The sequence below is a fragment of the Denticeps clupeoides genome, chromosome 6, assembly GCF_900700375.1.
Source record: "Denticeps clupeoides chromosome 6, fDenClu1.1, whole genome shotgun sequence".
Lineage (NCBI taxonomy): Eukaryota > Metazoa > Chordata > Actinopteri > Clupeiformes > Denticipitidae > Denticeps > Denticeps clupeoides.
This window is the reverse complement of record NC_041712.1, coordinates 22,275,929-22,398,333: the sequence shown is the minus strand read 5'-3', so window position 1 is coordinate 22,398,333 and position 122,405 is coordinate 22,275,929. Positions and strand designations below refer to the sequence as shown.

At 46.1% G+C, this 122,405-nt stretch overlaps 13 protein-coding genes and 1 long non-coding RNA gene across 33 annotated transcripts; 10 read left to right on the top strand and 4 right to left on the bottom strand.

Annotated features, from left to right (window-relative positions):
* Window positions 1–6,402: 6,402 nt before the first annotated feature.
* On the top strand, window positions 6,403–10,482 carry slc25a11 (solute carrier family 25 member 11). Its single transcript, XM_028983203.1, has 8 exons — window positions 6,403–6,597; window positions 6,928–7,080; window positions 7,161–7,367; window positions 7,463–7,553; window positions 8,106–8,196; window positions 8,281–8,380; window positions 8,654–8,705; window positions 9,273–10,482. The coding sequence occupies exons 1-8, from the start codon at window positions 6,521–6,523 to the stop codon at window positions 9,426–9,428; spliced, it is 927 nt and encodes a 308-aa protein (XP_028839036.1). The 5' UTR covers window positions 6,403–6,520; the 3' UTR covers window positions 9,429–10,482.
* A 399-nt stretch (window positions 10,483–10,881) lies between these two features.
* spag7 (sperm associated antigen 7) lies at window positions 10,882–13,243 on the top strand. Its single transcript, XM_028983205.1, has 7 exons — window positions 10,882–10,993; window positions 11,411–11,478; window positions 11,578–11,666; window positions 11,774–11,858; window positions 11,953–12,042; window positions 12,408–12,564; window positions 12,655–13,243. Exons 1-7 carry the CDS (start codon window positions 10,909–10,911, stop codon window positions 12,777–12,779), a joined length of 699 nt encoding a protein of 232 aa, XP_028839038.1. The 5' UTR covers window positions 10,882–10,908; the 3' UTR covers window positions 12,780–13,243.
* A 234-nt stretch (window positions 13,244–13,477) lies between these two features.
* Window positions 13,478–18,630, top strand: rnf167 (ring finger protein 167). Of its 2 annotated transcripts, XM_028983675.1 has the most exons (11): window positions 13,478–13,684; window positions 14,044–14,266; window positions 14,424–14,605; window positions 14,890–14,970; window positions 15,055–15,192; window positions 15,329–15,416; window positions 15,501–15,591; window positions 15,689–15,794; window positions 16,151–16,244; window positions 17,010–17,090; window positions 17,247–18,630. In XM_028983675.1, exons 3-11 carry the CDS (start codon window positions 14,501–14,503, stop codon window positions 17,702–17,704), a joined length of 1,242 nt encoding a protein of 413 aa, XP_028839508.1. In that variant the 5' UTR covers window positions 13,478–13,684; window positions 14,044–14,266; window positions 14,424–14,500; the 3' UTR covers window positions 17,705–18,630. The 2 variants fall into 2 exon arrangements, with proteins under 2 accessions (XP_028839508.1, XP_028839507.1); XM_028983674.1 differs by lacking the exon at window positions 14,044–14,266.
* Window positions 18,631–19,402: 772 nt separating this feature from the next.
* Window positions 19,403–24,659, top strand: LOC114792712 (beta-enolase-like). 2 transcript variants are annotated; one of them, XM_028984073.1, is made up of 12 exons: window positions 19,403–19,449; window positions 20,845–20,934; window positions 21,324–21,419; window positions 21,513–21,571; window positions 21,662–21,731; window positions 21,814–21,947; window positions 23,146–23,368; window positions 23,465–23,662; window positions 23,778–23,979; window positions 24,165–24,273; window positions 24,362–24,420; window positions 24,490–24,659. In XM_028984073.1, exons 2-12 carry the CDS (start codon window positions 20,850–20,852, stop codon window positions 24,557–24,559), a joined length of 1,305 nt encoding a protein of 434 aa, XP_028839906.1. In that variant the 5' UTR covers window positions 19,403–19,449; window positions 20,845–20,849; the 3' UTR covers window positions 24,560–24,659. The 2 variants fall into 2 exon arrangements, with proteins under 2 accessions (XP_028839906.1, XP_028839905.1); XM_028984072.1 differs by lacking the exon at window positions 19,403–19,449 and adding an exon at window positions 20,574–20,689.
* A 2,160-nt stretch (window positions 24,660–26,819) lies between these two features.
* Window positions 26,820–34,654, top strand: srrt (serrate RNA effector molecule homolog (Arabidopsis)). 4 transcript variants are annotated; one of them, XM_028983382.1, is made up of 20 exons: window positions 26,820–26,917; window positions 27,336–27,481; window positions 27,599–27,727; window positions 28,137–28,280; window positions 28,379–28,567; window positions 29,747–29,916; window positions 30,007–30,191; window positions 30,283–30,396; window positions 30,976–31,141; window positions 31,277–31,437; window positions 31,546–31,607; window positions 31,749–31,827; window positions 32,468–32,653; window positions 32,743–32,913; window positions 33,044–33,197; window positions 33,283–33,476; window positions 33,556–33,712; window positions 33,825–33,920; window positions 34,013–34,109; window positions 34,384–34,654. In XM_028983382.1, the coding sequence occupies exons 2-20, from the start codon at window positions 27,363–27,365 to the stop codon at window positions 34,457–34,459; spliced, it is 2,649 nt and encodes an 882-aa protein (XP_028839215.1). In that variant the 5' UTR covers window positions 26,820–26,917; window positions 27,336–27,362; the 3' UTR covers window positions 34,460–34,654. The 4 variants fall into 4 exon arrangements, with proteins under 4 accessions (XP_028839215.1, XP_028839214.1, XP_028839213.1 ...); XM_028983381.1 differs by having other exon boundaries at window positions 32,731–32,913; XM_028983380.1 differs by having other exon boundaries at window positions 27,584–27,727.
* Window positions 34,655–34,683: 29 nt separating this feature from the next.
* Window positions 34,684–38,507, bottom strand: LOC114792928 (C-type lectin domain family 4 member F-like). Its single transcript, XM_028984467.1, has 11 exons — window positions 38,325–38,507; window positions 38,097–38,210; window positions 37,954–38,022; window positions 37,466–37,573; window positions 36,743–36,841; window positions 36,501–36,596; window positions 36,289–36,381; window positions 36,105–36,176; window positions 35,805–35,956; window positions 35,605–35,714; window positions 34,684–35,135 (listed from the first exon to the last, which is right to left on the bottom strand). The coding sequence occupies exons 1-11, from the start codon at window positions 38,434–38,436 to the stop codon at window positions 34,976–34,978; spliced, it is 1,185 nt and encodes a 394-aa protein (XP_028840300.1). The 5' UTR covers window positions 38,437–38,507; the 3' UTR covers window positions 34,684–34,975.
* Window positions 38,508–38,906: 399 nt separating this feature from the next.
* On the top strand, window positions 38,907–41,109 carry znhit1 (zinc finger, HIT-type containing 1). The gene is made up of 5 exons (XM_028983445.1): window positions 38,907–38,938; window positions 39,554–39,733; window positions 39,970–40,049; window positions 40,199–40,368; window positions 40,448–41,109. The coding sequence occupies exons 1-5, from the start codon at window positions 38,917–38,919 to the stop codon at window positions 40,467–40,469; spliced, it is 474 nt and encodes a 157-aa protein (XP_028839278.1). The 5' UTR covers window positions 38,907–38,916; the 3' UTR covers window positions 40,470–41,109.
* Window position 41,110: 1 nt separating this feature from the next.
* mogat3b (monoacylglycerol O-acyltransferase 3b) lies at window positions 41,111–46,278 on the bottom strand. 4 transcript variants are annotated; one of them, XM_028983441.1, is made up of 9 exons: window positions 46,233–46,278; window positions 45,940–46,039; window positions 45,587–45,692; window positions 45,307–45,414; window positions 44,991–45,061; window positions 43,921–44,125; window positions 43,635–43,809; window positions 42,727–42,911; window positions 41,111–41,641 (listed from the first exon to the last, which is right to left on the bottom strand). In XM_028983441.1, exons 3-9 carry the CDS (start codon window positions 45,684–45,686, stop codon window positions 41,487–41,489), a joined length of 999 nt encoding a protein of 332 aa, XP_028839274.1. In that variant the 5' UTR covers window positions 45,687–45,692; window positions 45,940–46,039; window positions 46,233–46,278; the 3' UTR covers window positions 41,111–41,486. The 4 variants fall into 4 exon arrangements, with proteins under 4 accessions (XP_028839274.1, XP_028839277.1, XP_028839273.1 ...); XM_028983444.1 differs by having other exon boundaries at window positions 45,608–45,692; window positions 45,940–46,260; XM_028983440.1 differs by having other exon boundaries at window positions 45,971–46,260.
* A 315-nt stretch (window positions 46,279–46,593) lies between these two features.
* On the top strand, window positions 46,594–76,435 carry nyap1 (neuronal tyrosine phosphorylated phosphoinositide-3-kinase adaptor 1). 7 transcript variants are annotated; one of them, XM_028982569.1, is made up of 8 exons: window positions 53,815–54,773; window positions 59,704–59,957; window positions 65,935–66,344; window positions 66,788–68,464; window positions 69,195–69,428; window positions 69,878–69,984; window positions 73,299–73,717; window positions 75,518–76,435. In XM_028982569.1, exons 1-7 carry the CDS (start codon window positions 54,732–54,734, stop codon window positions 73,692–73,694), a joined length of 3,120 nt encoding a protein of 1,039 aa, XP_028838402.1. In that variant the 5' UTR covers window positions 53,815–54,731; the 3' UTR covers window positions 73,695–73,717; window positions 75,518–76,435. The 7 variants fall into 7 exon arrangements, with proteins under 7 accessions (XP_028838407.1, XP_028838404.1, XP_028838402.1 ...); XM_028982572.1 differs by lacking the exon at window positions 75,518–76,435 and adding an exon at window positions 59,381–59,450 and having other exon boundaries at window positions 53,816–54,773; window positions 73,299–75,334; XM_028982573.1 differs by lacking the exons at window positions 53,815–54,773; window positions 75,518–76,435 and adding exons at window positions 58,136–58,224; window positions 59,381–59,450 and having other exon boundaries at window positions 73,299–75,334.
* LOC114791964 (uncharacterized) lies at window positions 73,652–77,136 on the bottom strand. The gene is made up of 3 exons (XR_003750071.1): window positions 77,013–77,136; window positions 76,783–76,905; window positions 73,652–75,955 (listed from the first exon to the last, which is right to left on the bottom strand). It is a non-coding gene; the product is annotated as an uncharacterized LOC114791964 (long non-coding RNA).
* A 138-nt stretch (window positions 77,137–77,274) lies between these two features.
* On the top strand, window positions 77,275–86,387 carry atp1b2b (ATPase Na+/K+ transporting subunit beta 2b). 2 transcript variants are annotated; one of them, XM_028982576.1, is made up of 8 exons: window positions 77,275–77,493; window positions 81,474–81,602; window positions 81,944–82,048; window positions 82,154–82,359; window positions 82,736–82,795; window positions 83,667–83,693; window positions 84,231–84,326; window positions 84,550–86,387. In XM_028982576.1, the coding sequence occupies exons 1-8, from the start codon at window positions 77,403–77,405 to the stop codon at window positions 84,715–84,717; spliced, it is 882 nt and encodes a 293-aa protein (XP_028838409.1). In that variant the 5' UTR covers window positions 77,275–77,402; the 3' UTR covers window positions 84,718–86,387. The 2 variants fall into 2 exon arrangements, with proteins under 2 accessions (XP_028838409.1, XP_028838408.1); XM_028982575.1 differs by lacking the exon at window positions 83,667–83,693 and having other exon boundaries at window positions 77,279–77,493.
* A 4,963-nt stretch (window positions 86,388–91,350) lies between these two features.
* gltpd2b (glycolipid transfer protein domain containing 2b) lies at window positions 91,351–94,571 on the bottom strand. The gene is made up of 4 exons (XM_028984077.1): window positions 93,982–94,571; window positions 93,435–93,493; window positions 92,656–92,828; window positions 91,351–92,556 (listed from the first exon to the last, which is right to left on the bottom strand). The coding sequence occupies exons 1-4, from the start codon at window positions 94,064–94,066 to the stop codon at window positions 91,971–91,973; spliced, it is 903 nt and encodes a 300-aa protein (XP_028839910.1). The 5' UTR covers window positions 94,067–94,571; the 3' UTR covers window positions 91,351–91,970.
* A 2,256-nt stretch (window positions 94,572–96,827) lies between these two features.
* Window positions 96,828–103,218, top strand: chrne (cholinergic receptor, nicotinic, epsilon). Its single transcript, XM_028982704.1, has 12 exons — window positions 96,828–97,158; window positions 97,719–97,855; window positions 97,960–98,004; window positions 98,329–98,438; window positions 98,600–98,755; window positions 98,853–98,956; window positions 99,458–99,658; window positions 99,775–99,889; window positions 99,971–100,085; window positions 100,961–101,168; window positions 102,573–102,706; window positions 102,813–103,218. The coding sequence occupies exons 1-12, from the start codon at window positions 97,095–97,097 to the stop codon at window positions 102,975–102,977; spliced, it is 1,554 nt and encodes a 517-aa protein (XP_028838537.1). The 5' UTR covers window positions 96,828–97,094; the 3' UTR covers window positions 102,978–103,218.
* Window positions 103,219–103,853: 635 nt separating this feature from the next.
* pld2 (phospholipase D2) lies at window positions 103,854–120,995 on the top strand. Of its 5 annotated transcripts, none has more exons than XM_028982703.1 (24): window positions 103,854–103,941; window positions 108,935–109,050; window positions 109,219–109,346; window positions 110,519–110,661; window positions 110,858–110,948; window positions 111,158–111,223; window positions 111,577–111,635; window positions 112,134–112,379; window positions 112,976–113,119; window positions 113,233–113,316; window positions 113,719–113,797; window positions 114,568–114,678; window positions 114,756–114,941; window positions 115,381–115,543; window positions 115,850–115,968; window positions 116,076–116,189; window positions 116,425–116,529; window positions 116,831–116,919; window positions 117,163–117,276; window positions 117,366–117,415; window positions 117,796–117,930; window positions 118,143–118,296; window positions 119,967–120,084; window positions 120,166–120,995. In XM_028982703.1, exons 2-24 carry the CDS (start codon window positions 108,951–108,953, stop codon window positions 120,388–120,390), a joined length of 2,823 nt encoding a protein of 940 aa, XP_028838536.1. In that variant the 5' UTR covers window positions 103,854–103,941; window positions 108,935–108,950; the 3' UTR covers window positions 120,391–120,995. The 5 variants fall into 5 exon arrangements, with proteins under 5 accessions (XP_028838536.1, XP_028838535.1, XP_028838532.1 ...); XM_028982702.1 differs by having other exon boundaries at window positions 103,867–103,941; window positions 108,932–109,050; XM_028982699.1 differs by having other exon boundaries at window positions 103,902–104,032; window positions 108,932–109,050.
* The last annotated feature ends 1,410 nt before the right edge of the window (window positions 120,996–122,405 follow it).

Here is a 122,405-nt window from a genome sequence, read left to right as displayed (position 1 = left end):
CTCTCTCTCATTTGCTTTAGCTTCAACTCAAACTTTTAGCAGCAAGGTGCTTTAATGATAATGACAAATTCACTTTCGCACTCCAAAACTCTTGGTTTACATATTGGGTTACTTGTTCTTCCTCAATAAATTTTCTTCTACATTTGAACCCATGCTCAAATTTCAAAGAAAGAGGTGCAGTTTAGAAAGCACAGTGGAGCAGATCACATATAACACTTGTTACAATAGACACAACATATGACACACAATAAAATTTTCAACAAAGGTGACCTTCCTCCTCTGTGTGAGGAGCATCAGAGCCGGTGTCTGGAGGGGAGCCACTCAAAGTCGGAGTTCGGAGGGTGTGAGGGGTCTCCAATGATCTAGAGTGGCAGCCTGCATGTCTGCTGGTCACAGACGTGTGATGAGGATCTCACAGGCAGTCCAACAATCTTGGAGCACACACTGACGGTTCTCTGTAACCGATTTTCTGTTCTGCATACTGGTGGAATGGAACCAGCAGATGATGGAGAAGGATATGACGCTCTCCATGAAGGAGTAGTAAAAGGTGCGTAAAATGTCTTTTCTGACTCCAGAGGACCTGAGGAGATATTGCCGCTGATGACACTTTCTGAGGATCTCCTCTTCAGTAGTCAAAGATGGTGCCCAGGTATTTATACTCCTGGACTAGCTCTACTGGTTTCCCGTGGATGGAGGTGGTAACTTCTGCAGCCAGGTCCCTCTGAATGTTGGTGAAAGTCACCACCATCTCTTTGGTTTGCTGACGTTCAGTTCCAGACATGAAGTGTCTCACCAGTCCACAAACTCCTACAGAACAGGACCATGGTTGAGAGAAGGGCCTGACAGCAGGGACAGGAGAACTGTGTCATCAGCGTACTTTACCAGATGACAGACAGTTGGGTTGTCTGGCCCTGCAGTCGTCTGTGTATGAGATGAAGAGCAGGGGAGAGGTTTAACGGAGGTTGGAGAGAGTGTTGTTTACCAGAACTCTCTGTGGTCTGTAGGTCAGAAAGTCCAATATCCACAGGATTGTCTGGAACAAAGTTTGTTAGCCAGGATGTGGGGTTGCAGAGTGTTGAAAGCTGAGGAGAAGTCAGCAAACAGAAGTCTTACTAAGGAGTTGGGCTGTTCCAGATGCTTGTGTGTGGTGTCTGTGATGAAAGATTTTGCATCATCAACACCTCTGTCTGAGCAATATGCAAATTGAAGTGGGTCCTTCTGTGAGTTGGTGGTTCTGATTATGTATTATTTTACGACCCTCTCCATGGCATTCATCACAAGAGAGATAAGAGCCACAGGCTGAAGGTCATTTTTTGGGGACTGGAGATATGGAACAAGGTCTGAAATATGCCACCTAGTTGCTGAGCACAGTGTTGCAGAACTCGTCCGCAAAAGTGGTCTGGGCCGGGTGAGCTTCTCTCTCTAGTGCTATTGAGGGTTCTCACTACGTCCAGTGTGGTGAAGACGATCGAAGAGTTGCCTGGTTTGAATGAGGATCTTAAACTCTGGAGCTGGATGGTGTTATCTGACTCGAACCTGGTGTAAAATGAGCTGAGGTCATCAGGCTGGGATGTGGTGCTGCTGCTGTCCTCCACATGGATGTTCCTGGGGCTGGAGGCCATTGTGTTTGCGGAGGCCATGGTTTTCAGTCCCTGCCAGGCAGAGCGGAGGTTCCCCTCAGAAAAATTCTTCTCCACTTTGTTTTTGTAGTTTCGTTTTGCTGTTTTAATTGCAAGCTTGTCTTCTCTGTGGATTTCCTTCTTTGCAGATTCCGAGCCAGTAAAGAAGATCCTTTTCTTTTTGGTTAGGATACCCTTCTTTGGTGATCCAAGGTTTATTGTTAGGAAAGATGGTGACTGTTTTGGATGGGATGATGTTGTCGACACAGAAGGTGATGTATGATGAGACTGTGTCTGCCTGTTCGTGAATATTGTTGGAGGAAAGCAGGTTGTCCCAGTCTGTAGATTCAAAACATCGGTCCTTTGTTTGATGTTTTTAACAATCTTCTTTGCCCTTTTGATGATTGCCGTGTATGCTGGCGCAAGCAGGATGGTATGATGATCAGCCAAGCCCAGAGGGGGGAGGGGCCGAGATCTGTATGCATCAGGGACTGAGCCATAGCATTTGTCCAGAATCTTCCCCATGCAGGTGGCGCATGTGACGTACTGCTGAAATCCTCTCAGGGACCTATCAGGAGAGCAGTGGTTGAAGTCACCCAAAATGAATGAACAAATGAACAGAATCCAATCGTCCTTTGCCTTGTGTGAAGCCAGGCTCCTGAAACCATGGTCAGTTGTGTAATTTTGGAGCAAAGTGAGAGGGCCAGCGTCCATCAGTACTGAGCACCCCTGGATCCCACCAAAGCCTCAACAACTGCTACCAAGGTGCATGTTGCCTGTTGACAGCACTGACCCAGTTAGACCATCGCATGCTCAAAATAGATACGGGTTACTAAGGGCGCGTAAATATTCAGGGTTATGGGATTTCAGCTGCGCAATCGCTGAGAGCTGCAAGGAAGCCGCCAGTGGTGTCAGGACTCATAACATCTCTTGTTGCAGTTGCATCACTTATTAATGTGCATAAGGGCATAAGTCATGTGGATGACTTAAAAATGTTTTGATGGCTTAAACCTGCAGTTGACAACTGTGCTAATAATCATAGCAATTAAAAAAAAAAATGGGCAAAGGGCTCAAGGGGGCTTCTTCAACCATGAAATATTTTGTGTGCCTGGAAGAAATTAAAATCTAAATGTTTATTTTTGTCACACTTACTTTGCACCAAGTGAAATTTAAAGATTATTAAACACTGCTACATGATAAATGCGTTATTCATCAAATTTATTCACATTTCTGTGCATTTTTCTTAAAAAAACAGCAATTCTACAATGGTCTCACTGTCGCTTCCACCCTATTGTATGAAACAGCATTGTGGGATCATTATTTTAAAATTTGTATTTGTTAACAGCTTCTTTGTGAAAGATTGTATCATGTCCCAAAATGTCATTTCCACCATGGTCAATTTTACATCTGCAGTTTCTCACTGATATATTGATGCCAAGTCACATTCAGTTTTCAAAATGGGCCATAGTTGATTTAATATTCATTGATATTCCCACGCATGAGAACCTCATTGTATTTTTCTGTGAGTGTGTTCTATGGGGTGTTTGCTACCTTCAGCCGAGGTGAAGGTAGCACAGAGTGCTGGAAATGCATGAATTAAACACATAGAGAATGACAGCAGATATTAACATCATAAAGGCATCCAGTCCCACCTTTTCCTTTCAGGTGCTGTACTGCCCCCTGTGTGCCAGCGGGTAACACTGAGCAATGAATGGACACATTAGAACACGCATTTTAATTTAGGCAAGCCAATAAAATGAAATCAAACCATTTCAGAACATCTGTGGTGCCCCTCTGTATTAGTTATCACTAATACACCTGAACATGTGACCACTCACAAACACTTATCTTCTGCCAACACAATGCTCAACAGTAGAACAAAAAAGAAAGATAAGCAGGGTGCAGTGGGAGAGGTTAAATAAAAGATAAAAAGCCTCAATAGGCAAAAACATTATGCAAAATGGAACAATAAAGGCTCTTCTGGTGAACAAAGGCAATGAGGACCTGGACAGAGATGATTGGATGGGGGACTGGAGGAACTCATGAACTAGTCATTAAAGAGAAAATGACAAATCAGCACAGAGACACTTATTTAGAACTCTGATGAAATTTTACAAAGTAAAACAATTATCCTTTTGAGAGTAAAGTGCAGTGAGCAAATCCTGTCCAGCTCAGACTGGATTTGCATTAATCGAAAATCTTATTGCTTATGTAATACGTTATTACTTTGCTCATGGCAAGTGGTTTTAACATAAAAAGAAACCATACTACTGTCTGTACTTCATTTTAGATATAGTTATAATAGTATAAATACTGGTCAGAACTATATTCTCAGTAGAGAATAATAATGCTATTATTACCAGTACAAAATCTATTCTTCCTAGTCGGACATAATTTATATAAATTTAAACCCTTTAAGATATCAAGTGGCTGTTTTAACATTTGATAGCTTGAATGGATATGTATTGCAGATATCCATAATGTAATTCTTCCTATGGACAATTTCCCTTTCGGATATCCACTACACTATTCTTCTTAGGAGAAATGATGTGATGTTTGCCATTCATGTCTATTGGTCTGTCTTTTTCAGATATCAAATATGAGTATTCTACTTATCTGCAGCAACATTCTTATTAGGAGAAATGCATGTGAGATTTCACATTCAGTTCTTTCTATTCACAACAGTGGCGGTTTTTGACATGGGTGGCATGGGTGGTTGTCCAGAGCAGCATGGTGGTGGGGTGAGCCCATGCTGCTTGACATCAAGGTTTTTGTTCCATTTACAACATTTATCAGATGCCCTTATCCAGAGCGACATCTAATAATCCGCTCACAAAGAAAAACACAATGCTGAATTAGCTCCCGATTTGAATTGTAAGCTCCACCTTAAATACTGCTCAGCAGGCTGCAGTACCCGTATTGGTTTAGTACAGCCAGGAAATTGGTTTCAGAAATAAAGAATGTTTTAATTCTGTATATGGTGATTATCTCTGTGCCCACTCAACATTCTAAATGATTAAAATGGTATCATGTGTTACCTGTCCGGCCCAACACTGTTTTCACTGAACATTTCCCATGGGAACTGTGCTTTTGACTGATGACTGGCATTATTTTACAAAACAATTTAAAAGCTCTGGACCACTGAAAACTTACTTGTTGAAGGTAAAGTTGGATGTGTAAAAAAATTGCTCATGTGCACATAGATTTATGATGTACCCTGCTGAGCAGTATTTAAGGTGGAACAGACAATTCGAGGATAGAGCAGTGAATATTGAGCTAACTTCAGGGCCTTTGTGCATTCTAAATTCTATCACACCCGGGACGTGAGTATGAGGTCCTCCATGGCCAACTTACTGCTGCTGGGCTGAAGTTTCACACATGTTGATAAGGGGAGGGGGTGGGCTGCTTCCATTCATAATATTGTCAATCCAAGATCATTATGTCTCAATTAATTTTTCATGGGTTGTGCAAAAAAATACAAACCGAATCTGCGCCCTAAAGTGTCTACTAATTTACATTGTGGTGATCCTCGGGTTGCAGGATGGGTGATGATACTGGAGTGCAAAATTAACATTGATGGAAGATGGACAAGAAAAGGTCAAAACCCTATATATGTTTATCTGGTTAAATTCTGTATGTTTCTGACAACATATTTTACAATAAAATATGTTAATATATAATTCAAAATATGTTTTATGTTTCTGTGTGGCGTGAGATGGGGGACACAGGAGGGGTGTTCGCCCAGAGCACCAAACAGGTTAGGACCACCCCTGATTCACAATATTCATTTTGGATATTCAAAATTAAAAACACATTTCCAATATCCGCAATGCTAATCTGAATATCCCAATCTATATTTCGACAGGTTAAAATTTGTTTATTGGTATCCATAGCTCCAGTTTTTACTAGGAAAAATACAGTTCTGGATGTGATTGCTAAAAGTTGGATTGTAGATATCTAAAATGTGCATTTCTCCTAGTAAGAGGGGTACTGCTGATATGTGGAATACTCATTGTGGATATCTGAAATGTAATTCTAAATATATGAAATGGAAAGCCTAATAGGCATGAATGGGAAATGTGATGTCATTTCTCCTTGGAACAGGTTTGTTCTGGATATCTGAAATGTGTATTTTGACTAGTCAGAATTAATTTATGGATATCTTAAATACACATTTAGTCTACCCAGTAAATCTCAAAATCGCTGCTGTTTTTCAAGATATCTTATATTTAATTCATTATTATTGTTATTGTGAATGTTCAAAATGCTATTATAACTAGTCAGAGTGAACCATTATTATTTGACCATTATTTTGGCATTCTAACTAGATGAAATGCTATTATATATTATATAAATGGACTATAAATGTAATTGGAGATTTCAGAAATATAATTTATACTCAATTGTATTTTAATAGTCACAATGTATTGTGGAAATTCAGAATATCATTATGGATATCGGAAATGTGTTTTTAAGTTTGTATATCCAAAACGATATACAATATATATTGTGAATAGTAAGAACTGGATTGTAAATGTCTCACATGTGCATTTGTTCTAGGAAGAATAATGTTCTTAAGGAAAGGGAAATTGTGGATAGGAAGAGTTTCATTGTGGATATCTGAAATGTTCATTTTGACTAGAAAGAATTAAATTATGGACATCTGCAATACATATCCATTCTAGCTATTAAAAGTTAATTTAAAAACGACCACTGTCGCTTTAAAAACGTCCACTGGCGTCGGCTGTGACGTCACGAACGCGCGCGCCACCGCGGCGAGGTTCTGGTCGCTGATTGGAGGAGCCGTCTGTGGACGCGCACGGCCTTCGCGTGTCACCTTGCTCGCCGCTTGTAGCCGTCGGCGCCGCAGCAGGAGCGACGAACCTAGAAACGCCTCGGCCATGGCAGCTGCGTCGGGGACCCCGAAGCCCAAAACCTCGCCCAAGTCCGTCAAGTTTCTGTTCGGCGGCCTGGCCGGGTAGGTGGCCTGGAGCTAATGGCGCCGGAGCCGAATCAATGGTGCCGGCGCCTCTGTCGCCGCCTGCCCTGTCAGTGTGGAGGGCAGGGGGGGTTAAATTCGTTCATGGGGTCGTCGGAGTTGCGGTCTTGATTGAATTGAGTGGGGGTCCATTTCTGTCAATGGCGAACCCCCGTCAGCCCCCCAGATTCCTGACATTGCACGCATGCACTCGGTCCAGCGCATGTTTTACCGCACTGAAGTCGCTGACCTTTCCCTGGCGGCCATTGGAAGCCTCCAGCCGTACAGGGCGATTGTGGTCTCACGAATATGCGCTCTCCCCTCGATCAGGATGGGAGCCACGGTGTTCGTGCAGCCACTGGACCTGGTGAAGAACCGGATGCAGCTGGCCGGACAGGGGTCCAAAGCTCGCGAGTACAAGACCAGTTTCCATGCCCTGGCCAGCATCCTGAGGAACGAGGGCTTCGGAGGCGTCTACACGGGGTATTGGAGGCCCGGGGAGAACCTGTGGCGGGCCGGACGCCGTGTGCGGTGTGAGTAACGTTTTTCTTCCCCTTCTCCAGTCTTTCTGCGGGTCTGCTCAGACAGGCCACCTACACCACCACCCGACTTGGCATCTACACGGTGCTGTTTGAACGCATGACGAAGGCAGACGGCACACCCCCCAACTTCTTCATGAAGGCGTTGATTGGCATGACTGCAGGGGCCACTGGCGCGTTTGTCGGGACCCCTGCAGAAGTGGCCCTCATTCGAATGACGGCAGATGGACGGTAGGCCACACCCTTCTGATTCGGGTGAAATGGGGGTGTACCGTTGTGCTAGATTTGAGTGCCTCTGCCCCCCCCCTCATCCCCTTCTCCCTCAGCTTGCCCCCGGAGCAGAGGAGGGGGTACACCAACGTGTTCAACGCCCTGATCAGGATCACCCGCGAAGAAGGGATCACCACACTCTGGAGGGTGTGTGTGTGTGAGTCTGTGTGAGGTAGAATAATGAAACGGAATGCATGTGTGATGGGCCGAGTGAAAGGAAACCGCTCCTTTTTTTTTTGTCTCTGAATTCTTAAATTAACACTTTACAGCAGAGTTGGACAACTGAATTCTAATCTCTTGTTTTGTGACAACACAGGGAACATGTTTCTGTTCATAATTTGATTCCAAATTCTGTCCTGTGATCGAGTTTCTATTTAGAAGTTTGGTTTTCAGTGAGACTAGTTTTAATGCATCTGTCAGATTTATCTATCATGTAAACACAAAATTTTGTAAACACAAATATAGACAAGCGTCTAGGCTGCTGTTCTTTTAACATTTAAAGCAGTTATGTTATTTTGCATTTGTTTCCATTTAATTTGTCATCCTATTCGCAGCATTTCTGGATGCCTTATTGAAAAAGGGCCTCAACCTCCAGTTTCTTTTGCACCTTAAGCCACCATCTCTGCTGTATAGTCAGTTTTCTGCACTCAAGTAGTGTGGCAAGATTACGTCACAGAACTGCATCTCTGTGTGTTTTAGGGCTGCATACCTACCATGGCCAGAGCAGTGGTGGTAAACGCTGCACAGCTGGCATCGTATTCCCAATCCAAACAGGCCCTGCTGGATTCTGGTCAGGACTTTGTTTCTGTGTTTTTTTTGTAATGTGCATATTGTGCCTGTGTCAGAGTGGTGTATAACATTTCTGTTTTTTTAGGGTACTTTAATGACAACATCTTTTGCCACTTCTGTGCCAGTATGATCAGTGGACTGGTGACCACTGCAGCCTCCATGCCAGTGGACATAGTCAAGACCAGGTATGGCCAAATGGACTTGCCAGATGACCAACTTTCCTGGCTTTGTGGTCCCCTTCTTGTATTCATGGTAAACAGACTCTTATCTAGCTAGTCCTTGAATTGATGGACCTTTTGGACTCCACAGATAAGTTTTTTTTGTTCCCATGACCACAACATTGCTTAAGCCCTTTTGCCACTAGTGAGCAAATTCTATGTCTGTGAAAAAAACATTAATAGGGGTATTTAGTACGCTTTCTTACCCAAGTATGTTTGCCTCTGTTTTTAAATTCATAGGATCCAAAATATGAGAACGATAGATGGCAAACCAGAGTACAAGAATGGACTGGTGAGTTTTCCATGTCTATGTGCGCCAGGGGAATTGTGATCCTCTCTTGGCCCTCCTTACATACTGTTCCTGAAGGGGACACTCTGTGACCGCTATATAACTGACCTTTTAAAGAGAGGGGAGGGGAGGGGCTGGCAAAGGAGTTCAGTGACACTAAGACACGGTTTTAAGGAATTGTGAAGTCAACAAAAATGACACCCTGTTCACTTAACTTGCTGGATATGGAAATAAAGTTAATTTTTCTACTAATTATTATTTAAATGGGTATTCATATAGACAAGCTTTAAACGGTTCTGAAAACATTTGGCTACAAAGTGTTATCTGAAGGAAAATCTAATTCTGCAGCGCTGTCTGCTCAGTACTACCAACATTATGAGAGTGACATGTCAGATACAGCCTCGGTAACAAAAATGATATTTTTACTGTGGTAATGGTACCATTGCCTCAACCTGTAATTGAATAGTTTCCAAACCGTTGTAGTTAGATATGTTGTTTTATACTTTTGGACCTAAAACGTCAGAACGTCTCTTGTCTTTAGAAGCATTTATATTCCTCTCGTTCTGTTAGGATGTGCTGGTGAAGGTGATCCGGAATGAGGGATTCTTCAGCTTGTGGAAGGGCTTCACCCCCTACTATGCTCGACTTGGTCCACACACTGTCCTCACATTTATCTTCCTGGAGCAGATGAACAAGTTCTACAGGATCTACTTCCTTGAGTCATAGATGCTCGTGAGGCAGGTGCCTTAAGCCCAGTTTTGAGGGGGTGTAAGCTAGTCTGGTTTATCTGGTGAGACATATTTCATAAGTTAGATTCATTTTTGAACCCCAAACAGTATTTCCCATGTCCTGTCTGAAAGGTTTACGGTATATAAAATACAGGATAACTCTCCATTGTAAAGATAAATGAAAAACACAGCCCATAATCTACACTTATTTGTGGCTCTACTACATGCCACTTCGGCAAGTAGGGCTGGGTGATATGCCATAAAAATGTCATCATGACGTTTTCAAAAAACCTCACATTGTCTAGATATTCCTGAATTCATATGTAAAAAATAATTCCTTTTGATCTAATTGTCTTACTAATCATTAATAGGTTTTATGAAAAAGCAGCATACTGGAATCTGTGTAAACAGTGCATTAAATATGAATATGCAAAATAAGTCTTGATATTTTTTTTCTGCAACATCACCCAGCCAAGCTATGTGGTGTGTCATCATTGGTCCTTCAGTGGTTTATGATTTAATTAACACTGAAACATACACAGCACTAAATGCTCTCCTGCTGTTTGAACAGTCAAATCCAACCTGTTTTTGCAGAACTAGAAGTCTTATATTATAATTTCAAATGTTTAAATGGAAGCCATTTCAGATTCCCAAAAAGATTTATTTAGCTAATGTAAAGCACCCAAACAATTATGACAATGCCTTCTAATGATATGCGCTGTGGATTACGGCAGAGAACAGTTTTATATAAAAATTATGAAATGCTGACCATCACAACTGAAATCAATATTTATATTTAAGGCATTTGGAAGACGCCCTTATCCAGAGCGACTTACAATGTGCTTCCATGTTGCAATCAATGAAGTGATTACATTGAATATATATTTATGTACATTTGCACACGTTATGTGTTTTGATTTCCAAATCTCTGTCCGTTTTCTCAGCAGTGGATGTATTTTGTCATTTATCTGCACATATTATGAAGGCTCATCTCTACTATCCTCCTGTGTATTGAACTCATGTCAGAGAAAATAAAATGGCCGCAATTGGAACACATGTATTAGATTCCTTCATTACTGTCACACAACTGTTATATTCAGCCTCTCGTTAAAGGAAGCCCGGGAGATCACATGGAATTATGTTTTTAATTCTGCAATGTAAAATGCCTACTCTAGACTACAAAACAAAAAAGGCCATGTTGCTTAACTGTGGTGGTTTTCGTTTTCTTTAAATGCAGAAAAGTGGAAATGCCTTTTTTATGAAGTTATGCTTGTAGGGTATAGTGGTACATTTAGAAAAACTTCATAGTGTTGCGTATAATATCCTCATTCGTCGTTTTTCTGACATGGCTCTTGTTGGTGTGGTTTTAGTAAGCGAGCTCGGTTGTGGAGCCTTCGGCTTTCCATAAACTGGCAGTGCGCGCGCACGCCCCTGTGCCCTTAAACGACTCGTTTCCGGCCGAGCCCATTCAGTTCAAGATGGCGGACCTCCTCGGCTCGATCTTGAGCTCCATGGAAAAGCCTCCGACCGTCGGCGACCAAGAGAGCCGGCGGAAGGCCAGAGGTATGAACTCGGTCGGTGCGCATCCGTCCGCCACTGGCGTTGTCGCGCAGCGTTGAAGGCCCCGGTTAGGAGGCGCCGCTTTCGCGGAAATATTGCAAGTGTTAACCGTCCGTCCGCCATCGTCCTCACGCCGCACAATGTTGTCCCGTTTTTCGTAACAGAAGTCGGGTTTCGAGTCCTGCGTGTCAGTGACGCGACGGCCTCTGGTTGGTCCGTCGTGCTGTCAATCTCGAAGTCGATCGTTTTGATTGGTCACCTATCCACGGGCCTCCAAACCACGTGGATCCGCTTGTCCTTCTCCTGTGTTTACGCAGCTCTCCCTGTCATATGATTTGTACATCAGTTCACCAATTCCGGAACTTCTAACCACTGCATGTTTAAACTTCTAAAGACTGCATGTTTAATGATATCCTACAGAACAGGCAGCCAGGCTGAAAAAGATGCAGGAGGATGAGAAGAGAAAGAAAGCGGAGTTCAGAAAGCAGGTCTTTGCATCTTTATATCTATGAATTAACGCTTCACCATAACTATTTTTTTATGAATGACCAATGACCTAATCCTGTTCCTTTATGTGCACCTTCCAGATGGAGAAGGAGGTGTCTAACTTCATACAGGACAGCACGCTGCAGAAGAAAAAGTATGAGCCCATGGGGAAAATCGAAAGGAGCATCCTGTGAGTCCTGTTTTGATTGAAGATTTAGCCCTTATAATGAATCTATGTCTTAAAACAATATAATGTCTTGGCAGTGTGTTTTTTAAGTGTGTCTCCCATTCCACCAGGCATGATGTTGCTGAGGTTGCTGGTCTGACGTCATTTTCCTTTGGTGAGGATGAAGAAAGTCGATATGTCATGCTTTTCAAGAAGGTCCGTTATTTTTTTTTCTTCTCTCCCATGTATTAATTTAACTGTAACTCTCTGCTGTACTGTTATCTTCATTGTTTATGCCTATGCCCTTTAGGAATTTGCTCCAACAGACGAAGAGCTTGAGGCATATCGAAAAGGAGAGGAGTGGGACCCCCAAAAAGCTGAACAAAGACGCAGATTGAAAGTAAGACGTCGTTATATTCCACATCAGCCATTTAGGTCGGTGGGATAAAGTTGAAGTGAGCTTTATTGTCATTCCAGCTACATATTAGCAAAAGATTAGACGGCACTCTGGGTGCTACGTGTAACGTTAACACGAGTTACGTGTGCAAGCATGGGGCACAGGCAGTGCAAGGATAAGACAACCAAAGCAGTGAAATAATGTGCCAAGTAAGTAAATAGTGCAGATGATGACATTGTGATTGACTTTCCTGATTGATTTGTGAAATCTGGATAAACTGTCATCCGGCAAGTCCAAGTTCCATCCCCATTCACTTTTCATTTAGAAATCTTCTTAAACCAGTCATTTTCCAAACCCCACCTGAACAGGAACAGGCTGCTTTGGAGGAGGAAGCGGCCAGACAGCCAGAAAAAAGGCCCGCCTCTCCCAGCTCCAACTACAGGGACAAATACAGCCACCTGATCGGCACCTCGGCTGCCAAGGATGCTGCGCACACGCTACAGGCCAATCAGACCTATGGCTGCGGTGAGTCCGTGCCTCTGTTTGCACAGTGAACCTACTCTGCACCTCTGCAACACTTGACGCGTGTTTTGGGCTTGTCTTGTCATCTTTCAGTACCTGTCGCGAATAAGAGGGACACACGCTCTATTGAGGAAGCCATGAACGAGATCAGAGCCAAGAAGCGTCAGAAGAAAGGGGAGGATGACCGAGGAGCCGGCAGCAGCGGCACGAGTTCATGAGAAGGCGCGGTGTATGAAACGCAGTCTAGCCGTTTTAAATGTGTACAGTGTTAATCTGCTCAGCTCGAACGGTAATTATTTGGTGAGCACACAATATTATCGGAAGGCGTGGTGTGCCTTTCTGTGTTATAGACTTTACCTTTTAGCTCCCCAAATGAGGTGATTAAGGTGATTTTAGTGTGTTTTAATGCTTGGGGTTTTATTCTCCGTTGTTGTGTCTTTCACCTCGATGTTTTAACAGCCCATATTTGGCATGTATATGGTGTTTATATTGTATGGATCGCTTTTCTGACAACGTCGGTGCATTATAGACTCCTGGTTATTTATCCCTGAAATATGTACTGAGAAATTGTCGACATTGTATTCTTCCTATCATGCTACAAGAAATATGTAGACACATGCAACTCCCAAAGGCTGCATAAAGGAGTATTGTGGCGTGGTGTCCTGCAGAAGTGTATTCTGTTTTTTTTTTTTTTTTTTTCTTCTTCCCCCTCGCATTCTAAAAAATAAAGTCCTTTGCCCTGGTGCTCTAATGGTTGTAGGGTGTGGAACCTCATTAGACTATTACTGCGATTTGTAGCATCCCGGTGGTCGAAAACTCCCCTGCGACGGCTTATTAAAGGCAGCTTCTGCAGGGAAGACGGACCAGGGTGGAACGGGCGTCTCCGAATTCCCGAAGACCGCAGATCTCGCGATACTTCGCAGCGCCGTTCGGCCTTGAAGACGCGTAAACAGCCGCGGGCGTCCAGTCGCGGCCCCTTCGCAGCCCGACGTCTGCCAATTTGCCGAGGTTCGCCGGAGCAGCGAACAGTTAATGGGCGGCGGACGGCGGCGGGCCCTCGGGGAGAAATATCTGGATCGTTAGCGCCGAGAACTCGCCTTTCCACCCCGCGGTCGCTGCCACGGTAAGGCGGACGCTGTTTACGGCGAAACCCGCCGGAGCTTCGCCCTCGGCGGTTCCGTCCCGGTGCTGAAATCCGTCTCCGAATAAACTACTTTCTGTTCAACGCCGCGGACGTGTCTTTTTCTGGCCAGCGTCGCTCGGAAAGCGGTAGGGGGGGGCGATTTTTGTAGCGACGTGCTAGCGACGGTGGCTAGTCCCCCACCCGCTGAAGTGCCCGGCTGGGTCGCAGCACATAATCATGAACAAATATGCAACTGATCATATCGAGTCCTCAGAAAAAAAAAAAAAAAAACACCCTCGGTATTTCGCGGTCGCCCCGGGGCGCCCTCGCTTCCCAACAGTCGGCTTCTTGTTTTGCAGAAGGTGTGTGTGGTACAGACGAGAACTTTAACACGGCATCGCGTTGCCACGCCGAGTTGAACCCGAGACGTGCTTTCACTCCGGGGCCCTTCCCACCAAACCCGGTAGTGAGGGTGTGGCGAACCGGACAGGTGGCTCCTGGTTATCGATCGCTGTGATCAGGAGCGTAATCGGCAAAATCTGACGCTTAAAACTGACCGAAAAACAACGAACCAGCGTTGGGGTGAGAGTAAAGCATTTCAGTGTTTTCTTGTTGTGTGATCCACAGTGGTATATAATCCTGTATTAGAATATGTTTTTTTTTTTTTTATTATTGGACTTGTGCGATAATACTGGTCCCAGGTTATGGATTTTAAATTTGTGGGATTTTTTTTTTGCAGGTGAAAGGAGGGTCGACGTCGGACACTTTTTCCCAGAGTTTGTCGGCCCGCTTGCTGCGCCCCCGTCCTGCTCCAGGATGGCGTGTTCGGATCTGTGGGGAATGGGGGGCCAACTGGGGACCCTGACTCTGGCTCTGTTCTGCACAATGGCGCCCTCTGCTGGACAGGCCTACATCTACGCGGTGAGCAGTGTTTATGCCAGGACCTGGACCAAATAAATAAATAAATAAACAAACAACATCACGGGCAGTGGTGGCCTAGCGGGTAATGTGAAGGTGCCACTGAGCAAAGTACCGTCCCCACACACTGCTCCCCGGGCGCCTGTCTAGGCCAATCGCTTCACTTTCACTTCTCTGCTGTAATTTCACAATGACAATAATGATCAATTTCCCGTAATCTTATTACTTGTGGTACATATCTATTGAGAAGTGTTGTAATTGTTGTTTGTCCTGTTGCCTTTTTGCAGCACTACAGTAACATGACGACTATGCTTTTTGAGGATCGTCCGGCTCTCTTTGGGTCATTTTTGCCAAAAGATGGACTTATGGTATGAGATGGCGGGAAACTTATAAACCTATTTGAAGTTTCATCTCATGTCAGAAAATAATGCAGGTCTATGTCTGTCTGCCAGGGTATACTGATGGAGGCCCGCCCTCTTAATGCCTGTTTGCCCATCGAGCCACCACCGCCTCCTCCTTCACCCGCAGAGGCCAATGTGACCAAGTATATCGCTCTCATCCGCCGCTATGACTGCAACTTTGATATCAAGGTCAGCAAAGTTCCCCGTCAGTCTTGTGTTTCCCATGCATGCCTTTTGTACACGGCAGGTCAATTTGTTATGTTTGAGACTGTTGCTGTGGTCGTATTTTTTATTTTTATTTTTTTACTTATGTCCTGTCGTTTAGGTCCTCCATGCCCAGCAGGCTGGGTTCAGTGGGGCCATCGTTCACAACATGTACTCTGACGCCCTGCTCAACATGAACTTCAGCAATGGTGAGAGGAAGAAAACGGACGCATGCACGCGCACCAGTGCTAGGTCCATCAGCACCCTACTAACATGTATCTCTCTCGTAACAGTTACTATTGCAGAGGAAATCGAAATCCCATCTGTCTTCACCAGTTACTACGCATCGCAGATCCTCCGAAAGTTCATCATACCTGAGAAGGGGTAAGTGCCACATTCTTCCTTCATTTGCTTTTCGTCATTTAAGTATTCACACGCTTTTTCTGCAGAGCAGATTTTTGATTTTCTGTCTTCCCTCCAGGTCATATGTCATCCTGAGGCCAGAGTTCTCCTTCCCCCTGGCTTATTACCTTATTCCCTTCACCGGAGTCGTGGGCATGATTATCCTCATTATGGTCATTGTCCTGGTGAGTGTGTGTGTGTAACATCAATTCATTTTAATTTAGTTAAATGCATTAGGGCTCAAAGCACCCACGCCCTGTGTGCATTATCAATATGTGAAATCGCTCTTTTAAATTGGCTTCTAAATGGCTAAAGAGTTGAAGGTCAACCCTGTCCTTTCATGTTTAGTGTCCCTTGTTTATGACCATTTGAGCTGTCTGCTCTGCGTGGGTGAAGTGATTTAGTTTTGTGCAACACCCCAAATGTCTGTTATGCCCGGGTGGGAAGCTGCCTTCATATATTTTTCTGTTGCTTGGTGAAAATTCTGCAGTGGCCTATTGTTGCCATGGTGACATGTTCCCCCTCTGTCTGGTTGGTCCAGGTTGTACGCTGTGTGCAGTACAGGAAGAGGCTGAGGAAGAACAGACTGACAAAGGAGCAAGTGAAGAAAATTCCCATTCACAAATTCATGAAAGGTGGAGACCAGCCTCACTCCTGGTCTATGTAGTTGTTCAAACTTCAAAACCTAAAAATTGATAATTGAGGAGACTATGTAGTCAGGCTGTTGTGCAGTACATAGCCATCATCATATGACCAGTGCTTATATAGAGGTTCTTCTACTTCATAGTAAAGGTCCAACGACGTGAGATTTTTGTTTACTTTTATATTGGTTTTAGTGGTTGTGGTTCTCTCTATCAATCACTGAGCAACTGCAATGCTTCACCCTTTTGGAAGCCATGATGGTCGGTGCAGGCCATGTTTTAGGGTATTCTCTGGGCGGAAAAAGCATGAGATACAGGAGGTACCCTTTCCATGTCTTAAGGGGACAAAGTTCAGATCTGATCGTCTGAGATGCTGCTTTCCAAATGGCAAAGCAGAATGGCCGAAGCACTCTTTACACCTTTCACCATTTCTAGCTATAGGCAGTTAAATAATCTTACAAAGTAAATTTTTCATGTCATGGGACCTTTAGGTTATCACTCTTGTAAGACTGGAAAAAGATTTGGTTTATCCTAGTTATTTCGATATAGCACATCCTGTCTGTCTTTTATATTCATTTTGAGCCATAATGCTCAACCAGCCGTTTGTGAAATGTTCTGTTTATAGCCATATATATATTGTTTGTTTTTTTTTTCTTTAATTAGAACGAGTATGATGATGTGTCTGTGTGTCCGTCTCTGACTGGGTGCAATCACAGCTCTGACACACTTCATTCTGAACCATATTCTCTCTTTCCTCAGGTGATGAGTATGATGTGTGCGCCATCTGCCTGGATGAGTATGAAGAGGGAGACAAGCTGCGCGTTTTACCCTGTGCACATGGTGTGTGTGTGTGTGTGTGTGTGTGTGTGTGTGTCTGTTCGAACAGCCTTTCACAAAATGTCTTCACCAGTGTGACTACAAACACATACTGGACTTCTGGGAACGTGAAAGGCTTCTTGGCCATTTCCGAAATGTCTTGTCTGTGCTTTTCTCCAGCCTACCACTGCAGGTGTGTGGACCCGTGGCTCACCCAGACGAAGAAGACCTGTCCCGTGTGCAAACAGCGCGTCACCAGGCCCAACCCAGAACATTCAGAGTCCTCCGACTCCGAAGACGACGCCGGCTCCAGGATCGGCGAGGAAGCGGGCAGGGCCGACGAGGCCAGCTCCGAGCGCACCCCGCTGCTCCGCCCCTCTAACCCTGGCTCCCCCCTCTCAGGAAGCCCCCCAGCCACATACGCTTCGACCGTTACCACGGTGACCGCAGTGGCCACAGTGACCCCAGCACAGTGCTTGGCCCCGGCCACACAGCGCGACTCGCCGCTCCTGGGCTACGACGGATACTACTCTCCCGAGGAGGATTCGGATGAGGGGTCAGAGGGGGACACGGAGCAGGCTCGCTCCTCAGAAGACGAGACGGCACAGCTGATTGGCCGAGGAGCGGTAGGGGTGTGAATCTACAGTTTAGCTTCAGCTGTCCGTTTTTCTTCTCCACTGTAGGTTTGCTTTTGAAACGTAGATGAGGGGTTGTTCTGAGTCAAGATGATGGGCAGACTACTTTACTCGTGTGTAGGTCAAAGTACGTCCCCACGTCGGGTGTCACACACTAAAAATCAGCACTTTTGCTACAAGGCCGTGGGCCACACCCTGTTTTATGATCTTATGCTTTACTCATCTGTGCACCAGTCCACACTTTAGTGCAATACGGACGGGTGGCCGGCATTCGTCCCCTTGGAGAACCACCTGAGTGCAGAATGTGCAACGTTGGTTGATTTAATTATACTGGAGGAAACAAATGTGCCCAAAGATAAAAATACATTTCTCTTGGAACTGAGACAGAGATTCTCTATAAATTCAACACTACTTTTGTGTTTAGCGTACAAATGTTTACGGTTTTGTCTTTACACGTCTACCCATGAGACATTGACGGACATTCAGTGGTTTTAACATTCGTTCTTTACTTCTTTTCAAGAACATGGAGGCGCAGCCACCATCTTTTTACCTTCACTGCTTTTAGATAAGACAATACTGTTTGTTTTTAAGGTGGTTCTATTCTTTTGCCGATTGTCTTTTTTTTTTTAAATCACCTTAATAATCACTGGCTATAGGGAGAGAGCATCTCATTAACGTTGAATTTTTTTTTCGACCCACTTTCAGTTCATTTACAGACACTACATTATAATATTGTGATGAACTGCAGAATCATTTCCACAGCTTTTAGCCGTAATATTAGTTGGGACCAAGTTTGTCAATTCTTCTGTACCCCACCCCCATTTATCCTGTCTGATCAACTTGTGTGTCTGTCTTTGATGCCTGATTTACGGTTTTCTTTAGGAATGTACCTTGTTTACCTTTGTGCCATAAAAGAAATTTTACCTATGTGTGCCGGTGTTGTGTGTTCTGTCTTATCATCTCTTTGTGGTTATGATGTATGAGGCAAATTAGCACGAATGGTGTGAAACGAGGTTCTTGAAGCTTTATTTTCTAACGTAGATTATTTAGTCAATTTCTTTTTAGGAATTTTGCCATGCTGAGCTTGGTAGGTCTGAGATGCAGGGTCAGAGGTTAGTATGTAAGATCAGAGAACATGCAGGTAACTGCACACTTCTGCTGAGGCCTTATTCTGGCTCTTTATGCTGGCATTATTATATTATTTAGTGGGGGCCTTCTAAAGTGAGCACATTTGTCGCTGTGCACGGTGCACACAACAAAATGTGTCCTCTGTATTTAACACATCAGTGGTGGTGGGTACGAAAGCGGTACCCTTGGCGATGGGTTGAATGCAGAGATCAGATTTCACTGGGTGCTGTGCTGTGGTGTGTCACATTAATCACAGTGTGTGGGGCTGGTCAGCAGCATCTTGGCGGCAAAACCTATCGTTTCCGTCTGTTTCCTTAACTGCTAGGGCACCATTGCACTTAGGGCAGGTTCAAATCACATAACCGGCATGGTGCCCACACACTGCAAGGGTGATGGTTAAAGGCAGAGGACTCATGCTTTTGTGTCGCCGTGAGCTGTGCTACAGTATTTCACAATGACAATCATTTCACTTTCACTTTGCTTGGTGTAAAGGAGTTGTGTGACTATCCCTAAGCCCTGGGCTCCGTATTCAAAGGTTGGCATTTGGGACTAGGTTTAAATATTTGCGCAGCAGACATCTGGACAGTCGATCAGGCTCCACCACAGTCAGCAGCGTTCAGGTGAGTGTGTCTGCCCTTGTTTCAGTACGTTTCATGCGTGAACATACTTCAGAAAGTAATAATTATTTGTCAAATTTATTAAAGGCTGTCTGGATACTGATACATTACGTAATTCATCATATGTTTCGAGTTTGTGTAAAATGAGCGAAAAATCACATATCTTCCATATCAGCCCATTGAGACATACAGTATGTAATTTTGGGCTATATAAGAAATAAATGTAGGTTTAAAATAAATGAATAAAAATAAATACATTGTTCAGTTCACAAACTGAGCAATAAAGCACCACCAAATGTTGTTGTTGTGTCTACAACAGTGTAAGTGCATTAGTCTGCTGGTTGCTGCTCATGCAGTCCCGCGATGTACTGCTGTTTTTCGGGATTAGCCTCAGGATTTATGCCGTTTTCAGTTACTGCTCTCAATTGCCCGGCCCAAGCGCTGACCCGGCTGACGGGTGCAGAGGGGCACTGGCATTTACACTAATGTCACACTGGGACATGAGAGCGGCAGTCACCCTATACGCTCAGCTGATTGGTGAAATGGGACACGGGATACTGTACGCACACGTAGTGTATAAGGGGTGTGTCTCTCCTGTATGCCTTCCATGACCTTTGACATTTCTGGGGAGTGCATATAGTTTGTTTACCTGCATCTGACTATATATAGTGGTCCATCATGCATGTTTTAAGTTGCGCCAGATGAAATCCTGATCCTCCCTCTACTTTATCCCCAGTTATAATTAGACTTTCTCAGCAAACATTCAAGGGCTGGGTCCAATGCTGAAATTTATAACTGTTCCTTATCTGTTTATGGAGGATAAATAATGTTATAAAGCTATAATATGCTTAATGAACTAAATAATGCGATAACAGCTGCTCCGAAACATGTTTTTTTTTTCAAGTAAAACAATAAAAGAAATTGCCATGACTGCTGGTAATACTCCTTATGCTGACTGCTCTGGGCATGCACACAGGCCACATAAGCAACTGCCTGCATCTATTTATAGCTCTCCTGTGCACCTCGGCCAATCACATCACACTTCCTGATTTAGCTCCCTTTTTCTGCTCATTGGTGCATCATCCGTGGTCACTTCAACACTATTGGTCTGTCAGAAGCAGAGTCCCTCCTGCCCCTCTGCATTTGACGGGCATTGCTGCTGACAACAGGAATGAGAAGGGCATTGTAGTCGCAGCATGAGCTGCAGGTCTTCAGATGGCTTTACACCGGCTCACGAATGCAGGTGAAACATTAAAGCTGAGGTTCCTGCAGCCCTGTTTACGGTCTTGAGGTCAAACTAATATTCCAGTCGCTGTGTGACATAATGCAATGCATGAACAAAACAAGGCAATCTCTCTTAGTTCATCTATCTCCTTTATTTCTCCCAACAATTCACAGCCAGGATGTCCATTGCAAAGATCCACGCTCGTGAGATCCTCGACTCCAGGGGAAATCCCACTGTGGAAGTGGACCTCTACACCTTGAAAGGTAGTGAATACATTCTTTCTCTGAACAAAAGACACCATATGGGCACATGGGAGACAAACTAAAGGAAAATTGAACATGAAATGACTCCCCACAGTGAATGTATTGATGGGTGAGGACCAGGTGATGTTTTCTTAAGCTTTTTCTACTTGCCAAAGGATATGAATAAATTCTCAGTAAGAATTTGTTCTAAAGCATTTGGTATCAAAGAGGGGCTTGTGACTATTTAAAAAGGTTTAATCAAGTATAAATATGGTTCACCATGTGATTCAAAAATATGAAAATATGGTAATTTTTGGTATTTGATCTCCTGTTTGCCCATTTGGTTCTCAGCCCTCGATGCACAAGATCCAGCCATTTTTAGGATGTGTAGCTCATGCCTTGTTTGCCAGGTCGTTTCAGGGCTGCTGTGCCCAGCGGAGCCTCAACTGGAGTCCATGAGGCTCTGGAGATGAGAGACGGTGATAAAACCCGCTACCTGGGCAAAGGTGATCGCAACGACATTGAGGTTTGATGGTATATCTGAGCTACTTCTGCTTCTCTCTAGCACTTTACTGCTAGTTCTTAACCTTTATGCCCAGGTGTGAAGAAAGCGGTTGACCACGTCAACAATGACATCGCTCCGGTATTGCTGGAGAAGGTACAATTCTACCTTCAAACCTCCGGTCGTCCTTCAATGAAGTAAAACATGGGACACCGTCCTCATGTCTCTTTCTCCCTCCGTGGGCAGAAGCTGAATGCCGTTGACCAGGAGAAGATCGATCAGCTCATGCTTGAGCTGGACGGCACTGAAAACAAATGTGAGTCTTTTAAAATCGCCACGCTTTTGTCACCAGGTTTTGCGGCCTTGTTTTCTCACAGAAGACGGCAATATCTCTGCAGCAAAGTTTGGCGCCAACGCCATCCTGGGCGTGTCCCTGGCCGCGTGCAAGGCGGGAGCGGCAGAAAAGGGCGTGCCGCTGTACCGGCACATTGCTGACCTTGCCGGACACAAAGACGTCATCCTTCCTGTGCCTGTGAGTGTGTTGCTGATGCTACTTTACTCACTTACATTTACAGCATTTGGCAGATAATCTTTTCCAGAGTGACTTACATAAGTGCTTTAAATATCCATGATTGAAATCCCTCGTTTGGTTCACCAGGACCCGATCTGTAGATACTGTTTTATATAGAAAGTGTACATAATAGCTCTTTATATTCAAATATTTTCTTAACAGGAAACTTTTTAACTTGCGCTGAAAGATAGTTAATGACTCGGCTGTGGAATTTCTACTGGAAGTTCCAGAGAAGAGTGTATATGAATGCTTTCATAGTACCACTGGTGTCAGTGGAGCAGTGCTGGAGGAGCGAGGAGTGGTGAGGGATCTGAGGTAGGAGGGTGTGACCCTTCCTTGGCTTTGCAGGGAAGCATCGGCATTTTGAATCTGATGCAGGGGCAGCTACAGGAAGCCAGTGGAGGGAACGCAGCACTGGAGTGGTGTGGGAGAATTTGGGAAGGCAGAAAACAAGTAGTGCTGCAGCGTTCTGGATCAGCTGGAGAGGTCGAGTAGCGCTAAGAGGAAGACCAGCCAGGAGTGAGTTATGCCAGTTTGGAGATGACCAGAGATTGGGCATGTGTAAGATATGATATTCCAGGTCCATGGCGTTTTATGCTTTATTTTTAATGAAGACCCCCTGCTTGTATCTTTTTTAAACTGCGGCCTCTCCCAAGCAAGCAAGAGGTGTCACCAGGGTGCCAAAAGGCCAAGAAGGGTCCTGAGGTCCCATGACGGTAAAGCTTTGTTGAGGGTGGATGACCACTATGTTTCTGTATCTGTTTGGACCAGGCAGAAACATCAAAATAACAATATGGGTACATGTCACATGAGGAGAGGGCTGAGTCGCTGAGTCCAGTAAATGCCGTTCAATGACTGAGTGACCGGAAGCAGCCATCTTGCCCTTTTAAAGGAGTTGCATGAGTTTACATCCAATGTATTTTACACAAGTATCTGAGTAGCATGTGTTGATTAAAGTTGACCAATCCTGCCAATGTTGTAGAGAAGGAATCAAAATGTGAGACAAGTAGGAGAGGGAATTGTCCATGGTTACGCGTGCTGGAGAATTGGAGAATTGTCCAGGGATATTTTAAGGTCCTGTGGTGGGGAGGAATCAGCAGGGATGAATAGCACACTCATCCACCAATTCCTACGTCAATGCCTGCTCTGTTCACGGTAGGCCTTTAACGTCATCAACGGCGGTTCCCACGCTGGCAACAAACTCGCCATGCAGGAGTTTATGATCCTACCTGTCGGAGCCTCCAGTTTCCACGAGGCTATGCGCATTGGTGCAGAGGTCTACCATAACCTAAAGGCTGTCATCAAGGACAAATATGGAAAAGATGCTACCAATGTTGGAGATGAGGGCGGCTTTGCACCGAACATCTTGCAGAACAATGAAGGTGAGCTAACGTAGGGTGACAGTTCCCAACCTCAGTTTTAAATAATAACCTGTAGTTCTCTTCCTTCAACGTCTGGGGTTTCTGTGGACCCTTTAGCTTTGGAGCTGCTGAAATTGGCCATACAGAAGGCCGGCTATTCAGACAAGATCATCATTGGTATGGATGTTGCTGCCTCAGAGTTCTTCAAGAATGGAAAGTACGACTTGGATTTCAAATCCCCAGATGACCCCAAACGCCACATTACTGGAGATCAGTTGGGGGACTTGTATAAAAGTTTCATCAAGGGCTATCCTGGTACTGCACTCACAGACAAACACCACACTGCTACTGCCAGGACTCGTCCTATATAATTATGGATTAGCACTGCAGCACGAATGAGGATGCAATTGTCTCTGCCCTTGCCTGACAGTTCAGTCCATAGAGGACCCCTTTGACCAGGATGACTGGGAGAACTGGTCAAAGTTCACAGAATCTGTAAACATCCAGGTAGTTGGAGACGACCTGACAGTGACCAACCCCAAACGTATCCAGCAGGCTGTGGAGAAAAAGGCCTGCAACTGCCTGCTGCTGAAGGTCAACCAGATTGGGACTGTCACCGAGTCCATCAGGGCGTGAGTACAGAGTGCAGCACAAACCGTTGTTCCCAAACCCTTTAGAGTCGAAACATTTTGTACATGCAATCTTTGAAAATTATTGTAATTTTGGTAAATCAAAGCAATTGATGGACTCATTTTTAGGATCAGGTTTTTTGTTGAAGCAAGAATGATGAACTCTCTTTATATGTGTGGCTTAACAGGTGCAAACTGGCTCAGGCCAGCGGCTGGGGAGTGATGGTTAGTCATCGTTCAGGAGAGACGGAAGACACCTTCATAGCTGACCTGGTTGTTGGTTTGTGCACTGGACAGGTCTGTGTTCATTTGAAACAACGACATCATCAATGCTACAGCCCTCTGGTTGTTTTTTCCATCTCTTTAAACTGTGTTGTGTTTATAGATCAAGACCGGCGCCCCCTGTAGGTCAGAACGTTTGGCTAAGTACAACCAGCTGATGAGGTGAGTGCCAAAGAGACACTCTTCACGGTTCCTCTTCATTACTACAACACCTCTGTTTGTTCCATTCAGGATTGAGGAGGATCTGGGTGATAATGCCAAGTTCGCTGGCAACGACTTCCGTCATCCCAAAATCAACTGAGCATCGTGACCGGGCCCACCACTCCACTCCCTGTCACGGAAAACCCACATGGCTTTTGATAAAAACGTGTGACAAATAAAGATAAATGATTACAGATCAATACTAGCACATTATTTGGCACCCTATACCTTTAAATAGACGATATACCTTACATTTACTTAATTTACAGTGTGCAGCTGTGAGTAGGAGTCCGCCTACCAAGGAGAAGCTGAATCAGTTCGGTGGTCCACTCAAAGTCATCAAAGCCCAGCGGAGGCGGCATTCAGTGCTAAGATCCATGCTGATCTCCCGCGCCGTGGTAACGCGGCCTTTCAGAATGTCCTCATTAAGCTGATTAGTATAATGAGTGAGGCCTGATGCGTGCCCTGTGTGGGCGAGGCTGTTGCTCTTTCTTCATGCTCTGCCCCCCGCTGCCTTGTTCTTCACGTCTTAACTTTTGTCTTATTGTTTTCCAGTTTCTTTAGCTCCTTGCTCACGTTGCCCCACTCCATTACGGCGCATTTTATCCTGTTTACCTGTTCCGTACATTTTACTGTTCAACCCAATAATAACAACATTTTCTTCTACGTGTAAATCTGATGTGCGCTTTAATATCATGCAAATCTAAAGGGTTCAAATTCAAAATGGACATGGTATGAAATTGTGTGAAACTTTTCTTCCTGGGGTAAGAATTGAATAGTGTTGGTTGGCCACAATGCCTGAGCCAATAACTCAAAAGAAATGACAAACCAAAGAAAGTCTTTTCAAATGCTTCACTCATGTGATGTCACCCAACGGTAACCTATAAAACCGCAGGTTCGAACCAACAGTCTAACAACCCTGAGGCATAAGGCCGGGAGATCTTTGCTTGATAGGAGAAAGCGTACTTCACCAGAAGCAATGCGGTCACCTTCCTTCTTCTCATACCTTACCGTCCTTCTGATGTGTTCTACTCCACGGGTCAATTCCAAGCAGTTCCCTGAGCAACTGAACTCTCAGGTTGGTACAAACTTATTTCTGTAGAAGAAATTCTTTTTTTTAAAGCAGTGGTATGTGTTGATCTGAATTTTACTTTCAGTATATAATTTTATACTGTTTAACTGTGGACCTGTCACAGAGTCAAATTGCATTCTCCTCAGATTTTAGATGGCTCACGTGCTGCACGGATTTCCATGCCCATACCCATAATTAATCCTGAGGGTTCAGCAGAAGACATGTCCTTCTCATCCTTATCATCATCACAACCCGTTCGCAGGGAACGGTATTTGCTGAAAGGGCCAGAGCCGCACCGCGCCACGGGGCGTGCGGTGAAGCGCATCCACCCATGGCCGCTCCTCTTGCTGGATTTCATGGGTCATCAGAACAAGTTTCGGGGCAGGACCAAGAAAAGTCCGGGCAACGAACCAGGAGCTTGCAGGAAGAGTGGGTGGGGTGGGTTGTTGACGTGAAGATAGAGGAGAGACTACCGCAAAGTATTTTACAGTAGAGTAAAAGAGTAAATGTACGTTGTAAAGAAATAGCACAGTATGTTTGGTTTTTGAAAGAACATTTGGGATTGAACCTATTGTGAGCATTTTATGCATTTGTTTTAGGTCAAAATGGTACAGATCATCACGAGAAAGTTGGAATATCATGAAGGTATCTAAAAGAGGACGAAGGACAGAAGAGAATTATTGCTCATTTGATTAAATACTTGATATATCATAAACATAATTAAAAAAAACTTCTTTCCACTGCCATCTGTGTTATTTTATTATAGTAGGATTTGCCACAAGAAAGCCGGCAGGGTCTGCTTGATGTATATTGCTACATGCTATATGTTGCACATCATTTTTATATAATATTAATCTCATTATTTTATCATGAGCATCACTGGGGCAGTGGTGGCATAGTGAGTAAGGAAAGGACCCCGGTTCGAATCCCAAACTGCCAAGGAGCCAATGAGCAAAGCACCGTCCCCACACACTGCTCATGGCTGCCCACTGCTCACCAAGGGTGATGGTTAAATGCAGAGGACACATTTTGTTGTGTGCTGTGCTGCAGTGTATCACAAAACCGCTTCACTTTCATAAGGAGAAGACATTCAATTCAATACAATACAATTAAATTTATCTAATATGGTCGTGTTCGTACATTACCGCCGTGCAATGATGGTAAGTTCGTGCTTTTCATAAATGAACTGGGACGTTGAAGAACCCAGCAGCGTGTTCTCGCGAAGGTGCGGATTGCGGTGTGCGCCTGCGGCCGGAGGAGGGCGCTGTGCGTTCTTGCGCTACATTGTGCGACCACATCCGGGCATTTTCCTCGAGGGTGACTGGCAGAAGGGCAGCTTGTGGCGGGAGTGCAGCTAAAAGGAACGGAATAGAAAAAAAAAAGCCGGTAATTGTGTTTAAAATTGTACTGCCCTAAATGAAATGTGACTTATATTCACATGCACAATCATTTGTCGATTGTGCATGTGACTGCGTTCTGTTCGATTTTTTCTTGCCCCTAAAGTAGACCTCGTTTGCCTTTGTGCTAAACCGAGCTTTTGTTTGTAACTAGGCTAGGCTATCTTGACTAGCCGGAACTAATTTGACGAATAATCTCATATTCTACGTCTAATCGTACGCCGAACGATTCGTTTTTCTGCGCTAAAATCGCCGCATTGGCGCAGCTTCGGTTATCTGGTCGATTACAACTCGGCTGTGGCGTCTGGAGCGAGGCGTGCTACTCCCGGTTAGCGGATGCGTCGCGTACCTCCGTCTCTCAGCTGCTAAGCGGTGAATTTTACAAAGTTGTTGTTTCTTTTTTCCAGCCGGAAGACGCGTGTGTCGGCGTCGCGATGGCAGACAGCGACGACGAGTACGATCGCCGCCGCAGGGACAAGTTCCGCCGGGAGAGGAGCGACTACGACCGCTCCAGGGAGCGAGAGGACCGGCGCAGAGACGACTGGAACGACCGGTGAGCGAGAGGACGTTCGGCTGAATTAAGATTCAGCCACTCTCAGCCCTTTCTGCGGAAAGCTTGGTGTTTATGGTGCTCTCCCGTCTCTTGTGCTTGCTGACGTCCGTCGGCCAGAGAGTGGGACCGCGGTAGAGAGCGGCGCAGCCGCGGGGAGTACCGGGACTACGACAGGGGCCGCCGGGAGAGGTTCAGCCCCCCCAGACATGACATGAGTCCTCAGCCCAAACGCATGAGGAGAGACTGGTGAGAATCCGGTGTTCTATCATTTCGTCCTGCTTACCAAAACGGCAGGCAACTGCGCTCAAATGCATGCTGCCATCGCTTGGTTTTTAAAGTTTAGCTGAAGTAGTTGAAGGAAAACACGTTATGTGCAGCACCAAATACTTGTGTTTCTGAGCTATCAGAACATACCTGTGGTTTCTGGACAATAAAGTTTCCTAATTAATATTCAAACAGCTAAAATACTGGTGGTAGGGCAATCTGATGGGTGTTTCTGAGCCATCACAACATACTACTTGAGGTTTATCGACTGTATAATAGTATAATTATTATATAAACAAGTTGCACATCGCATTTGTACAGCTAGCAGGAACAGTTGTTATACAAATATGCTGTAAAAGTTGTTAATCGGGATTTGTTTTGGTATCTGCAGGGATGACCATGGTGACCCTTACCATGGAGGCTACGATCTGGGCTACGGTGGCGGTGGGGGGCCGAGCTATGCTCCTCCGCAACCCTGGGGTCACCCGGACATGCACCTGATGCAGCCTCACCATGCCATCCCCATCCAGGCTAGGTGAGTAGAGGAGGGCACGTTTAGTAGCACTGCCGCTAATATGAAGTCAGACATGCATCGTTGATTTGTTTGTGTGTGTTTTCCATCACTCGTGGTAGGTTGGGTAACATCCACGACATGGACCTGGGTCCTCCTCCCCCCGTGATGAAGACTTTTAAAGAGTTCCTGCTCTCTCTGGATGACTCTGTGGACGAGACAGAGTCTGTCAAGCGCTACAATGAGTACAAAATCGACTTCAGGCGGCAGCAGATGCAGGACTTCTTCCTAGCTCACAAGGACGAAGAGTGGTACGGACGTTTTTTCCCCCCTCCTGTGTTAATAGTGTGGCTCTGAAATGGTGAGGGCTGGTCAGTTTAATTTATTTATCTGGGAGTCATGAGTGTATATTTTCCGTAAAAATATTATTCATGGGTGGTGAGGTCATTAGGTTAGATTTCCACTAATTATTGTGTTGGGTCATATTGGGAAGATTAAAGGCATATTAGTCCAAACTGCATTCACTTGTTTGGGTATAGCAGACAAGAATACAGTAAATGGTGTATGAAAGTGAGGATAGAAGGGTATTTACTAGGACTTGTTTTCAAGAGGACCTCTATGTGGGAAGGGTAGCAGCAGGTGGTGGTGTGTGGGATTCAAATTATTTTCCGTGTGCCGGATTTTTTTTAAAGCTTGTTATATGCACCACTGTCTTCACAGGAGCTGATGGATTTGCCAAATTGCTCTCCTTTTCTCTTTTGTTTTGGATATAACACATGCTTCTTCCCTCCTTCCCTGCTTCCCCCACCCTCCTTTACAACAAGGTTTTGGAAGATGAGAAACGGGACTCCACGCAGCACTGAGCATCAGTCAGTCAGGGTTTGCACTGCGCACAATGCAGTTGCACTTAGAATCAAAGTACTAGGGCTCTTAGGTAGTCAGACGACTCACAATAACACCACTCGAGCGTGCGGAAAGTTTTTTTTTTTTTTTTCCTTTTATTCGTCGTATCTTTTTTCTGTTTAATATTCGGAACAAATCGGTTTCCTAAAGCAATGGAAACCGGAACATTTTTTTTTTTTTTTTTTTTTGACTGAGGAGACCACTCTGAGTGTATTTGTGTGTTAATGCTGGGAGAAGAAAAGGTAAATGTAGAACTCACCATGCCAAGTGTGTTTTTTCCCCCCCATTGAATAATTCAGATTCATGCTTCTTACTTCTATTTGATTTTATACTCTTCATCTCTGCTTGACTTTTGGTGAGTTGGGTGACACAGTTGATGTAATCATGATCAGTTAATTGTTACTCTCTGATTCAGCATTTCTTGCTATAAACCCAGACTTTTTCCTGTTCTCAATACAATTAAAATGTATGAACACATCTGGTAAATACATCTTCATCAGCAGTGCACTTGGACACATAAAGATGAGCATGAAGCGATTCTAACTAAGTCTTTTCCCCGCCCTGCCAATCCTATTCTGGCACTGCAGGTTCCGCTCAAAGTACCATCCGGACGAGGCTGGCCGGCGAAAGGCAGAGGCCCGCGGCGCCCTGCAGAACCGCCTGAATGTCTACATGTGTATGATGGACAGCGGCTCGTTTGACAATGTTTTCCTTGACATTGAACGTGCCCAGGCCATCATGAAGATCATGGATGCATGTATGGTCTTTGTTTATTTTTTAATTTAATGAATGGCTACCAATGCAAATTAGATTGATATTTGGTTTTGCTTTTTTTAAAAAAATCCAGCTGTGATCAAGATGGAAGGCGGGACTGAAAATGACCTGCGTATTCTGGAGATGCCCAGTGAGGAGGAGGAGGAGCGAGAAAAACTGTCTGCCGGAGGGCCTGGGACTGAGATCACCAAACGAGACGAGTCCCGGCCCATCGATCCTGAGAACAAACAGTCCACCGATAAAGACGTTAAAGAAAAGGTTCGACTATTTTGACTTCCTGGATGGAATTATATTCAGTAATCGAATCATTCCATTTCATAGCTCCCTCTCCTCACATGGTTTTTCCTAGGTGGAAGGGGAGGCCAACTTGGAGAAGGACACTGAAGCAGTGCCAGATGGGAATGAGGGAGAGGAGAAGACAGAAAAAGAGCCCCTGGTAGAGGAAACTCCTGAGCCCAAGAAGGTAGGCATGCAGGAATCCTATGGTCATAAAAAAAAAAACCTGGAAATATCATGGAACTTGAAAAGAGGAATTTTCCAGGCCTTGAAATGCTTTGGAATGCAAAAAATTATTGAGAAGTCCTTGGAAATCTGACACACAAATGTATAACGAAGTACATGTTTCTCACTCAGTCTTACGCTAACTGTTTTTCTAAGTTTACCACTGCGATGTTTAAAACTAGCGCAGGTCTGTAGTGTCTTACGTAGTGAACCGCGTCACATGGTGTTGTGCGCGTTGCTTCCACACGTGGCCGTGTGTGCCCTTTTATAGTTCATGTAAATTACAGCTGATGATTTACGCCCGAGCCTTATGAAGTCCATTTTGCTCTGGTTCAGCCTGCATGAACTTGGAGGAAGAAACGCTGTCGATAAAATTTATTTATTTATTTATTTATTTTTTGCACAGAATTTTCCGTGAACATACGATCATGAAAATTTGCCTTAGAGTGATTTAAAAAGTCATGGTACACTTAAAAAGCGCGTCTTCACCTCTGTACACGGTATTAAATGTTACTGCTGCTGTGTTGTGTCTGCTTAACAGCTGAGTAAGAAAAGAAAGAGGAAGCACAGCGGGGACAGCGAGGATGAAGCCAGCGCCTCCGAAAGCGAGTCCGACTCGGACTCTGACTCAAACTCGCGCTCCTCGGACAAACCTGCTGAGAAGGAAGAGGGCGAGGACAAGGAGGAAGAGGAGGAAGAAGGAGAAGGTTAGTGACATAGATGCCTCTCTGTACCAGCTTTTGTATCTTTACTATGTACACACACACCACACCCATATATATTTATATATGTATATATTTATATTTATTACACATATACACACATTTTTTTTTAATCCATAGATGTGAAGGGCCGTCAAGAGGAAAAACAGAAGGAAAGGGAGAAAGAGGAAGAAAAGAAACCAAAAGAAGACCAGCCTCCACGACCACGCCCCCTTCACAAGACCTGTTCCCTCTTCATGAGGAGCATTGCCCCAACCATCTCCAAAGCTGAAATTGTCGCAGTGAGTTTCCTGTACAAATGATTAACACATATTAATAGTTTAAAGAATAATTTTTCTTTGTTTTTTCTAACTGTAAGATTACTCAGTGTCCACATTGTTTCTCCTCAGCTGTGTCGGCGGTACCCTGGATTCATGCGCGTCTGTCTGTCTGAACCCCAGCCTGAACGCAGGTCAGTGAAGTCATCTGCATGCACACACTCTCTCTCTCTTTCTCTCTCTCAATATGTCATGGCAGCCCAGAGGAACACATTTACTGCCTTGAAGTTCTTTTCGGCTGCAATGGATATTTAAACGTTGCCTTTGCCTTTCAGGTTTTTCAGGCGCTGTTGGGTAACATTTGACCGGGGTGTAAACATCAAAGAGATCTGCTGGAACCTCCAGAACATTCGGGTGAGTGCAGGTTTCATTTTAATGGCTTTAATCAGGTAAGTGAGAGAAGGGCTCCTACGGGTTTTGTCAAGTTTTGGTCATGGAATTTGAAAAGAGAATTTTCCAGGCTCCAGAATATGAAATAAAGTTATTGAAACATGATTGACACATGAATGTATAACATGAAATACATTGAATACATACATACAAGGCAAACGTTTAAAACTAGTGCAGGCCTGTAGTATCTTTGCTTGCTTTACGTAGTGAACCACGTCACGGTGCTGCGTGCATTGCTTCCATTCTCTAGCACCTCCACAGCCATGTCTCCTTTTAAATGTCATGTAAATTACAACTGAACCTGATTTTACCCGTTTTACTCGGCTTTGTCTGCGCAAACTTGGAGGAAGAAACACTGTCATTTAAGATAAGCTTTTCAGGGTTGTCATAAGTGTTGTTTAACAATTGTCTGGTAAATTGGACTCTTTGTGAAATGTTTTTTAACATTTGCACAGAAATTGTAGTGAACACATGGTCATGAAAATTTGCTTTACAGTAATTGAAAAGTCATGGAAATTCTTTTCTGACAATGTGTAAAAACCCTGGTTTTAGATGCTTATAATTAATGATGTGCAAAAAAACTATTTTTAACTCTTGTTTTTAGTTGCGTGACTGTGAGTTGGCTCCTGGTGTGAACCGTGATTTGGTGCGGCGTGTCCGCAACGTGAATGGTATCACGCAGCACAAGCAAATCCTGCGCAATGATATCAAGCTGGCTGCAAAACTTATCCATGCTCTGGACGAGAGAGAGAGGTTGTGGAGCCACAAAGCCAGAGAGAGTCCGACCGAGGTACGTCTCACACACGCAGACTGATCGAGAGGCACGCGAATCGTGCATACTTGACTGTAAACACAGTTAATATATAGTCCCTCTCTCAGCTCCCTGCCCAGAACCCCATACTAAAGAACATCACAGATTACCTCATCGAGGAGGTGAGCGCTGAGGAGGAGGAGCTGCTTGGCAGTGTGGGCGGAGTTGACGCGGAAGAAGGCGCAAAGGAGAGTAACCCATGTGAGATCACAGTAGAGAGGGACGACAAACTGGTGAAGGTATATCCTGATTAGTCAGTGTTTCACAGTACATTTACACACACAGTACAGCTACCCATCTAGTAGTGGTCAGTGTGCACTACTGCCCAGATCTGAATTTAAGGGGGGGGCGCTCATGTCTGTTTTTCAGGTTCTAGATCGCCTGCTTCTGTACCTGCGTATAGTCCACTCCATAGACTACTACAACTCCTGTGAGTACCCCAGTGAGGACGAGATGCCCAACCGCTGTGGCATCATCCACGTACGCGGCCCCATCCCCCCAAACCGCATCACGCACCGAGAGGGTGAGTCGGCGGGCTCGGAAAAGTGCTGACGTTGACCCTGTTTGGCTGGAATTAAATCGCCCTGCCGATTTCTCCTGCCGTGTAGTGGCTGACTGGCAGAAGACATTTGAGGAGAAGCTCGTCCCCCTGTTCAGCGTAAAGGAGAACCTGTCCGAGGACGAGGCGGTGAAGATGGGCCGCAAGGACCCCGAACAGGAAGTAGAGAAGTTTGTGTTGGCCAACACACAGGAGCTGGGCAAGGACAAGTGGCTGTGTCCCCTCAGCGGGAAGAAGTTTAAGGTGAGTTGGTAGGTCTTTTCTGGACATGGCTGAAGAGCAGTAGCATCGGTGCACAACTCAACCTCCCTCTGCCCAACAGGGCCCAGAGTTTGTACGCAAGCACATCCTGAACAAGCACGGCGACAAGATCGAGGAGGTAAAGAAGGAAGTGGTGTTCTTTAACAACTTCCTGATGGATGCCAAAAGGCCCGCCCTTCCTGAGATGAAGCCCCCGCCCCCACCTGTACCTGGACAGGGTGAGACATGTCTTACCTGTGTATTTTACCTACTTGTATATCTTTTCCTGTACGATTAATCCTTCATGTTTATCTAGCTGAATAAAAAATAAAGTGACCTTTGTGTGTTTAGGTGTTCTTTCTTCGCCTGGTCTCCCTTTTGGACCTCAAGGCCCTCAAGGTTTAATGGCATTTGGCCAGCCAAGGCCTCCAGTAATGGGTTACGGAGGTAGGTGTTTTTGTACTCTTCAGACGACCATATTATTAGTTGTTATAATAATAATAATAAGAAGAATTAACAAGTTTTTCTCCTCATATTAGGTGGACCTCCTTACCCACCAAATCAGTATGGGGGCGGCAGGGGTAATTACGACGGCTTCCGAGGACAGGGAGGCTATCCAGGGAAACCGCGCAACAGGTACAATCATGTCATTTCCCATATGAATATTTTATTGTTTTCTTTATTTTAATTACATGTCTCATTTTTATACGTGTGTTTGCTCAGTTTTTGTATAAATATTTTTGGATGCACATATGTGAAAAGCATTTATCATCTTTGTACAGAAGCTTGCCTTTTTATTTATCCATTTATTTATATTAATGTTTGGCCTGAATTTTTTTTTTTTTTTTTTTTTTTTTTTTTTTGCCATTGTGTGTGGAGTAACTGACACATCCCTCATCCATGTTTCTAGGATGATCCGTGGAGACCCTCGCAACATCATTGAGTACAGAGACTTGGATGCACCCGATGATGTCGACTTCTTTTAGGAGAGCTCAAGTTTTATTCTCCCATTTTTTTAAGAATGTACCCCGTTTTATTTAAATTTCTAGTTCCCAGTTGTCTGTCTGCTCATGTAGTCCTGCTCACAGTGCTCCCTTGACTGCAGCATTGCTTTAACTGACCAATCATCCTTCTTAATGGAGACTTACTACAGATGATTCTTCGTGTACTGTTTTTTTTTTTTTCCCCTACAATAAAAGTCATGTGGAACTTATGATTCAGAGTTTTATTAACAACATTGTTACTGAAGTAATATCAGCTGTTTTATGATAAAGGACCTACACAACATGCACTGCATTGAAAATAATGTGTAATAACTGCATACAAAAATGAGCTTTTCTAAGATGTGTTTCGTTGGTCAGTAAATGTATACAGCAGATTAACATCTTTATTGAGGGTTTTATATTCAGACTTTAATGGAAATGTGTATTAAATGTTTTCTTTGTTTAGCAAGTATAGGCATTTATGGTACAAAGGGTCCTTAGTCCAGGTATGATGAAACGTCAGGCAGGCGTGGCCGGCCGCTCACAGATGTACCTGTTCCTACGGGAGCAGTGGTCCGTGTTGAGTTTCCCATCATCCCTCAGCAAGCTGCAGCTCCTCCCACTTGCACTGCTGTCAATCCTCCACTGCTCAGAAGAACTGGCGTACCAGTGGCTTGTGCTGGAATGGGTTTAAAGACATGCAGTGAGAATAAAATCTGACGGGTAGGGAAACGGACCCGTAATTGGATGGTTGCTGGTTCGAATCCCGAAAGCAAAGTACCATCCACACACACTGCTTCCTGGGCACCTTTCATGGCAGCCCACTGCTCAAATGCAGAGGACACACCTTCACTTTATGTAGCACTTTGCACTCATGCAGATAGCATTATTTTTTGTTTTATTTTGTTAAACTTTATTAATCCCTTCTGATTATGGGGCCACTTCCTTAACCACTAGGCCACCCACTTCCCCGTATGAATGTATGTATTTTTGAAATACATAGTGAAAAAATTTTTTTTAAAGTGAACTAATGAAAGTGCTCACCTAGTTCTTGTTAAAATGTTCCTTAAAATTAATTAACTGTTTTTCTTTATCTTGGTTATTTTGCCGATGATTTGTTACACTGATAACCACATATAGAGCCTCACCTCTTATTTATGATGCATGGCGTCCCATCCACCCATCTCCACTGGCCAGTAGCGTTCGCAGTCAGGCTCACCCAGAACATCCCTGGTATAGAGTTACTGGTGACAAATCGCTGTAGAGATCGTGTACAAGCGTGAAGCTTCTGTTTAATGGAAGATTTTTCACCAGCAGATGAGTAAATAAAATGGACAATGATACACACCCACTCACTGTTGTCACCTAGAGCGAGCAGCATGGCTCCCTGTGATCGGCAGGAGTCTGCGGCCTGCTGCCATGAAAGAGTGCTGCTGGAGAACAGGTAGCAGCTGGACGAGTGGAGAAACCAGTACCCATGGCAACGCAGCCCAGCCTTCGCTGGAGTGAGAGAAACGTTAGCCCTTCTGTGGAACTCATACAGCTGTGTTTTTTTCATGCATACATTTTAACATGAAATTAAAATAAAACAAATATGAAATGTTGAGGGTGGAGTGTTCAGGGTGGAGTGCACGAGGTCTCATGGTACCTGGAGAGGGTGGAGTGGGGCTGGGCTCTGAATGAGTCTGAACTCTGGTGGCTGGTGTCTGTGGACTTGTTCCTTGGAGCACAAGTGGATGGTTAATAAAAAGCGTAAACGACATGACAGTTTTTTAAGAGGATCAATTAAAAGCACTGGTTAGGTTTTCCGAGTGTAAAAGGAATAGACTGACCTCTTTCCTGTGGTTTAGATGAGAGTGTGTGTATGAGAGAAGTCAAATTTGTCACCGCATCCCTTATCTGTATCAGCTCAGCGCTTTGAGCATCTGGGGGTCAAGGGTTACAGATAAAGGATGTCAGTGACACTGAGCCTAGCAGAGTACGTCTGAATTTGAATTAGAACTTTTATGAATTATTATTTGTTAGGAGTTGTCACAGCATTAACCTCGTTCTTTTAGGCCCGATGTCAACAAAGCTAGAGATGAGGTCAGATTGGTCACCGTCGCCTGCCACTGAGTTGACCTCTTCTCATCCATTGTAGCTGAAATTGAGTTTCAGAAAATATCACTCTAAATGTTTTTAACCATACCTTTCACACTAATCCACAAACCGTGTGTTCATAACTTGTAGACATTAGAATGTGAAAGTGAGTTAAATTAGTTTTTTGAATCTGAATCTTTTCTGAACCTGTTTCCTGCAGTCTGGATGAGAGTGAAGTCAAGGACACGTTCACACTGTCGACTGCGATCTTCAGTTCTGCCAGATCCCGGTGTCGAGCATGTTTACCTGAAAGTGTTCACGCATGCATGTATTCATACAATAAATTATTTCAGATAAAAAAAAAAGAATTCTGCAACATTCAACCACATGACTGAGTATCATGGTATTGAGGGTGGTAGTAGGCCAGTGGGTAACACACTCGCCTATGAACCAGAAGACCCGGGTTAGAATCCCACTTACTACCATTGTGTCCCTGAGCAAGACACTTGCTCCAGGGAGACTGTCCCTGTAAATACTGATTGTAAGTCGCTCTGGATAAGGGCGTCTGATAAATGCTGTAAATGTAAATTGAATGTGTCCCCTCGGTCAAATGTCTCCTCCTGCTGGCATGGGAGAGATTCAGTTTATTCAGATCCCTCCTGACCCTGGGTGATACAGTCCATGTCTCGGTGGAGCTCTGCAGTGGTGGTTTTCATTTTTTATTTATATATTTATTTGTTTTTTTATAGATTGATTGTGGGGGCGATTGTAGGCTGTTTTTTTTAGTGTATTATCTGTATGTATATTTTTATTTTCCTTTCCTTTTGTTTGGTTTTGTTTTTTTATTATAATTTTTTTACTGGGGTCTAAATTGGGGGTTGTTTGAGCTGTTTTCTTTTGTAAACTCTTGAGAATGTTGCTATTACTCACCTTCCTCCTGCGTTTTGGATGAGAGTGAAATTAAAAGCGAAGTCAGGTTGGCCACCAGGTTCTCCAGCGCAACCTCAGCTCCAGATCTGCTCTCTGAGACAGGAGGTGCTGCAGAGATGTGTCATGTGAGCTTTTTCCTTCTCAGGCCATTTGGAAATTCAATGCATATCACACAGTCAAAGCTGAATACTTTTTCAATTGTCTCCTCCTTTCTGTCTTTGAATTGTTGTTTTTGCCAACATTTGTATTTTTGACAATGGGAACTGCACTAAAGTAACTGGCACAGTCATCCCTTCATTAGTTCCCCAAAAGTCAGCACAAATGTTCTCCCACAGCCCATCCCAGTTTCAAGCAAGGACATTTCGCAACACATGCCTTCAAAGTAAAGGTTTTACATCTGTGTTGTAGTAAGACATGTTTGAAACAAGGTCATGGAGAAATAATGATGGAATAATAATTATGGAATATAGAATAAACGGAGAAATAACCTTTAAAAGAGCTGCTCAGGTTTTCCACGGCCCTCTCCAGGTCCCAAAGTTTCCTGTCCTCTTTACCAACTGTAAGACATTTAGTTTATTAGACTCTCTGTGTGTGTGTGTGTGTTTGATTTCTGTTATCCTTGTCTACTCACGTCTAACCAGCATTACAACAATGAGGATCAGCACCAGCGCCACAGACACAGACAAAATGCTGTAGAGGTGACATCGGAGGTGACCAGGAGAGGGGCGGAGCCTGCTGCGAAATGCTGACATACATACACACACACACACACACACACACACACATCACACAACAATGTGAACCATGCTTTTATGTAAATATTAAAGTGCACTAAGTCAGACATATTTGCATGTCCTACCTGTCCAGCCTCTTACTGACATCTGTCCTGGACCAGACATTAAACTGCTGCTTTCAGAATCCTCTATCTCCATCATTGACAGAGAGCTGCTCCTCAGTTCTTCTTTCGACATTCTTCTTCAGTAGATCAGTAGTTCTTCAGTACTAGTGGCTCCTCTACACAGAGACTGCATCTCTCTGCAGAGAGATGTGGAGGATAGTTGACCGAGCACTTTTGGTTCTCTTTTTTAAAAGGGGCTGTCATGGTTTATTTCAGTGAAATATGAGAACTTCTGAATTGCTCCATTGTCTGTTCTCTGCAAAAAAACTACTTTTTTCAGTTTTGTTGAGAGACTAGACAATCATTCTAATGCTGCCAGATAGTACCATTTTCCAAAGTTCAACATCTCTATTTAAGTGCCATTTTAAAAACTGCACAAACCTATACTTTTTACAAATACTTGTTGATTTGACCGAAATATTAAATATTAACCATCACCCCAAATACTGTAAAATAGTGTATGGCAGATTAAAAAAACTCCTCTTCAAAAATTGCGTTTTCTGCGAAATGTCGTAGTTTTGTCCCATTCGGGTTTCCGTAGTCACAACCCAAGATGGTGGAGAAGAAGGTGTCTAGTATGTGTTGTGATTCTCTTTTGCTTGTTTTTGTTGAATTTCTAGGTTTTGTCTGCTGTGATTGAGGCAGGCATTAGCAAGCACTACACACCACACAAGTCTGAACACTTCGAAGTATAAATTACGGCAGGGTATATCGCATTTGATAAGATGGCTAAGCTAACGTACTAATGCTAGATTCTGCATGCTGGCTTGTACGTGTTGGCCATTCATTTGACGAATCTTCACTACGTTCTATTTTTCTTCTTCTTATTACTGTCGTTTGAAGGCCACTATTTTATTGGGTGTTTTACAAATACTGACGCAATTATAACAGAATATTATACTGTGTGGTGGAAATATTGGAAATGCTGAAAAATACACATTAAATACTACGTTGCATATTATATTCAATGCAATCGTTGAATAACGTCTTATTTGTGTTTTATGTCAAGTTTAATATTTACAAAAAATAATTTTAATATTTACAAAAATGGTCCAGTTTAGCATTAATCCATACATATTATTATTATTATTATTATTAAATAATAATAAAAACTCGATTGAAAGGTATTCAGTGCTGGTGTGAGAATTTGTTGCTAAAAGAAGGTGATTGGCTGTTGCTGTGATTGACAGTGCGCTCGCAGGACCCGAATCAGCGGCGCGTGTTGGACAGCGCCACGCGCCAACGCCGGTTGACACGGCAGCTTGAGGCGCTGGAGAAGGACAACTTCCAGGATGACCCTCACGCCAGCCTCCCACAGCTCGCCAAGCGCCTCCCGCAGTTCGACGAGAGCAATGAACCCAACGAGCAAGGTGCCAGTTAATTAACCTTCCCATTCCCATCCTGCCTCTTCCAGACCCGTTCCAGAACAGGGGTTCCCCAACACTGCTTCTGGAAGGATCACTCAGTGTTTATTTCACTAATAACGGTGTATGTGACAATACAGAATATGACATTTTCAGCTGGAAGCATTGAAACATTTGATCTAACAGAATTAAAAGAAAAATTGTAAAGCTTTTCTGCTTCTGTCTCTCTCTGTCTCTTCAAGGGAAACGAAGGAAGAAGACGAGAGGTGACCACTTTAAGCTGCGGTTCCGCAAGAACTTTCAGGCCTTACTAGAAGAAGAGGTGAGGTCCTACTTTACATCGCATTTGACTGCAAATGTAGTGAATTCATGTATAATCAGAATTCTCAGTTTCTCGGCTGATTCTCTGCTTTCCTTTGCAAGCACAGTTTGTTGAATCTCAGCTCCACATTCCCCTACATTCCCGTACAGGACCTGAGCGTGAGCGAGGGACCAAATTACCTGACCGCCTGTGCCGAGCCCTCAAAGTTCCCGCAGCGGCACTTCTGTGCCGTGTGTGGCTTCCCATCGCACTACACCTGTGTGTCCTGCGGGGCGCGCTACTGCTGCGTGCGCTGCCTCGGCACCCACCATGAGACCAGGTGGCCTTCGCACTCCTTACAGCTCTTTACCCCTGCGGAATCGTGTCTGACCCCCGTCTTCTCTCTGTTTTAAACCCAGGTGCCTGAAATGGACTGTGTGAGCTGCCTTTTGCCCTGCTGCCGTATGAAAGGAGATATTTTTGAACGACCTGGCCTGATCACTCTCATCACACACTGTACATTAATCCTGTGTGGGCTTTGTTTTCTACGTTATCTGCCTGCAGTTTCACCACGGTTTATTGGGTCTTTATCTTGTTACTCAGTTTATTGGCTCTTTATCTGGCTGAGAATATTGTCGTAGCTGTGGGTACCATCAGCATTAAGATAAATCAGCTTTTTACATTTATGTCACAATGCACTGTACACCTCAGCTTTTCTCAGTTTCTTTGCCTTATTCCAGTGAAGAAGCAACGTTTCTTTCTGTTCTGTATCCACCATGGTGGTTCAATTAGCTGTAAATACACGGCAGTCTGGTATTCTGTGCATCGAGGGAGGCATGTGGTTGAGTGAAGTGTAACCAAATGAGCTACATTTACATGCTATTAGTGGGACATTTTATAAGTAGCCATGTAAGATGTGTATTTCGTGCAAACTAAATAAATTATTGTTGTTTTTCTTTTTTCTGGATTGCATTGGCTACAAATTATTCTTTTCAATTTGTTACAAAGACATCTTGTAGAAAATTACACACAATATAGAGCATAAATGAATACATGTGGAATAAAAAAAGGATGAGGTGGATTTCAGTGCAGTTTTTGACGCTCTGGGCTTTTTGAGTGTACCATTAAACAGTCTGTTTTATTGAAATATTGATCTGGGAATTATATCAATATTCAATAATGTTGATTATTGATCATTTATTTGTTCCTTGAATACAAAAAAATGTGGCACTTGTTCCAGCAGGAATGTTTCAGTTCTTTTAAAAGGGTTTGTGTTATGCAGGGTTATGCTATGTAATACTGCTGTTTTTGATGTTTCGCTCGCCTCTCTCGACCCCTGCCCTGACCTTCATGGCGGCCATGTTGATTCTGAAAGATCCAGAGATGGAGAAGGAGCGCTTTGCTTGTTCCAGTGTGCCGTGGTCTCCCAGTTCTCCTCACTTGGAGGAAATCTGGCCTCTAGATGATCTGGAGCTTGTGTGTGTCGGCCAGGCCACAGCCGGCCTTGTGCTTGTGAAACAGTTCGGTCAGAGCCTCCATGTACAGGGTGTGGTAGTGGTCCACCCGCTCCTCAGTTGGAGACTGGAGCTTTGGCACTGAAATCGGGCTGCCCACTGGCGGGGAGTGAGAGAGAGAGAGAGAGAGAGATACAGACAGAGACATCAGCTGCACTACAACCTGAAGACTCATGAGGGCGCTTTTCCACTGAACAACCAGAATCTACAAGACAATATTTCTCAAAGTAAAAAGTCATTCCATTTTGTTGTGATCTGGGTTGCAGCTTTACTTTTATATGCTGCAATGCCTCCTGGTTGGTTTTCCACTGCACAACATTCTCTAGTTTATTCAGTTCGGCCAGAATTGGTCAGAATCACGCCAACAATCCTTCACGCAATCACCCTCATAAACAGCTTGTCTGTTCCATATTGAAAGTGAAGTGATTGTCATTGTGCACAGCACACGGTGACAGTGAAATGTGTCCTCTGCTTTTAATCCATCACCCCTGGTGAGCAGTGGGCAGCCATGGCAGGCGCCTGGGGAGCAGTGTGTGGGGACGGTGCTCTGCTCAGTGGTACCTTGGCGGGCCGGTATTCGAACCAGCAACCTCTGTATTACATTTACAGCATTTACCAGACGCCCTTATCCAGAGCGACTTACAATCAGTAGTTAAAGGGACAGTCCCCCCTGGAGCAACTTGGGGTTAAGTGTCTTGCTCAGGGACACAATGGTAGTAAGTGGGGTTTGAACCTGGGTCTTCTGGTTCATGGGCGAGTGTGTTACCCACTAGGCTACTACCACCCTTACGGGGATTACGGGGCCGCTTCCTTAACCGCTAGGCCACCACTGCCCCATATCCACAATAATACCCAGTATAATATCATTACTTGTTTATTGCACCTCATATTGTATGTTGTTTATGTCTGTAATTAACTTTTTTATTGTACTGGTCTGTGTTGTATTATTTTTATATTAGTTGTTTTAATGTCTTGCTTCAGAGGTCAGAACCACATTCCTTGTTGTTAACAATCTAGGCCAATAAATGTGTTTCAGATTCTGATTCTGACCAATTCTGGCCGAACTGAATAAACTATAGAGAATATTGCGCAGTGGAAAACCAGCCAGGAAGCAGACGGAAAGAAATGGTCTTATCCCTGGGAGAAAGAGACGGAGAGAAGGAAGGACACGGCGTTTCACTGACCGACGGTGGTGATGGGGGTCCGGTAGGGCAGGAACAGCCAGCGCTCCCCCAGGAACAGGCACGGGGCGAAGCCCATGATCTGCTTGAAGAGCGCCTGCAGCCTGCGACCCCAGCTGCCCTCTGGAAGCACCACTTGCTTATAAAGCTCGTTCTCCCCGAAGGAGTAGACTGGCACCAGGTCTGCCCTGCGGGGGCCGACAGTTCATGTTCATCAATACATATTCAATTAATTTCTCATGTTGTTTCATGTGATGTAATTAGACCCAATTTAAAACCTGCGCAATGCTGTCAATTTATCGTTAATTCAGTAGGAAATAAAGCCCACAATGGGGCGATATGACACCAATACCATTTTATGCTGCGTTCACATCCATATAGTGGTGCATCCTTACATAACGCTGACCACCAATAAACATTCGTATCTTTAATTTTCAATTTTCCAAAAGGTACTGCTGCATACTGATAATCAATTCCAAGCACATGTCTTTAGATGTCTTTAAAGATGTAAGAATTACATTATATTTATAGAATAGATCAATTATTTGTTAATTCATTTATTGAAAGGAGTCTGGCAGTAGTTAATATAGTACCACTATATCAGGTAAAGACTGCCAGATTACACATTTTCAGATGTAGTTAGTTACATGACTTTCAAATAGTAATTGAAATAGTTACTCTACTATTACACTTTAATAGGGTAACATGTAATTGTAATGAACTCCTTTTCCAGAGTAATCTACATTTAATTTTTTTCACACATGTTAAGGTGGTACAGCACACACAGTTTCGCAGTAAATTCTGTTCCTGAGTGAGATGAAATATCAGCAGGATGTTGTCACAGATGCGCTGATGGCGCAATGGCGTACGAAAATCCCGGTTCCCTTCCACTCTCCCACTGTCTGACTCACCCGCACTCCAGGGCCAGTCGGACGAAGCCCTTCCTGTTCCTCATCACCACGGTGTTGATCCCGGGGGCGCAGGCCAAGGACTCTTCAGCGCCGCCCACGATGATGACCACGGCGTTTCCCACGCCGCGGCGGGTCAGCATGTACTCCAGGCTGTGCCTACTGACTGGACGCATGCCTGGTCGTAATACAAACGCAAAAAAAATAAACAGGAGCAGAGAGTTCATCTAAGGTCCGATTCCGGATTTGGACAGGAAGTGCATTAGTGACCACACCCACTTCTGCTGACCTGCGCTCATGATGTAGTCGCGGTATATGGGGAGCCGGAACAGGCCGGCCAGTATGGCCAGCGTGGAGCGCACGCCAGGGAAGGCCTGGGCAAAGCCACAGCTCTCAGTGCTGAAACACGCGAACGCTCCCATGCTGATGATGCCGTGGGGGTGGCATCCCAGGATGTAGTTCCTGCTCGGACTCAGCTCAGCGGTTTTTACCAGCTGGAGGAGGAAGGCGGAGGTTGCACCGGCAAGGGGGCAGCACATTTAGATATGAATGTCAATCACACAGAGGTGCAAGCTATCGTTCTCTACTGGCTTGAACGTTGTTCTTGGTGCATTAGGGGTCTGAAAAAGCACCTTCGTTTGGAAGTGAAAAAAGTGAAACTGACTCAGCACAGCAAAAAAGTGTCTTCTACATTTAGCCCATTACTCTTTGTAATTTGGTAATGTTAGCTACACCCTGTCAAGAAACTAATCAATTTGTCAAAAGATCTGGAAGCCCCTTCTAAATTTTAAAGAGTGATACAGTACAGGCCAAACGTTTGGACACACCTCCTCATTCGATGTTTTCTTTATCTTCATGACCTTTTACATTGGTAGATTCATCAGAAGGCATCAAAACTATGAATGAACTATGTACTTAACAAAAATGAACTATGTACTTAACTATGTACTTAACAAAAAAGTTGAAGGAGTTCCCAGAGGTGTTTAGCACTTGTTGGCCCATTTTGCCTTCACTCTGCGGTCCAGCTCACCTCAAACCATCTGGATTGGGTTCAGGTCCGGTGACTGTGGAGGCCAGGTCCCCACTTTTTGTTAAGTACATAACTCCACATGTGTTCATTCATAGTTTTGATGACTTCAGTGAGAATCTACCGACGTAAATGGTCAAGAAAATAAAGAAAACACATTGAATGAGAAGGTGTGTCCAAACTTTTGGCCTGTACTGTATGTTAACTGACATTTCACCACCTGTAATTTGACTGAATTGTCCATCTTGTGATTCTGATCTCTCTTTGTTTTTATTTGTTTTCTTTGTTGCAATAAAGATACATTGTAAAAAAAAAAAACTGTCTCTCGTTACCTTGATGGGGAAATAATTGCTCAGGTGCTGCCACACCTTCCACCTTCTCACACAATCGACTCTCCTGCCCTCTGGTGGCCGCAGCAAAAACAAAAAATACGCAGTTAAAGACACAGTGACACATTTCCAAATGCTGGCCACCCAAAAAAAAACAAGAAAGAAATGTGTAAATGTGTGAATGTGATGCAGTCCGGTTTCTCCAAATCCTGTTGCGCCACGCTGCCTTGGTATCTCGCCCTGACACGTTTACTGCAAGACTTTGGGGATTTTCGCCAGGTTTCACCACGCTGGGGACTGCTGTGGAGGGCGAACTGACCTCTTTCTGGCGTGTGCCAGTCCAGGAGCTGCCAGGTGAAGTAAAGAGCGGGGAAGAGCCAGTAAGAGGTGAACATGAGGTAGACCAGCAGCCCAAGACATGCCACCCCTACAGAGAAAGCAGAGACACTCAGGCACAGCTACCAGACAGGTTCCTTTAAAAAAAAAAAAAAAAAAAAAATCCAAATACTTGAAATACTTTAACCCGTTCATCAGCCAGCATATGAAATAAGGACATTCTGGCTTGTGTAACCCGAGTGACGGTAGAGAGGAACATGCACCGGAAGCTGCTGGTTCCTCACCCATGAAGAGGAACGTGAGCACCAGCTGCACCACGCTGATGCGCTCTATGAACTCTGTCCTCGGGGTCTTCTCCTCCATCTTTACCTGGGCACGGCAGAAGAAGGTGACGGGGTCACACCGGGCCACGGAGTGTGGCCTCTTGCCGCCATTTATCAGATGTGACACATTCGCCAGGGTCAACTTTTTAATTTTATTCTTTCATTCCCACATATAATGAGGGAATTTGTGAAATCGAAAATAATTACAGCAACTGGTGGTGCAATATGACCCCCAGTGACAGTGAATGAATAGTGACACGCACGCACACACACGCACACACACACACACACACCTTCAGGAAACTGGTCGTTAAGGTGGGCTACCTGGACGTCGCTGCCTGTCCACGTGTATCTTCAGCCTGGTCCTCGGAGCTTCGTGCTCCTCTCATTGCCCTGAAACCGACAGAGCGCCCTTTGATCCGCCACTGATAACAGCGCGCGTGTCTGACGTTCGACGTGTGACGTGCGACAGCGAGGCGACACCGCGCAGAATACATCGTGCGTAAGGCCTGCAGTCGTGCTTGTGTTTGTGTGCGTCTGACCCTTCAGTAAAGCCCTCAGCTATCAAAATAAAAGTAATACAAACTGCTCATAACCCGGAATGCTCCTGATCGCCGACCTCGGGGGGCGTGTCTTTCTGTTAATGTGGGCGGGGACTCTGCACCTGCATGTCACGGAGTGGCCGTGTCTCAATTCAGCGCTGGCAGATTCCTACGAATTGAACTCCGCGCGTTTCCTCGGTTTTACAGTTGAAAGATAAACGATTGAACTCCGACAAAGCTCACTGAGACAAACTGTATGCGATTTTGGACTTTATACGAAATAAATGTTGATGTTGATACACGCAGGGCTCTCCACTCATCGACGGCGGTAGTTCGGACTGCTTTGAAGGGCGTGGCACGCCCACCTGGTCATTCAGACACGCCCACTGCCTTCTGACAGACCCTGTTCACCAGCTGGAGGTAGGAGTGTGTGTGTGTGTGTGTGTGTGTGTGTGTGTATGCTGTCTGCTATCCTGTGTCGGGCCTGCCACACTGAAACTGCCTGCGTGACTGTAAAAATATGTTTTTTTAATTCGTTATAATTAATATAATACATATATAATATATTATATATAATATTATTGTAATGCAAACACCACATTATGAACCTTGAATTACGTAAACCCAGTTCCTGTTCATGAAATCATTTCGCTGGAAAATATATGTTGAGAACTGTAAATATTACAAACATACGCAGTGAAAGGGGTTCTCATGTGTGTTACATAAACATGTAATTGTGCAGAATAAATTGCCTTTGTCATTGCCCTTTCTGCTCTGCTCATCTGTCAGTCAGGAATAAACAGAAATGTGTGTCACCGAGCGGAAGTCGGCTTAGTGGGGCCTTTTTGTTCGTTATTTACTTGATTGGCCGGGAAACTGGGCTGCGCACATGGCACATCTGCAGCACCGATACAAAGCACTGAAAAAATACGTCTATGTCAGCTGATCAAAAAATATCGGCCAAATATTGCGTCAAGCGTTTATTGCAGAATTTCCGTATGTTCAGTGACAACGATGACGTGATGTATGTAGAGAAAGAGACTCTGTTCTCCATCAGTGTTGTTCTCCATTTGCTTTATTTTCATAATTCTACAGAGTTTGAAGAATTTCAACGTCACCATCATTACCACTTTCACTTTTTAATTATTATTATTTGTGATGGGAAATAGAAAGTGATTGTTTTTGTGGTACACAGATTAGACATTGTCCCCTGTATTTAACCCACGCAGTGGGCAGCCATGAGAGGAGTCCGGAGGGCAGGTGTGTGGGGACGGCGCCTTGATCACGGGGTGGTAGTAGCCTAGTGGGTAACACACTCGCCTATGAACCAGAAGACCCAGGTTCAAATCCCACTTACTACCATTGTGTCCCTGAGTAAGACACTTAACCCTAAATTGCTCCAGGGAGACTGTCCCTGTAAGTCACTCTGGATAAGGGCGTCTGATAAATACTGTAAATGTAAATGATCACCTTGGCGGTTCGGGACTCGAACCCACAGCCTCCCAGCTGCGAGTCCGCTTCCTTACCCGTCTCTCCACCCCAGCCCCGCCTTATTTTGCCCCAGGTCTTGCAGATTGTGGAGATGTGTGGGTTGGAGCAAGATGTTCCTCCAGGACCAGGGTCAAAGGGTCACCGCATGACGTCATCGCGCCTCACCTGACCAGTATAAACCATTAAGAACGCAGGGGTCCCCACGCTGAACACGAGTGTATGTGGTGCAGGGTGACTCGAGGTCCCCAGATGTCCTCGGGCGACACGAGACGTGCCCGACTCCAGTGTCCAGTCTCGAGCCGCCACCAAAGTCATTCCAAGGTTGTCGCCCGGTTTCACGGTAACGGTCCCGCCATCCCACGGATCCCGGCGCGGGAGGTAAATATGCGCGCGCGCAGGGGCGTGTCCGGCGGCGGGAGGAGCGCGCGCTCGGCGGCCTGTCCGTCAGCGCGGGAGGGGCGGGGGTGGGCTAGGCGCGTGCACGGCTCTCCCCCCCCCCTCCCCGGTGCGCGGCGCCGCTTCCGTCGGCGCATCGCACGCGCGCACGCGGGTGTAAATAAACAGAGCGCGTCAGGCGCGGCGCGTCGCGTCGGGCGGCACAGGAGCGACATTTTGGGAGGCGCCGCGCGGAGAAAATGTCGACCACGAGAGGAGCGGGGACGTGAGGCGGCGTCGTCTTCGCGGGAGAACCGGCTCGTCGCGGGTTTTTTTTTTTTTTTTCCTCCTCCTCCCTCCCGGTCCTCGTTTTATTCGCTTCGTCTTCCGGGCCGGACGCACGCGTGGAAACGCGCAGGTATGAGCGGCGTCCCGCCCGTCCACCTGCGGACCTGACGCCGGGCTCCGAACCCGTGGCCGTCGAGTGGGATGGAGGGGCGGATTTCCGCCGCCGTGATGCCGTCGTCAGCAGCCCGCGGCTGAACGCGCGCCAGCCGTCGCTTTCGGTAAGTGTGTGTGTGTGTGTGTGTGTGTGTGTGTTTGCCCCCCCCCACCCTCCTTGTTTTGCTCCACAGCTGCCGCGAAACGGCGCTGATGTCCGGCTGCAAATCCGAGCCGCCGCGGCGCGGCACCGACTGTAAACAACCGTGAGCGCGCGCGGCTGCGGACCCATGGGTGTCGGGGGCGATTTTACTGCGTCTATTTCCCGAACAAAATCAATCAAGCCAATCAATAAATCCATCCGAGATCATATTAAGTCATCGGAGAGGGTATTAAGGACCCCCCCCCCCCCCCGGAGACGAGCTGGTGAGGGCGCGCGAGGGACGCCGCGGTTCCAGCCGCTCATTTGCATACGGCGGCGGTGGCGGAGAAGGTTGAGGAGGAGAAAATGGAGATGGAGGAGAAGGTGGAGAACTGGAGAAGGTGGGAGGAGGAGAAGGTGGAGGTGGTGGAGAAGGTGGAGGAGAAGGTAGAGAAGGTGGAGGTGGTAGAGAAGGTAGAGATGGAGAAGGTGAAGGTGGAGTTGGAGAAGGTGGAGGAGAAGGTAGAGAAGGTGGAGTTGGAGAAGGTGAAGGTGGAGAAGAAGGTGGAGTTGGAGAAGGTGAAGGTAGAGAAGGTGGAGGAGAAGGTAGAGAAGGTGGAGTTGGAGAAGGTGGAGGAGAAGGTCGGAGGACGTGGAGAAGGTGCGTGAAGTTTTTGGCGTGTAACCGTGGCGCTGCCGGTCAGGGCGTCGCGGTTCCGTTTCTCCGGTCGTGGTTCTCGTGTGGTCGGTGTCGTTTACACCTTTTCTTCGTGTCCTCGCGTCCCTGCGCGCAGCACGTGCTCTACGAGCCCGCCAATGCGGTAAATCGTAACGCGACCACGGCCGCCTGATAGTAAAAAAGGAGGGGAGGGGGCGTGGCTCGGCGATACGTGTGTGTGTGTGTGTGTGTGTGTGTGTGTGTAAAACGCCGAGTGTGTGTGATGCAGTAAAAAAAAAAAAAAAGCCAGACACGACCGGTGAACTGAGAGACCCTGCGGAACCAGACAACCTCGTACGCGGGGAAACCGGGCCCCGGGGACCGGCGGGCGCGGGGAGTTCGGCCCCACCTCGTCTGGCCTCCAGACGCGCATTTTTTTTTTTTTTTTTTACACCCCCCCCCCTTCCGTGTGCCGGTCACGTCTGGTGCACAAAAAAAAAACCCTCCGTCACGCTAGAAACGGAGCTGCATGCGAACAACGTTTGACGTGTGACGCAATTCGCGGCTTCAGGTGAGCCATCTGGCCGCGGCCGACCCTCCGACCCCGGACTCAAAGTTCAGGGAAGGCGGCCGGTGGCGACCCCTGGTGGCGCGACGCGACGCGTCTCCGTCTCCTGCTGTCCATCCACGGTGCCCCGCCCTTTTCTAGGGTCATTGTAGGGTTTCTCTCTGTGGGGTGGGGAGGGGGAGCGAGAGGCGTTCCCACGTCCTCACGTCCGATTCCCGCGCCTGGGGTTTGGATGTCGGCCGGTCCGGACTGCCGATGCGATGTTGGTGTTTTGTGGATAAACTTTCTCACTGTGGGGTGTGTTTAAAAGCGTAGGAGGACCCACGATGTAGTGAAACTGATCGGTTCTCAAGTGAAGTGTTTGTCACTTGTGATACACACAACACAGAACACGGTGCACACAGTGAAATGTGTCCTCTGCATTTAACCCATCACCCTGAGTGAGCAGTGGGCAGCCATGACAGGCGCCCGGGAGCAGTGTGGGGACGGTGCTTTGCTCAGTGGCACCTCGGTGGCACCTTGGCGGATCGGGATTCGAACCTGTAACATTCTGATTACGGGGGTGGTTCCTTAACCGCTTGGCCACCACTGCCCCACCAATGTAGATGGGGACGGCGTAGCCTCTACCGATTTGAATTGTTATTTGGTCCGAGATTTGACACGCGTATCCGACCACTTCCTGCTGGATTTCCCGGAAGACCGCTCAGACTCCCGGACCGGATGTAATGACATTTTAAGACATTTACATTTACAGCATTTACCAGACGCCCTTATCCAGAGAGACTTACAATCGGTAGTTACAGGGACAGTCCCCCCCTGGGGACACTCAGGGTTAAGTGTCTCGCTCAGGGACACAGTGGTAGTAAGTGGGATTTGAACCTGGGTCTTCATAGGCGAGTGTGTTACCCGCTACTACCAAGACTACTTGTCTGGTTCAGGGCCGGTGAAGGACGCTCTAGACGTGGGCGGGGCTCCTGTACAGGCCGCAGATGTCTCCTCCGATGTCACGTGGCCGACCGCAGGTGACGTAGGACGGTCAGAGACGCGGCATTCCCATTACCTGCATCTAACGGAATGGACCAGGCCGGGTTTGTGGGTTCAGGAGTGACTTCGCCTTCTTCCCGCTCGGCAACAGTACCGGGAAGAAGACAGAGAAGGGCGGGTCGGAGGCACGAGGCCGCCGATCGGGGAGTAAAGGACAAGCGGCATAAATGTTTCAGAGAGGAGCTTTAATGGAACATGGATCGCACACGGTGCGGCGGAACCGCGCGCCCGTCTCCCGAGCGGCCCGGAAAGCGGCGAGGCGCAGGGGTCGGAGGTCAGGGCGGCAGATGAGGTCGTTGGCGGGGTGGGGGCGGGGCTAATTCCATGCGACGGACCGTGAAGTCATTACACCGCCGCGTCGCGAAGCAGCGTCTCTGCGGCCGGGGAAGATTCCGGAATCGTGTTACGCCACGGGGTCAGCGGGTCGGCCCTGCGGGGGTCACGTGGGCCGGTATCGCCCCCCCGGAGGATCCCGGCGTGTTTGGGCTCTGCGGCGGGACGGGTTTTGCATTACAAATCCGGTCGGACACGAGCGGCGGTGGGACGTTGCCGGGCCTTGACCTCCGCGGGTCCGTTTCCTGAAGAAGACTTCCCTGTTCCTCTCTCTCTCGTGCGTATTCGGTAACGCTCGCGTGTGTGTGTGTGTGTGTGTGTGTGTTGGGATCCCTCCTCCGGCGCTGAGCTCGTTTTTTTGACATTGTAGCCACGCCGCACCCCCACCACCGTGTCCTCATTCCACTCCCGTACACACACACACACACACACACACACACACACGCGCGCGCGCAGACTCTCCGCCTCGTACGCGCAGACTGTGTGCTACTTCCCTGCGCCACCGCCGCGCCGGCTGCACGTGTGCGCACACACACACACACACACACACACACACACACTCTTTCATGCACACACCCGAAATAAGCACAGTGTCCCGTGGGACACGCGCGTGGTGTAGTTTGGGCGCGCTGATACGGCCCCCAACATTTCATTGTTATTTATGTTCGTTTTATGTCTCTGGATCAGTGGAACGAAGACACACACACACACACACACACATGCACACACACACACACACACACACACACACACATGCACACACACACACACGTGGGGTCGATTAAGCGCACCTGCGGCCGCTCCTCCGGCCGCTCCTCCGCCTCACCCCTGCATTGTGTGGAGTGGCGCACACCTCGGCGTGTGAGCCCCGTGCATTGTGGGGCTTTTTTGTCGCCGTGCGCACCGTGTCACCTTGGTTACTGCAGAATCCGGCAAAAGGCGGCGAAGCCAAGGGCAGGTTGGGGTGGAGGAAGAAAAACCTGGTGGCGGTGGCGGGGATGGCCGGAGAGGGGGCGGGGCTCGGAGAGGGGTCAGCGAGTGCTTCGGCATGTGGAGAGAGAGAGAGAGAGAGAGAGAGCAGTGGTGGCAGCGTTGGTGGCAGCAGAGCGCTTGCAGAGTCAGGGGAGGCCGGGCCGCGGTGTAATCCCCAGCCGGGCTCGACCTATTGTTCACACACACACACACACACACACACACACACACACACACACACACACCAGTACACAGGTGTTGATGTCTGTCTGAACAACGTCTTTCAGGTGGACATAGCGGGACAGGCTGATGTGGTCCGGTAGCCTCGTCCCGCCCGCCCGCTACGTGAAACCCCCCCTCAGCAAAGCCACATGGCGTCGCCGTGCCAACGACCTGTGCAGACTGCTTCGGTATAAACGGGGCCACAGCTGCCGTAACGAGAGGTGTTGAGAGTCTGGTTACACTGTGTGTCCGCACATGTTGCTCGGTGTGTGAGAGTTGTGTACTCTGTCTGCGCTGATTGTCAGTGGGTTGTGTGTGTGTGGACTGTGCCACAGTCTGGGCTGCTTTACAGGAGTGTGTTGTGTGTGTAAAGTGTTTATATGTGTGTTGTGTAGGTTTTGTGTTTATATGTGTGTTAAGTGTTTATAAGTGTGTTGTGTGTTTTAAGTGTTTATAAGTGTGTTGTGTGTTTTAAGTGTTTAAATGTGTGTTGTGTAGGTTTTGTGTTTATATGTGTGTTGTGTGTGTTAAGTGTTTATAAGTGTGTTTTGTGTTTTAAATGTTTATATGTGTGTTGTGTAGGTTTTGTGTTTATATGTGTGTTGTGTAGGTTTTTGTTTATATGTGTGTTGTGTAGGTTTTGTGTTTATATGTGTGTTGTGTAGGTTTTGTGTTTATATGTGTGTTGTGTAGGTTTTTTGTTTAAATGTGTGTTTTGTGTTTTAAATGTTTATATGTGTGTTGTGTAGGTTTTGTGTTTATATATGTGTTGTGTAGGTTTTTTGTTTATATGTGTGTTGTGTGTTTTAAATGTTTATATGTGTGTTGTGTAGGTTTTGTGTTTATATGTGTGTTGTGTGTTTTAAATGTTTATATGTGTGTTGTGTGTGTTAAGTGTTTATATGTGTGTTGTGTGGGTTTCGCGGTTATATGTGTTGTGTGTGTTAAGTGTTTATGTGTTTTGTGTGGGTTTCGCAATGATATGTTTTGTGTGTGTTAAGTGTTTATATGTGTGTTGTGTTTGTTTTGTGTTTATTTGTGTGTTGTGTGGGTTTTGCATTTATATGTGTGTTGTGTGTGTTTTAGTGTTTATACGTGTGTTGTTTGTCTGTGTTATTGTTGGTGATGTGTCAGTAATTTTGTGCTGTGTTTTCTTGGTCAGTATGTGTGTACCAGACTTTTACAGTCTGTTGTGTCAGTATGATGTAAATTGTGTTTCAATTTGTGTTATGTTATTTGTCAGTAGTGAGTGGGTGCTCTGGGCCATTTATGTGTGCCCTGTCACTAGTTGTGTGTGTATTTTATGTAAATACATTATGTGTATTCCACGCCAGTAGTTGTGTTTGTGTGTGTGTGTGTGTGTGTCAGTATGTGTTACATATTACAGTTGTGTGTCCTTGTTGTACAGGCAGCTGCAGTGTGTTCAGTGGAACTGCTGTGTGTATCACAGTTTATTTTTGACTCCATGAAAGATTCAGAATCCAGAGAGCGTGTGTGTGTGTGTGTGTGTGTGTGTGTGTGATACACAGAGAGAAGGGGCGGCCGTGGCAGTATGTTCATTTGCATGGGACTGCGTTTGTGTTTGTGTGTGTGTGTGCATTTGTGTGTGTGCATGTAAGCCCATTGAGACATACTGTATGTGATTTTGGGCTATATAAGAAATCAATGTTGTTGTTGTTGTTGTTGTGTGTGTTTGTGTGTTTGTGTGTGTGTGATACACCGAGAGAAGGGGTGGCCGTGGCAGTATGTGCATTTGCATGGGACTGCGTTTGTGTGTGTGTGTGTGTTTGTGTGTGTGTGCATGTAAGCCCATTGAGACATACTGTATGTGATTTTGGGCTATATAAGAAATCAATGTTGTTGTTGTTGTGTGTGTTTGTGTGTTTGTGTGTGTGTGATACACAGAGAGAAGGGGCGGCCGTGGCAGTATGTGCATTTGCATGGGACTGTGTGTGTGTGCGTTTGTGCGTAAGTGGGTTTTGTGTTGTTGTCGTGTGCATTGTTCTGGTGTATCTTCCTCGCAGCACCGGCGTCATGTTCGTATCCACGTTCCGCCGCCGTGGACTCGCTGTCCCGTAAACGTCCCGTAAACGAGCTGTGTGTTGTGTGTGTTGTGTACCTCCCGCTAATCCGGCCCGCGGGCCGCGAGCGGCGCGTCTTCTGTTCGCCGCGCCCGGCGTGCCGCACCGATCCATTTGAAAAGGAAGTCGGCGAGGAAACAATAGACGGCAGTAATCCGGCGTGGGGTCCCGGCGGGCCGCCGTGCATCGCCGCGACACGACACATGGCCGCCTAACATGGCCGAGCCCGCCGCGTGGGGTCAGGAGACTCCGCCAGAGGTAAAGGACGGCTCCCTGCGGGACATGTGACCGCCGGTTCCGAGCGGCTGGGCGTGGCAGGCGGTGTGGTAGACGCCGCACACGGGGCCTGTTGGCTGATGACGGATTTGTCCTCCTGGCCGCCGGGAATGGAAGCGGCGATAACGGCGGTGTCGGGGTGAAGGGAATGGAGGGAAGTGGAGTTTAAATCCAGGACGTAGGGTGTGTGCGAGCTGTCAATCAGCCCAACAGGCTCCGCCCTTTTAAAACTTTGTTTCGTCTTTTCGTCCTTTTCATGGAAGAATGTTGGTGAGAATGATGAACGTGTTTGTAAGTCGGCGCCGTGTTTCTCGTATTGACTCCTTCAGCTTCGGTGGATATTTGGCTGCCGGAGAGAAGCAGACAGGAAGCGAGAGAGAAAGGGAGCAGACAGTGTTGCTAGGAGACCACACACGGAGTGACTGGTGTGAGAGACGAGGGTCTCACATCCCTCCTCCATTCTCAGTGCTGTCTCTCTCTCTCTCTGTCCCTCTGTCTCTTCTTTTTTCTCCCTCTCCCTCTGTTTACCCATCCTCTCAGCGCTCCCTTTGTTTACCCGTCCGTCTCCATTGTTCCCCCTCTCGCTGTTTCTCTTCATCAATCCGTCGGTGTCTTATTTATCTCTTCCTTCCTCTCCCTCGCCCCCATGAATGGCGAGTTGGGAGGAGAGCCGGCCTGGGCCCCGCAGAATGGCAGCCATAGTCGCCACGGCGACAGCAGCCGCAGTCGCCACGGTTACAGCCAGGTGCGGTCTGGAAGCAGGGCGCAGGAATGGGATAGGAAGGGGGCGGGGTTATGGAATAAAGGGGCCGCCAGTGAAGCTCAGAAGCAGGCGGGGCGATAGGGGATGACTGTGAATAACTCTCACCCGGCCTGCAAGCTTCATTATCAGTCACAAGAGCGCCGGTGTTTAAACGGCCGTGTGCGTGTGTGTGTGCGTGTGCGTGTGTGCGTTTGCACGCACATGCATGCACGACAGTCTCTCTTTGCATATGTGCATTTGCATATGTGATATCTGGGAAGCATGCGATACTAAAGATCCTGTGTGTGTGTGTGTGTGTGTGTGTGTGTGTGTGTGTGTGTGTGTGTGAGTGCTGTGTATATGTATATGGTGCAGAGTTATGAGAGACTGAAATTGCAGTGTTAAGTGATGAAAGATCTCAGCGTTCCCACTCACACGCATCTGTGATGGCGTGTGTGCGTCAGGTGCGAGACGCTGAAAATGCAGTGTTAAGTTTAGATAAGATCTCAGTGTCCTCACTCACATGCATTTGTGTGTGTGTGTGTGTGTGTGTGTGAGTAAGAGACAGGGAGAGAGGTCTCCCAGTCTCCTCAGTCAGTGTAATTGCACACTTCCCCACAGCTGTAATGCGACAATTGCAGGGCTGCCTGTTCAGAAGCCGGATCGGAAAGCCAAATCAAAGGCCCGCCGTTAAACAAAAGCCAGAGCCCCAGTCTGAGCCCTCTAACCTAATTAAAGGCAGCCGCAGTGTGCGCTGGCAGCGCGGGCTCGTGTGCGGGCTGAGACGCCGGGGGTGGCCCGAGCCCGGGCATCTCCCAGCGCCGCCCCCCCACCGCACCTTCACCTCTGCGGAGAACCTGCCCGACTGGGCGGACACGGTTCGCTCCCGAAGGCGCGGGAACGAAAGGCCTTTCGGATTCTCACTTTTTTTGTTTGTTAGTGTCTCCATTTGTGGCCTGGGTGTCGTTTTCTACAGGGCTGCACTAGACCTTCCCAAAACCAGAAGACAACAAAGTCCCAGGTTCAAACCCCACTTACTACCATTGTTTCCCTGAGCAAGAAACTTAACCCTGAGTGTCTCCAGGGGGGGACTGTCCCTGTAACTACTGATTGTAAGTCGCCTTTGATAACGGCGTCTGAAAAATCTGATAAATGTAGGTTGGGAAGACTTCTTTTGAAAAGACTTTGCTGAAAATCGCATTGCAACGCTGTAAAAATCAAGAATTCCGGGCCACAACAATCCCGAAACAAGCTCACAATATATCCTGGAAGGACTGTTGCACAACCTATAAAGCAGAACAAAATTTTAGCGCTCTGCATAAACGTCTCGGCAGACTGTCAGGATCCAATCCGGAAGGGGATACTCCGGGTCCGGAGTTTCACGCTGGTCCTGTGTTCCCTTGATTCCAGATTGTTTTCACCCGGGTATGTGTGGTTGCTGTGTTGATGTCACGTCCTGTGCCGTGAGTCGTGCGAGTTCTCCTGTTTCTTCCCACAATGTCCGACCGCCGTGATACACACGTTTATATCCTTGTCCTGTAATTCAAATCGTGGTTGACACTTTCAAGGATTTGGTGAAATGAAACAATAAACCCATTTAACACAGAAGGTCGTCTTTACACACAATACACAAGGTACAGGTTACATACGAGACGAACAACGTACATAAACTACAGCGATGTTCGGTCCCCTGGAGGCTCGGCCTCAGGGCTACGGTATCATAATGTACGAATATCACACACTGCAGCATTTGTAGATGCAGTGCCGGGCGTAATAACCATCCCATTGTGAAAGTGGTGGACGCCGTGATTGTGTACAGAGGATCCAGAAAAATAGTTTTGGAGGCATCCTTCTAGAAATGATAGAAAATGAAAGTGAAAAAGTGAAGCGATATACAGCGCAGCACACGGTGACACAACGAAATGTGTCCTCTGTGTCACAACCATCTGGCATGACGAGGCAGGTGAACTGAGACGGTGACAAACTAGACGAGGAAGAAGGACGCATTCGCACCACGTCACGATCCAGGGGACATCGGCAACAAAGACCCGACCGTGAACAGAAACGAACAGGGCAGCTTTATACAATTAAACACAGGTGACAAACGTGACAAACATGACAAACGTGAAACTCCTGTCCGGATCCCGGACCGGAGTAACCCCTTCCGGACCGGATCATGACACTCTGCTTTTACCCGCCACCCTTGGTGAGCAGTGAGCAGCCATGACAGGCGCCCAGGGGTGTGGGGACGGCGCTCTGCTCAGTGGCACCTTAGTGGCTCGGGATTCGAACCGGCAGCCTTCTGATGACGGGGCCGCTTCCTTAACCGCTAGGCCACCACTGCCCCGCTACATCCAGATATTCCGACCTCTGACGATGTCACTTCTCCGCCTTGTTTACATCTCGCTCGGCCTCCTGGCGTGTATGCCCATTAGGAGACGTCTACTTGGTGGCACGTCAGCTGGGGCTCCATGAAAGCTTTTTGCCCTACTCTTTGACGTGACCTATTTTCGCCATCAGGAAAGCGTTTAATGAGTCATTATGTAAATTCATTTATTTTTCATACGCTGTTCTGGGATTTTCTTTTGCGATACGCGTGCAGGTCTCGGATGACGGCAGATTGGATGAGTGCTGTAAGGACTCGCTGCACGCTCTCTCCATCTCTCCGACTCTCACCGCGGGATGAGGAAAGTAAGGAAACGGAGCTGGAAAAGCATAGCAGCTGACAGCTGTGTCCTCCTCGTCCAATCACCACGCGCGCTCGCCCGCGCCTGCCGGAGAACTCGCCGCGGCCTCCGGAAGATCTGCCCCACAACAAGGCTGGCTCCTCCTGGGGTGGCCGCGCAGAGATCCTGCCCGCCTGCCTCCGCTCGATGTGACAGGCTGCATTACGGCAGACAGGCTCGGTCGGGGCAGCCTGGGGCCTGTAGGCACACGCTGAGCTTCCGTGCGGTGCGCGCCGAACGCTCCGAACTGAAGCAAGCTGAAAGCAACACTCCCATGTCCCTCCTCCGTGCCACCTGCGCAGTGTCCGACCAGTCGGCCCGCAGTGTTCCGAGGGTCACCTAGTCAATCATTACAGCCGCAACCAACTGCAAATTTCACTGATTGTCGCTTTATTTGGGTTTGCTGGTCAATAATTGTGGAAGTAAAGCCACTGGCACGGTTCGTATCAGATGTGTCACGGTTCCTGTTCATGGATGGAGTAACTCCATTGACGAGTTCAGGTTATGGATGCTTGCTTCTCCTGCTCATGTGCGATTACTGTTGAGAATGAGAAAACATTCCCCCTTTTCTTTCCGGTTTTCTTTCCGGTTTTGACCCGTCCGGTGGGCGTGTCATACAGTGAGATTCAGCGATATGTTCTCCATGATAATGACGATTCTGTTGGTTCTGCAATGAATTGAATTTTATCAGAAATTGCTGCATTGTTTGCATGAAGAGTTTAAAATATTTTTTTAACATAACTAATTGATCAACTTGAACTGACACGGGACTGATAATTGTTTTGTGATGGAAAAGACTAGTTTGGTAGATGGTTTACGAAGTTTACTTGGGGTCACATGGTGCAGTCTCTGAGGAAATTGACTAGATTTTACTTAATGAATCTAGACTGTACAGTAATAATAAGTGGGTGGTAGAAGCCTAGCGGGTAACACACTCGTCTACGAACCAGAAGACCCAGGTTCAAATCCCACTTACTGCCATTGTGACCCTGAGCAAGACACTTGACCCTAAGTTGCTCCAGGGGAGACTGTCCCTGTAACTACTGATTGTAAGTCGCTCTGGGTAAGGGCGTCTGATAAATGCTGTAAATGTAAATGTAATAACCCCCCCCTTCCTGCAGGAGACCCTCTTCCAAAAGTGTAGCACATATCAAGCTCCTGGAGTCAAATATTCTCAGCCACATTTAAAAGGTCAGTGTTTATCCTGGGTGGGATTTAAAGTGCATCCTGGCGGTCGGGACGGCCCCATCTCTCTGTAAAGTATGTTTAAACCAGACTGCAGGGATTGGGAGCTTTTAAGCCCAAAAGCCCCCATGCTTAACCGGATGGATTCCGGCCCGATATCCGTGCCTCTTGCTGAAATCCTCCTGCGTGTGCGCCGGGTGAGCTGCTCACTTCCTGTGTGCTCATCTCTGTCTGTTTTTTTTTTTTTGGGGCTTTTCAGGTAATCAAGGTAGGGCGTGCACCAAGAAATCCCTCCCACAAAGCTTCTGATTGGCCTTTTTGTACCATGAGCTCTGGCTCCGCCCAGGATGTGGCGGTGGAGCATTTCCTGCGTGACATAGAGAGGCGGGGCCAGCGGCTGCACTGCGCTGTGATTGGCTGTGAGGAGGAGCATCCCTGTGGCGACATGAATCTGCTGTACCGCAAAAGCCGACTGGACTGGAAGCACAGAGAGCCGGACAGCAACAAGAAGAGGTAAGAAAAGCATGGGGAGGAACGTCGTTGATTCCAGGACGTTTGCCCGTGACTGTTAAGCATTAGCTAGAGACGCAATGAAGACGTGGCATCTTGCTGCTTATCTGGACATTGAAGACGAGGGACTAACCCTACCCACCCAACCCTTTTTTGTTGGTGTCTAATTATTTCTGACAGAAAGTCTAAGTCAAAAGTCCACTTTATTGTCATCTCACTATATAAAAGTACACAGAGAGACGAGATTCAAGTGTGCAAAAAGACAAGTGTGCAAATGGAATAACACTCAACACAAAAACATGACAAGGGACATTGTGGACATTGTGGGCTTATCCATAAAATAGTGCAGGTTCAGACAAACTAGGCAAACCAGGCAGACAAGTAGCAGCAATGAGTGTATGTGGAATATGATAAGCCATGACAATAATGGTAGTGGTAGTGATATGAAATTATATGATGACCATAACATAGCAGCATAGTGTGAGGTAGTAAGAGATTAAAGATTAAAGTGCAGGGTGTAATACTTCAATTTAAAAGTGCAGAGTGCAGCACTGATGTTAATAGAAGAAGAGTAGAAGAGTTTCTATGATGATTTTGTTTAAAATGGGAGGAGGCTGACGGTGTGATTGCGAGTCCCTCACACTCCCTACTTCCTCATTCTGGACTCCCCTCTGCCAATATGCCACACGCCCAGGTGTAGCGTCGCGTCGCGTCGCGTCCATCTTCTCCCTTTCATCTCTACGTTTACCTCCGTTTACTACACTACTGTTACCGCTTGTACATGAACATGACCACGCCCACTGCTGACACCAACATGCAGATTATCAACGTTGTATTTCAGCCGTCTAGATGGGTGAACACGTTAGTGAACACGCCCAGCACACACCGTGTCTTAGAGAGTGCAGGAGCATACGACATTAGAACACAAATTGTAGCAGCGGGGGTCCGAAATTGGAGTCCCAGACGCCCGCACGTCTGCACCAGCGTTGTGATTCCGGTAAGTCTTCAACAAACGGGTTCCTAAAAAGCCGCCTCAGATGTGCGCCGTTGTCGCTGTGGTTCTGCGGCTGCTTGCATGCTGTGTGTATGAATAAATAAATGAATAAATCTGCCTCAGAGACTCCTATACAACAATGCTTTAATGATGCCTTTTTGTAAACAAAATTCATTTTTACTCAGGGTCAGTTGTAGCTCATGCCTAATTGCATATTGACAGTAATTTGAATATTTTATGCATTAATCCATAATTTGACCATAAATTTAAGAGAATATATAGGAACCATATGAGCCTATTGATTAATGTGTAAATTAAATTATATGAAGTATGTATACCAAATTATGGCTCAATATACAAACACATAGGTACATAAATCATATTAAATATATTTCCTTGTATTTAAAACAAACACACCTCAACCCTAACAAAACAGTGACAATAACATCCAGAGACACACAGTCACACTCCATCAGCATTTACACACACACACACACACACAAACATGAGTCACAGCACAATCATGCCTCTGTTCTCTCTTTACCTCCTACATATTCCTTCCTCCCTCCTTCCCTCCATCTCCCTCTTTTCGTCTGTGAATAAGAGTCAGATACTGAGGGATTCATGGCCACTTGCTTCCTGACGCCCAACATAAATGACTTGACTTTCACCGGCGCTTATGTACATTAAAGCCCCGCCCCTTCTCCTGTCTTCCGCCTTGCTCCTCCCCCTGGCTCTCTATTTCACACGGACATGCACACACAGAAACAAATGCATGCAAACACTGAGCAGACACACACAAAACACTCCTAAATGAGCTCTTTGATGCGTACTTGGGAACACATCACACACACACACACACACTCACACACACACACAGAAAGCAGCACAGAGAGAGAAGTGTGCACCCACGCTTCATCTCCCACTCTCTTTCAACAGGAAACTGCAGCTTTTCACTCTCTTCCTCCCACTCTTCCTCTAAATCCCTCCATCCTCCGCCCCTGCCGGTGAATTCAGATCGCTTTCATTCATCCCTTCTTCTTCTTCCGCCCCCTCCGGCGATCTCTGCATCTCTTCAGCGCTCCGCTGCAGCTCTCTCTCTCTCTCTCTCTCTCTCTCTCTGTCTCGCTCTTGTTTAGGAGCGGAGTTTATCTTTGATCGTAGCGCGTTTCTCTGAATCCCGACGATGAACAAGTCGCGGCGATGGGGCGTCGGCCGGGCAGGCGGGGCACCCGTGGGTCACCTGCGCTGGCCGTGCTGTTCATTTACTCCCCCCCAGTACGCTGCTGGCGCCATATGGTTTGCCCAGCCCGTGACCTTCGGAGTCCTTCTGTAGCACTGGTGTCCAATCAGGGCCCAGGACCCCGGTTACCCAGCATCCCTGGCCATTTTCCTCCCACCAAACGGGGAGACATTTGTGCTGAAAATGAGCTGCACGCTCGCAGGCAGATGCTGACGTGATGTCCGCCATCTTGAGCTGGTAGCGCTGACTGCCGTTTCCCTGCGTGTGTAGAAACTCCGTAAAACAGGCGTCCGAGTCTTCCTGACGCAGGCAGGGGATGTGTGTGTGTGTGTGTGTGTGTGTGTGTGTGTGTGTGTGTGTGTGTGTACGTGTCTTTCTGGAGACTGGTGAGAGACAGGCCTGCTTTCCCTCTGACAGCGTGTTGCGGCACCGCAGCATAATGAGCTAGACAGTCGACGTGTGTGTGTGTCTGTCTGTCTGTCTATGCTCATCCCTGGTGTGTGTGTGTGTGTGTGTGTCTGTCTGTGCTCCTCCCTGGTGTGTGTGTGTGTGTGTGTGTGTGTGTCTGTCTGTCTGTCTGTCTGTCTGTCTGTGCTCCTCCCTGGTGTGTGTGTGTGTGTGTGTGTCTGTCTGTGCTCCTCCCTGGTGTGTGTGTGTGTGTCTGTCTGTCTGTCTATGCTCATCCCTGGTGTGTGTGTGTGTGTGTCTGTCTGTGCTCCTCCCTGGTGTGTGTGTGTGTGTGTATGTGTTTGTCTGTCTGTGCTCCTCCCTGGTGTGTGTGTGTGTGTGTCTGTCTGTGCTCCTCCCTGGTGTGTGTGTGTGTGTGTGTGTATGTGTTTGTCTGTCTGTGCTCCTCCCTGGTGTGTGTGTGTCTGTCTGTCTGTGCTCCTCCCTGGTGTGTGTGTGTGTGTGTGTGTGTGTGTGTCTGTCTGTGCTCATCCCTGGTGTGTGTGTGTCTGTCTGTCTATGCTCATCCCTGGTGTGTGTGTGTGTGTGTGTGTGTCTGTCTGTGCTCCTCCCTGGTGTGTGTGTGTGTCTGTCTGTGCTCCTCTCTGGTGTGTGTGTGTGTGTGTGTGTGTCTGTCTGTGCTCCTCCCTGGTGTGTGTGTGTATCTGTCTGTCTGTCTGTGCTCCTCCCTGGTGTGTGTGTGTGTCTGTCTGTCTGTGCTCCTCCCTGGTGTGTGTGTGTGTGTATGTGTGTGTCTGTCTGTGCTCCTCCCTGGTGTGTGTGTGTGTGTGTGTGTGTGTGTCTGTCTGTGCTCATCCCTGGTGTGTGTGTGTATGTGTGTCTGTCTGTGCTCCTCCCTGGTGTGTGTGTGTGTGTCTGTCTGTCTGTCTGTCTGTGCTCATCCCTGGTGTGTGTGTGTGTGTCTGTCTGTGCTCCTCCCTGGTGTGTGTGTGTGTGTGTGTATCTGTCTGTCTGTCTGTGCTCCTCCCTGGTGTGTGTGTGTGTGTGTGTCTGTCTGTCTGTTTGTGCTCCTCCCTGGTGTGTGTGTGTGTGTGTCTGTCTGTGCTCCTCCCTGGTGTGTGTGTGTGTGTGTGTGTGTGTCTGTCTGTGCTCCTCCCTGGTGGGTGTGTGTGTGTGTATCTGTCTGTCTGTCTGTGCTCCTCTCTGGTGTGTGTGTGTGTGTTTGTCTGTCTGTGCTCCTCCCTGGTGTGTGTGTGTGTGTCTGTCTGTGCTCCTCCCTGGTGTGTGTGTGTGTGTGTGTGTGTGTGTGTATCTGTCTGTCTGTCTGTGCTCCTCCCTGGTGTGTGTGTGTGTGTCTGTCTGTCTGTGCTCCTCCCTGGTGGGTGTGTGTGTGTGTGTGTGTGTGTATGTGTGTGTGTCTGTCTGTGCTCCTCCCTGGTGTGTGTGTGTGTGTGTGTATGTGTGTGTGTCTGTCTGTGCTCCTCCCTGGTGTGTGTCTGTCTGTCTGTCTGTGCTCCTCCCTGGTGTGTGTGTGTGTGTGTGTGTGTCTGTCTGTCTGTCTGTGCTCCTCCCTGTCTACTTCACCTCACTGGATCTGTGTGTGTGTGTGTGTGTGTGTGTGTGTGTACACACACTGTATATGTGTGCGTTTGCACTCGTGATTGTATTCAGCAGGACAACAACGGAAAAAAACAAACAAATGGCCGGGCAGTTGCCGTGGTAACAGATGGGCTGGTTCGTTAGGGAGGGAGGCAGGATGGAGCGGGCGTGGGCCAGAGGAGGACGGGCGGAGGTGGGGAGAGTCGCCTGCGGGGGTGGGTTTTATTCGGCGGGGTGGGGGGATTGTGTGAACTCCATAATTACATGTTTGCTTGGAGAGCAGATGTGTGGAAGATAGGGGGAACGGGGGGACGTTGGAGGCGAGGCGGGGGGAAAGAGGGGAGAACGGCGGGGTTTTATCACACACTGGCATGCGTTCCCACTTCGCTTCCACCCCGCAGCCTGTAGAATAGAGCTACGTATGAGAAAGAAGGTCATATTTTCTCATGCTATATAAGGTGTAGCATTCAGTGGTGGCCTAGCGAGGGGCAGTGGTTAAGGAAGCGGCCCCGTAACCAGAAGGTTGCTGGTTTGAAACCCCAAGCGCCAAGGTGCCACTGAGGTGCCACTGAGTAAAGAACCGTCCCCACACGCTGCTCCCCGGGCGCCTGTCATGGCTGCCCACTGCTCACCAAGGGTGATGGGTTAAATGCAGAGGACACATTTCGTTGTGTCACCGTGTGTTGTGCTGCTGTGTATCTCAATGACAATCACTTCACTTTATTCACTAGTTCACTATCAGAGGGGTTGTCGATCATGTATAAAGACTCCTTCCTTAAACTTTCTGTATAAAACCCGAACCGCTGAAGTGCGGGTTAATATCATGAACCATCAAGGTGCCACTGTACACCCCTTGATCAAGTTACCGTCCCTACACACTGCTCCCCGATGTCACTTGAAAGTGATTGTTATTGTGAAGCACATGTGAAGCACAGCACTCCTCTGCATTGAACCCATCACCCTTAGTGAGCAGCCATGAATGGCGCATGGGGAGCAGTGTGTGGGGACGGTAACTTGATCAAGGGGACTACAGTGGCACCTTGACGGTTCATGATATTAACCCGCAACCTTCTGATTACGGGATTACGGATGATGGGTGGTAGTAGCCTAGTGAGTGAAACACTCCCTTTCGAACCAGAAGACTCAGGTTCAAATCCAACTTACTACCATTGTGTCCCTGAGCAAGACATTTTACATTTTACATTTACATTTACAGCATTTATCAGACGCCCTTATCCAGAGCGACTTACAATCAGTAGTTACAGGGACAGTCCCCCCCTGGAGACACTCAGGGTTAAGTGTCTTGCTCAGGGACACAATGGTAGTAAGTGGGATTTGAACCTGGGTCTTCTGGTTCATAGGCGAGTGTGTTACCCACTAGGCTACTACCACCCAAGACACTTAACCCAGAGTGTCTCCAGGGGCACTGTCCCTGTAACTATTGACTGTAAGTCACTCTGGATAAGGCTGTCGGGTAAATGCTGTAAATGTAAATGTAAATGTAAATGTAAATGTAAATGTAAATGTAAATGGGTCCGCCTCCTTACCTGCCAGGCCACCACTTCCCTCCACTCATATTAACTTCTTCTATATATATCAGTAAATCCTGAAGATAAACTTGATGTGACAATAGTGACTACTCCCCATGGGCTACGTCTTCTATAGCGCTGGGGAAATACGGTTTTCTGACTGTTTCCCCGTCTGTCTGTCTGTCTGTCTGTCTGTCTGTCTGTCAGTCATAAGGATGCCTCGTCAGCGACCGTGGGGAAGGTGCGCGACCTGGCATCTTTCCGCCGCCATTTCCGGATGGGCTTTATGACCATGCCGGCGTCTCAGGACCTCTCTCCCCACTCCTGTGCCTCGTCCATGGCCCCCCGGTCCCAGTCCTGCCACGCAGTGGGCACCGGAGAGGCCGCCGACCTGGAGAACGGGGACTACCCTGACACGGACCCCCAGCAGCCTCCGGCTTGCTCCCGGTGCCCCCCGGCCAAACCTAAACGCCACCCGAGCACACGCCTCAGCTCCACCCATCAGCAGGAGCACCAGCTGAGGGGCATCCACGCCCCGCCTGATGCCCCTCCACCGCTCGCCCCCGTCACACACCCACCAACCAAACATGCAGAGAAGAAAACTGGTAAGAAAAGGGGTATGTACTGTATGTGTGTGACCCTTTGTCTGTGTATGTGTGTGTGTGTGTGTGGGGTGGTGGTAGCCTGGTGGGTAACACACTCGCCTATGAACCAGAAGACCCAGGTTAAAATCCCACCTATTACCATTGTGTCCCTGAGCAAGACACTTAACCCTAAATTGCTCGAGGGGGGGACTGTCCCTGTAACTACTGATTGTAAGTTGCTCTGGATAAGGGCGTCTGATAAAGTGTTGCAAATATAAAATGCTGTAAACTTCTGCAGTATTGTGCATATCTGTGACTTCCAAGTGTATTTGGTGTTACCAAGTGCATATGTCTGTGCGATTCACTAGTGTTTGTGTGCATGTGTGTGTATCTGTGTGTGAGACGGCTTTCCATAACACCCTGAGCCTCTTGCATGGAAGATTTTAGACTGATGGACCTTTCTCTCGCCTGTGCAGCCATGAAGAAGTCGGATTCGGGCGAAATGTCCAGCAGGAAGGTTCCCCCTCTGAAGCCTAAGCGCAGTCCCAGCACTCAGCTGTCGTTTGACCCGCCGCTCCCTCGCGTACCACCACCAGCCACGCCCCTGCCATTCCAGAGTGCCGAGCCGTCCCCTCACGGTGACGATGAGCCTGTTTACATTGAGATGGTGGGACAGGTATTTACCCGTGAGAGTGCCCCCACACCCCACCCCCTCACGCCCTCCGCCACCACACCCGACTCGGACTCGGACCAGAGCGAAGCCATCTATGAAGAGATGAAGTACCCACTGCCGGACGAGCGAGAAGCCCACCGCCGCTTCCCGCTCCGGCACGAGCGGCACAAGTCCTCCAAGGCCTTCCATGTCTCCTCTGTCGCCTCTGCGTCTTCCTCCTCCTCTAGCCCTCTACTGCGGCCAGGCTCCTCCTCTTCGTCCTGCTCTGTATCAAAACCCAAATCTGTCGTGTCCCTCTCTCACTCCTCCCCCCTGCCGTCCTCCTCTGCCTCATCCACGCCCGTCCCCCAGGCCCTGTCGTCCAGTCCACACCCACCGCGGGCCCCAACCCCCTTCCTGCTACCGGGGACCAAGTCGGACTCGGACAGTTCGAGCAGCTCAAAGATCCCGGCCCCGTTCCCAAATCTGCTCCAGCACAAGCCCCCACTCCTGGCATTCCCCCAGCCAGCGGCTGCCTCCAGCGGGGTGGGAGTGCAGCACAAAGGCACCTCCTCTTCCTCATCCTTGTCCTCCTCCTCGACCTCCAAACTGGGCAGCATCAGCATTCAGACCTCATCCACACAGGCTGCAGTCTCTTTGCTCTCCAGCACCTCCTCGTCAAACCTGTCCTCCACCAAGGACTCGACCGGAGGCTCGGGATCCTCGCAGGAGAAGCAGTCCGAGAGGAGAGAGGCGCAGATGGGGCCAACGCCGGGTCTGAGGGCGCGGAGCCACTCCACCCCCCTGCCTCCTTCCTCCAAATCGTCGTCGCCCTACTCCCATCATCACCATCACCATCACCCCCACCACCGGCCCTCCCACTACCACCACTACCGGAAACCTGAGAAAGATGGAGGGAAAGGCTCCTCCTCCCAGTCCAGCCAGACGCAGACCCAGTGCAAAGAGGGCAAGTCTGTGAGCTTCATGCTGAAGACAGAGAAGGAAAGAGAGAAGGACAAGGAGAAAGAGAAGGACAGAGACAGGGATGCCGGCACCCAGTCAGATGCCTGCTCCGGCGGCGGCAGCACCACTACACATTCCCAGAGCGGCACCAGCACCACGGCCACCTCCTCCTCTTCCTCCTCCCAGCGGCCACACTCTCGCCCACACCTTCACCGCTCCCACACCCCCCACGGCCAGTCCCACGGCCTGCCCGCCTACAAGCCGCCCCCGTCCGACAGCCCTCTGCTCTGGACGTACCCCTCCGTGGGCTTCAGGAGACCTCCGGCCTACGACAGCCTGAGGGGCGGCTCCCAGCTGCCCTCCCTGTACCAGGATCCGGGCTCCAAGGGCAGCAGCGGCAGCGGCACTCCCGCCCTCCCTGGGAAGACGGGCTTTGTCCCCTGGGATGGGAGCGGCGGACTGGGCATGTCGGACGAGGGTCCTTATTGGCCGATGCACAGGAAGCTGTCATTCAGCCACAGCAGCAAAGACACAGAGAGTGAGTGCTGAGCGGGTCGAAATTAAAGAAGCGATAAAATAGTAAATACTGGGAGAGGGGCGATCTATATAAAACATCAATCAGTCCTGATATGACGTTAAATCCATTCTTAAAGGGACAGACCCTTAAAAAAAAAGAAATCCCCAGTGCATGAAAGAATGTAATCTCACATAATCCACCCATTGTGTTATCTTAGAACAGAAGTTTAAAATGCACAAATGCACTAAGCATAATAATAAATATGACATAGTGGAATATTGGATTGTTAGATAATTATGAAAAGTTAGTAAAGACTTGGCTGGCGGGTGAGTTCATACTCCATGAAATAGGGGACAGTATACATCCAGAAACTACTTTCCAAGCACTAATGACCGGGACTAAATAGTGGAAGGAGTAGAGGTTGAGGAACGAGAGGTTGCAGAACCACTGCTGTGTTGACTGGTCCATTGGCTGAGGAAAACACTGGTATTACAAGACAGGTTTTAGCAGGTTAGCATGATAAGTAAATAGCTCGGCAACGCAAAACATAGTTGACATTTTGAACCACCTTAGGTGGTTTTGAATGATATACATACAACTTTAATTCACATTTAATAAAAAGTTAAAATAAACAGATGATGCAGTGAGGTGATGAAGATAATTTTCATGTACTGAGATGTACAATGCAAGGAATAACAGCAAAAGTATGATTCTTTTTTTCATGCTCTCCTGTCTTTCTGCCATTGCTCAGAGGAAGACGCACATGTGTGGAACGGCAGCACCGACGCCCTGCTGCGGAAGGAGAAAGAGGCCATAGGTGTGGGGTTGCGCGGCGGCCACTCGGGCATCCCGGTGCGAGCCTCAGGCCGGGCGCTGGGGCACAGCGAGAGCCTGGCAGGGGCTGACGGACCCCCGGGGTTCCGAGCGCTGAGCAGGGGAGGTCTCCCCCTGCCCTGCCAAACCTTCCCAGCCTGTCGCAACGGAGGTAACACCCTGGCACACGCTCCCGGCCTCCCTCCCTCCCTCTGTGATCTCATTAAAAAACGGCACTCCGGCTCTGACAGCCAGCGTGGGGCTATAAAAATCCACACCGCTCGTCACCACCGCACTGCATCCTGCCCTGAGCCACCCAGCAACCAGCTTTTCCCCCTCACACTCACATCTAATATATTTTTCTTTGTAGACTTTCAAAGCACAAGCAGTTAATTAGGCAATTTGTAGTTGTAAAATGTTTGCAGTACTGTGTGTCTGTTAGCGGAATTAAAATTTTAAAAGAAGCCATTCATCTGGCTGAAATTATATCTAATTACGGCTCTTTATGAGTGTTCAGTAAAATCCTCTTGGCTGTAAAGGTGTTTTTATGTGAATGGGACGGTGTTGGTGGAGGGGGGATTCAGATGAGGTTTGTTGCTGATTCTGTTGTGTGTGTTTTAGAACTGGGACGACTGGGAAGGTCCTCCTCCACCTCCGGGGTGAGACAGGTGGGCGGGGACGACATCCAGCGGCAGAGCAGTCTGCCGGCCAGAGACGCCCTGAGTCAGGTGAGGACACTGGATTCTGCGAGGCAGAGTTAACGCCAAGGCATCGAGCTTCATGGTGCACTTCCACTTGAGCAAAGGTCACTTCTTGTTCATCGGTGGAGATCAGCCAGCCTCATTGGGGCACTACAGCGGCACTGCACAAAGAACGTTGCAAACATCTCAACCATACAAAAGTGGTCAGTGACCAATCATGTATCGTCATCCCAATCATTCCGTCATAAACATGAGGAGCTGAGGTGCAGAAGAATTCACTCAAGAGGAAAGTACTGAACAGCATGAAGCACCGGGGAAAAAAGGTTTATGATGCAGAAATAGTAGAGTAGTCAGGCTACATGATATTTTTTTCTTTTGCATTGGTCACCAACTGTCACGTCCATGCGGGCATGACGCGGCGGGTGCACGGAGAGGAGGACGAAGAATGAAGGACGCTTTCACCTGACATCACGAAACAGGGGTTTTAATGGTGAATCACAGGACAGGGGAGACATCCGAGACATTGACAGTGGTGAACACGGAACATAACGTTAAAGACCTGACAGTGAACAGAAACAAACAGGGCAGCTTTATACATATGACACAGGTGAAAACGATTAGGGATCCCGGACCGGAGTAACCCCTTTTCGGACCGGATTGTGACACCAACTCTAATTAGTGTCATAAATTCTTCCCATATCTTGGTCAGAAGACCAAGTCTGTCCCCCAACCGATTATCGTTCTGATTATGTCGTTACCTGTCATCCAAAAGGAAGGTCACAATCTCATCAATCATTGTATGCAAACACGTAAAACATAAAGTCCGGTGTTCCAGTGTTGCCATCCTAGGCAAGAAATGAAAAACATTCTAACATGCCAGACATTTTTTTGGACACTGTCAAACAATCAGGCATGCTTTCGTTCCTGACGCAGGACAGCATGATGTGACGTTTGTGTAGTCTGATCTACAACTGTGTAAAACAATCCAACAATCTGAGATTCTTAATATATTTTTAAAAAGAAAATCATCTATGTAAGTAAATTATCTATAAAATTTTCTTCTTGACTGGATCAGAACAAAGCACAGATTACAGGTTGAGATGTTACCAGATACAAGTACTTTTCACCTTTTCAACCCAAAATATCTAAAATAACTTCCACCATTACTCACTCTACCATGCACAAAATATATATGGATATAATTCAGAAACAATTATTTTCAATATGCTGCTGTTGTTCTTAAATATATATATGTGTCCATTCCTAATTAGGTATGTGTATTTTCAATGAACTTCACATATACATTATGTTAATCCTACTAACACATTAAAAAACAGTTTAGAATTCTTATAACTTTATAATTGGGGAAGCAAAGCCGTTCATGGAAAGTGATGCATCATTGCCCTTATAATCATAACCAACCTCTGAAATATCCAAACCGTCTTTATTTAATTTAAGGCCAATTATAAATCTGGAAATGCTCCCTAGAGTAGCTGGTGACATTATATTTATTTTGTGCATATTTGTTCCAGACATCCCAAATCCCAGACATTCCAGGAATGCCAGATGTATTAGAAATGTTGTTGTATATTGTGTAGTGTTAAATCTACATTTGATAAATAATGGATCATAATCACAGCAGATCATATTCACCGACTGTAAAGGGCTTTCGAGCTGGGGTTTTTTTTTTGTAGGTGGATCTTTTCGTTTTACACCAGTGTAAATGCACCGTCAGAGTTTGAATCCCCCCCTAAAGAGGCTTTAACCCCGAATGGCCCCAGGCTGATGCCTCTCAGAGAAGGCGGCGGAATGAGAAAGGACAGCTGCTCTGTGTATTGCCCCACCTCCTCACTGTTCATCTGCTCAGCCGCTACGCCTGCTAAAATTAGCTGCAGCGGCACGAGAGCCGCTAATGCTGAGAGTATCTTGCAACCTCGCCGCGCTCCCATGTTTTATTCATCGGGATGACGGGGTAAAAGTTGATGCCGAGCGGCGATGTGTACGTCGAGGTCACTGCGCGCCGCTGTAGTCGGAGGCCTTGCCAGATGTGTGGCGGTTGTGGGTACATGTTATGGGATAGTACAGTGGTTATGGGATAGTACAGTGGGAGTAGGGCTGTTGTTGAGGTTTTGAGAATGCTGCCGCCGCCACGTCCAGAACACGCGGCACAGGGTCTATTTAAAACCACACGGGGTCAGTGGGTTTGCAGTGATGGAGATCGCGCCGCCCGCCAGAGTGTGTGTGTGTGTGTGTGTGTGTTAGAGAGAGAGAGAGAGAGAGAGAGAGAGAGAGTGTGCTTCTGTGTCAGAGCGATAGAAAGACAGAAAGAATCTGCTGTAGAGCGGTTCTGCTCTCCTCGCTGTGCTGCTGTCGCTTGGCAGTTGCTCAGATGCTGACGCAGTTGGAGTGTGTGCTGCAAAGACAGCCTATTTGTGTGTGTGTGTGTGTGTGTGTGTGTGTGTTCACTGCAGAGACAGTCTGTGTGTGCTCGTTTGACCTTCCCTCACACACCAGGGAGGTGCAGATGCTGTGTGTAGCAACGTCGCCCTCTGATGTGCGTTAGTAGCGCTGCAGCACACGCTTTCCACCCCTGCTAGCACACACACACACACACACACACACACACACACACACCTACACATATTTATACACTATCACACACACACACCTACACCGGCACACAGCCGGCTCTGCATTCAAATCACTGTAGATTATTTTTCCTGGTCTTTTTTTGCCTTTCCTCTCTCCCTTCTCATCAACCTTTTTCACTTCTGTGTTTCATCAATTCCGGTGTGATCGGGCATCTCAGTTTGTCCCCTCTTTATTATTATTATTCTCTTTCTTTGTTCTTTTTCACACTCTGTCCGTATTTCAGTGGCTAGTGGCAAGGTGCGTCAGAGTGGCAACTAGCTGGTATAAACCTTATAATCTATACATTTATCAGTGATGGCCTAGAAGGTAAGGAAGCGATCTCATAACCAAAGGGTTCCACTGAGGTCCCCTTGACCAAGGTACCATCCGTACACACCATTAATGGCTGCCCACTGCTCGCTAGGGGTGATGGGATGAGATGGCAGTGATGGCAGAGGACTGTGCTTGCTGTGTATTATAATGACAAAAAAATCACATATACACTTTATTTCAATAGCATATTTTTGTATGTTTTTTTCTGTTGAATGCATTCAGGAGCAATCTAAACTTGGCAATTAATAAATAAATACATAGGTAAATTAATTAAACCATTGTAAAAAATCCATGTAATGCGTTTTCCAAATGTATTTTATACTTCCAAATGAAGAATAAAATTGTGTTTTGTTTTTCTGCTTTTTTGGTTCCTGCAGATCCAGTCTCAATCTCAGGTCCCCTGCAGCCCGTCTTTGGCCCGTCAGCAGCAGCAGCACCTCCACTTCCAGCAGCAGCTCCAGCAGCACCACCTCCAGCTGCAGCTGCAGCACCTGGCTCAGCTGGCGCAGGGACAGCCTCCATCCACCGGGGGCGCCACCTCCTCCACCGGAACCACCACTCAGACGCAGCGTGACGGCAAGCTGCTGGAGGTGATCGAGAGGAAGCGCTGCCTCTGCAAAGAGATCAAAGCCCACCGGCGGCCCGACAAGAGCCTGTGCAAACAGGACAGCATGCCCATACTGCCCAGCTGGAGACGGACCCCCGAGCCCCGCAAAACAGGCACCCCGCCCTGCCAGAGACCCCAGGCGGTGGTGTGGGACACGGCCATCTGAGCCAGGGCCGTGGGGGGCGAGAGGTGGGTGGGGCACCATGTGCCATAAACACTGTCCGGCGGTACAGACACGATTGCCAAGAAGGCGGAGAAACTGATCACCCGCTGTCTGACTTGAACTTTGACCCTTCTCCTATCAGGAGAGGCAACCACTGAGTTTACAAAAACCCACCAGACACTTTAGACGTTCAGATCCCCCCAAGTCCAACATCTTATTTTGACTTGTACAGAAATGAAGGAGAGCAGTGAGATAGTCTCCTCTTTTTTAAAAAAAAAACTAGAAGGATGAGGAACAGAAAGAGGGGAGGGCGTGGCCTGCACCAAGCTGGCGGAGCTTTTTTTTCGTTTGTTTTTAAACCTGTGTACTCCGGCGTTCTCCTGATGAACAGACAAAGGCCTTTAACAGGAAAGGGCGACGTGGCGGCGGCTTTTGGCTCTCCAACATTCCACCTCACTCAGTGTCTGCTGACATGTGGCTGCCACGCCCACCCCTGGGTCCAGACCTGCCCACTCTGCCTGGGGGTGGGGGGCCTGACCATACTGTGCAGCAGCTTCATGTATGTTACTAACGCACCGCTGCTGCGTCAGCCTCCCTGAATATCCTGCAATGTCAGCAGGCAATGAAAAAGATGCTCGATAAAAAAAAAGACCCGCCCACTGCCTCCTGATTGGCTTGCGATGCAGGGGCAACATTCATGCCATTCGGATTCCCTCGCTTGCAGTTAGGAATTGTCAGGCCTCTGAAGATAGTGGTCCGATTGGTTGAGAAGACATTGTAGTTTCTTTTATTGGGTTAAATTTTGTACTTTTGCTTGTATAGATAAACGTCCCTAAATGTCATTTTCTCAGAGCTTTTGTGCAGTGCCGCGCACGTCAAGCACACACACTTTCAATACACACATACACACATATGCTTGTTACATACATTTCAGTACAGACAATACACCAACACGTTAACCAATCATGGGCACTGATCTCTGATTGGACCATTTCCTGAGTGCACCTCATCCTCATCAAGTCAAAGTTTACCAGAAGCAATATGCTCCCGGCGTCGGATCTCGCGTGGTACCATCTTGCTCATATCTCTGTACATATTTACTGTCTTGCTACCAAGTCGCATTTCAGCCGCACACTAACGAACGTGATTTATAGGGTTGCCGTGGAGACGATCTCTGGTTTTCGGGAGGGTGTTAATGAGAAAGCCTGTAGACGACCCCTGGCTGTGATTGGCCGTGAAAGTTCACATCTGCATCTTGGAAAGTCTCGCAGCACCCATATGCCAGGCGACCTAGACACACACACACACACAATTGACACTGATACACAATCATACCATCTGCTGAAGCTGACTCACCTCGAACCGAATGCTGGAACAATCCGCACAAAAGTAAAACGGACGTCTAAAAAAATAATTACTACTAATAGTAATAAATGAATAACGTAATATATGCTAAATATCGGGAAAAGAATTGAATGGAGCTCTTACAAAAAAACTGTAATATAGATATGTATAACTGTAATGAAAATTATGTAGCAATTATTTCCACTTTCATACTTGTAATCAATAAATATATTGTAGCATAATGATGTATAAAAAAGTACAATGTGTTTATTTGTTTTATAAAAAGGAATTTAGTAGTTCTATCTGTGATAACCTGTCTACACTGTACCGAACGGTTCAACCGGAGGAAAGGTCGGCGAGGAAACACACAGATCTCACGCTATATTTATGCAAATTTCCCTTTAAGCAGTCCAACTCGTTTCTTCTTGCATCGATTGCCATTTTTATTTAAATACAAACCACGTGTTTTTATTTATGTACAGGTACAGCCTGCCGGGCTTGGATCACTCTTTGGACATTTTTTTGGATACTTTGCTGCTATCTTGGGACTACGACTTTTGTTATCAGTGGGATTTCGCTTCCCCGTGGTGTGATCACTTCTCTCATCGCTATTGCTCTTTGTTTTTCTTCTTTCGATTTTTGACTTTCTTACCTTCTCCGAGGCCAAACGGGATGACGTTTGTATTAACTCTACTCACGTGGGTCCTGCTGTATATGTCATAATGGGCACCTGAATGTTTCTTATCGTGGTGGTTGTTCCTGTTGTTGTTATTTTCTCAGTAGTTCGCAGCACCGACCTGTACAGACCCACCCAGTGACAGATGACAGATGAGACAGACAAGCGGGTCACCACCATGCCAAGCTCACTCTCATGCCCACGGGGTCGTGACCTCTCCCCACGCGGCCCAATCCAGACACCACTGTACAGAAAAACAAAAGGGAAGGACAGAGGATAGTCTGCCATTTTTTTAAGTCCCCCAACACAGCTGCAGTCTTTTGTACACAGGGAAGGAGACCATGGTGGATGTGAGGGGCAGGTGCAATGCATGCTGGGATTCCTTAGAGGAATCACTAATAAAAGATTCTAAAAAAATAATAATAATAAAATAGCAAAAATAATTATGTGACTGGGGCTATATACTGAACCCTACAAATTTGTGCCCAGTTTGTACTTCTAAGCAATTCTCTAGTTATGACTCATTACGATGAAGGGTATCTTAAGTATTCTTGAGAAACATAGTTTACAGAAGCTCTTGACTTTGCGTGTCTACTTAAATGGTGGCCATATTATGAGTGCCATAATATATTGATATGGTAAGATACGGTGTACCTTGGAAATCACTGTAGTGCTATATTTGCATTGATATCGTCATGAAATAAATTTTATAAGATGAATAGGACTTTGCTTGTGTCCAGAGTGTCTTTTAATTTTACATTTATAATCTCGCCTCATCCCTCAATCTCAATTATTTTCTCTTGTCTCACTAGCTGCCTGAAATGCTGATGGAACCTGTTCCTTCGGCGAGGGGCTGCAGTTCTCTTAACAGCCTTCGGGGGGCCTCCTTCACACGCAGTTCACGGGTTCCATGACGCATATTGACCCTGGCATTAAACCATATTTGTTTCAATGTAGCCATGATTTTTTTCATAATAGTCTACCGTTAACATAGGGAGCCCTTTCATTGTTAGCTTTATACAAAATAAATCGACTAAATTTCATACTTGAGTACGTAGGAAAACAACGTACCTCACTGCAGAGTAAAACCCTTGTTCGGGCTGGGTTATGTAAGCAGTGTGCAGATTTGACCTCTCCTTGTCGCCACGTATATGTATATTAAATGTACTTAGAGATTCGTCAAGAAAGATTGTGCTGTTGGTTCACAAGGGTTAGCATTAGCATCAATGATATGGCCGTGTTTTGTCTTAACACAACAACAGATCTCACGAAGACCAACTTGAATGAAGACCAACTCTTACAATTTTTTTTAATGACCCAGCATCTCCGATCGACTGAGTCATGTCGGAGCGAATAAGCGGCGGCGTCTGAAGCCCTCTGCGTTCTGGACAGTCAGCAGTGACTTCTTGCGGTCCCGGCAGCGGAGCCGCGCATGATTGGGTCGTTCAGCTGTCAATCAAGGAGCTCCGGAAGGCGCACGCCGCTCCTATTGGCTGTGAGTGAGTGGGGTGGGCGGGGTGGCCCGTCGCACGGGTCTTGATGTGGCTGGGTGGGGGGTGGACTGGAGGAGGCCGTTTTACTGCAGTGCCGCGGCGTTTCTGCACCACACTCGTCAGAACTTCGCGGCATGCGGACGCAGCAGCGCGCCGGCTGATCAAGTCCCCTCGTTCGCCCCTCAAAACGCTGACGACATGGCCAAGGGCGACGCGAAGAAGGAGTGGAAGGAGTTCCTGTGGAATCCGAGGACGCGCGAGTTTCTGGGTCGGACCGCCAGCAGTTGGGGTGAGTGCCACTAGCAGGGAATCTCATGTAATAATGATGCAAAAGCTCTTTTGAAACAATGGAGCAGGAACCCCGATAGTAAGGAACCCGGTGAACTGCTGGGCTCCACAACGCTGTTATCCAACAACGTAATTTAATTAGCGCATTAATTAGTGAATTAAGAATAAGGCTGCATGTGGATGTTGGTCGCTGTCCACCTTCGCAAGTGCTGAAAAATAAAAACTCTTGCAGGCCACTTACATGAAAAAGGTCCTTATCCAGAAAGCGCTATTAGACATATATAGTTTTTATTAATATAAGTGTACTTTCCTCTTTAAATAACTTTTGCTGCGTGAATTCCACTGGTGGAAGATCAGCTACTTCATCATGGCTCTCATGCAGACCAGCAAACTTTTACTGGCCCCAGCAGCTTCCGTGCAGACCCCCGCCAGGGGTCACAGAGTGGGTCGTTCTGAGTCACATGCAGCAGGAATTTACTCACTGGCCACATGCCGGGGTAACCGGGGAACAGGATGTGGAGCTGTGTGTCATTTACGGTGACATTGAGGCCTTTTAATCTGGCCAAAGCCGAACGCCGCGTTCTATTTGCATCGGACTCTATCTCTTCCCCCACTGCTTCTCGCTCGATTTGGGGTATGTGAGGTAATCCTAATCTAACGAGCTCATTGGCTGACCGGGCCAAGTATCGTTTCAGAGACGTCAGACCAGTGGGTGTACTTTACCTTGAAGCCAGTGGGCCCTTATGCAATACGTGGAAGTGCACTATCTGGCATAATGCAAAAATAGTCACATGCAGTCATACACCCACCTCCACACACACCATCACACACGCTATGAGTTTTGACTTAACACTGGCCAAAACGTGGAAAACGTCTGTATTTTCTTAATGAAAAGTGTGTGTGCGGCAGCAATCACTGAAATGCAGACGGCAGAGTCGATCCATCCATTGTGTGTGACCTCTGTGCCCTGAGGCCTGGTTAAGCTCTGTCCTCTAAGGCTGGTTAATTCGGCTATTTCTGCTACTTGGTACATCCGGGCTCCTCGGGCCTGGCCGCGCTGCCAGGGCCAGGGAGAACGCTGAGCTCACGCACCCCCGTCAGCAGGTCCCGTGAGGCTGCTGACTGAAATCGTATAGGGCTTTCACTGCTGGGGGGTGGGGATTAGGTTGCCACTTAAATAATTTACCGCAGGATCCTGCTGTTGAGACAATTTCAGTCAATTGAAGAAATTAAAGCGCAGTTCCAGGCCTGGCTCCGCTATTAGAAGCTGGGTGAATGAACCCCATAATCTCTATCTGAAGACACAAACCCACATATGAAAAAAAAGAAAAAAGAGTGTGGAGGCTGTGAAGGTGTACGTCACATACGAACACACACAGTAGTGTGCGATCTGCTCCGTCATCACAGTGATGGTTTTTGTCACATTCACATCTTCCAGAGGAACCGTAAGCATCACGAACTTCACCATAACCATGAAAACACCTCCAACAATAAATATGTAGCTCCACCTTTACTGCAATGTACTGCGTCCCTATCTTACATATATATTTATGTCATTACAGACAGTCAAATCAGTAGTAACAGGGACAGTCCCCCTGGAGACACTCAAGGATAGGTGTCTTGCTCAGGGACACAATAGAGACACACACACAAACACACACACACACTATACACGCCTGTGTGCATATATCACTTAGGTGTGCAGCTGCTGTTCTAGGAACAAGTTGTATTTAATGGTCCCCTGTCATGAATTTCTTTTGCTTTTAAATCGGTCTTAGTGTATCTGATGTCTTTTTTTTCAGCCTCGGTGCAGAATTACAGCCACTTTTATCCAAATTATGTCATCAACGCCATTCACCAACCACAATGTTTGGCACAGACAGGAAGTCGTGTCTGCATTTTTCCAGAAAATAATAAAATGAACCCACTGGTTCTTCAGAGTCTCGTGTGATGGAACTAAAAAAAACACATTTGTGCTCATTTTTACATCCAATCATGAGCAACTGCAATGCTTCACACGTTTGGAAGCCATGACGGTCGGTGGAGATAATATTTTAGGGGAGGGTGGAAAATTCTCTGGGCGGGCAAAGCATGAGAAACAGGAGGTAACCTTTCCCCTTATGACATCATAAGGGAACATATCCCAGATCTGACCGTCTGAGCTGCCACTCTCTGAACGGAACAAAGCACATTTTACACCGATAACCATTTCTAGCCACTGCACGACCGTAGACAGGCTAGGGGAACTGAAATTAATGTTAAATAATCTCACAAAGTGAACTTTTTGTAATAGGGGAGCTTTAAGTAATGTAGTGACACAATTACACACAACTTTCCCTGTTCTGCGCTCCCTTGTGGGATTGGGTTTCACTTCCTGGTGCAGCATAAGGCTGAGAGCAGAGAGAAACTGAATGAGTGTGTGTGTCTTATCTACTCCGTGACAGTCCAGGTAACGTTACCCAGGTGCTGATTACGCCCCTGTCGGCGCAGAGAGTCTGGTGCCGAGCGCCGATGCCCGGACTGCCGGTTACCTGGCCCCTCCCCAGCAACGGGTGTCGGATCCGTGTCCGCTCGGCCTCAGCTGTCAGCCGAACTGTCGGCTGCAGATGGTGAAGCTCTGTGCAGCATCGCGGCTGGTGCTGTTTACTATTCACAAGCTGCACCTGAACCACGGCACATACAAACCACAAAAATAAAAATCTCCAAGGAAATTACTTATGTAATGATGCCACAAAACACATGGACACAGAGAGCAATAAAAATGTTTTTATAATAATATATTTCACAATATGCATGTCAAAGTGCAATCATGGTTATTTTTTGTATATTTTTATATAGCAGGTTCTTATGGTTTATCATGCAATTCATGATGCTCAGATAGGTAACGATACGAATGTTTCTTGCACTATATTTTATTATACACTCTAACCTGCAGGACTCTTAACAGCCAAACGCCTGGGAGACGCCTGGAGTTTTTTTGTTAAGATTTTATATGCCATGGGTGCATGCATGCTGGAAGTAATACTCTGGATGGAGGCTGTACTCAGATCCAGGGCAAATACCCTCCACACTTCTGGCGACTCCCTCTTACACACCCACACACACACCCTTCATTGTTGCTGCAGCACAGTAATTAATTTGGACAAACACCAGACATTCAATCCAGGATTGAACAGATGTCAGTGCGGGAGGGGCGGGGCGGGGCGGGGCCAGGCCATGGCCATGTTTGCATGCGCAGCCAAGTGTGTGGACTTGTGAGCGTGAGTTTTATGTAAACCCTAACACCCCAGCACGCAACAGATTGCGCCTTTCGGCTAATTCCGATGTGTGCGGTCTGTGAAAATCGGTTGGAGAGGCGGGTGCATGTTGTTGGCGGTAAAGAGGATTACTCTTCTCTTTAGTTTTTTTTCTGGGAAAGAAAGAGCAATCCTGGGGACCCCAAATCCAGCCACACATTGTCTGTTGTGGGAAATTTTTAATAACCTTGCCTCACATTCCCTTATCTCATCTCTGCTAGGAGCAGTTGTGGCCTAGCGGTTAAGGAAGCGGCCCCGTAGTCAGAAGGTTGCCGGTTCGAATCCCAACCCGGGTGCCTGTCATGGCTGCCCACTGCTCACCAAGGGTGACGGTTAAAAGCAGAGGACACATTTTGTTTTGTCACCGTGTGCTGTGCTGCAGTGTCTCACAATGACAATCACTTCACTTTCATTTTTTTACTTTCACTACTTGTCTCTTTTGGTGGAATGTTGGTTTTCGTTTCTTGAAGGATGAAGTGTCAAAGTTTTGTATTTAAGTTGATGATTCCACCAAACTGGAACATTTAGTTGGGAATATCATGGCCAGAGGACACACAGGGCAGCACTCGTTTCATAGAGTGGAGAATTATGGATGGTTGGATCTTCCTGTGGACCTCATGTCCACAGGAAGCTTCTGCACCTTTAAACCTTTCTGGTCGCTGACCAAGAGCACGTGTCCCTGCAGGCCTCATCCTCCTCTTCTACCTGGCCTTCTACGTCTTCCTGGGGGGACTGTTTGCGTTCACGATGTACGCCATGATGATGACTCTGGATGACGACACACCAACTTATCAAGATAGGCTGTCTACACCAGGTATGGTCCACCCACCATAGACATAAACAACACTTTTTATTTTATATCAAACGACAGCTCAAGACCTTCCTCTTTAAAGAATATTTAGATTAAATTGTAACTTTCTTGTTGTCGAACTTTGCGTACAGAATCTACAACAGAGTGAATTAAATAGATGTATTCATAGTTGGGGTCCTAGTGAACCGGAATTGATCTCTTCATCGATGGTAACTTGAAAGCACGTTGTAAGTCGCTCTGGATAAGGGCGTCTGCCAAATGCCGTAAATGTAAATGTAAATGTAAATGTTTTTCATTTATTTACAGATATGATAGTTTGACACACTTGTTTTTTTGGTCTGCAGGCATGATGATCAGGCCGAAGGGTGATGAACTGGAGATAATGTACAAAGTGGAGAACACAGAGACCTGGGACACATACGTGCAAGCACTGGACGGCTTCTTGTCCTGTGAGTCTGTGTGTCTTTTCGGCCGTCTTGTGCGTGTATAAACCATCCAAATGTCAGGTCATATAACTAATAGCTCCCATGTCCCTCCATGTCCCCCGTGTCCAGCCTATAACGATTCTGAACAGATCAAGAAGAACTACGAGTGCACCGCCGACAAGTACTACATCCAGACCGAGGGCAGCAGTGCCAAGCAGTACCCCAAACGCTCCTGCCAGTTCAAGCGCTCCGTACTGGGGGACTGCTCGGGCATCGGCGACCGTTTCTACGGTTACAACGTGGGCCAGCCCTGCATCATCGTCAAACTCAATCGGGTATGGCCAGTGGGATTTTTCTTATTGTTTCAGTAGTAGTAGACAAAAAAAAAAAGACAAAGCTTCTGAGTTTGGAAGCCTGAATGTTTAGAAAGTGCATTCAAATAATTTGCATAATTGCATATTAGTTCAAATCTTGAAAGGACGTTTGCATGTCTGATCAAATTTACATGGCCAAATAATTAAAATGCATCATTTGCATCTGTGTTCTATGAGACCCGCACTTTAGACAATGTCCTGCGCTCCTGAAAGCTGAGAACCGAACTGCGCTTTGCCACCAAACCCAACGGCGTGCATCATTAATGAGTGTGGGTGATCCGTCTGAAAGCGGGTGAACTTGAGACGGGACTCTCACTTTCTCCCTCCGTCTCTGCAGGTGGTCGGGCTGCTGCCAGGGAAGGACGGCCAGACTCCGTTTATCAGCTGCGGGCCCAAGGTGAGCCGCTGTCTGTCTGCGCCTGTCATGCATCACACTTCAGTCAACAAACCAGTGACAGCTTTACAGAAATACAAATGAAAACGTCCCTTTAGGAACCCCGCAGGACCTGTCTGTGGTTCTTCAGTTTGATTTATAAATATGCAACATGTCAAAATAAATGAACAAAATAAAGTTCAGATGGTCTGTGACACGGATGCAAAATCCATCTTAGCCAGAGATGATTCCCTACATGAAGATGGAGACGGAGAGTTAATTTGCATTATTTTCAAATGGGAGCGAGGGGATTGCGGTGCGTCCGTGGAACGGCTCCATTTTATGGCTGTGACCAGATGAAAGTACGCGACGTACGTGACAGTTTTATTAAACTGCAGAAATATATATATATTAATATATACAAATATTAATATTAACAAAAAGCTGCCTGACAGAATTACTGAGAATTATTGCATTTCCATTTTATTTACTGTAAAGACTTTAGAGCATTTTGTTGAAACAATGACAGATGATCTCCCTGGACCTCATTCCCACTCTTGTCTCTGTTTAAACAGATTTAAACAGAATTCATTATAATTGTTTGATCGATTGAGTTCAAACTGAGCCCGGGTTAAATTCTTCAGATGTCATGTCTTTGGCCTGTTTTTGATGGTTTGTGTGAGAAACGTTTTTTGTGTGTGTGGAACTTGGAGGCTCTGGTTTCCAGCAGCCGTGTCGTTTCATGTCAGCCCCTTTGTTGCTCCGGCTGGTTTCGCTCTGGCCGTCCGGCTCCGGCTCCTTTGTCTCCATGTCATTTGATGCTCTCTCCTCGTGTCGGCTATGATCTCCTGTCTTTTCATCTCTCACCTGTTTTGTCCCCTCCCCTCGCGCTCAGAAATACAAACTCAACAAAGATGACTGGGTAAGGGCAGCTCCAGCAGGCCTGTTGGTTGTGTAGCAGTTCTGCAGTAGATGTGTCGTGGAGTAGAAGCTACTGACGTTTCGCTGCCAGTTGCAGCACTAGTTTACTAGTTACTAGTTTAGTAATCATGCTGCTGGAAATGGTGTTTTGGTTTACAAACTCTTTTAAATATTATTGCTCCATAAAATTAAAATGTTGTCCATAAGGTCATGATTTAATTAAAAAAAAGGTAATCCTTCATTCATTTTGTTACTTAAAAATTGTCAATAAAATTGTAATAAAGTGTTTAAAAGGTTACCTTTCAAAATGAAATGACAAAAACACTTGATCCTTTTCGCTATATTCTTCACGTTCTATCTACACCAACAGTTTAAACTGCTGAGTGCCTGACGCCAGCTTTGCCATTTGGTCATAGTCAGTGGATGACCATCATTTATAAGAAGTTTCAGTTCCCATTAAGGAGGGAGATTCTCTAAACGTTCAGCTTCTTTTCATGATGGATCGGCCATTAAGCAGGCCTGTGTGTTTTTTCTGCAGGGTGATGATGGCGATAAGATTGGAGAATTGGCATATTTCCCCCCCAACGGCACCTTAAACCTCATGTACTTCCCCTACTATGGCAAGAAAGCTCAGGTATGTGAATGCAGTAAATATGTATAAATGGTTTAGAGACTACTTTGCTGTTTAAGGTTTTAATATGTTTTCAAGATGCTCAGTAATCTTCCAAAGAAATTGTACCAGTTGCCAATTACAATTATGCAATAAAAAAAAAAAATCTCTCCAAATTTATCCTGGACACAAATATGTGCCTGTGAGGCGGCCATGATTGACTGACATGCTCCTTTCTGTTTCATAGGTGAACTACGCCCAGCCGGTGGTGGCCGTGAAGTTCCTCAACATCACCAACAACGTGGATGTCAGCGTCGAGTGCAAGATCGTCGCCAACAACATCCCCGCCGGCAGCGAGCGGGACAAGTTCTGCGGCAAAGTGTCCTTCAAGCTGAGAGTCGACTCCCGAAACTGAGTTACTGCTTACGCAGATCCAAACAGACCCCCCCACCCCACACCCAGAAAATTCCACAGAACCAGGCAGCAGTGCCGGCACCCGCCTACCTCCACCGAGTGCCGGTGCTGCACGCCTTTCTGCGTGTAGATTTCTATTCCTCTGTAAAAATGGCTTGAAGTGTATTTATCCTGCATGACCAACTTGAATATTTAAGTGCAACGCTGAATGTACAGGAAAAGGGTGAAGAGACTTCACCAGCGGCTGAGCTTCACGCTGCTGTGTGGTGCAGACACCAACAAGTGGGCCTGTAATGTCCTAAACTCTGCTAGTGTCCTGGCAATAACATTGCAAATACAAAATAATGTACGATACTTCACAGACACTTCATTCAGAAAATATATTTTGCACCATTTTCTAAAAACAAATGCCTGTTAGCCGCATGGCACAGCACACAGCCATCCAGTTGTCGGCCGCTGGGAGGGACGCTTCGCCGATGTGGGACACGTATGTGTTTTCAAAATGTTCATATAGCTGGTTTTTTATTAGTTTTTTTTGACTGTCTTGATTTGTTATTTTTCTCGTTTTAAAGCATCTGCAGAGGATGCAGACTGAACTTCATTGCACTGAAATGTGTTTTCGGGGAGAAGGACTCACTTTAAACCTTGTCCTGGGTATGATGAACTGTGTGTGTGTACAGATGTCTGTGTGTGTGTGTGTGTGTGTGCGTTTAAATGTAATTTTCTGGTCAGCATTGTCTAAAGTCCACATGATAGTTATGATCTTTTCCAGATGATGCAAGATTATTTATGTTAACTATGGGTTCTGGATTTTGCTTTTTTTTTTTTTTGTCCTGTAGTCCCTCCCCAAAATCATTAAAAGAAAAAAAAAAAAAATCAATAAACTCAAATCTATTTTACAGCTGGTATTCCTGTTCTGTCTTTGAAGACCAAGGTATAAAGGCAATTGTTAAAGGCACTAATCACAATGTATTCTATCTGAAAAATGCTGGTATACATAAATCCACATGGAGCCTGGTCCATGAAAATTCCACTTCATTACAGAACTGTGCTCAGCTAAATCAGTTTTGCATTTAGAAATAATATACCCAAACTGCTGATGTAATATAAAAAAACTGAGAATAACATGGTAGCAAATTTACAAACTCTGTATAATATTTCATTCAATGTGGAAAACTCACCATCAAACATATTTTATTATTTCAATCATATCTGCTGACATGGACAGAATTAGCCAGACCACTATTGTTTTATTGAGAATGCACTGAATATGAATGTTTATTTATGTGCATAAATCTTGTTGTTTGCAGTTTGCCTCATGAAGGGATGAAGGTCCGTCAGAAGACTTTTTGACACGAGCAGAAAAAAGACAGAGGCGAGGCTCTTCCTCCACTCCTTGCTGCTCAAAGTTCAACTGCGTAATCTCTTAATCTGATTGGATAATCCAGACCAGGTGTTCTGCTTTAGCTGTCCTCTGTCCCTTTTCCGCTCCTTCCTCTACCATCCCCCATTAAACAGGCAAAAAAAAACAGGAACTAAACTAGAAAACCTATTTTTTTAAGACAAATTGTCTTCGGTAATCCGCTTTATCTGCCAAATTTGCAGTGATTCTTGTGTAAATCTTTTTAACCACAACACTGAAAAAATACCCAATAAATGTATAAAATGTCAGTAGAGTTTAACAATCATTAAATCTTAGACAGGACAAACTGATTTTCGGATCAATAACGTATAATAATGTAAACATGAGCATCTGTAAATGTTTCATGTAAACAAGAGCGCCTCCTGGTGGACGTTCCTCTCCCTTTCAGACAATTCTAGGAATTCCTTTTAATAGATTTTACACCACAAGTTGCACTAGTTAAAGAAACTGAGAAAACAGGGTTTGTGTGGTAACCAGTCAGTGGGATGTGAAGTCATGTACAATTGTACTATTGTACTAAATGTACTATTCAGGTATTTCTGAAATCTCCTTATGGTCCATTCAAAGGATGACTGTTGTTATGTTGCTTCATACCAGGCTTGGCAGGTGTGAGAAATTCCCATTTTTACAGAAAACAGAGACCTAAAAGGCAATTTTACCACAAAGAAAGCGATTTTTACCCCATTTTTGTGAATTAATTTGATCATTCTTGTCTTCAGGGTTTTGTATCAGTTGCACCATCATATTGCCATGATGTCAGAGACACTATCTGTCTCTATTGGGCCTCATTGTTTCAGTTAATTCTGGTAATTAATGCGGCATAATCCCCTCAGCAATCCCACACGCAGCCGTTAACTGCTCCGCGGAGCCAAGTCCTGAACACACTGTCCAGTACAGACAGCAAGTTCATTCAGGATGACCTTCACGGACAGCAAAACCTCTCTTCTCTCTCACCTTTCATACCCCACCTCTGTCTGTTCTGGTGTCTTTCCTCCCCACCTTCTCAAACCCATCCTCACTCCATTCTCATTGTGAGTGCACATCTTGGCAGCATGCGTGTGAACAGAAGAGGCGGGATTACACAGCATTAGAGGTATTTGGGATTCGTAAATAGTCTTATGAAGCGTAAGGCAAGCGACTGATGTCCATGCAGGAACAAGCATGGCCTCTTTCATGTAGTCTCAGTCTCTTGCTCTTCCACACACACACACACACACACACACATTTCATTGAAATATATTTTCTTTCCCCTTACAACAATTTGCTAATGGCAATAATGTAGTGTTGTGTTCATCATCAAAATTAATGACAAAACATCTTCGTCAACAAAACTTTTTGACGTGGGGAAGACAAGACAAGATGTAAATGCTGTTAGGGCCCTGAATAAAATATTAATAAGATAACTTTGTTTTAATAATGAAATGGGTTTGACTAAAAGAAAATGGTGCTTTTGTCTGTTCTACTTGATGCTTGTACTAAATTGACTGGGTTAAATAGAAAAAAAAAAAGGGATCAAAATACAATTTTCATTTACTAAAATTAGACTAAAATCTCATCAGTTTTTATTGAAAAAAACTCTGACTTAAATAAGACTACAATGCTCAGAGTCCACTAAAATGATTATGGACATGATAAAGACTAATAATAACTAAGTATATAAATAACTGCAAGTATATGCAAACTAATTTAAGTGAGTATATCAGCACAAACATTAACAATGCAACTGTGCACAGATACGCATATTTCTTGCTTTTTACAGATGGGTACTGCAGTTTTTTAAGAAATACTGAATCTTTAGAATCAGTTCACAAAAGACTCATTCAAAAGAATCACCGGATCATTCAGTGCTTGGCGGGAGGAGCCTGCGACTTCGACTTCCTAGTTGGAAAAATAAACTTGTTTATAAATCATGATGTTTTAACTGTCCTGTCCTATGATATGCTATTAAATAGGTCTACTCCACAACAGTACATTCAGTGAAGGATTCACACTGGACATTCACCGTTCCCTCGTAAATTGTCAGTGGGGCAGTGGTAGCCTAGCAGTTTAGGAAGCGTCCCCATAATCAGAGGGTTGAAGGTTCGAATCCTGATCCGTCAAGGTGCCACTGAGCAAAGTACCGTCCCCACGCACTGCTCCCCGGGCATCTTTCATGGCTGCCCACTGCTCAGTTGGGGTGTGATGTGTTGTGATGCAGTGTAGAATCACACATTTTTTTCAAACTGATTTATTTACTACATCTTACATGATGTGTCCTACTGTACATGAGTTGTGGCATTTTAGCAGTTTTTTAAGTTCGTTTTCTCCGAGGTGCACTTGAACACAACACCAGGACATGCCAAAACACCTCACACCCCAACCATCTGAATGTTCACTGTTGAGAGGTTGAGGTTGAAGTTTATTGTCATATGTACAAAGTACAGCGTACAGAGAACAATGAAATTCTTACTTGAAAACCTCTCCCACGTAGACAGAACATGGAACATGATACATAGAAGACATAGAAAACAAAGTGCAGCAGCAATAAATAAGTCACAGAAGGGTGAATATATCTTTAAGTTTTAAGTGGAGTGATTGTCACATGTGATACACAGCAGCACAGCACACGGTGCACACAGTGAAATTTGTCCTCTGCATTTAACCCATCATTCTGAGTGAGCAGTGGGCAGCCATGACAGGCGCCCGGGGAGCAGTGTGTGGGGACGGTGCTTTGCTCAGTGGCACCTCAGTGGCACCTTGGCGGCTCAGCAACCTCCTGATTACGGGTCCTCTTCCTTAACCGCTAGGCCACCACTGCCTAGCGGTGCATAAAAAAAGTGATTGTGCATAATTTAAGTGACAGTGCAGTGCATACTATGTGTTGTATAGCCTGATGGCACTGGGGTAGAATCTGTTCCTGAATCGTGATGTGCATGTGTGAATTGTCCTGAGTCTCTTGCCTGATGGCAGGAAAGTAAAAAGTGACAGTGCGGGGTGGCTGGGGTCCTTCAGGATGCTCTTCGTTTTCCTGAGACAGCGCGTGGTGTAAATGTCCGTTATTGCTGGGAGTGGTGTGCCTGTGATCCTCTGGGCTGTTTTCACCACCCTCTGCAGAGCTTTCTTGTCCTGAGCAGTACAACTGCCGTACCAGGACGCGATACTGCCCGTGATGGACTCCACAGCGCACCTGTAGAAGCTGGTGAGGACAGAGGTGGATACCCCAGCCTTCTTTAGGCGTCTGAGGAAGTGGAGTCGTTGGTGGGCTTTTTTGGTGACCGCTGCTGTGTGTTCTGAGGACTTGAGGTCGGCACTGAGGGTGAATCCCAAGGAGCCTGAAGCTGCTGACCCTCTCCACAGCACCTCCTCCGATGTAGATAGGAAGATGAGCAGTATCCTGCCTCCTAAAATCCAAAACCATCTCCTTGGTTTTGCTGATGTTTAGAGAGGTTGTTCTCCTGACACCACTCTGCCAAGCGTCTCACCTCCTCTCTGTAGGCGTGGTAGTAGCCTAGTGGGTAACACACTCGCCTATGAACCAGAAGACCCGGGTTCGAATCCCACTTACTACCATTGTGTAGTAATTCAGGAGAGTGTAGTTCACCGAGCCATTTAGACCTCCTCCCTCCCGACGCTGCTGACTGCGCAACTGAACTGAGAAACGAACGAATCACTCTAGGGATCGAGTCGGCTCAGTACGTTCCCGTAAAAGATTCGTTCTTTTTGGACGAGTCATTCGCGAACGAAACGCATTACACATTAACACGTGCTTGAAGCGGAACGCTTGTGCGACCCTGGTTTGCCGTATCCTCTTTCGTCTTTTTGTTTGGATAGGCTGGATGGTTCCTGCTCAAATTAACTCGTAAATTGCTTGTTTTTTGCATTTCACGGAAGCACGACACAGCTTGCAAATTGCGTTTCCTTTATCCATACTACCTGGTTTATTCAATGCGCTCATGACAATCGCTTGGTCTGTTACTACCTTTCAAAGTATCCAGTCGTATAGCGCCATCTACAGGGGTGGAGGTTGTAGTCGCATAAATAAGAATTATTTGTGACCAGCATAAATAAGAACCAGACTGATTAGATGCATTTGTGCTAAATAAACTGCATAAATGTGACTGACTGTCCAGAGTCATATAAAAAACAGAAGTATATCACAGGTAGTTTTGTATTTCTTTGATAATGATGATCTGACCATGTGACACCTTGATGGACGTTGTGTAAATACTACAGTACTGGCCTAAAGTTTACATTGGTATATTCTCACTGAAGGCAGTGAAAACTATGAATGAACACATTTACATTTAAAACACAACCACTTTATGAGTTAATTTTAGCAGGAAACACAAAAAGACGAAAGGGGATACTGCAAACCAGGGCTCTCAATCACACATGCATTTCAGCACGTTCATATGCTCACAAGCCACACATGTGGAGTTATGTACTTAACAAAAAAAGGTGAAATAAACATGTTAAACATGTTTTATATTCTAGTTTCTTCAAAATAGCCGCCCTTTGCTCTGATTACTGCTTTGCACACTCTTGGCATTCTCTCCATGAGCTTCAAGAGGTCGTCACCTGAAATGGTTTTCCAACAGTCTTGAAGGAGTTCCCAGAGGTGTTTAGCACCAAACCATCTCGACTGGGTTCAGGTCCGGTGACTGTGGAGGCCAGGTCTCCACTTTTTGTTAAGTACATAACTCCACATGTGTTCATTCATAGTTTTGATGCCTTCATACCAACGTAAATGGCCATGAAAATAAAGAAAACACATTGAATGAGAAGGTGTGTCCAAACTTTTGGCCTGTACTGTATATGCTTTCCCTACATGGTGTATATGGACCCTTAACACAGGACTTTAGAACCCTTCAGTACTGAAATCTAGATAAATAGATAACTAGTCTACTGTCAGTTGAGTACTGATAATCATGTTTATCTGTGTTAATTCATGACCTTTGATTCCCGCTTTGCAACGACTCCCCCAGCTGCCAGGTATAAACATTTTTACATTCACACAATATAGCTGCTTATAAAATTACTATTTTCAGACAAGATAACATGGACACAGTCTTAGGTCAGAAGTACGTTTTAGCAGTGCAGTATCACTAAAGGTGTATTTTATAACCTTTTTTGGCACCATAAGCTTGGTGGACCTTGTGAGAACTGAATAATAATGTGAAACTGATTCAGCTGTCACAAGAAATAATTTCAACATCTTTAATTAGGCTCAGTTGTGGCCAGTCAGTGGCCATTCAGATAAATGTAAATGTATCATCTGCATAAAATGCCACATAAAAGCTAAAAAACATTTGCACCTGTTGTTTTAAAAAAAATAATATTAAAAATTTGATTGGCAGTAGAGAATTATCCTGTGCTGGACAATGTCTTGTGTCTCTAGGCCATGGCATCGATTCTCCATGACAAAAACAACTCAACACTCTGGGGTAAATATCAGAAATGAATGCTGGTTCATTTACATCACATATCCCTGCAGATAAAAATAACATTTACTTAATGCTTACTGTGTGCCCCCTGACCTGGGAACAGGGCCTGTATAATAACTCAGAGTCAATGCAATATTGGCCCTTGGTGACCGGTAGCTCGTATTTTAATTAATCTGGTGACACTCTGAAGGGTAAATACTTTGTGGCACCTGTTCCATCTGATCTCGGTGTCACTCTGAGTTGTGACCTGATTTGATTGATGGTGTCACCTCTTGTAAATGCTGACAGCTCTGTCCTGGGCAGATCAAGAGATTTACACATATTGCACGTGGGGCAAAATGGCAGTAAATCAAAACCTGATGCAAGGTTTGTCTGTTAAAACCTCATCGGCTCAGCGTGTTGAGGTCCTCAAGGCAAGTCCAGCATGCTGTGCTCCTCCAGGGCCCTCTGGGTGCGGTTGTAAACCTCCCTGATGGCCTGGACCACAGTGTTTAGCACAAGCGACACCTCCTGCTGGTTCTGCACACACACAAGCTGGTAGAAGAAGCCACGCTCAGGCATGGCGAGGAAGGCCAGCTCCGCTCCCCGCTGCACCAACCAGGTGTGATGGTGGGCCAGTGTGACCTGGTAGGCCTCTTTGCAGAGGTCAGATGGCCGCTTCATCCTGGCCGGGGGTGCGGGAGTCTCTGCCAGCCTCTGCAGAAAGAGCTCCAGCCAGAGGAGAGCCCGGTGCAGCCGCAGCAGCGTCCGGCAGCCCGAGTCTGTCTGTGTGTGGAAGTCGACCAGACCATGGCTCAGCTCCCAGTTGATCATGGTGTGGACGGAGTGGTAGGCCCCTCCCTCCGGCACCAGAAGAAGAGATTCTCCTTCTTCTCCTCTCCGGGCAATTTCTTCTTTTTCAGACTCATGCAAGGCCAGCTGGCGGATGATGGAGGTTTTGGACTCGATCTCCTGTGAGATCAGACCCACCATTGGGCCCAGAGCCTCCATGAACCTAGAGAGGAAGAAGAGAAGCACTTGGAACAATGTAAGATTTTTCACTTTGTGACGTGTGCTTTAATATGGAAATTCCCACATTCCCCATGTCCCATACTTGATGAGCTCATCCCAGCTGGACAGATACGGCTGAAGAAGGACATCTTCATCCTGAGCTGCTGCAGCCTGCAGCTCAGAGTAAAGCTTCGCCACCTGGAATGTCTGACCAGGACAGTAGCGCACCACTGCATCCTCACCAGAGCTCCCAGTGCTGTTCAGCAGGACAAAAGGCTGCAAAGAACCAGTGAGAAAGAGTGTGCGAGCGAAAGAGAGAGTGTATTTATTTAAGTAATAATATAGTGATATTATTATTTTTTTTACATTTATCATTTTTCTAAATTTATATTATCTGTGCATGTGTGTGTGTGTGTGTATACACACATACACATACATACATACATACATGTATATATATATTTATATATAATGTTGTGGCCTGACTTTGTGTTCCTGATTGTGGACACCTGTGTTGCTCTCTATAAATCTGCCCTGGTTGTCTATTGTCCTTGTCGAGTCATTGTGCATTTTTACCCTGTCCTGTGTGTCTGTGTAATTTGTGCGATTGCATCCTCTGTTTCCTGCCCACACAGATCCATTACAATAACAGTTTTTCTTTTTTTAAAAGATGGAATGGAATGGGAACATAATAGTTTAGCTTGATTTCAGAATTTGACTCGCTGCTGTTTAATTTATTTATTATTTGCCTTTGTTCATTTTTGAATGAAGATGACTGAACCAGTGTATCTGAGGAAACGTGTTTGTGTTGACCAGCAGCACATTGAGAATCATGTCCACATGTTTGCTGCCAACCAGAAATTGTATTACTGTCCTTTTTACCTTCTCTTTCTGATAGAAGACCTTCAGGCAGTAATTCCAGTGAAACTCCAGGCTTCCTTCTGCAGACCGATAAAAGAAAAAGATCTAGAGTTCATCATCAGAAAACCAACAGGGCACCAGGAAACAGACAGGCTGATAGGTGTGGTGGTAACGCATATCTGTAGCATATCAGCAACACATTGAACTGTTGAGAGGATCAGGAGGGTCACACTGCCTCAGGTCACATCACTCTGATGTGTCAGTAAATGGAGCCCAGAAGTCAAGGTTCGGATGAAAATCTATGAAAAACCACCCTCTCTGGACTTAGTGTGATTTTTTCTTTTTTCTTGTATTTAAACAGTAAACATGTATATCTTTTATGGTGCCATTCTAATGTTCCTATAAAAAATATAACCTCTGTTCTCACTGTGGCCATCATTTGAACAGAAGCATGTGTATAATTTACTTTTACGACATCTCTAGTATAATGAAAGCCTGAAGGTGTGCGGAGTCTGAACTTTTTCTTGTTTCAGAAACGTTATATGGACGTTGCGTTGGGGTTACTCACGCAGCCAGAGTGAGGTCAGAAGCAGCAGAATGAAGACAATGGCCAGACAGGCTCTGCCGGTCACTCCCATCCTCCCCCTCCTCATCTGGCCCCTCGGTCCTTCACTCCTTTTCCTCTCCTGAGGGATGAAACTCCACCAACTGTCCGTCTATTTTCCCGCAATGACCTGCTGTCTTTCTGCTGTTCCCTCTTCAGTTTCCATCTCTGTCTTTGCCTAGAGCTCATCACACTTTCTAGACAATTTGGGATTCTCTCCTGTCTTTCACTGGCACAGCTATATTGAGCAATCATTGGGTCCAGAGGTTAGTAGCACCATGATTAGACAAGAGCGTTGTGGCCTACAGTAACCCTTTACAGCTCAAACTGGATTATTATAGGGCCATTATTATGGTTATTTCAATGAAACCCTGTCCTTTTTTACCAAAAGGAGAGGGGCTGTGCTTGTTTGTATTGAATTCAAAATCTTTTTTTTTTTTTTTTATGGAGCGAATAGATCAACCTGAACTGAAATGCCTTCAGCAGGCAAACAGGGGCAGGGTTTCATCATCATGGAAGTTAATGGCTAATAGCGGACTCCTGCTCTTCTCTGTTCATGCATGATCATCGTTCTGAGAGCTCTGTTCAGGCAGATTAGAAAAACCTGACAGCATAACCAAGGCCTTCTTCAGCCTGGACACAGAAAAGCAGCCTCTGTGTTACAAGGGTTGCTTCTTCTGTTTCCATGTGTGAATCCATCCTGCCAGGCATTCAGATCGAGCGTCTGCTGACAAAGCAGTAAAATAAAAAGCTTTGTCCTTTGTCACTTAGAATGTAATCATATTATTATATTTCTGACAGTGGAGCCAGTAAAACAATAAAACTGATAACAGTAACAAACACAAGTGGATATTCCACAATAGTCCAATATCGCGCAATAAAAGGTTAGGCTATTGTACAATTCCAGTGTTTGTCTTTTGTGAAGATTGCATCAATGTGGAACACAAAAAAATGGGAAAAACATAACTTTTTTTATTAAATTAGACAGAATATTTAGAATGATCTGATTGGCTACTGTCTGATGATGTCATGTCTGGGTCCGACTGGGGCCCGTGGTCTTGACAGATGAACTTATTTGAAGTGAAACATATAATAGGGTGGTAGTAGCCTAGTGGGTAACACACTCGCCTATGCTGAACCAGAAGACCCAGGTTCAAGTCCCACTTACTACCATTGTGTCCCTGAGCAAGACACTTAACCCTAAATTGCTCCAGGGGGACTGTCCCTGTAACTACTGATTGTAAGTCGCTCTGGATAAGGGCGTCTGATAAATGCCGTAAATGTAAATGTAAATGTAAACAGAAGTGATTTGTGTTAAATTGTTGTCAATCCAATGGTCAACATTGCCCACAGTGTTCGCAGTCGAATTTGAGCTGTTCTGGAAGCAGTTTGACAATTTCTGAAAGCGAATTAAAAGAAGTAAAGATACTGAAACTTGTTGGGACCTGAAACCGTGGAAAATATTATATTCAGTTTTTTACAAAATTTACAAACAAATAATCACTATAAATGAGCAATCTTAACATTGCTTTTAAATGATGAGATTAGATACCTAATGGCAGTTGATATACTAAACTAATATTGATCAGTGCAACTGAAATTAAAGGGAAAACTGTAGTCCTTGCACTTAAAGATTTTGTTAATGCTGTTCATCACACTATGGCACATTGTGACATTTTGGACAATACGTAGATGATATTTTGGGTAAGGAGTGCAGGTGAGGGAGCTAAGATTGATCTGGCAACACGTGATGCACAGTTTCCTGTTACCGGGGTATTAATAACCCCGCGAGGGGGCAGGAATTCACACGGAGCCCATGAGCCGGGCCCATCTGCGGCCACATGAAATTACACTCGAGCCGCAGAGTGGCGCGGAGGAAATACCAGCGGCGGCTCTTCAGGCCTGCAGACCCAGCATGCCTAAAGGGGTGGGGGAGCGAGAGAAAGACATTATTCATTTCACTATACCTTCCACAATTAGCTCCCGGCTCCATATGCTCCAGGCTACCCATGGTCAGCTCAAGCTGAGACCAAGACCATCCGAAGAGCATCAGTTTGTGTCCTGGGAAGACTTAAAAGTTTAAGGCAACCAGCTGCAAAGCATTTTTAAGTTCCATCAACTTTATGCCCACTTAGTTGCAATTTTCCCATGTAGACTTAATTTTCCAACTTTATTGACAATGAATGTATTCATTTATTTGTTTCTCTGATTATTGCTATATAATCAAATCTAGAGCAGTGGAGTTATAGTGGAGATGAAGACCATCCATTATTTTATACCCTTGTCTAATGAAGTTCCGCTGTGCTAAATACATGTTAACTATACAGTACTGTATAAAGGTTTTAGACAGTAATGAAACTAATGAAGGGTTTTTCGTCTTCCAAACAGTAACTGTGAATTCCAATTGCGCACTTTTTCGTTGGCTTCAAGGTCAAGAAGAGACAGATTATGACTTGTTCAACCTCAAGATTCTTCATGAACTTGAACTGAGAGTGAAAGGCCGTCAGAACTTTGAAACCGTGGCAACAGTCGAACATATTTAGAACTGCCGGATAAGACTTGGGCATCAGCGGCCTGTCCCGTCCTGTAAAATCCCAAATCGCAACAAAGCCCTGCAGCCCCCCAGTCCGCGGGCCGCACGTCTTCCCTGTAAGCCCCCCCAGACGTCCATTCGACATTGACCCCACCCGTGTGGCGCCCTGAAGCCCTGTAGGCTGCACGTTTATTTATACTGGGGGGCCGGCGTGGGTCTCCTCCACACCTGTTCACCTGGCTTGGGTGGGGAATTCGGCCCAGCGTCCAGCTGCCGGGGGTCTGGACGCCGGTTCCCCTTTTTCAGAAGTAGCATAATCCGATCAGAAAACCGGTGCTGCTCCACGCGTCGTGATTTGTGATTATGACGAGCGAGGGTATAACTTTAAGAAGCCGTTTGCCGCTGCTGGCCTGTAACCCGAGCTGCTGAGAGCGACAGCTGAGGGAGAGCAGTGAGGGCCAGCGGGGATAAGGGGAAGAGCGGCCACTCGGAAATAACGTCTCGCTTTCCCCAAAACAGCGAAACTGCCAACGACAAGTCGGACATGCTGACCTGGTCCACCTGGACGTGCGTGCTCGCGGTGGCCAGTGTGACTGTGACGGTGCCAGGTAAAGGGAGCTTGTTTCGGGGTGGGAATGTCTGGACTCCGCATATGTGACCGTCCCTTCCAACGGGGACATGTGTCACAGCACTGGATGTGACTTGAGACTTGAGAATAACACTGCATCCAATGCAACTCTTATCACGTGAATATAATCACACGCATCACAGGAGGTTTTTTTTAACACCATTTGTCACCTGACAAGCTTTTTATTTTAAATTGCTGTGAAGTTATGTCCAGTAGACTTTTTTGATAACACAATATGGTCCATGGTGTATCGTATACGGCCTGTCTGTGTTTCTATGCTGGAATCTGGTTTCTGTTGACTGAATTTCACAAAATGTTCATTACTTTATAACTAATTAACCAGAATACAAACCATGTTGTATAATGTATTTGGTTTGTTACAGCACTGTTAATGGAATTTATTTCAATGTGTCAAGATGTTCTTGGTTTGAAATTGGCATGGTTCGCACTTGTGTTTCCATGTTCCATGTCTTGCAAAAATCTCATTACTTCATGTACAATCTTCGGATTTTCGATCCATCAACCAAAATCTCCCATCAGCGGCTCATGGGAATGAGGAAACCCAGCTGATCGGAGACCTGTTCAAGAACTACAACAAGAACATCCGTCCGGCGCAGCATGCAGGAGACAAGGTGCAGGTGCAGGTGAAGCTGATCCTCACCAACCTCATTTCACTGGTGAGTCGGAAGCTCACACCTTCTGCAGCACTAGTGCGGTGCTCCAGGATCTGTCTGCTGTAAATGAACACAAGCGGCGCTGTCTCATTCACTTTTCCATGCAGAACGAGAAGGAGGAGACGCTGACCACCAACGTGTGGATCGAGATCGTAAGTGAACTGGTTCTTCTGAACGGAAGTGATGAGGTTTCACTTCCAACTTTTCAGTTCTCTTTATGAATCATGTCTCAGCTGTATTAGTCCCCCTCATCCTCCTGAACGTTATCCATGTCCTCTCATCCCCAACACGTTTGTCCATAATTTGGTCATTTCCTCTCTGTCTGATTTTCATCAGCACTCTTCTTCTGCCTATTACCAATAAGTCATCTGTTATGTGCATCACATATTTTAAGTTTATCAATACATACCTTACCTTTGAAAAGCAGTGTATCAGTAAACCGTGTGTATCATAGTTTTCCTGTCTGTCCCCTGCAGCAATGGCACGATTACCGTCTGGCCTGGAATGTGTCAGAATATTATGGGATTGACTTAATCCGCGTGCCTTACAACACCGTGTGGCTTCCTGACATTGTGCTGGAGAACAAGTGAGACTCTGGAGGATCTGTAAGATCCCGTTTTTCTTTTTACTCATTTCGTCTTGAATAAGAACTTGTTAGGTCAAAAAAAAAATAGGAAAAATTAAATAATGCTCCGAGGGCATGAGTTATTGAGGTCATTTTCGCTGTGTCTTGTCCTCACTTTGCAGCATTGATGGGAAGTTTGATGTAGCGTACTATGCTAACGTGCTCATCTACAGTGATGGCTCCATGTACTGGCTCCCTCCCGCCATCTACCGCAGCACCTGCTCCATTGAGGTCACCTACTTCCCCTTTGACTACCAGAACTGCACCCTTGTCTTCAGGTCAGGCGTTGAATTTGTTCTGCCACAGTCCTTGCCGGTCATTATAACCGATTATTACAAAGACTACTAATGAGGCATGTTGCGCTCGGCCTTGCAGGTCTCAGACATACAGCGCTAATGAAGTGGACATCATACTGGCCACTGATACAACGACAGGCGAGCCAATTGAGTGGGTGGATATTGATCCTGAAGCCTTCACCGGTAGCGTGCACTCTTATCTATCCACACGCACACATACTGCAGTGTGTACACATTCTCCAGCACACAGCTGCATTTACGCCTCCTGCCTGCACAGGTTCATGGTTTGGTCACACAGCATCCAGTTATACTTATATTAATTTAGTGGCATATTTAATCAGAATCAAAATCACCTTGAGTGTCTAAAATGTATTTATCTATTGATTGATCCAGTTTCCTGGTTCTAGAACAAAGTGTGGCGACATCTAGTGGCCATAAATTGAATAAGCGATATAAAGCTTTACCGCCCTCTGCCGGTGGGAAAGGTTTTTTTTCCTAGTTCGGCAATAAATAAATCGAATTTTCTGTTTCTTTCACTCTTCATCATTTCAGTTCTTGGTCAGAGGTGAATAGGCTCATGCATTAGTCCTAGCAGACTGGCAACCAATAATTAGACTCGGGCTGGTCCAGAGACAAATTGGTCATGTGACTTATGACAAGTTTCCCAATCATCTCCACTTTCAGAGAACGGGGAGTGGGCGATCAGACACCGACCCGGTCGGAAGCTTATAAACTCCAGATACAGCCCAGATGACCTGGAGTATCAGGAAGTCTACTTCAACCTGATCATCCAGAGGAAGCCGCTTTTTTACATCATCAACATCATCCTGCCCTGCTCGCTCATCTCCTCTCTGGTTGTCCTGGCCTACTTCCTGCCTGCACAGGGTCATGATCAAACTCTGAATTGTTATCCATCCATCCATTAGTTTATTCAGTCATCCTTCGTTTGTTCTGGAGAATCCAGAATTCTGATACCTGCTCTTTCTTTATCACGCTCTCAGCTGGGGGTCAGAAGTTGACCGTTTCCATCTCGGTGCTGCTCGCTCAGACTGTGTTCCTGATCCTTATTGCTCAGAAGGTTCCAGAAACATCTCTATCGGTGCCTCTCATTGGCAAGTGAGTTTTTTTTGTTTACTGTGTGCACTGTCTGATCATACATTTGCGCTCCGAGGTCCTCAGCTGTCCTTTCCTCCTCAGGTACCTGATCTTCGTCATGTCGGTGACCACCATCATCGTCACCAACATGATCATTGTGCTGAACTACTCCCTCCGCACGCCCAGCACTCACAGCATGTCTCAGTCCATCAAGCATGTAAGTCACACACATTCGTGTGTGTGTTTCACTGGGTGGATTTTGGGATAATAAAGAGAATAAAGCTGATTTGATATGTTTCAGCATGTTTGACAGCCAATAAAATAAATTCTGACTAGGGCTTCCTCAGTTCGAATACCGATGTCTGGTGTCAAATCCAGAGAACCAGAATTTTACAAATAAACTGCCTTACTGTGGGCAGGAGACTGAGATTATGTTGTTGACTTTATTTTACAATCTTATTTGTCTTACAATCTTTAATTGTAAGACAAATAAGAATTACACACAGTTTTGTACGTACACACAGCTTGTCCACTTTTTATTTTGCTCAGCTCCTCATGTTCCTTGGCATGATGCTCCTGGCTGTGCTTTTCTAAGTTGCTCCTGTTGTATGAAAGTGAAGCGATTTTCATTATGATACACAGCGGCACAGCACACGGTGACGCAACAAACTGCGTACTCTGCTTTGAACCCACCACCCTTAGAGAGCAGTGGGCAGCCATGAAAGTTAGTATCGATTAAAAAAACATGCATTTTTATTTTACAATTACACTTACAGCATTTACCAGATGCTCTTATCCAGAGTGACTTACAATCAGTAGTTGCAGGGACAGTCCCCCCATGAAGAGACAAGTGTCTTGCTCAGGGACACAAAGGAAGTAAGTGGGGTTTGAACCTGGGTCTTCTGGTTCATAGGCGAGTGTGTTACCCACTAGGCTACTACCACCCCAGTTACACCTGATGCACACACATAAAAACATACAATTGAACTGAATTGGTCAGTTTCACAAATCAGCACATTGTTATCAGGGTTCGAGTGTTCGACTCGTATCATGTCCCTAGTTATAACAAGTACTGGTCTGGTGCTTGTGCAGATTTTCCTGCAGGTGGTTCCTCGGTTCCTGGGCATGGCCCCCCTGGTGGATGATGGGGAAGGTGACGGGGAGGACAGCGGGGCGCGTGAGCGCCGGCGCAGCTCCTTCGGCCTGATGCAGAGGGCGGAGGAGTACGTGCTGAAGCAGCCGCGCAGCGAGATGATGTTTGACAAGCAGCGCGAGCGACACGGCCTCACACGCTCCATTGGTAGGACTTTGCATACATTTACATTTACATTCATGCCATTTGGCAGACGCCCTTTTCCAGAGCGACTTTCAACGTGCTTTCATGTTACCATCAGTGAAGCAATCAGTTATGGTTCACTAGGACTCAAATGATCAATACAATCATTTTATTTCATCTGGCATAAATCAGACTATAAGAAAGTCAGTCTAAGTTTTCTCTAAAGAGGAAGGTCTTAAGGTGCCATTTCAAAATACTCATTTAAATTTACATTTACAGGATTTATCAGACGTCCTTATCCAGAGCGACTTACAATCAGTAGTTACAGGGACAGTCCCCCTGGAGACACTCTTGCTCAGGGACACAATGGTAGTAAGTGGGATTTTAACCTAGGTCTGTTGTTTTAAAATTGGTATGGTTTTAATAAAGCAGCCTGAATTTGCACCCACAACCCAGCTTGTGCATCCAGAAGTTATTGCTAGAGAGTGAGAATCCAAACGCAAGTCATAACGACATGAATAATGTTAATGATAATTAGCAATAATAATAACAAAAGTATGCAATCGATCATGATTATTGCAAAGGCGCATTCATGTACAAAGAACTAATTAGTAGAGGTGGGCATAGATTAATTTTCTTAATCTAGATTAATCTCACTGTAATCTTGGAATTAATCTAGATTAATATAGAGAAAGAAAAATTAATCTAGATTCTAGATTAATCTACATTAATCTAGATTAAAATGGCTCATTTGAATTCTGCCGAGGGCATTCAGAATATGTGTGCTACCCAAATAATGACAAAAAGTAAGTCTTCGAGAACGGGTTTCTCAAGCCAGGTGGCGCATTAGACCAGGGGCTCATCTCCTGTTTCCAAAATGCATCACAAACTGCTTGAGAAAGCTGTTCTACTATGATAATTGGTGATGAAAATAAATTATAATAATTTTTTTATAATATAATAATAACATAAAAAAAGTATTCACAAAATAACACACACGCAAAATATTCCTAATATGTACATAAATTAAAATGAAAGAAATAACTTTTTGCACACAAACCCCACGCACCTCTCACAGCTCACGCCATGTGTCCAAGAGACCTGAACCGGGTCTCAAAAACAAAATAAAAGTCTTTAGGAAATAAGAAACTAAAAGACACAAGAAAGAAGAAATATACTTATAAATCTAGTGTAACCATTTAACTCCGGCACAATAGCTTGCGTAGTATAGACCCAGCTCCCAACCCAACTTTGTGAATAGATTAACGGCGATACGCCGATAACGGCCCACCACTACTAATTAGTAATACTTTTAAAACAGAGAATAAAAGGATGAATTATAGTTAATAATCTGATGCAATGATATGACAGATGTGTGTGTTCTGTGCATTAGAACCTTGTTCTCTGTCTGTGTATGTGCGTGTCTAGTGGACGGCATTGACGTGAGCAGCACGGCGACCCTGTACAAGAGCCTGGCACGTGCGGCGCCAGAGATTAAAGAATGCGTGGACGCCTGCAACTTCATCGCCGAGAGCATGAGGCAGCAGAACGATATCGGATCAGTACGTCTCGTTTCTGCATGTTCCTGCGAGAGTATGTGGGCGCGAGTTACATAATTCGCACATAAAACATCGTTTCTTTTCTCTCGCCCTCGCTCTGCACCCCCAGGAAGTGGAGAGCTGGGTCTTGATCGGTAAGATGATCGACAAGGTGTGTTTCTGGGCAGCCCTCCTGCTCTTCTCCATCGGCACCGTGGCCATCTTCCTCATGGGCCATTTCAACCAGGTCCCAGAGTTCCCCTTCCCAGGTGAAAACAAGAGATACAGTCCTTAGAGGAACATTCTGGTGAACTCTGGTGCCAAGATCTTACTTCTATTTATTTTAGTGTGTATGTAAATCCGTAGAACCACTGAATGTATTTTTTTTTACCTTCTCATCAGTGACTTCATGTTTGCTTCTTTCTGTAGGTGTGTAACTGGAAATTTGTATTTTGTACGGGTTTCCTCGTTTATGAGTTTATTGTGAAACGTGAGCTGCGCTGTACTGAAATAAAGCCGTAGAGATAAAAAAGGAATCATGTGTCAAACTGTGCGTTTGGGGCGAAATTCTGACATCAAGCTGACATCAAGATGCCGTGGGTCTTGTGAGGAGTTCCCTCTGAAGGAGAACCAGGCCGTCTGCATCCTTACACTGTAGATAGATGAGAAATTGGACGTGAAGCTGATCTGTGAATCTGGTACTGGGGCTTTTCTTTATCTTCTGGGGGGACGTGACCTGTTTTGAGGGGAGGTCAGACCCCTGCTCTGATTCTTCTGGTTCAGTCATCCATGGTCATTTTTCAGTCAGCGGGGATCTGCAGATCCGGCCAACGGCTGGACAAAACAACATGATGCTGTTAAAAGCAGCAGAACATCTTTTATATAGGAAGTAACCTCAGGTCAAGGACTGATATAAATGTTCTTGAAAGCCCACCGCACCTTCCGCGACGCGGAACCGGGGAACATTTATGCTGAATGCTGCACAATAGGACGACGTTCCACGGCGGGAAGCGTTTCATCCCCGGAAATTCGTAGTTTCGTCGTTTGGGAGAACATTCCATTTCCACTCGCGGGACATATTTTTGTGAACCCGGGCTTCGGAAACCACGTGTTTCGGACACGAAGAGCGCTCGTCGCTGCTCGTAGCCAATCAGACGCAGCCTCCCAGGGAGCTCCGCCCCCCACCGCGCGCCCGCGCCGAGCCGAGCCGAGCCGAGTCCAGCCGGAAAGTGCCGCAGTTCTTGAAGGGCGGAGAGATGGTGAGAGAAAAAAAAAACAAAAATGCGAAACTTTTTCCAGAACGCGCCCGTCTCGTGGAAGCCGCGCCGCCGCCGCCGCCGCTCGCTGGAAGTAAGTACGCGGGCGTACGAATGTGCGGACGTGTCGGCCGACGCGCTCTCCGGCGGCCCGCGGTTTACAGGAGCGCCGTGAAGTGTGCGGCTTCCTCCGCGCTGTGTTAAAATGTTGCCTCGTGTTTAGCTGCCGCCGCGCCACTGCGACGAAGGAAACTTGTTCTGGAATCTGCGCTGGCGCCCGAGTTCCTCCTGCCGGACGGACAGATTCGGGGCGGGAGTTGGGTTCTGAGTTCTGTTGGGTTCTTTGTTTTGTTCTTGCTCGGGTTTTCTAATGTTTTGTTTCCCAAAATGAATGGTCAATTAAACCAATTAGCATGACGTCATAGGCGAGCTGGCCAATCAGCACAGAGCAGGAGTTTGGCGCAGGGTTCTGTTCAGGGGCTTTTCTGAGCTTCAGTGACGGTCCACTCAGGAGGGGGAAATGAAAGAGGAAACGGGGACACCGAGGCCTCAGCATCTTTACACCACAGGTGCGCAAGGTCCGATTGAGGAAGAATGAATTACAAGCCTGGACGTTGAAATTCTAAAATCAGGTTTTAAATTGCAGAATTTAACAGGCAATATTGAAGTTGTTGATTTAGACTCTGGATGTTATTTAGTCATTGGAAAATGGATAAACTTATTTATTGGTAAATCACTAATCCGCACAAATGATTGTAAAGGTTATTCACCAACATTACAAGCTGTGGATCAACTGACCAACCAGACCAACTAGTTAGACAGTGCGGGTCGGGCCACCTTGGCCCAAATCCCAGACCAGCTTTTCTGTGTGTGTGTGTGTGTGTGTGTGTGTGTGTGTGTGTGTGTGTGTGTGTGTGTCTTGCCCCCGCAACCAGTTAATTACAGGGAATGAAAAGCACAGCCATCATTGTTACAATGGCACGGTTAGGTAACTCATTTTGGCTTCTTCCACTGTGTGTATTACACACTTATGCAGTGGCAGATTTACCATTTCTCCCCAAACACACACACCTACACACACGCCACACCCGGCTCTCTTACATTGTGTTTAGTGTTCTACCTCGAACCTGGTTTCCATAGTAACAGTGAGTAAAACCGCCCAGTGCCGTCTGCCTGCGCGAACACACACAGGCACATGCCTTTCCGTCCTTTGCTAATGGCGGGCCATCGTGCTTATGCCCGGCACACACAGAGCCTGACAGTAGAGAGCAACACATGCTGATCTCGAGATGTTCTTGCAATTTTATTTTATTTCGTGTTCCTTTTGTTTCTCAGAAGAACGTTTCTTGGCGTGCGGTCTACCGCTCTGCGTTTTTTCCTTCTCTCCCACTCTCTCTCTTTCTCTTGTGTTTTCCATTCTTTGCTGCGAGCCTCACCTGTGGCTTGCATAGAGATCCTTGCGCGCAAACAAGGCCGCCCATTGTGAAAGGACTTGTCCCTGGTGTGTTGAGAATGGGGCTCGGGTCATGTGACTGCCAAACACACAAAGCTGCATGAGGTTTATAGAGGTTATGACCTGGTGTGTCACTCTTCCTCTCTGCATGCAGCGACGCACAGGATCCCGTTTCGTTCTGGGGAATCGTGGGATTGGTTGAAATGACCTCTCTCCTGGTTTGCATACATCTGGAGGATCTGTGCCTTGAGAAGACAGAGCAAAATGTATTCAGAGATTTTCAGCAGAAGTTTGTACCGCAACCTTCTTCAGTACAAGAATAAGAGGGCAGACCTGGATAACTATGAAAATCCAGAAAAAGCCACAGAATGCACAGAATGTTGTAGGGATCAGGAAATACAAGTTCTGTTTTCGTTCATTTAAACTGCCCATTCTCCACTGCTGTAGCATCTAGGGCCCTATAATACATCCAGATTGTGGAAAATGTGAGAATTGTGTAATTTTAGGCTTCATGTCTTATTTATATCTCTTTTTTTTTTGGTTGTAATACAGTAAGAGAATGTAAAGGAAAAGTTTCTTCTCCAGATTGTATGCTGCATCCCCAACCTTGCCCAACTTTTACTCCTCTGCCCAAACGCACAAAAAGAATCTCACCCGCAAAGCAGAGTAATTGCCTAATTTGCCTGTAAAACGCACAATCTGGCAACGCTGCTCAAATTCCACACAAGAGTTCTCACCAAATGAACAGCCAGAGAAACCTGCGCTGGAAGTGCTGTAGTAGTATACTCTGCAGATAAATTCAGTTGGTCTGTGGAAACCGTCACGGGGTTCCACCACTTGGCCCGTGGGGCCGGCCGGCCTGAAGTAGATGAGGTTGAGGTTGCGTCCGTATTAAAAACATTTTGTCCATGCTGTGTATTCGCCATGTTGCTTGTTGCCGTTTCTTGCTGGATTACATCGCCTGTTGATCGCCCTCTTTGCCCGACCGCCACCTTTTGGAACTTGATGTTGCCGTCCTCTTGCCTGAAACCCGACAACCCTTCAGCCCAGCTCTCCTGTTGTTCTGCCCTCACTGTTGGTGGACTGAGCGTCTCAACCATTCAGTTGCCTGGTCCCCATACTCTTACACCAGAACTTACTACTACACCGCGTGTTTCCACCGCCGCCGAGCGGTCTCCGGAGCCCTCACTCCACGCGGCAGTCTCCAGCCGCTTCACATCAGCCCAAGTGTCCTTGCTCCTCCTGCTCCAGTCCTCCAGATCATATGGAAGAGTGGCGGCCGTTCTTCGCCAACGGCTTCAGGCCCGGGCAAAAGATGAGATAAGATAAGATAAGATACAATAAGAGGGAAATTTACATTTACAGCATTTATCAGACGCCCTTATCCAGAGCGACTTACAATCAGTATTTACAGGGACAGTCTCCCCTGGGGCAACTCAGGGTTAGGTGTCTTGCTCAGGGACACAATGGTAGTAAGTGGGATTCGAACCCGGGTCTTCTGGTTCATAGGCGAGTGTGTTACCCACTAGGCTACTACCACCCTACAGAATGCACAGAAATTATTTTGTTGACAACATGCTCAGTGCAGCAGGAGGAACAACAAAAATAAATTATATATACAGAAAATAGTAGAATAGTAGAAATATAAAAAAATAACTCAAGACTCAGTAACAATAATGATATTACTATATCCAGTGAGATGCCCGAGATTGTGCTAAGTGACATGATGACTATGCAATGAGTAAAGAGTAATAGAGAGAGTAGTAGCAGCAGCAGCATGTGCTGGGGGGTAGAGCAAACATTCAAAAACATCCAGGTGAGTAGTACTACTCATAGTAGTACTTTACTCATTGCATAGTCATCATGTCACTTAGCACAATCACCTACAGAGCAAGGAAGAGTTATACAATCTAATAGCTCCAGGTAGGAAGGATTTCCTGTGGCGGTCGGTTCAGCATTTAGCGGCTATGAGTCTTTTGCTTCTTGTGCTCTGATGGGCCATTGTGGAGGCATGCATGGGGTGAGAGGGGTGGTCCATGACACCGAGAAGCTTTTTCAGCATTCTCCTCTCATACACTTCCGTCAGGGTCTCCAGTCTGACACCCCGGACAGAACCAGCCTTTTTAATCAGCTTGTTTAGCCTATTTGCACCAGCAGTCTTCACCCCACTGCCCCAGCACACAGCTGCAAAGAGCACAGCACTCTCTACCACGGAGTGATAGAACATGGTCAGCATTTTCCTACTGACATTGAAAGACCTGAGCCTCCACAGTAGGAAAAGCCAGCTCTGCCCATTCTTGAAAACCGCGTTGGTGTTTTTGGACCAGTCCAGTTTACAGTCAATGTGTACCCCCAGGTACCGGTAGTCTTCAACTACCTCCACGTCGGTCCCTCTGATTGTGACAGGGGTGGAAGGAGGAGCATGCTTCCTAAAGTCCACAATCTTCTCCTTTGTCTTTGTGATGTTAAGCTGTAGATGGCTTATCTCACACCACTGGACAAAGCTGTCCACCACCTTCCTGTATTCCTCCTCCTGTCTGTCCCTGATACAACCCACAATGGCAGAATCATCAGAGAATTTTGGCAGGTGACATGACTGAGACTTGTACCTGAAGTCAGACGTGTAGAGGGTGAAGAGGAAGGCTGATATTACAGTCCCCCGTGCTGCTCAACATGTTGTCCGAGCGGCAGCTATTTAGCCGGACATGCTGTGGTCCATTTGTTAAATAGGCCGTAATCCAAGCTACCAGTGAGGCGTCTACCTGCATTTCTGTGAGTAACCCCTTCTGGACCGGATCCTGACACATACCGTGACTGGCGCACATTTAAATCTTACAAAACGAGGGAGTCGTGGGCGTGACAGCTGTCAATCAGCAGACTCCTCTCAGACTCCTTCGAGGTATAGATAACTGCCAGGTTGTTCTTTCTGGATATGTCTGTATATGTAAATCCTGAAGGTCCCTTTCACGTTACACCAGCGAACAAGCCCCCTGCGTAGCGTGTAGCGCTGGGCTAAACACCAGCTTCAGAAATGCTGAAAACCGCATGAACACATGAATAAAAGATGGATAAGACATTAGTCATTAGAGTCATATAGTGATGACATTATTATAATGATGATTCAGTGAAAGTAATCGGATCAAAAATGTGCTCTGTATGTCTTTCATGATTTTTGCTGGATGGTTCAAAAATCACCCACATTTTCTCCTTAATCTTTCATGCACCAGTTCTGGATACCAGCACATGTCTCACTTAGAGGAGTTTTGTGGCATGTACTGATCTATTGTTTGACCAAATGACGTTACGTTCAGGTCGTGTTAGTGTTGTGAGATTGGATATGTAAATATTGAGGTGAGTAATCTGGTCCCCTCCTGTCCTCTCTCAGGTCCTCTCCGGTGTTTACATCTCTTCACTCTTTCTGTTTTGGCTTCTCTAGTGTGAAGAAGGCTGTTACTGGCCCAGGGTCAAGAAGAGCAGGAGGAAAGCTTGCGTCCATTATAATATTCTGGTTGTGTGTGTGTGTGTGTGTGTGTATTCAAGTAGATTCAGTTGTGGCACAATGTCAAGTCCCCCAGAGGCAGCTCCAAGGAGGTGGCTGCATTCCCATGACCCCTCTGAGATTCTGCCACCAGACCTGCTGAACTCTATCAAAAACAGTGGTGAGAGACCAACACTCACTCTCTATCTCCCTTACGTTCTCCGTAACATACACACACACATTCACAAGACACTCACAAGGCTCGCCTATTAGCATTATTTTAAGACGGTTCAACCCGAAACTGACAGTAGTTTGTGTGTTAATGCATACCCAAATCTCCACCTTGCAGAGCGCCACCCCTTTCTGCTGACCCATTACCTGCCTGCACTGAGCGATGTGGACATTTCCCCACTGCTGCATGGCAGTACAATCACATGCAAGGTGGACAGTACAGAGAGATACACCAAGCGGTCCAAGGTGTGTGATCAAAATATGCGTTAAACCTGTGTACATAACTGCCTCTTATTTACTCTTATTTGTATAGTTTCTGTCTCATAGTTCAGATAATCACAAAGGTTCATATGACCATCGTTACCCTATGTAAAATGTAATAGTGGTGTAACTATAACTGAATATTCTTAACTGTTATCCGTTAACAAATTGTGTAACCTGGCAGTGTTTACCTTACAGCAGTACTATACACTTGACTACTGCCAAACTATTAATTATTTAACATTATTTAATGAATTAACATTATTTAATAAAGATCAGACAAGGTCAGATTTTATGTTTGGCTTGTGGTTTTCTGGTTCATAGGAAGGTGTGTTACCCACTAGGCTACTACCACCGCATAATGTACTTTGTAATTATACATCACTATTTCAGTTAACAAACTGAAAAGTAAGTCTATAGTTATCACATGCTGTTTTTGTTTTATCTTATTTTTCTTTAATGTAATTGATTCAATAAAATATACATACATAAAAAAAAACATTCTGTTTCATATATACTGCCATTAATAATAGTGATGGCACTAGCCATACCTACTTTTTATACCTACTTTTTACGACACTTTCACTGAATGCCGTTCAGTCTGAAACAGTCTTCACGGTGTCCAGCATATAAGCAGATGGACTCAAGACACAGGGTGGATTCCCCTGAGATCCTGTGCTTTGCCCCTTCATCATAGTAGCTATTCTTGTGATATTGCTTGTGTAATTTATAGGACAAGATGCTCCTAACCCTTTCGGTGGCAGGTTACTGTGTGTAGACAGCCCAGCTCCAACGTTCGAACAGACAGGACTGGAGACTTGTCCACTTCAAAGGGATTTTGATAGTCAGTGGGCACTGAGCAGTGATTGGCTGACACAACTACCACTCCCATGATTCCTGCTACACCCCTATTATTAAACATATTGCCATGGTTTTGCATACAATATTAAGATGTCACTAAAATTCTAATCATGAATCATGAATTTAATGACACCTTTTCCTATAGTAACTATAATGGATTACAATCACAAGTTTTTAAAACTATGTAATAAATCGCTTCTGTCCAACACTGCATATGATATATATGTTCATCTAAGGGCAAGAATGCATGATCACCAAAATGAGTGTAGGAGCATATGTGTGTGTGTGTGTATTAGGTGAATGTGTGTACACTGTACACAGTAAAGCTGACCCATGGAGACTTCACATGGACCGTAAAGAGGAAGTACAAACACTTCCAGGAGCTCCACCGTGACCTCTACAAGTACAAGATGATGCTGCAATTTCTACCTCTGGGGAGGTCAGTTCATAACACACACACAAAATACTTAAGCTACACAACTTAATACACAACCTTAAGCTAATTCAATTTGTTTAATAATCTCCCCCACTCCATTCTTTGAATTCTTTGTCTCTCTTTCTGTTGTTTCAACCTCAAGGAGTCACACAGAATGTCAGTTCATTCTCTCAGAGCATTTTTTAAATTTGTGTTGAAGGTTTGCCATCCAGAGGCATCAGCTGGAGGGCATGACAGAGGAGATGCCATCTCTGCACAGCTCAGACCGGAGGAGGGCCTCCAGTAAACCGGTGTTTACCACGATTACAGCCATACGTGAAAAATTCTGAACATGCTGTCCATACTGCGAACAGCCTACAGTTCATTACAGGAGCTAAAAAGATAAAAAAAAAAAAAAAGTCAATGTGTTTGAGTAGACTGAGAGGAAATATTTCTGAAACGCTTGAGCAACCAACCCTGGAACATGTCTGAGCCGTTCTTTCTCACGTGTTTCTTTCAGAAATACCTGGAGGACTATCTCAATGGGTTACTGGAGAACCCCTTTTGCAGAAACTACCGTGGCATGGTACACACACACTCACACACACACACACACATGAAAGGTCACACACTCAAATTTGCAAACACCACCCTGCGCTTTTCCTTTCATGTGATTTAATTGGGTCCTTTTCTGTTTGATGGGTAGCTGTAAATAGCTTGCAGTTTAATGCCACACTCCAAGGATTTGCACTAATGATAAATATATTTAATAATGCATGTTCTGACAACATCTCACAATTTAGATTGTAGTTAAAAGAATGTGGCTCTTGGCAGTGGTTACCTGATTAATTATTTAGGACTGAAACTGTATCAGGTGGGAGGGGGAAATGTGATTGCTTTTTTGGTTGGGTCACCTCTGGGTTTCTGACGTTTTTCCAGATGGAATTCCTTGCCATCAGCCCTCTGTCATTCATAAGAGACCTTGGGCCCAAAGGCATGTAAGTATAGCCGGATGTTTCTGTGGGCGCGGCCTTAACTGTGCGTGAATGTTTCACTATTTCATGTCTGTCTGTATGTGCTGTATTCATGGGAAGCAAATATTTGTGTGCAATAAAGAAGTGCAGAACTGGCAGCAAATGCTTGATCAGTGAGGGGGTGACTGGGTATGCTATAAACGGCCGATTATATCATGCTATGTATTTTCAGTTTAATGATGAAGGATAGACTAATTTTGATAATGTATGATGATTTTTGACATTATATTGGCTCACCAAATTGAGATAATATTAATAAAATATATATTTTACTGTTGTTATTTTGGAATACATTTATATGTATATATGAATTTATTTTGATATTTTATTTTATTTATTTTATATACATGTGTGTGACTTTAAAGTTGTCCTTTCTCCTGTTGTGGAGCCTGTTCTGCACCTGTGTTACATTTTCTTTTCTGAACTATAATAATCTTCTGTTCCGTTGCAATTATAACATAGGGAGGGCTTCATTCACAAGAGGTCAGGGGGTCACCGGATTCAGGGCCTGAACTGCATTGGCCATCACCAGGTCTGCTTCCGCTGGTCGCGTCGTTGGCTGGTGGTCAAGGACTCCTTCCTGCTCTACATGAATCGTGACCACGGAGTCGTCTCCTTCGTGCTGCTGTTTGACCCTGAGCTGAAGGTCAATGTGGGCCAGGCCTACACTGAGACCAAGCATGGCATCTGCATAGAGAACTTTGCCAGGCAAGTTCAGAAAAGTTTAGAGAAGACTGGATAGAAATTGCCTTTAAGTGCGGGAGTAGTCAGAGGCCTTCATGTGGCCTTATGCACAAAACCATTTGTCCAGCTAAGTGACATATGAAAATGTTATGTTTCTGTTCCACACCCCTTCATCATATGCTGTCTTTCTATTGGTCCAGACAATTTGTATAAATTTATTATCGTCATATGTATTGTAGAAATTAGTATTCTTCTGTACAATGAAATTCGTATTTTGCTGTACACACAATGCCAAACTTTTAAATAGAATAGACATAGAAGTAAAATAAATAAAAAACGATTAACAACAAGTAAATGTTGTTAACACATGTTGTTAACACATAAAAGACCTCACAGTATGAGGTAGATTATACTAGGTACAATATAATGTTTGTGTGTGTGTTTCTACTTGCATATTTGCATATTCTGGCCTTTTCCATGTGACTGTGTATATAGTCAGTGAGGTAATCTTGACATGCCGAGGCTTATACTTTCATTGTTCTTCCTGCTTGAGTTTGTGGGAAGCCAGTGTTTCTTAATATTGAAACTGTGTGTGTGTGTGTGTGTGTGTTTTTTCGCAGAAAGCTCATTATTAAGTGTAACTCCTACAGACAGGCTCAGTGGTGGAGCAGTGAAATCCACAGATTGTCTAAAGGCAATGACTTCCTGCAGGCCCATCGCTTTGATTCCTTCACACCACCGCGCCCTCATACCTTCACCAAATGGTGTGTGTGTGCTGAAAGTTTTAACATGTAATCAGTTCATGCACGAAAATATTTCTTAAATTATTTAAGACAGGCAAAATGTGTTTTTTTTTTATCTGTCATGTGACTGAAAGGTACGTGAATGGGAGCGAATACTTTTCTGACTTGGCGGATGCACTGGAGCAGGCTAAAGAGGAGATTTTCATCACAGACTGGTGGTAAGCAGCAGTTCAGTGCAGCCACACACACCAATTAACCACACAACCACAACATTAAATCCACCTGCCGAATAGTGTACCGCCGATGTGCCACCATGCTGACCATGGCCAAATGCCACTCTGCATGAATAGTTTGAGGAACATGACATGTACAGGATGCAAGAGATAAAATGTTATCTTAATTTCAACACATGAGGCTGCATTAGGAAACGTCATTTCAGAATATGTGTTATTAGCATAATCAATCACATAGGCCACCTGCACTGTAATTTCCTGTAACTGTAGTCTGATGTTGTGTCAGGACTTTGTAAGAGGATACCTGCATGTGTACAAATTGTGAATAATTCATCCTAACGGCTCCATGTCACCATCATTCTCCCCTTCCCTGTCTTCCTGTCCCAGGCTGAGTCCTGAGATCTTCCTGAAACGCCCTGCCACCAATAATTACTGGCGCCTGGACGAGATTCTCAAACGCAAAGCAGTAAAATCACATTATTTTTCCCCATTCTTTCTACTTGCTTGCATGACTATTTGCTATTTCCACTCTAGTGCCCATATGGAAAAGCCTTGCATGCTGCTTTACATGAGCCATGCCTGCTTCATGCACACAATGCATGATGTTAAATGGGTGCAAATTTCGCCATAGATGTATGGCATCTAGCATGCATGCATGGACTTCTTTTAGTATTTTTGATTGTTGTACACAACACACATATGACAAAATGAGGTAAAGAGGCCATTAATATGTATTGCACAGGTGTGTTTCAGCATGAAGTGTTCACCTGGGCAGCTTAACTCTCTCAATGACGCTCTACCTTCTCCAACCCAAGGACACTTAATCACACACACACATATACACACTCACTGATATGCACTCACCCCCCCTACGTGGGATTTCATCCACCGCCCTTTTTCCCCTCCCCTGTGGCAATTGACTTTTACTTTATATGTTGTGTAGAGTAGTAGTAGTACTTTTGACATGGTTTGCTGCAACAGCAGTAAAGGGCTTCATCATCATCATCATCATCATTTCTGGATCATATATACTGACCTTCTTATACAATTAGCCAATGGCAAAGTGCTTGAAGACGTCGGGCACTCCGTATAGGGCTAAACAAGTTGATATGCATCACACACAACTTTTGTCGGGTTAAGACACTGTAAGGCTACACCAACCTGATCCAACACCAACCGTAAATAATTCACACGTCCAGCAGTACACTGACTTCTGCTCTCTCTCTCTCTCTGCAGGAGCAGGGTGTGAAAGTGTGTGTGCTGCTGTACAAAGAGGTGGAGCTGGCGCTCAGCATTAACAGCGGCTACACCAAGAAAACTCTCATGAATATGCACGCCAACATCAAGGTGCGTGTTTGTGTGGGTCTTTCTTGTACTCGCTGAGTGAGGGTCACACCATGGTTGTTCGGATCTCTGTTGCCTAGGTGATGAGGCACCCGGACCACGTGGCATCGGTGGTGTTTCTGTGGGCTCATCACGAGAAGATGGTGGCCATCGACCAATCAGTGGCCTTCATGGGCGGGCTGGATCTGTGCTTTGGGAGGTGGGATGACAACCGGTATAGGCTGACAGACCTGCACACCCCTCAAACAGCCAATCACCTCGAAGTGGTGAGACATGCTTTTTTTTTTTTCTGTTCAGGCCACAGCTGTGCTGATGTAACACTGACTCAGTGAGAGTTGGTGCGACACACACTCCTCCGAAATGAAAGGATGCTTATAACAGTCAACCATGGCTTTGTTCGGTGTTGTGATGCGTTAAATACAGCAAATCATGCAGGTATCTTACATAATTTGAACATTCCTTTCATTTACGAACACAAACACGAGCAGCAATCTCTGTATTTTACATTGCTGACATTATTTCAGTCCAAGATTCAATTAAGACTTTTTAACATATATATATATGATAGCAACAAATGAGTTTTTCTGGCTTAAAAATTCCAATGTGCTTAGGTGTAAGTAAATGTAAATTCCCATTCTGAGTTCCCACGACATATTCTGATGCTCATTATGGATTTTATCTGGCTCTCGTTTTTTTGCCTGTCAGGCGGAGGTAGACGGCGCAGATGGAGCCGCCACCCCCCTCACTGCGTCTGAGCCGGTCCCACTGTCCCAGCAGGAGCTGAAAGGAAACACACGCTTTTGGCTGGGGAAGGACTACAACAACTTCTACAGGAAGGACTGGGCCCAGCTGGACTGCCCGTTCCAAGGTTAATAGCAGACGCACACACACACTCACATTATGCATGCAAACACACATAGTGCACACATGCTGACACTGCACACACTCACCGTACATGCATTATGCATTCTGCAAACTCATACATACTGACGCATAAGTGCACTGTTCCACACACTCGCACATCCTGCGCATACATAAACAAATGCATATCAATATACAATCTTGCTACTGTTTCACACACAAAGACCACATACACACACCATAGGCCACACACACTGAAATGCTTGGTGACTGGCGCTGTGTTTTTAAAGAGGTTTGGTTTTTATGGCCACAGACAACATTGACAGAAACCAAGTGCCCCGTGTGCCCTGGCGCGACCTGGGAGCAGTGCATCATGGGAAGGCGGCTAGAGACCTGGCTCGTCACTTCATCCAGCGCTGGAACTTCACAAAGGTCAAGGGTTAAACCATGAATGGTTTCAGCCAAAAGGTTGTACTATAACTTTGTTGACACTCTACTGATACCGGTGACCTTTACCCCCGACTTTTTAACAAATCCAGATCTTTAAGAATAAATACAAGGATGATTTCTACCCCTGCCTGTTGCCCAAGTCTCACTGTACTGCAGCTGCATTGCCTTTCACCATACCTGGATCTGCCAAGGCCTCTGTTCAGGTACGTGCATGCACACACACGCATGGACACACACATTCTACTAGTGAAAATGAAAACCAACGCCTAATGTGGTATTAAATAATCACGTGAGGATTCTACACATTCAATTTCTTTCTACACAATCACTCTTTCTGTCCCTAAGTTTTTATACATCTTTTTAACCAGGCATTAATTAGTTACTGTAGTGATACAATTATTTCACATTGGTCACCTTTGTATTTTTCTGTTCTTGCAGGTGCTTAGGTCAGTGGACCGCTGGTCATCTGGAACGTGTGAATGCTCCATCATGAATGCATACATACACACCATCGAAACCAGCCAGCACTACATCTACTTAGAGGTTAGATCTCCAAAGTGCTGCAACATCTTGCTGCCAGACCATAAAAAAATCATAAAACAGTTATAGAACAGTATATTAACAATATACAGTACTGTGCAATACACAAACCAGTGACAACAAAAACACTGTTTATCTAAGGTGCAAGAAATTTTGCTAATGAAACTAAAAAAAAACGAATAATGTAATTAGAATTATTGTAATAACACCTGCAGTTAAATCATATTATCAATTTCCACTTCAAATTTATTTCTTCCTTCATGTGTCATGTTGTCACCTGTCAATCATGCTCGCACATCCACAGAATCAGTTCTTCATCAGCTGTGCGGACAAGAAGAATGTTCACAACACCATCGGAGATGCCATCGTCAATAGAATCCTGCGAGCACACAGGTCTGAGAGTGTGTTGTGTTTGTGTGTTTTATATATCTCGGTTGTCCATGTTGTCTTGGGAAGGGTGTGTGTGGGTGTGTTTGTGTCTGCATTGATTTACAAAAAAAAACTTGTAGCAAATACCTAATTCCTCGTCTGTCAGGTCAGTGAGAATAAAATGGTGGGAATGTGTTTATGTGTGTTTACTAATTCCCTGTGTATGCGTGTGTGTGTGTGTGTGTGTGTGTGTGTGTTCTACATCAGAGAGCAGAAGAAGTACCGAGTGTTTGTGGTGGTGCCCCTGCTGCCTGGCTTTGAAGGAGACATCACCCAGGGCGGGGGGAACGCCATGCAGGCCATTCTGCACTTTACCTACAGGTGTATAAACACACTGTCTGCCTTGGTTACACACGTGTGTGTGTGTGTTTTTGTGGACATTCTAAGTAGTGTGTGTGGTTGTTTTTCAGGACCATGAACCGGGGAGAGTTCTCCATTCTGACCAGGCTGAAGGAGCAAAGTGAGTCTGGGGTTGTTCTTGTTGCCCATGTCACCTGGTCATAATGGAACGTTTATTTTTTTAAAAATGGTTCTTTTTTTAAAAATGTCTCTTTGTGAATTAGCGCCTCATTTTCTGTTCATTTATGCTTCTTGTTGCTGTTCTGTAGGAGGGTTGGACCTGTAATGGATTTCTCATTGCGGATTTAAATTTGTGGATCACTGTCCCACTGAGCTACATTGGCAAAACAGGGGATATTTTGTGTATTTTTTTCCAATAAAACCTAAATGAATAATTAAACTAATTAAAAATAAAAAATAGGCGGGGTGTAAATAATTGATAGATTAGAACATGTCCAGTTTTGCAGTGCTCTAATGGCAGCATGTTTGTCCCTGCCACAGTGCAAGACCAGTGGACGGAGTACATCTCTCTGTGCGGCCTACGGACGCACTCCACCCTCGGCCGGTCCCACGTCACCGAGCCGGTTTACGTGCACAGCAAGGCCCTGATCGCAGACGACCGCTGCTACATTATCGGTGAGTTATTTCCTAGCGATGAGCTCCCCTTCCTGATCTTTAAATAGGAACACGGGCGGCCGCTGCTGCTTTTCTGAGGGAGTTGTGTCCTGAACGATTACCTGCAGAGAGAGAGGAGAGTGTGCACTCTGACCCCGGCCACGTGTCACTCGTGCCCCCTACTGGTGCACCTGGGCAGTGCATGATAATAATGGCTCCTCCTCGCTCTGCAGGCTCAGCCAACATCAACGACAGGAGCATGCTGGGAAGTCGGGACAGTGAGCTGGCAGTGCTTGTGGAAGATGAGGAGAGGGTCCCATCATTCATGGGCGGGGAGGAATATGAAGCCGGACCGCTGACCCTGGCCCTCCGCAAGGAGTGCTTTAAGTAAGAGAGCTTCACATTACATTTACAGCATTTACCAGACGCCCTTACCCAGAGCGACTTACAATCAGTAGTTACAGGGACAGTCCTCCCCTGGGGACACTCAGGGTTAAGTGTCTTGCTCAGGGCAACAATGGTAGGAAGAAGGATTTGAACCTGGGGCTTCTGGTTTATAGGCGAGTGTGTTACCCACTAGGCTACTACCACCCACCCACGATGGCCAGGCAAATGATGTTTATATCTTAAGAACAGACAAAACAGGCCACTGTACTTTTTAAACTACATCTTATTCGCCTGCAGGTTGTGTGTGTGTGAGACAGAAATCTTTCATAATGAAGTTGCATCACATTCCGTTCGTGGCCACAGCTCCGACAAAAGTTGGATATTTTTAGTCCAAAAGTCAGAAAGCGAACGGGAAATACTTTAATGAAGTGGAAGCATGAGTAGAGCAATAATATGCCACTGTCCACCACTGCATAGCTCTGAAGTGGAACGAAACTGCCGTTCTTCTCACCCGGAGCACATCTGCGTGAGTGTATTGAAGCATCTGTCATCCAGACAGACTGCACTGATACTCCACTATATAGTTTTTTACGACATTATTTTGTAAAATCTCCTTCACTGGTTCACACAGCACTTTTGTGTTTATGATCAAAAAACAAGTGTAAGGTAATGTGTAGTGGTGTGTAATCGGAAGGTTGCCGGTTTAATTCACAAAACCCAGAGGTGACACTGGGGTCCCCTTGATTAAGGTACCGACCCCACACACCTTTCATGGATACATGCAGAGGACCCATTTCATTGTGTCACCGTGCTGTGCTGCAGTGTTTCACAATGCTTCACTAAAATAACATCCAGCTTCAAGCCTGTACAAGGTCAGCAACACCAGGTGGTTCCCATAGACCCTGGTCTGGAACTGATGGGGTAACTCCTGGCTCCCTTTCAATACATCATGAAATGCAAGCTAATAAGCTGGTACCGGGTTTAGCAGAGTTCTACAGAGCGTTCAGGAATCGTTGCATAGTTTGCATGGAAACAGTTGTTTTATTATTTCTTTTTGTGATTCCGGCTGTGGTATTTAAATGGGTGACTGCATGCATAATTTCACTGGTGCACCACACAGACACTGACACGGACGAGGAATAACAAGCTGTTGGTGGCCGTGGTCCTTCCCGCCCATGAGGAAGTGCACTCCTAAATAAACCGTCCCAGTCCAGGAAAAGATCAACACACAACTAATTTCACAATCAACACAAGTAACACAACACACAGCGTCCTACAGGTCACCCTGAGGCAGCTGCGCCGTCTACCGCGCCAACGCAGACACGTCTGTAGAGCTCCGAGGTGCCACACCTGTGATTATGTGCCATGACCCTCTTATTACCTGCACAGCTGCACACAAACACACATGGACACATAGAGCCTGACACGATTATTTTATACAGAAGGACATAAATGCACTGAACCCCCCCCCCACGCTGTTCCTGTATACCAAGTATATCTTTCAGTTTCCAAGGGAACCGTCGGAGTTGTGAGTGCTGCACACGCGTAGATGGCACCGGTGACGCTGGTTGGGGATGCAGGGGTCACCTTGTGTGCAGCAGATGCCCCCCTATGTCTCGCTGTTAACCCCCGCACACCCACCCACCTTTTTTATGCTTCCTTTCACTCAGGGTTCTTTTAGGGGCAGACTCGGACCCCAGCATCAACGTTGACGATCCTGCCAGTGGCCAGTTCTTTACCGAGGTCTGGAACCGGACCGCCAGAACCAACGCCTCCATCTACGAATCGGTGAGGGGGGGTGAGGCGGGCGTACGTGCACAGATGCTAAATGCGATCCAGGATCAGCGCTAATCTCCCTCCCTCCTTCAGGTGTTCCGGTGCCTTCCCTCAGACTCCATCCGCAGCAAGGTGGCATTGCAGCAGCATGTCCCCACCGACGGCCTGTGCCACTCGGACCCGGAGAAGGCTGCCGAGGTGCTGCAGGCCATCAGGGGGGTCCTGGTCCACTTCCCCCTGCACTTCCTGTGTGAGGAGTACCTGCTGCCCTCCAAGGGCTGCAAGGAAGGGATTGTGCCGGTGGAAGTGTGGACGTAGTGGCGGGTGGAGGAAACCACAGACCGGCACCAGAGGCAAAAAATTGACACTTGTGCATCGATTTTAAAACGTAGGATTTTACTAACGTTTTATTACATCGAACTTTTAATAACATTCCAGTTTAATATCATTTTAATACCTGTCTCGTGGTGCTTATATTGGCACAGATGAGCGTAGGCCCACATTTGCACAAAATGTCTCTTTTATACACATATTGACATTCTCCTTCTTATTTCTTGGCTGGGAGGGTGGAGGAAGTTGGGAGGTTTAAAATTGCCGACTGGAAGGCAGACGGGGGCGGGCGGTGGTGGGCGCCGCGGGATCGGGAGCGGGGCGACTGAGGGGCGGACGGACGGTACAGTTATCTGTGGATGGGAGCTTGTAGGCGGACGGCCTCCCTCCCTCCTTCAGTCTCTCCCGCCGTCCTCTACACCTCTCAGCGCAGCGCCAGCAGATCTGTCAGAACATTTGTGGTTGTTATGGTGACGGGTATAAAGAGCTGCCGGGGTCTGAGGCCGTTGAGTCAGAGCAGGAGATGGAGGGAGTGAGAGATGGAGAGATAGATGAGCAGGAAGAGGAAATGAGACTGGGAGAGCATGCTGGGGGGGGGGGGTAGTGGTCTTGTGATGCTTGTTGTTTTGGGGTGGAGGTGGGTGGCGGTGGTTGGGTGGTCAGGGGTTGGAGAGGCATGGAAGTAAAAAGAAAACAGGAAATAAGGGGGCACAGAGGAACGGGGAAGAGACATTCAGGGGTGTTGGCGTGCGTTAAGCACAGTGGTCTTTTTTTGCTGTCACCATGGCAACCCAGTGAATTATTGTTATGTAATCGTGTTGTCAGTGGTCTAGAAGATTCCACTTTTCCTTTGCAGGGGGGTTTACAGAAGCACAAAGCTCTTCGTGCTCAGTAAAGAGGAAAAAAAAACTCTCAACAGTGTGTTTTTCTGAGCTTATGTAATATGCAACATGCTGGCGATATTTCACTCTGTCTGCGGCCGTCCTGCGCAGAACCTGGCTCGGGCTCTGCAGCTCACTCCTTTCCAATGAACACTTAAAAAAAATAACTATTTTTAATACGTGCAAGACCACCAAAACATTCCAAGGAAATGGGAGCACTTTCAATAATCACTGCAATAATCATGTCGTTCAATGCAGGCTTTAAAACAATGATAGATGCCAGTTCTCAGGTCAAAGGTCATCTCTGTTAATTGCATCAAAATGCACAAATAAAGAAAACCCCCAACCACTTCTATTTTTGTGAGACTAACATCACTAACATTTTTAAAAGCTCATACTTGTTATTATCAGTGTACATTGCTCTATTTTTAGGCAATGGGTTGGTTTAAAGTATGAATATTTCATTGTGTAATTTCCTGAATGTTTTTATGCCAGTCTTTTTATGTCTTCCTGACTATTCCATTATATGAATTATTTTATTAGCACATATTTGTAATGTATTTTTTGTGAACTATGCTCAATAAAATGCGCTTATTGTAGAAAGGAAGAATTGGTGGCGGTGTGGCTTTGCGTCCTTCATTTCTCGTGCTTGTGGATTAGCTGATCGATATTTCTTTTTTCACGCCCATTAAGTAAATGATCCGCCCGGCAGGTAGTTTGTCCCAGTTGCAGCACCGTAGCGCTCCAGTCCAGGAAGACTGGATCTGGGAGTGCGGGGTGGGAGAAAAGGGGGGAGCGAAAGAAATAGAAGGGAAAAACACACACACACACACACACACGGAGAGAAGAAGAAAGAGCGTTGTGTACAGTTACCGCGCAGGGACGTCACAACCCGACCTTACCGGGAGAGCAAGTTACTCGGACGAAACGGGCGCGTTTTTTTCGTTTCCTTCAGCAAAACAAGCGCGGACATGTGTGCGTGTTGCCTTGGGGGGAAACAATCGACCGTCGATCATTAAATCGATCCTGTTATTATTTTTCCCGATCGACGGAAGCCGCTGCGGAGGCGGAGTGAAAGTTTGGGAAGCGAACGTCCCGCATTTTCAGCGGTTCGGGCGCCGG

Bases quoted from the DNA above. Each gene is read 5' to 3' on its own strand.
- slc25a11 (XM_028983203.1), top strand. From the start codon at position 6,521: ATGGCAGCTGCGTCGGGGACCCCGAAGCCCAAAACCTCGCCCAAGTCC. The intron at 7,081-7,160 runs GTATTGGAGGCC...CCCCTTCTCCAG, and splicing joins TTCGGAGGCGTCTACACGGG to TCTTTCTGCGGGTCTGCTCA. The intron at 7,554-8,105 runs GTGTGTGTGTGT...TGTGTGTTTTAG, and splicing joins GGATCACCACACTCTGGAGG to GGCTGCATACCTACCATGGC.
- spag7 (XM_028983205.1), top strand. From the start codon at position 10,909: ATGGCGGACCTCCTCGGCTCGATCTTGAGCTCCATGGAAAAGCCTCCG. The intron at 10,994-11,410 runs GTATGAACTCGG...GATATCCTACAG, and splicing joins GAGCCGGCGGAAGGCCAGAG to AACAGGCAGCCAGGCTGAAA. The intron at 11,859-11,952 runs GTCCGTTATTTT...TATGCCCTTTAG, and splicing joins ATGTCATGCTTTTCAAGAAG to GAATTTGCTCCAACAGACGA.
- rnf167 (XM_028983674.1), top strand. From the start codon at position 14,501: ATGGCGTGTTCGGATCTGTGGGGAATGGGGGGCCAACTGGGGACCCTG. The intron at 15,193-15,328 runs GTCAGCAAAGTT...CCTGTCGTTTAG, and splicing joins ACTGCAACTTTGATATCAAG to GTCCTCCATGCCCAGCAGGC. The intron at 16,245-17,009 runs GTGGAGACCAGC...CTCTTTCCTCAG, and splicing joins CATTCACAAATTCATGAAAG to GTGATGAGTATGATGTGTGC.
- LOC114792712 (XM_028984072.1), top strand. From the start codon at position 20,662: ATGGCTTTACACCGGCTCACGAATGCAG. The intron at 21,948-23,145 runs GTGAGTGTGTTG...TGTTCACGGTAG, and splicing joins ACGTCATCCTTCCTGTGCCT to GCCTTTAACGTCATCAACGG. The intron at 24,421-24,489 runs GTGAGTGCCAAA...TGTTCCATTCAG, and splicing joins AAGTACAACCAGCTGATGAG to GATTGAGGAGGATCTGGGTG.
- srrt (XM_028983379.1), top strand. From the start codon at position 27,363: ATGGCAGACAGCGACGACGAGTACGATCGCCGCCGCAGGGACAAGTTC. The intron at 33,477-33,555 runs GTGAGTTGGTAG...TCTGCCCAACAG, and splicing joins TCAGCGGGAAGAAGTTTAAG to GGCCCAGAGTTTGTACGCAA. The intron at 33,921-34,012 runs GTAGGTGTTTTT...TCCTCATATTAG, and splicing joins TCCAGTAATGGGTTACGGAG to GTGGACCTCCTTACCCACCA.
- LOC114792928 (XM_028984467.1), bottom strand. From the start codon at position 38,436: ATGTCGAAAGAAGAACTGAGGAGCAGCTCTCTGTCAATGATGGAGATA. The intron at 35,715-35,804 runs GTGTGTATCATT...CGATCTCTACAG, and splicing joins TAGGTGACAACAGTGAGTGG to CGATTTGTCACCAGTAACTC. The intron at 35,136-35,604 runs GTGAGGCTCTAT...AACCCATTCCAG, and splicing joins CCATGCATCATAAATAAGAG to CACAAGCCACTGGTACGCCA.
- znhit1 (XM_028983445.1), top strand. From the start codon at position 38,917: ATGGTGGAGAAGAAGGTGTCTA. The intron at 40,050-40,198 runs GTGAGGTCCTAC...ATTCCCGTACAG, and splicing joins AGGCCTTACTAGAAGAAGAG to GACCTGAGCGTGAGCGAGGG. The intron at 40,369-40,447 runs GTGGCCTTCGCA...TTTTAAACCCAG, and splicing joins GGCACCCACCATGAGACCAG to GTGCCTGAAATGGACTGTGT.
- mogat3b (XM_028983441.1), bottom strand. From the start codon at position 45,686: ATGGAGGAGAAGACCCCGAGGACAGAGTTCATAGAGCGCATCAGCGTG. The intron at 45,415-45,586 runs GTGCATGTTCCT...CTTTCTCTGTAG, and splicing joins TGAGGAACCAGCAGCTTCCG to GGGTGGCATGTCTTGGGCTG. The intron at 44,126-44,990 runs GTAACGAGAGAC...TTCCTCCTCCAG, and splicing joins GCAATTATTTCCCCATCAAG to CTGGTAAAAACCGCTGAGCT.
- nyap1 (XM_028982569.1), top strand. From the start codon at position 54,732: ATGGCCGAGCCCGCCGCGTGGGGTCAGGAGACTCCGCCAGAG. The intron at 68,465-69,194 runs GTGAGTGCTGAG...GCCATTGCTCAG, and splicing joins CAGCAGCAAAGACACAGAGA to AGGAAGACGCACATGTGTGG. The intron at 69,985-73,298 runs GTGAGGACACTG...TGGTTCCTGCAG, and splicing joins CCAGAGACGCCCTGAGTCAG to ATCCAGTCTCAATCTCAGGT.
- atp1b2b (XM_028982576.1), top strand. From the start codon at position 77,403: ATGGCCAAGGGCGACGCGAAGAAGGAGTGGAAGGAGTTCCTGTGGAAT. The intron at 77,494-81,473 runs GTGAGTGCCACT...GTGTCCCTGCAG, and splicing joins TCGGACCGCCAGCAGTTGGG to GCCTCATCCTCCTCTTCTAC. The intron at 81,603-81,943 runs GTATGGTCCACC...TTTGGTCTGCAG, and splicing joins AGATAGGCTGTCTACACCAG to GCATGATGATCAGGCCGAAG.
- gltpd2b (XM_028984077.1), bottom strand. From the start codon at position 94,066: ATGAGGAGGGGGAGGATGGGAGTGACCGGCAGAGCCTGTCTGGCCATT. The intron at 92,829-93,434 runs GTAAAAAGGACA...GGTTCTTTGCAG, and splicing joins TCTTCTATCAGAAAGAGAAG to CCTTTTGTCCTGCTGAACAG. The intron at 92,557-92,655 runs GTATGGGACATG...CTTCCTCTCTAG, and splicing joins AGCTGGGATGAGCTCATCAA to GTTCATGGAGGCTCTGGGCC.
- chrne (XM_028982704.1), top strand. From the start codon at position 97,095: ATGCTGACCTGGTCCACCTGGACGTGCGTGCTCGCGGTGGCCAGTGTG. The intron at 98,005-98,328 runs GTAAGTGAACTG...TGTCCCCTGCAG, and splicing joins CCAACGTGTGGATCGAGATC to CAATGGCACGATTACCGTCT. The intron at 98,439-98,599 runs GTGAGACTCTGG...CTCACTTTGCAG, and splicing joins GACATTGTGCTGGAGAACAA to CATTGATGGGAAGTTTGATG.
- pld2 (XM_028982698.1), top strand. From the start codon at position 103,964: ATGCGAAACTTTTTCCAGAACGCGCCCGTCTCGTGGAAGCCGCGCCGC. The intron at 113,798-114,567 runs GTAAAATCACAT...CTCTCTCTGCAG, and splicing joins AGATTCTCAAACGCAAAGCA to GAGCAGGGTGTGAAAGTGTG. The intron at 116,920-117,162 runs GTCTGAGAGTGT...GTTCTACATCAG, and splicing joins AGAATCCTGCGAGCACACAG to AGAGCAGAAGAAGTACCGAG.